Below are 144,179 nucleotides of genomic sequence, written 5' to 3'. Positions count from 1 at the left end.
CAATGGGAGGTCACATCTTTTTCATGTTTCTGCTATCCCAAACTTTTAAACTTATGTTCTCCACTACATCTGAGTATTAGTACTTAACTTAAGCAAATTCTTTCTGTTGATACAGTATAATGCCAATTGGCTCATATTAAAAAAAAAATATATATTCTTTTCCTTATAGGCACACAATCTACTCCTGGAAATTCTAATCAACCATATTTCATGTATATCCAGCCTTAGTAATACATGTTCAATTATTTGCTAATTTGTAATGCTGATCAACATTGAGCTTATAATTCTCCTATTCATAACGATACATACTATAAATGATTTTGATTGGTGCACAGTGTACGTCAGGAAATGCTAATAAACAATTGTTCATGTATACACTACTTTAATAATGCATTTCAATTCTTAGTATTATATTGCTTTCTTGTACTGTAAAATGTTTATCCAGTTTTGAAAGGCTGATCTCAAATCTGTTAAGCCATACTCACTCTTCTTCCAGTGGCTCTGGTAACCTCTTAAATATAATCTGTCCTTCATGTGATATCGCTGAGAGTCTTTCGTGCCATAGGAATAATTTCACCGTATACATCATGTATGAATTTTAAAAAACCTTCTCTCCTGTCTGACCACCTAAGTGGTGGCTCACCTGGTGTTTGTGAAAACAGGCTTGGGCCCATTATGTTAGCTATTTCTACTTCCTTGGCCTTCTTGTTTGGGTAGGTTTTTATTCTAGCAATGTATCTGCTTTTCTCTCCCTTGGAATATTACACCTCTCAGAAGTGATTGGTTTAGCTGCTTTTGAACATTAGCTGGTGTTGACAAGAGGCCTTCAGTGTGTCCCACTACTCCAGACACAATTAGATCCAGTCCATGCCGGTGGGTGTTGCCAAGCAACATCAAATTGGTGCATTGCATACAGCATGTTACCTCAGAACTCCATGGAGTGTCATACGCAATGTGCGTTCCTACCAAGCAACTGGATTAGGGCTTCGCACAAGCTCACTTTTTAATTCATTTTTTAAACTGTACCTTCCATTTGTTCATATTCCATTAGCTAGCATAGCGATGACAGCACATGCACAATGTCCTTACTGTGCCTTCTCCTTGCTAGTTTTTATTTATTTTACAAAAGTACTGTCTGAGACAGCACTTAGGAAAGCCCACTTTGGGAGAACAGGGTTACACAACTTAGTTTAGCCTGAACCACACACCGGTTTGGTAGAATGGAGAGCAGCCACGGTTAGTCTAAGGAGGACTGTAGTGAGGTAGCAAGAACTCAGAGCAGACATGTGCTACAAGAAAACACTGGTACACATCAAAGTTATATAAATAGTTATTTAATATATACACTAAGGCACACTGTTGTAACTTTCAGATAAAGTAAGTACTACAACACAGCAACATACTTGCAGTATACTTTGGATAGTAAACCACAGTTCTAGTAACATTAGAATAGCTTTTTCCAGTAACAAATCAAATGGTAAATCCATCTGAAACATATATGTAAACTTTAGTAACTGGTATCATTTTAGTAACATTGTTCCAGCATCCTGTTTTAAAGAGTCCAACCCTATATCACGAGAGTCTCAAAATGTGCAGAGGGGACACTGGGCCATCAGTGACCAGGGGTTGGGTAGAAAAGACGGGAAACGGTATCAGATAATAAAATCCAGCAAAAATGTTGGCGGTAAAGAAAATCTCGGGAAAAATGCCATGGTTTGACCTGGTAAAGATGTACCCCATTATACCATTTAAGGAGAGATGGGGTTGCGGTGGGTGTCCCCCGCTCCCCTTAAATGGTATAATGGGTCTGGGGGTTGCAGGGGTGTCCCCCGCATCCTTTACATGATTGTGGCGTAAAAAACCACAGCATGTTTGCCGCAATATTTTGTAATCACCGCCATTTTTGCCACGATTTTAAGACATGGAACCGGGATAACAGAGTACAAGGTTCAGAGTGGCAGAGCAGAGCCTAACAGAATCTCATCTTGGTTTTGCAGGTAAGTAAAAGTTTGATTTCACAAGCAAGGGAAATCAAGATATTTCCTTGAAGGGTTGCTCCAAGAACCATTATCCTAAGGCAGGATAAGTTTACAATGGGTTGTTCACCCCAATCTAACTCTATGGACACCTGCAGGGGTGTGAGGTACAGGCTTTCTGCAGCCCCCAGGGTCACATAATCAAACAAGCAGACTGCAAGTAAGTTTTACCAGGAGCAGGACAGTACCTTCAAATAAAGAATCAGTTGCTGCAGGACAGTTCCATAGGTGAGGCGACAGCAGACCCAGTCATAGGTTTCTCCATCTTGGCGACAGAAGAAAGGGACTTTGGTAAATCTGGTGACAGCTCTCGTGCTACTCCCAATTTTTTGGAGTCCGTAGGACTCCATGGGGACTTTCAACATATTCACCACCAGCAGCATTATTGTGCTGTAAATTCGCCAGGTTTTGGCAGTAAGGAGGAACATTTACCTTCAGCTTTTTGCTGGAGGTAACGCCTCCTCCTTACCACAAAACTAGTATTACAGCTATGCAGTAATGCAGTGGTAAAGTCTAAGTCATAGAAAAACCACCACTTTCTGGCTGTTTTCTCCCGCACTGCCTACTTATGAGTTCCTTAATTTGGAGGAATAGTGGGGCTATTCAAAGGTATAGCGATCATTCCAGAAGATATATCGATGGTGGTAAATTAGCACATCACTGCCATTAAAAATCTTTCAGATGGTGGCCATCATTACAAGTCACGCGCTAAGGGTTAACTCTTAACGCCTGATTAAGAGGTCCCGGGTTTTAACGCCTGCTTTTTGCAGGCGTTAAAACCCATGCCGCAAAGTGACCTTAGTGCTAAGTACGGTGCTGCAATTCGCTGCACCGTACTTAGCGCCTTTCCCCATTCCCATTATGCCCTATGGGGCAAAAATGGGAATGGGGAAGGGCAAATGGTGAATGGGGAATTACCGCCCCACTCACCTTGGAATGGGGCGGTAATTCCGCCATCCACCATGCCGGAGTCCGGCATGGACCATGGTACTAGTAGCACCGTGGTCCAGCGCCGGACTCGTAATGAGGGCCGGTAACTGCGGTAGTGTCAACATTTGGTATTACCTCTGGTGTTATAGAATAAATGACAGTGCTTAATACCATGAGTGGGAATTATAGTTTCTCAATATAATGCAGAGAAGGGTCATCACTGGCCCTATTGTTAGTTAATGTATATGGCCCATTAGAAAAATAGTATTTTACTGAACTTAGTCCATATTGACTTGTCCACCCTTTCTTGAGGGGGTTACCAAACTTTAAACAAAGAAGGCATGCAGTATTTCTGAAAATCTTCTTGGTTTACCACTATCAAGGCAGTTATAATACTGTGGTGGAGATGAGACTAGCACATATGATAAGTGTAATTATCACATGCAGTAATACAGGGTCAGAATCTACTAAAAGCATAATGAGGACCCAGGATGGAATACCACATGCCGTAGATACCTCATGACATAACTTGGTAGGCAGTATTGGAAATATCATACAAACAAAAACAGAGTTCAAACAGGATCACTCAGCTGCAGAAGGTTCACTGGGCGCATAGATGTCAAGAAAAACACAGCTGGAGGCAGAGGCAGGCTAGTTCCAGGCTTGATTTATTTCTTTACATCATTTTGAGAAAATGCTGATACTCACTATTAACATTTTGCATGGTTACTCCATGCATTCTCGAAGAATCACATGATTCTGGCAGACACCGCTGCCTGCCTTAAATGCTGTAAACATTTAAAGTTAAATGTAAAGTGGCAACAGCAGGGAATGGCATGTGTTTGGTGTCTGTGGTGAAAACTGCACCCCCCCCCAAATGGCCTGTAATGCTGTGCTATGTGTGGATTTTTCTTAGGACAGCACCCCAGAAAGGGCAGAAGGACCAAGAGTGGACTGCCAGCCTGGGTAGGCATGACATGAAAAGTAGAGTGAACGGGATGCCGCGCGGCAGACTAGACACATGCAAAAACTGCAAGCCATCACTCACCAGACTCTTATCACCATTTGTCTCAACAACCATGCAGCCAGACCTGCTACCATCATGATAACTCACCAAGGTCTCGGGAGTGGAAGTACATGTGCAGTAGATGATGTGAAGAATGATAGAGGGCAACAGAGAGACAGAATGCAGAGTGATGAAGGTGTAGCTGCGGAATGGAGAGAGAGAGGGATAGGGGAATTGTGGTGCAAGTAGGAGACTGGCAGATGGGGAGATGAGGCGATAGATGGTGGCCAATACAGTGGGTGAGTGCAGATGGAAAGTGGGCAGGAGGGGAAGAAACACTTGAAAAAAAGCAGCATGGTCAGAGAGCATGGAATAACAAAAGAGGATTAGGGAGAAGAGCAGACTAGGAAACAAATGACACCTGTGAAAGGGCAATCCACAGCTTCACATCACAGAAACAACATGCTCAACCCACTATGCCATGTAAACCAGAAAGAGACCTATGTCTGCAACATCCACACAAATATGTCCCTTCAACCACATCCCCATACCCTGCACCAACCACTAACCCCCCCCCCGTTGGACACCACGGTACATGGACATGATAACAATACCCAGCTGTTGACTCACCCTCCAAGAGACCACACACCATGGACAAGACAGTACCAGTAAGTGTGGTGTGCGGGGATTATAGCACGCTATGGCAACACCTACAGGGGCAAAAGATGAACAGAAGCTGGGGGAATGGACAATGTACCACATGCATGTGCCCACAATGTACACATACACCGTGCAATCACTCACAGTGCTGGATTCGAACAGCAAGTAAAGGAAAAATAAGTCATGTAATACATGAATGTGGAGAGAACAAACAAAAACAACAATGAAGAACAGTTGACTTGATTGGGGAACAGAGGTACATTCTGTCAGGGGTACACATGCACAAAGCTGTACAACCCTAGATGTACCAAGGGAGCCAAACCTGTCCTGTGGAGTCAACAAGACAAATGGCCAGGTCTGCATCACCAGAGGCAAAGCCATGAAGGGGAGCAGCCGAGGTCATGTATATCTGGCAATCGATGCGTGTGTAAAATGTGGAATTGTAGCAGGGCAGGTCTCGTAAATGGATAAGGCTGTGCAGTAGGCTCTGGCACAGGTCAAAGAGTACTGTGGTGGACAGGGAGTACACCTGCAGGGCCCTGCAGGACTCATGGGGTGGGGGGGTGAAAAGTGTGGCAGTAGGAAGACATCACAAGTGGTGAACAACCAAAAATTAGGGTCCAAATGCACAGAGAATTGAAGACGTGAATGGTTGAAGTGGGATCAGAGATGCACATTCCAATAATTTGGATGTCAAATGCGGAAGTGTTATCTGAAAAACAATGCACATGCAAACACATGCATGTGGACATACACACATCTGCACTGACATTCAACATGACCACATGAGCACACCCACAGAAAGCAAATGTGTGATAGTGCATGCAAAGATTGTGTAGAGCAACAATACAGATATGACACGATAGACAGTGCACATCCCTATCTGATGACCGAGATGTCCTGATTTGATTCCCTCATAACCTCCACTGGAAAATGTACAACCACATTTGTGAATGGAGGGCAAGTGCCTGGCAGAGGGCATGGGGGCTAAGGAGATCAAACGGTGAAGGCTGGACCTCACATGTAGTTAGGCTTTTTTTAGGCTTTTTTTATATAGCGCTACAAACCCTCAGGTATCCGAGCGCTGCTTATTATTACCCACGGTGTGTGGTGCTCATTTATCGACCTCGGAAGGATGAAAGGCTGAGTTTGGCCCCGCCGGGATTCGAACCTGCGTTAACAGGCTCTGCACGGGTGTCAAAGCGAGCGCTCTACTCCAGTGCAGTCACTGGTTGAATAAGGATCACTGCACAACATGGGACATTGTATGTCATCAGCCATAGTATCAAACCATGCATGCTGCACATATGTTTCACCATACCAACAACTGTGAGAAACCTGAAGGTGTCTCACCCGCTAGTCCCTGGTGAGCTGTCATCCAGGTGGCCAGTAGACGGCCGTCGTTTTGGACCCAGTTCAAGCAGATGGGCCAGTACAGGAGTGGAAGAGGGACACTGGAGGGTGAGGCACGGTATCCCTTTCCTTGTTACACCTACTCCCCATCCTACCAGGTAGGATACCTAGGAACGCAACCCCACTCCTCTTTCCCGACACAAACACTTTCTCATGGACAGTTCACCGTGAACGACAATGGACTAACACCAGAGACGTACCTGACATAGTGCATGCAAAGACCCACTACAATGGCCAGACAGGGTCAGGCAATTACTGATCATTTCACACACCTGACTTCCATCACACTTCCACACACGGATAAAAGGCAGAGCATGAAAGCACACTCTGAACAAGACAAAGCACACAAGGAAACAGCAGTTCCAAGATGGCAGTTTAATACAAGGAGAAAGACGGCGAGACCAAAGAGGGTTGAAAGGAGGGAAGTACCCTTGACCTTTAAAGACTGTTACTTTCATGAGTCTTGGAAAGCAAGAAACCTAAGACCAGGAACTGTGGCTGACAAAACCTGTGCAGCGTGTTGGAGGTACCCGGGGCTCTCCTGCCTCGACAAACCAATGCGGGGAGGAGCGATTGCCACTCTGGTACTGTCCTTGGCTCCTACAACAAAGCGGCATCAGTAAAGACAGCACAGCTGGTGAATCAGAGATACTGATACCAAACCAGCTTGAGTTTTGAACCAAGGTTGAAAGCGACAACATTGTATAAAGAGAATAGTGTGTGCAGCGTTGGTAACGAGCGACGCAAATATAATTGGAAACCAAAGGAGTGGTTGAACTTTATAATTGAACTTTGGGAGACCAAGAAAAGACAGAGTGGTCCGTCGCCACGTGGGTGCTCGTTCAAAAGTCTTTGTTAGGTATCCGACTAATTTTGAACTGTGAGAAAAGGGAATATTGAGATCGAAGTGGGCATGCAACATCTTAAGTGAAACCCTGTGCACATTCGAAAGTCTTTGATAGTTTAAAGTACATCACAATTGGTCTGCGCCTGGCTGAGGGAGGCTAATTGAGTGAAAGAAAGGGATCTGAGCCCATCTGAGTGGGATCCAGGGCGAACCGTGAATCACCCGAGAAATAATTCTCTGAACATTGTTTTGAAGGGTATCTGAGCCCGGAAGAGGGAGATTCAACATTGAGCTTTTTGTTTTGAAAGGGATCTGAACCCAGCTGATGGGGATCCAGGGAAACACCCAGATTGAATACTGGAAAAAGGAAAAGAACATTTCCGTGCTGTTTTTGTACACCAGGCCCTCTGAATCAAGAGACTTGAAAGAAGTAAAGAGGCTTGGACACAGAAAGTGCTGAACTGTGAAGGTGGAACTGTATCCTTGTGCGGCAGAAGCCAGACAGTGTGCTTTGCTCGAGTGATCCGCCTTGCCCCGTGCTGAAAACGCAGGGAAGGGAGGCCAACAGCCCGAACATCCAGACATATCATTTTGAGAACACTTCTTTTCTTTTAATGAACATTACCCCACATTATGTGTAAATTAGTGTGAAGAGGAAGTGCAAGTATTAGCCCCACCCCAGCCACCCCCTTTGAAGTGCCAGGAACTTTCGCGCCAAAATATGTGACGCATGAAGAACAGATAAACCAGCAGATGGCCCCAGTTGGGCTCTGCCCAGTGCTTATCGGAAGAACAGCACCTATTGAAGTACTGGCACCAAAGCAAACCTGGACAGCAAGGTACCCACTGAGAAATCCATACCTACAGACACGACAAAGGGACGTTTGTCAGAATGGAATACCCGAAGAAGCCAAGAAGACACTAAAAGAAGATGACTGGTGATGTCATGAGAGATCGGACTGACAGACAGAGAGGGTATATGATGACCCAAGAATGCTGATAAAGAATCTTATGCCATATGCACGATGAAGACATTAAGCCAGTTTAACCCTTTAAGTGCCAAGGACGAGGTATCTCGTCCTTGGAAGTGCACACGCAGTGCCAAGGACGAGATAGCTCGTCCTTTTTGGCACCTTGTTTTGAGCGATCCCTGCAAAGCAGGGATCGCTCAAAACTGTAATCCAACCCCCGGGCTATGCGAGGGGGAGGTCCCCCCTCACTGCCCGGGGGTTGGATTTCCTTCAGTTTCACGCCGACGTGCGTTACGCACGTCGGCGTGAAACGGAAAGTATTTCCAACGCAGCAGCCATTTTCGGCTGCTGCGTTGGAGAGAGAAGGTGAGTGCCCTTCTTGTTCCGCCTCGATCTCCGGCTGTATTTCAAGCCGGAGATCGAGGCGGGTACCGTTGGAAAGGGGAGATTCTCCCCTTTCCAACGGTACCCATTGTGTGACTTTGCTGCCCGCGGATCGGGCGCAGGGCGCCTCGATCCGCGGGCAGCAACGTCACGGATCAAACGAAGATCCTTTTGTGACGCGTGGGGGAGGGGGGGCTGCTTACTAGGTAAGCGGCCCCCTTCCCCCGTGGCCCCAAAGCATGGGGCCACAGCGCCAGGGACCCCTGGGGGCAGATGATCACTGCCCCCGGGGGTGGGGGGGGAAAAAAAAAAAAAAAAAAAAATCGAGGGAAGGAGGGAGGTGGGAGGGGGTTTTGGGCCCTGGGGCCCACTGGGCCACCAGCGATTGACCTAAAAGTGGTGTCCCTGGAAAGGGGACTTTCTCCCCTTTCCAGGGACACCACTCATATGCCGCATTGCTGGTCACGGATCAGCGCAGAGCGCTGATCCGTGACCAGCAACCCACTGAACCACCATGGATCTGTTTGCGAGTTGGGGGGGAGGGGGGCTGCTTCAGGTAAGCAGCCCTCTCCCCCCCCCCCGGCCCCCAAAGCATGGGGACACATGAAAATGTACCCTGGGGGCAGATGGCTGGCCATCTGCCCCCAGGGAAATATATCTAAAAAAAATAATAATAATCTGAGGGATGGGGGGAGGTGGGAGGGGGTTTGGGGTCCTGGGGCCCACTAGGCCACCAGGGATTGAACAGAAAGTGGTGTCCCTGGAAAGGGGACTTTCTCCCCTTTCCAAGGACACCACATATGAGGCATTGCTGGTCACGGATCGGCGCAGAGCGCTCGATCCGTGACCAGCAACCCACTAGACCACCATGGATCTCTTTGTGAGGTGGGGGGTGGGAAGGGGGCTGCTTCAAGTAAGCAGCCCTCTCCCCCCTCCCGACCCCAAAGCATGGGGGCACGTGTATGTGAACCCTGGGGCAGATGGCTGACCATCTGCCCCAAGGGAATGTAAAATAAAAAACAAAAATGAAATGATGGGAAACAGGGTTGGGGGAAGGGGTGGGGGCCACTAGCCACCATGGATTATTTACTGAATGAAAGGGAGGGGGTGTCCCCCCATAGGGGCGGGTGCCCCCCCAACCAAAGTAGAAAGGGGGCACCCCTTGTAACCCTCCCTGGGGGCAGATATCTGTTCCTAGGGAGGGCCATCTGACCCCAGGGAGGGATGCATGAGGTGGGGCCCCCCCTATCTGCCCCCAGGGAGGGTTGCATGAGGTGGGGCCCTCCATTTGGGGTGGGGGGGGGTTGAGGGCCACCCCCCGTTGCGGTACATCATGCGCTGCCAATTTAGGGTGGCCCTCAGCCCCCCCTAAAAAGCAGCCTGTGGTTTTGTAATTTTTTTTTTGTTTACCCAACTTTGCTTGGTGCAGATGGCCACATTAGTGTGGCTATCTGCCCCCAGGGTGCCCAAACCCTACTGCCCCATCTATTGGGGGTCCAGCCCCACCTTTTGGGGTGGCCCTCTCCCCCCTCACCCCAAAGGGAGGTGGGGTGTACCTCACGCAGCCGTTTGGAGGAGGCCCAGGGAGGCCTGCATGAGGTGTGTCCCCCAGCCATTGGGGGTGGGGTGGGGGGGGGGCACCCCAAAAGCTGGGGCAGGACCCCCAATAGATGAGACAGTAAGGTTTGGGCACCCTGGGGGCAGATAGCCACACTAATGGGCCCATCTGCACCAAGCCAAGTTGGGTAAACAAAAAAAAATATACAAAAAAACAGGCTGCTTTTTAGGGGGGGCTGAGGGCCACCCTAAATTGGCAGCGCATGATGTACCGCAACGGGGGGTGGCCCTCAACCCCCCCCCACCCCAAATGGAGGGCCCCACCTCATGCAACCCTCCCTGGGCGCAGATAGGGGGGGCCTCACCTCATGCATCCCTCCCTGGGGTCAGATGCCCCTTCCTAGGAGCAGATATCTGCCCCCAGGGAGGGTTGCATGAGGTGGGGCCCTCCATTTGGGGTGGGGGGGGGTTGAGGGCCACCCCCCGTTGCGGTACATCATGCGCTGCCAATTTAGGGTGGCCCTCAGCCCCCCCTAAAAAGCAGCCTGTGGTTTTGTAATTTTTTTTTTGTTTACCCAACTTTGCTTGGTGCAGATGGCCACATTAGTGTGGCTATCTGCCCCCAGGGTGCCCAAACCCTACTGCCCCATCTATTGGGGGTCCAGCCCCACCTTTTGGGGTGGCCCTCTCCCCCCTCACCCCAAATGGAGGTGGGGTGTACCTCACGCAGCCGTTTGGAGGAGGCCCAGGGAGGCCTGCATGAGGTGTGTCCCCCAGCCATTGGGGGTGGGGTGGGGGGGGGGCACCCCAAAAGGTGGGGCAGGACCCCCAATAGATGGGGCAGTAGGGTTTGGGCACCCTGGGGGCAGATAGCCACACTAATGGGCCCATCTGCACCAAGCCAAGTTGGGTAAACAAAAAAAAATATACAAAATCACAGGCTGCTTTTTAGGGGGGGCTGAGGGCCACCCTGAATTGGCAGCGCATGATGTACCGCAACGGGGGGTGGCCCTCAACCCCCCCCACCCCAAATGGAGGGCCCCACCTCATGCAACCCTCCCTGGGCGCAGATAGGGGGGGCCTCACCTCATGCATCCCTCCCTGGGGTCAGATGCCCCTTCCTAGGAGCAGATATCTGCCCCCAGGGAGGGTTGCATGAGGTGGGGCCCTCCATTTGGGGTGGGGGGGGGTTGAGGGCCACCCCCCGTTGCGGTACATCATGCGCTGCCAATTTAGGGTGGCCCTCAGCCCCCCCTAAAAAGCAGCCTGTGGTTTTGTATATTTTTTTTTGTTTACCCAACTTTGCTTGGTGCAGATGGCCACATTAGTGTGGCTATCTGCCCCCAGGGTGCCCAAACCCTACTGCCCCATCTATTGGGGGTCCTGCCCCACCTTTTGGGGTGGCCCTCTCCCCCCTCACCCCAAATGGAGGTGGGGTGTACCTCACGCAGCCGTTTGGAGGAGGCCCAGGGAGGCCTGCATGAGGTGTGTCCCCCAGCCATTGGGGGTGGGGTGGGGGGGGGCACCCCAAAAGGTGGGGCAGGACCCCCAATAGATGGGGCAGTAGGGTTTGGGCACCCTGGGGGCAGATAGCCACACTAATGGGCCCATCTGCACCAAGCCAAGTTGGGTAAACAAAAAAAAATATACAAAATCACAGGCTGCTTTTTAGGGGGGGCTGAGGGCCACCCTGAATTGGCAGCGCATGATGTACCGCAACGGGGGGTGGCCCTCAACCCCCCCCCACCCCAAATGGAGGGCCCCACCTCATGCAACCCTCCCTGGGCGCAGATAGGGGGGGCCTCACCTCATGCATCCCTCCCTGGGGTCAGATGCCCCTTCCTAGGAGCAGATATCTGCCCCCAGGGAGGGTTGCATGAGGTGGGGCCCTCCATTTGGGGTGGGGGGGGGTTGAGGGCCACCCCCCGTTGCGGTACATCATGCGCTGCCAATTTAGGGTGGCCCTCAGCCCCCCCTAAAAAGCAGCCTGTGGTTTTGTATATTTTTTTTTGTTTACCCAACTTTGCTTGGTGCAGATGGCCACATTAGTGTGGCTATCTGCCGCCAGGGTGCCCAAACCCTACTGCCCCATCTATTGGGGGTCCTGCCCCACCTTTTGGGGTGGCCCTCTCCCCCCTCACCCCAAATGGAGGTGGGGTGTACCTCACGCAGCCGTTTGGAGGAGGCCCAGGGAGGCCTGCATGAGGTGTGTCCCCCAGCCATTGGGGGTGGGGTGGGGGGGGGGCACCCCAAAAGGTGGGGCAGGACCCCCAATAGATGGGGCAGTAGGGTTTGGGCACCCTGGGGGCAGATAGCCACACTAATGGGCCCATCTGCACCAAGCCAAGTTGGGTAAACAAAAAAAAATATACAAAATCACAGGCTGCTTTTTAGGGGGGGCTGAGGGCCACCCTGAATTGGCAGCGCATGATGTACCGCAACGGGGGGTGGCCCTCAACCCCCCCCCACCCCAAATGGAGGGCCCCACCTCATGCAACCCTCCCTGGGCGCAGATAGGGGGGGCCTCACCTCATGCATCCCTCCCTGGGGTCAGATGCCCCTTCCTAGGAGCAGATATCTGCCCCCAGGGAGGGTTGCATGAGGTGGGGCCCTCCATTTGGGGTGGGGGGGGTTGAGGGCCACCCCCCGTTGCGGTACATCATGCGCTGCCAATTTAGGGTGGCCCTCAGCCCCCCCTAAAAAGCAGCCTGTGGTTTTGTATATTTTTTTTTGTTTACCCAACTTTGCTTGGTGCAGATGGCCACATTAGTGTGGCTATCTGCCCCCAGGGTGCCCAAACCCTACTGCCCCATCTATTGGGGGTCCTGCCCCACCTTTTGGGGTGGCCCTCTCCCCCCTCACCCCAAATGGAGGTGGGGTGTACCTCACGCAGCCGTTTGGAGGAGGCCCAGGGAGGCCTGCATGAGGTGTGTCCCCCAGCCATTGGGGGTGGGGTGGGGGGGGCACCCCAAAAGGTCGGGCAGGACCCCCAATAGATGGGGCAGTAGGGTTTGGGCACCCTGGGGGCAGATAGCCACACTAATGGGCCCATCTGCACCAAGCCAAGTTGGGTAAACAAAAAAAAATATACAAAATCACAGGCTGCTTTTTAGGGGGGGCTGAGGGCCACCCTGAATTGGCAGCGCATGATGTACCGCAACGGGGGGTGGCCCTCAACCCCCTCCCACCCCAAATGGAGGGCCCCACCTCATGCAACCCTCCCTGGGCGCAGATAGGGGGGCCTCACCTCATGCATCCCTCCCTGGGGTCAGATGCCCCTTCCTAGGAGCAGATATCTGCCCCCAGGGAGGGTTGCATGAGGTGGGGCCCTCCATTTGGGGTGGGGGGGGGGTTGAGGGCCACCCCCCGTTGCGGTACATCATGCGCTGCCAATTTAGGGTGGCCCTCAGGCCCCCCTAAAAAGCAGCCTGTGGTTTTGTATATTTTGTTTTTGTTTACCCAACTTTGCTTGGTGCAGATGGCCACATTAGTGTGGCTATCTGCCCCCAGGGTGCCCAAACCCTACTGCCCCATCTATTGGGGGTCCTGCCCCACCTTTTGGCGTGGCCCTCTCCCCCCTCACCCCAAATGGAGGTGGGGTGTACCTCACGCAGCCGTTTGGAGGAGGCCCAGGGAGGCCTGCATGAGGTGTGTCCCCCAGCCATTTGGGGTGAGGGGGGAGAGGGCCCCCAAAAATGGTGGGTCAGGCCCCCCCAGTGGGTGGGGCAGTAAGGTTTGGGCACCCCGGCGCCAGATTGGCACACCAATGTGACCCTCTGCACCAAGGGGAGTTGGGTTACCAAAGGAAAAAAATGAAAATGGTGGTACGCTTTTTAGGGGGGGCGGTGGGGCACCCCAATGGGTCAGGGAATTTTCTAATGGGATGGGGCGTTGACCCCCCCCCCACCCGCAATGGAGTGGGTGCCAAGTCATGCAGCCCTTCCTGGGACCAGATATCTGCTCCTAGGAACGGACGCCTCAGCCCAGGGAGGAGTGCAGGACAACCCCCCCCCCCTATCTGCCCCCGGGGAGGGCTACATTTTGCTGGTGTGACCATAGGTAACACATGTTCTTTGTTTTGTTTACAGCTTTTTCTACCCGAGCAGCTGCAACGTTATGTGAGTACTGTTTTTTATTATTCTATGGTTAGGGCCCACTGTCAGTGGGGTGGGTGAGACTGGGGCTGGATTGTTGGTGGTGTGGGTGGGAATGGCCCGTCTGGGCAGATCACCTCCAACTGTCCTGGAGTTGCGGCTTGGCTGCATTACAGCTTTTCCCTTCGGGGAGGTATTGGCACACTGCCGAGACTCCTTGGTGGGGAGAAGCTGTAACGCAGGGCAGCCAGGGCTCCAGCAAAGTCGGCGGTAATATCCCTGGCCTTGGGCACCCTTCTCCCATGTGGGTCTTTGCTGGTGGTTCTGGGTATTACATTCTGGGCCGATTTGCGTAAGTCAGACCTCTGTGGATTCCCACGGGTGTCCTCTTTTGGGAAATGCATGGGGTTCCCTGTTTCCCTTGCTGGCTGCGACACCCTAGGCCCAAATCTGTAGGTTGCCCACATGAACAAAATGGGCAGTGGCGAATGGCTTGGGGTTCCCAGTTGGTTACCCTTTTCCTTTTGCGCCCCCGGTAGGTGCACCCACACATGTGAGGTACCGTTTTCATCGGGACACATGTGGGAACGCGGGACGGTAGGCCATGTGTTGTGGGGGGCGCGTTTCGATGGGTGCGGCGAGCGAAATGTGCGGAAAAAGCGTTTTTTTCCCCACATTTCCGAATTTGCAGGGCTGTCTGGGTAAAAAAATCTGGGGCGATGGGCGCAAATCACACCTCTGCGGATTCCCACGGGTGTCCTCTTTTCGAAAATGCATGGGGTTCCCTGTTTTCCTCGGTGGCTTGGACACCCGAGGCCCATATCTGTAAGTTGCGCCGGTCGGCAGAATGGACAACAGACTTGGGGTTACTTGTGTTTTAGGCTTTCCCCTTGGCGGCCAGGTAGGTGCACCCACACATGTGAGGTACCGTTTTCATCGGGACACCTGTGGGAACGCGGGACGGTAGGCCATGTGTTGTGGGGGGCGTGTTTCGATGGGTGCGGCGAGTGAAATGTGCGGAAAAAGCGTTTTTTCCCCCACATTTCCGACTTTGCAGGGCTGTCTGGGTAAAAAAATCTGGGGCGATGGGCGCAAATCACACCTCTGCGGATTCCCACGGGTGTCCTCTTTTCGAAAATGCATGGGGTTCCCTGTTTTCCTCGGTGGCTTGGACACCCGAGGCCCATATCTGTAAGTTGCGCCGGTCGGCAGAATGTCGGAGATTTCCCTCTGACAACAGACTTGGGGTTACTTGTGTTTTAGGCTTTACCCTTGGCGGCCAGGTAGGTGCACCCACACATGTGAGGTACCGTTTTCATCGGGACACCTGTGGGAACGCGGGACGGTAGGCCATGTGTTGTGGGGGGCGCGTTTCGATGGGTGCGGCGAGCGAAATGTGCGGAAAAAGCGTTTTTTTCCCCACATTTCCGACTTTGCAGGGCTGTCTGGGTAAAAAAATCTGGGGCGATGGGCGCAAATCACACCTCTGCGGATTCCCACGGGTGTCCTCTTTTCGAAAATGCATGGGGTTCCCTGTTTTCCTCGGTGGCTTGGACACCCGAGGCCCATATCTGTAAGTTGCGCCGGTCGGCAGAATGGACAACAGACTTGGGGTTACTTGTGTTTTAGGCTTTCCCCTTGGCGGCCAGGTAGGTGCACCCACACATGTGAGGTACCGTTTTCATCGGGACACCTGTGGGAACGCGGGACGGTAGGCCATGTGTTGTGGGGGGCGTGTTTCGATGGGTGCGGCGAGTGAAATGTGCGGAAAAAGCGTTTTTTCCCCCACATTTCCGACTTTGCAGGGCTGTCTGGGTAAAAAAATCTGGGGCGATGGGCGCAAATCACACCTCTGCGGATTCCCACGGGTGTCCTCTTTTCGAAAATGCATGGGGTTCCCTGTTTTCCTCGGTGGCTTGGACACCCGAGGCCCATATCTGTAAGTTGCGCCGGTCGGCAGAATGTCGGAGATTTCCCTCTGACAACAGACTTGGGGTTACTTGTGTTTTAGGCTTTCCCCTTGGCGGCCAGGTAGGTGCACCCACACATGTGAGGTACCGTTTTCATCGGGACACCTGTGGGAACGCGGGACGGTAGGCCATGTGTTGTGGGGGGCGCGTTTCGATGGGTGCGGCGAGCGAAATGTGCGGAAAAAGCGTTTTTTCCCCCACATTTCCGACTTTGCAGGGCTGTCTGGGTAAAAAAATCTGGGGCGATGGGCGCAAATCACACCTCTGCGGATTCCCACGGGTGTCCTCTTTTCGAAAATGCATGGGGTTCCCTGTTTTCCTCGGTGGCTTGGACACCCGAGGCCCATATCTGTAAGTTGCGCCGGTCGGCAGAATGGACAACAGACTTGGGGTTACTTGTGTTTTAGGCTTTCCCCTTGGCGGCCAGGTAGGTGCACCCACACATGTGAGGTACCGTTTTCATCGGGACACCTGTGGGAACGCGGGACGGTAGGCCATGTGTTGTGGGGGGCGTGTTTCGATGGGTGCGGCGAGCGAAATGTGCGGAAAAAGCGTTTTTTTCCCCACATTTCCGACTTTGCAGGGCTGTCTGGGTAAAAAAATCTGGGGCGATGGGCGCAAATCACACCTCTGCGGATTCCCACGGGTGTCCTCTTTTCGAAAATGCATGGGGTTCCCTGTTTTCCTCGCTGGCTTGGACACCCGAGGCCCATATCTGTAAGTTGCGCCGGTCGGCAGAATGTCGGAGATTTCCCTCTGACAACAGACTTGGGGTTACTTGTGTTTTAGGCTTTCCCCTTGGCGGCCAGGTAGGTGCACCCACACATGTGAGGTACCGTTTTCATCGGGACACCTGTGGGAACGCGGGACGGTAGGCCATGTGTTGTGGGGGGCGTGTTTCGATGGGTGCGGCGAGCGAAATGTGCGGAAAAAGCGTCTTTTTCCCCACATTTCCGACTTTGCAGGGCTGTCTGGGTAAAAAAATCTGGGGCGATGGGCGCAAATCACACCTCTGCGGATTCCCACGGGTGTCCTCTTTTCGAAAATGCATGGGGTTCCCTGTTTTCCTCGGTGGCTTGGACACCCGAGGCCCATATCTGTAAGTTGCGCCGGTCGGCAGAATGGACAACAGACTTGGGGTTACTTGTGTTTTAGGCTTTCCCCTTGGCGGCCAGGTAGGTGCACCCACACATGTGAGGTACCGTTTTCATCGGGACACCTGTGGGAACGCGGGACGGTAGGCCATGTGTTGTGGGGGGCGTGTTTCGATGGGTGCGGCGAGTGAAATGTGCGGAAAAAGCGTTTTTTCCCCCACATTTCCGACTTTGCAGGGCTGTCTGGGTAAAAAAATCTGGGGCGATGGGCGCAAATCACACCTCTGCGGATTCCCACGGGTGTCCTCTTTTCGAAAATGCATGGGGTTCCCTGTTTTCCTCGGTGGCTTGGACACCCGAGGCCCATATCTGTAAGTTGCGCCGGTCGGCAGAATGTCGGAGATTTCCCTCTGACAACAGACTTGGGGTTACTTGTGTTTTAGGCTTTCCCCTTGGCGGCCAGGTAGGTGCACCCACACATGTGAGGTACCGTTTTCATCGGGACACCTGTGGGAATGCGGGACGGTAGGCCATGTGTTGTGGGGGGCGCGTTTAGATGGGTGCGGCGAGCGAAATGTGCGGAAAAAGCGTTTTTTTCCCCACATTTCCGACTTTGCAGGGCTGTCTGGGTAAAAAAATCTGGGGCGATGGGCGCAAATCACACCTCTGCGGATTCCCACGGGTGTCCTCTTTTCGAAAATGCATGGGGTTCCCTGTTTTCCTCGGTGGCTTGGACACCCGAGGCCCATATCTGTAAGTTGCGCCGGTCGGCAGAATGGACAACAGACTTGGGGTTACTTGTGTTTTAGGCTTTCCCCTTGGCGGCCAGGTAGGTGCACCCACACATGTGAGGTACCGTTTTCATCGGGACACCTGTGGGAACGCGGGACGGTAGGCCATGTGTTGTGGGGGGCGCGTTTCGATGGGTGCGGCGAGCGAAATGTGCGGAAAAAGCGTTTTTTCCCCCACATTTCCGACTTTGCAGGGCTGTCTGGGTAAAAAAATCTGGGGCGATGGGCGCAAATCACACCTCTGCGGATTCCCACGGGTGTCCTCTTTTCGAAAATGCATGGGGTTCCCTGTTTTCCTCGGTGGCTTGGACACCCGAGGCCCATATCTGTAAGTTGCGCCGGTCGGCAGAATGGACAACAGACTTGGGGTTACTTGTGTTTTAGGCTTTCCCCTTGGCGGCCAGGTAGGTGCACCCACACATGTGAGGTACCGTTTTCATCGGGACACCTGTGGGAACGCGGGACGGTAGGCCATGTGTTGTGGGGGGCGTGTTTCGATGGGTGCGGCGAGCGAAATGTGCGGGAAAAGCGTTTTTTTCCCCACATTTCCGACTTTGCAGGGCTGTCTGGGTAAAAAAATCTGGGGCGATGGGCGCAAATCACACCTCTGCGGATTCCCACGGGTGTCCTCTTTTCGAAAATGCATGGGGTTCCCTGTTTTCCTCGGTGGCTTGGACACCCGAGGCCCATATCTGTAAGTTGCGCCGGTCGGCAGAATGTCGGAGATTTCCCTCTGACAACAGACTTGGGGTTACTTGTGTTTTAGGCTTTCCCCTTGGCGGCCAGGTAGGTGCACCCACACATGTGAGGTACCGTTTTCATCGGGACACCTGTGGGAACGCGGGACGGTAGGCCATGTGTTGTGGGGGGCGCGTTTCGATGGGTGCGGCGAGCGAAATGTGCGGAAAAAGCGTTTTTTTCCCCACATTTCCGACTTTGCAGGGCTGTCTGGGTAAAAAAATCTGGGGCGATGGGCGCAAATCACACCTCTGCAGATTCCCACGGGTGTCCTCTTTTCGAAAATGCATGGGGTTCCCTGTTTTCCTCGGTGGCTTGGACACCCGAGGCCCATATCTGTAAGTTGCGCCGGTCGGCAGAATGTCTGAGTTTTCCCTCTGAAAACAGACTTGGGGTTACTTGTGTTTTAGGCTTTCCCCTTGGCGGCCAGGTAGGTGCACCCACACATGTGAGGTACCGTTTTCATCGGGACACCTGTGGGAACGCGGGACGGTAGGCCATGTGTTGTTGGGGGCGTGTTTTGATGGGTGAGTCGAGCGAAATGTGAGGAAAATGCGTATTTTTTCCCACATTTCGGACTTTGCGGGGGTGTCTGGGTAATAAATTCTGGGGCGATTTGGGCATATTATACCTCTGCGGATTCCCACGGGTGTCCTCTTTCCGGAAATGCATGGGGTTCCCTGTTTTCCTTGGTGGCTTGGACACCCGAGGCCCATATCTGTATGATGTGAGAGTGTGACATTTCCGGTGTGAAAACAGACTTGGGGTTACTTGTGTTTTAGGCTTTCCCCTTGGCGGCCAGGTAGGTGCACTCACACATGTGAGGTACCGTTTTCATCGGGACACCTGTGGGAACGCGTGACGGTAGGCCATGTGTTGTTGGGGGCGTGTTTCGATGGGTGCGTCGAGCGAAATGTGCGGAAAAAGCGTTTTTTTTCCCCACATTTCAGACTTTGCAGGGGTGTCTGGGTAATAAATTCTGGGGCAATTTGGGCATATCATACCTCTGCGGATTCCCACGGGTGTCCTCTTTTCGGAAATGCATGGGGTTCCCTGTTTTCCTCGGTGGCTTGGACACCCGAGGCCCATATCTGTACATTGTGCCGGTCGGCAGAATGTCTGAGTTTTCCCTCTGAAAACAGACTTGGGGTTACTTGTGTTTTAGGCTTTCCCCTTGGCGGCCAGGTAGGTGCACCCACACATGTGAGGTACCGTTTTCATCGGGACACCTGTGGGAACGCGGGACGGTAGGCCATGTGTTGTTGGGGGCGTGTTTCGATGGGTGAGTCGAGCGAAATGTGAGGAAAATGCGTATTTTTTCCCACATTTCGGACTTTGCGGGGGTGTCTGGGTAATAAATTCTGGGGCGATTTGGGCATATCATACCTCTGCGGATTCCCACGGGTGTCCTCTTTTCGGAAATGCATGGGTTTCCCTGTTTTCCTCGGTGGCTTGGACACCTGAGGCCCATATCTGTACATTGTGCCGGTCGGCAGAATGTCTGAGTTTTCCCTCTGAAAACAGACTTGGGGTTACTTGTGTTTTAGGCTTTCCCCTTGGCGGCCAGGTAGGTGCACCCACACATGTGAGGTACCGTTTTCATCGGGACACCTGTGGGAACGCGGGACGGTAGGCCATGTGTTGTGGGGGGCGTGTTTCGATGGGTGAGTCGAGCGAAATGTGAGGAAAATGCGTATTTTTTCCCACATTTCGGACTTTGCGGGGGTGTCTGGGTAATAAATTCTGGGGCGATTTGGGCATATCATACCTCTGCGGATTCCCACGGGTGTCCTCTTTCCGGAAATGCATGGGGTTCCCTGTTTTCCTTGGTGGCTTGGACACCCGAGGCCCATATCTGTATGATGTGAGAGTGTGACATTTCCGGTGTGAAAACAGACTTGGGGTTACTTGTGTTTTAGGCTTTCCCCTTGGCGGCCAGGTAGGTGCACCCACACATGTGAGGTACCGTTTTCATCGGGACACCTGTGGGAACGCGTGACGGTAGGCCATGTGTTGTTGGGGGCATGTTTCGATGGGTGCGTCGAGCGAAATGTGCGGAAAAAGCGTTTTTTTCCCCACATTTCGGACTTTGCAGGGGTGTCTGGGTAATAAATTCTGGGGCAATTTGGGCATATCATACCTCTGCGGATTCCCACGGGTGTCCTCTTTTCGGAAATGCATGGGGTTCCCTGTTTTCCTCGGTGGCTTGGACACCCGAGGCCCATATCTGTACATTGTGCCGGTCGGCAGAATGTCTGAGTTTTCCCTCTGAAAACAGACTTGGGGTTACTTGTGTTTTAGGCTTTCCCCTTGGCGGCCAGGTAGGTGCACCCAGACATGTGAGGTACCGTTTTCATCGGGACACCTGTGGGAACGCGGGACGGTAGGCCATGTGTTGTTGGAGGCGTGTTTCGATGGGTGAGTCGAGCGAAATGTGAGGAAAATGCGTATTTTTTCCCACATTTCGGACTTTGCGGGGGTGTCTGGGTAATAAATTCTGGGGCGATTTGGGCATATCATACCTCTGCGGATTCCCACGGGTGTCCTCTTTCCGGAAATGCATGGGGTTCCCTGTTTTCCTTGGTGGCTTGGACACCCGAGGCCCATATCTGTATGATGTGAGAGTGTGACATTTCCGGTGTGAAAACAGACTTGGGATTACTTGTGTTTTAGGCTTTCCCCTTGGCGGCCAGGTAGGTGCACCCACACATGTGAGGTACCGTTTTCATCGGGACACCTGTGGGAACGCGTGACGGTAGGCCATGTGTTGTTGGGGGCGTGTTTCGATGGGTGCGTCGAGCGAAATGTGCGGAAAAAGCGTTTTTTTCCCCACATTTCGGACTTTGCAGGGGTGTCTGGGTAATAAATTCTGGGGCAATTTGGGCATATCATACCTCTGCGGATTCCCACGGGTGTCCTCTTTTCGGAAATGCATGGGGTTCCCTGTTTTCCTCGGTGGCTTGGACACCCGAGGCCCATATCTGTACCTTGTGCCGGTCGGCAGAATGTCTGAGTTTTCCCTCTGAAAACAGACTTGGGGTTACTTGTGTTTTAGGCTTTCCCCTTGGCGGCCAGGTAGGTGCACCCACACATGTGAGGTACCGTTTTCATCGGGACACCTGTGGGAACGCGGGACGGTAGGCCATGTGTTGTTGGGGGCGTGTTTCGATGGGTGAGTCGAGCGAAATGTGAGGAAAAAGCGTATTTTTTCCCACATTTCGGACTTTGCGGGGGTGTCTGGGTAATAAATTCTGGGGCGATTTGGGCATATCATACCTCTGCGGATTCCCACGGGTGTCCTCTTTCCGGAAATGCATGGGGTTCCCTGTTTTCCTTGGTGGCTTGGACACCCGAGGCCCATATCTGTATGATGTGAGAGTGTGACATTTCCGGTGTGAAAACAGACTTGGGGTTACTTGTGTTTTAGGCTTTCCCCTTGGCGGCCAGGTAGGTGCACCCACACATGTGAGGTACCGTTTTCATCGGGACACCTGTGGGAACGCGTGACGGTAGGCCATGTGTTGTGGGGGGCGTGTTTCGATGGGTGCGTCGAGCGAAATGTGCGGAAAAAGCGTTTTTTTCCCCACATTTCGGACTTTGCAGGGGTGTCTGGGTAATAAATTCTGGGGCAATTTGGGCATATCATACCTCTGCGGATTCCCACGGGTGTCCTCTTTTCGGAAATGCATGGGGTTCCCTGTTTTCCTCGGTGGCTTGGACACCCGAGGCCCATATCTGTACCTTGTGCCGGTCGGCAGAATGTCTGAGTTTTCCCTCTGAAAACAGACTTGGGGTTACTTGTGTTTTAGGCTTTCCCCTTGGCGGCCAGGTAGGTGCACCCACACATGTGAGGTACCGTTTTCATCGGGACACCTGTGGGAACGCGGGACGGTAGGCCATGTGTTGTTGGGGGCGTGTTTCGATGGGTGAGTCGAGCGAAATGTGAGGAAAATGCGTATTTTTTCCCACATTTCGGACTTTGCGGGGGTGTCTGGGTAATAAATTCTGGGGCGATTTGGGCATATCATACCTCTGCGGATTCCCACGGGTGTCCTCTTTCCGGAAATGCATGGGGTTCCCTGTTTTCCTTGGTGGCTTGGACACCCGAGGCCCATATCTGTATGATGTGAGAGTGTGACATTTCCGGTGTGAAAACAGACTTGGGGTTACTTGTGTTTTAGGCTTTCCCCTTGGCGGCCAGGTAGGTGCACCCACACATGTGAGGTACCGTTTTCATCGGGACACCTGTGGGAACGCGTGACGGTAGGCCATGTGTTGTGGGGGGCGTGTTTCGATGGGTGCGTCGAGCGAATTGTGCGGAAAAAGCGTTTTTTTTCCCCACATTTCGGACTTTGCAGGGGTGTCTGGGTAATAAATTCTGGGGCAATTTGGGCATATCATACCTCTGCGGATTCCCACGGGTGTCCTCTTTTCGGAAATGCATGGGGTTCCCTGTTTTCCTCGGTGGCTTGGACACCCGAGGCCCATATCTGTACCTTGTGCCGGTCGGCAGAATGTCTGAGTTTTCCCTCTGAAAACAGACTTGGGGTTACTTGTGTTTTAGGCTTTCCCCTTGGCGGCCAGGTAGGTGCACCCACACATGTGAGGTACCGTTTTCATCGGGACACCTGTGGGAACGCGGGACGGTAGGCCATGTGTTGTTGGGGGCGTGTTTCGATGGGTGAGTCGAGCGAAATGTGAGGAAAATGCGTATTTTTTCCCACATTTCGGACTTTGCGGGGGTGTCTGGGTAATAAATTCTGGGGCGATTTGGGCATATCATACCTCTGCGGATTCCCACGGGTGTCCTCTTTCCGGAAATGCATGGGGTTCCCTGTTTTCCTTGGTGGCTTGGACACCCGAGGCCCATATCTGTATGATGTGAGAGTGTGACATTTCCGGTGTGAAAACAGACTTGGGGTTACTTGTGTTTTAGGCTTTCCCCTTGGCGGCCAGGTAGGTGCACCCACACATGTGAGGTACCGTTTTCATCGGGACACCTGTGGGAACGCGTGACGGTAGGCCATGTGTTGTGGGGGGCGTGTTTCGATGGGTGCGTCGAGCGAAATGTGCGGAAAAAGCGTTTTTTTCCCCACATTTCGGACTTTGCAGGGGTGTCTGGGTAATAAATTCTGGGGCAATTTGGGCATATCATACCTCTGCGGATTCCCACGGGTGTCCTCTTTTCGGAAATGCATGGGGTTCCCTGTTTTCCTCGGTGGCTTGGACACCCGAGGCCCATATCTGTACCTTGTGCCGGTCGGCAGAATGTCTGAGTTTTCCCTCTGAAAACAGACTTGGGGTTACTTGTGTTTTAGGCTTTCCCCTTGGCGGCCAGGTAGGTGCACCCACACATGTGAGGTACCGTTTTCATCGGGACACCTGTGGGAACGCGGGACGGTAGGCCATGTGTTGTTGGGGGCGTGTTTCGATGGGTGAGTCGAGCGAAATGTGAGGAAAATGCGTATTTTTTCCCACATTTCGGACTTTGCGGGGGTGTCTGGGTAATAAATTCTGGGGCGATTTGGGCATATCATACCTCTGCGGATTCCCACGGGTGTCCTCTTTCCGGAAATGCATGGGGTTCCCTGTTTTCCTTGGTGGCTTGGACACCCGAGGCCCATATCTGTATGATGTGAGAGTGTGACATTTCCGGTGTGAAAACAGACTTGGGGTTACTTGTGTTTTAGGCTTTCCCCTTGGCGGCCAGGTAGGTGCACCCACACATGTGAGGTACCGTTTTCATCGGGACACCTGTGGGAACGCGGGACGGTAGGCCATGTGTTGTTGGGGGCGTGTTTCGATGGGTGCGTCGAGCGAAATGTACGGAAAAAGCGTTTTTTTCCCCACATTTCCGACTTTGCAGGGGTGTCTGGGTAATAAATTCTGGGGCAATTTGGGCATATCATACCTCTGCGGATTCCCACGGGTGTCCTCTTTTCGGAAATGCATGGGGTTCCCTGTTTTCCTCGGTGGCTTGGACACCCGAGGCCCATATCTGTATGATGGGAGAGTGTGACATTTCCGGTGTGAAAACAGACTTGGGGTTACTTATGTTTTGGGCTTTCCCCTTGGCGGCCAGGTAGGTGCACCCACACATGTGAGGTACCGTTTTCATCGGGACACCTGTGGGAACGCGGGACGGTAGGCCATGTGTTGTGTTTGTGTGGTTTTCATAACGTTTTGACCCATTTGCTGGAGCCCTTTGTCTCACAACCCTTTCTTTTCCCAAATGTGACCTACATTTAGTCGCTGCTTTAGCCACCATACACTTTTGTAACCTGCACAAGTCACCTACCCTTGAAAAGGTCTGCCTGTGCTCTTTCAAAAAATGTATGGCTGCCGTTCCTCACCACATTGGTTTTCCCAATTTACACATGCTAAGTGCGTCTGGTCAGACCGTGAGCGTAAAACTCCTGTGTACCATGGCTCAGTGTTTGGCTTGTGGTATTGCTTGTTTTGTACAAACACTACAAAAATGGTATGCTCTCCTAACTGCAAGAGTCGGGGGAATGTAGCGGAGCATTGCTTTTCTCAAAATTCATAGAAGCCATTGCCGTACCAAGCCAACCATGTCCAACACATACCTTTTTTTTCAGTCATTTTCCCGCTTTTCCCCCATTCGATGGCAGTTTCCCCTACCTAGTTGTTGCCTGACCTATACAAATCACCCCTTCCTAAACTTGGAATTTTGTCTACTTTTCAGAAATATATGCCTTTCTGTCCTCCAATTTGGCTTTCCTGCCCTTTTCTTCCATTCCGTCCATGCATGTCCAATTGGCAAAAATGGCAAAAATCGCCTACCTCTCACAAAACGGTTGATATCCCCATCAAAATAATTTTTTTCCATTTCCACTCAACCTGTTCCTGAAAGCCAACACATTGGGGAACTCAGCACAGCAAACCATTTGTTCCTAGCTCTTACAAGGAAAAAACCACTGGCTTCTTTGTGCATCATTTTATTGGCATTTTTTGAAAAAACCCAAAATTTTCGCACATTTTCCTTATTTTCTCTCACCCCCCTACAGCAACCTGGGATTCCTGGGTGGCGTTACGACCGCCTACATGTGGGAAGAAAAGGAGCCAAATTTGGCCGAGATATCTCATGTAACAAAAAAGTTACAAGCCATTGAATGGCCACATACCAAAATCACCAAAAAAGGCTCTGGCACTGGGGAGAAATACCCATGGCACTTAAAGGGTTAAACGTGTACATACTCAAGAAACCGCAAGAAGCAAATAAACCATTCAACTTGCTTATGCTTAAATAGTAAAACAGATTGCAGCAAGTGTCATCTATACATATCTACCTCAAAAGCACCTTTAGATGAGTGAAAATCCACTGCATACAAGAGCGGAATTGAATAGAGGTTTCTAAAGGCCTCAACAGGAGAGGTCGCAGCCACAAATCAAGAAGGGAAGAAAGAGAGAAACCCCACTGAAGATAACCCTGTAAAGACGCCAAAGTCATATCAGGCTCGAACAGGCTAGCAATGCCCACAGTTAAATAGAAGAATAACAGAGTCTCCTGTTCAGCAAGGTCGAGATAAGCTGCAGATGGTATACGACTGACAGGACTAAATCAAATGCACAATATTGCATGAAGAAAAGGCCGATTTCATGGTGTCCTAATCACGTGGCAAGGCAGCAGAAAGAGATGAGACTTTCACACCTATGCATGGAGCCTTGTCGTTCCAACACTCCTTAAACGTTCTCAGACCTCAAGGCCAAACTGCAAAGCAGTAATTGACACGCGGCCACTGAGGTGATGAATGGTTGTACCATAAATTGAGGGGAAGCTAGGGTGCAGGCTTACTCCCTGCACCTGGCTAATTGTTCTGTATGCTGCTAAGTGCAAGTGGAAAGAATGTGTGGGATCAATGCCAACCCAATCATAGTGGACCATGTAATCTTGGGTCCTGTAAAGAGTAGAGCCAATGGGACATCATACTTTATGTGATGTTTACAGTAGCCAGTTCGAAGGAAGGGCCCCACGTGACAGTATTATCCAATCCCCTCTCCCCGTTACCATATACAGATATAGTACCTATATTAAAGTGACCTTCCTATAACCAATCAAGTTGAATGTTAGGTTTTTGAGATTAAATGTCAATGATGATGAGTTTTTGGTATAAATGTTGTAGTTTTTCTGAAATTAAGCAGAGTTTATGCGAGAAGGAAGATCGAGTGGTTGCTGATGTTCTTTGAACTCCCCGTATTCTGTACTTGTCATTAAATGGACTCCCTTTGCCAAACTATTGAGTTGCCATTATTATTTGATGTGAGAGTACGAATCTGTATCCTCATCTATCTCGAGGGTGCTGCTACTCATCTTAAAGGGCTGTTTGGAGACCCACAGTCTAATGGGCCGGCTGGAGTCCATCCAGTTCAAGTGGTAAGGATTGGCAATAGTTTTCTTTAGTATAGGCCTTTTTATTTTGACAAGACTGCACTCGGACTGCATTATTATTATTTTATGGTCGTAGCTTGCTCCCATCTGTAGATTTAGGTTTAGATATTCATTCATCACACCCTTGCAAAAGTTTAATAAACACCCTTGAACTATGGTCACTTCTGTCTGTCTTACTGTTGATGCCATGCCTTCCTTACACAACCCATTGTTACCTGTGCACATTATCCTGTTGTTTTGCAGTCAACAATGGCAGTCCACACCACTGTGCATGGCTGCATCTTCAGTAGTGCACTCATTACTACTTTGAGAGGGCAACAGCATCTCTCAAGGTCTCAAACCAAAAATAAAAACAAGACAAACAACACAGAGGAACATAAAAACAAGACAGGAGAAAAAACAACATATTTCTCCATCCTGGAAAAATATCAGAAAAATGTGTCCATCCCAATCAAGGGAGCCAGTAAAATAAATAAACAGACCACACCATTCTGGTTAAAAAAAGAAAGTCCATCCTGGATAGGGGGCAAATAAATGGCCAACCTGGAGGGGGCAAAGGGAAAGTGCATGCCCAAATCTGCATGAGTGGACAACAACAATACAATACAAATAGAAATAAAAACCTCATGGGCTCATGGACTTCACTGCAGAGGTGGTTGAGGAGGTGAGAGTGTGCTGGGTCCACCATCCTGCAGTAGATCCTGAGGTAGTTGGGTGGGTGGCAATGGATCCAGTCCATGTAGTTCCAAGGCCTGGTCTTCACTATCTAGGAACAGCCAAGACATGGATGCATGCACCAGCAACCCAAAGGCAGTGAGATCATGATGTGCATGATCCTGAATGGACCAAGAGTCGGTATATGTGCTCACACATGACGCCTTAAATTGCTGGGACAGTGTCTGCCTCAAGCCATCCATATTTTTGTGCATCTCTGTCCTTGTGGGTGTGAGTTGATCATGCACTGTCGTCCTCAAGCTCTCCATCTCACAGCAATTGGATTCACGAAATGCCAACATCTCCTGCCACTGGGCCTCTCTATGTGCCTTAGTATCTGCATGCAGGGCCTCCTGAAGACACTTCAGATCAACCCATCGGCCCTTAATGTTGGATTCTACACCCAGTCTGTGGAAGCAGCTTTAGGACCGCATGATCTGCAGCCATTGCGCATCCCGGGCAACTGGTGTGTGTAAGAAGATTCAATTCAACACTACAGCTAAGTCAATGCCTAGTCTGGGATACTGAATGGAAACCCTTATTGATATATCTTTATGTCCAGTTCATGAGTTCTGGATGACTACCCCTATATAACACCCCTCTCTTAGAATCCCCCTGACCCCACTGAGCCAAGAAGTAGTTCTGTTTTGCAAGTTTAAAAGGTTTATTTGAAAAAAATTAACAGTATATATATACATATATATCACACTTTTATAATGAATTAATAATTAATATCACACTTAAAACATGAGCAGTGATCAACAGTGAATAATGTCCTACTAGTAAACTGATTTGGTTACCCAGGAGTAGTATAAGGATGAGGTAGCACACTTGTGAATAGGAACAGAAGAATAAGGTGGTAGAGATTGCTTTATATAAGTTCAGATGGATGCAATGCTGAATGAAAATGCAGTACAGAAAATACTCAATATGATTTCAACAAAACAATGTAATCACTTTTCTCTGGCAATCCACTCCCCCCCTTACACAATGTAAGGAAATGAAGAGTAGCACACAGTTCTCAGACATGCAATCAAATGTAATTCAGTTCACCCCAGCAAGCTTAGACTACGGATAGAAGTTGAAACACAGGCCCAAATGCTTTTATATGTGCTGGCAATGAAGTGAGGAATATGCTGAAATGGTTTTAATTCCCTTTAGGAGGTTCAGGGTGAGTGAAAGATACTTGGGATGAGCTCAGACTCCCTTTAACAATGCTCTAGGAGTAACTAGCAGGTTAAACTAATTTTTGGCAAAGGAAAGCAAGGAAGCTGCTGTTTTCACACGTGGCTGGATTTTTAACCAAATCGCGAATCGCGGCAAAATTCGCAAATGCGTCAATCACGATTACGGCAAAAGTCGGTTCTAGGCTTGTTGGAAAGGTAAGATGCTAAGCTTTCAGGGGAAAGTTAAACCAAGTTTCTAGCCCAAACGGTTCCCGAGATATGAGCGATTTTGTAAAGGTTGTTTTTCGGATTTAAAGTTAAAAGCTCAGAGTGGCAAGTGACAGCTTTACAGCTGCAGAAATTACAAATGACAGCTATGCAGCTTTGCAAATGGCAGGTGACAGTTAGAAGGCAGTTCTACTTAGGTTAAATATTTAGATTAGATTATTTTACACTAAGAGCTTATTCCTGTCACAATCTGATCTAAGTACTCACAAAATGTTTTGGAAGATTGGGAGCTCGTCACAGACCTGTCAGGTTAGTGGCACTGGTCTCGCCCCGGATGGTCTCTGCGCACACCGTCTGGTCTCTGCTCTGCTGGTCTGGTCTGACACTGCTCCTGGCCCGGCTCCTGGATCTCTGGGTACAGCGTCTGTGCACAGCTCCTGGATCTTTCTGCACAGCTTTCTCTGGACACAGCGCTGTTCTGCATGGCTTCTGGATGCTGCTACCGCTGTTAGGTTTTCTGGATGCTGAAGCCTGCTGAGAAGAGTTCTCGGTTTGTGGGTTTAGGCCCTTGCTTTGAGTTCTGAATCAAGTTCTTTGGAGTTTTAAAGTCTAAGTGTTGGATCTGGTGCCTTCTGGGTGTTGTGTGGTCCGGCAGAGCGCGTTGCAGCAAATGGATTTGAATCCCTACCTGTCCCAGCAGTCTCTTTTTATGTGTTTTGAAAGTGGGTGTGTGCCTGGGCCTAGCTAAGCCTGCCCCTTTCTACTTGTCATTGGCCCAATTCTCCCCTCTCCCATGATTGGGGGAAGGAAATGTGAGTCAGAGTGATGCTGTAGGTTTTATGGGTCAGAGGATCCTCCCCTGGTCAGTTTGCCCACAAATCTATATTTGATTCAAATACATATTGCACAGATATACAGTTGTTTAAAATTACATGCACCCATCACATATCACATGAGGTATACTCTGTTCAAACTCTGCTCTTCCTGGGGGCTTGCATTCAGAAATGGCAACATTTTGCGCTTTTTAACTAGTTTTGCAATATCGGACATTAACCCAAATTTACACACATGTGCGCAAGGAGTATGGACATTAATTGATGAAGTGTCGGATTTTTAACATGCAGACATTTGGAGTGAGACCCTATTTTCCGCTAGCAACCCCCCAGATCATACCACCAGGTCCTAAAACCTCTTAAAATGTGGGCAGAAAAATCACAAGAATTATGGTATCATTTAGATAATTTTGACAAGTCCGCCCATGAGTTATACATCTTTCTTAAAATCATATTCTGGCCAACAGGGGTGTGTCTTCCCAGGTCACATGGTGGAGAAACCAGTCTATCCACTTTCTTTAAGCTCAGCCTGTCCTCAGAGGGGCTGCCCCTCCCCGTTTCTGCCAAGAGGAAGCCACTTTACGACCTCCCCTATAAACCATCTGCCTGAGTCAAGGAAGGGCTTTGTTCAAAAGGAAGCCATTTACGACCACCCTAATAAACCATCTGCCTGGGCCCAGGACAGGCCTTTGTTCAACTCCCTGTAGCTGCTCCACCCCTAATCTAATCAGAGAGGTGACAACTCCTTTTGGCAAGGGGAAGAGTGGCTGAGCAGGTTTTAACTCCTGGGGGGGTAGATGTCAGGCAGAATTCAGTTTCATTAAGCCAGGTTTCAGATAAAATGTCACTTTTTGTCCCCCAGTTTAAATCACTTACGATTTTTACATACACATTAAATAATTACTTCCTTCAAGTAATTTCAGAATATAGTTTTACATTGTATCCACCTCTTAGCAAGTCTTTCCTTGGTCTGGTTTTGTTTCATTTATTCAGTTTTACACAAAAGTCGCTTTCTGATAGTGGTGAGTACTGGTAATGCAACCATTTTTGGGATTTAAGAAAATGAATTCCCCACAGTTCTAGGTTGCTTTTGGCAATCAGCATTGCCATTCCCAATGGTTTCAGGCTACTGTGTGGGTAGCCCAATGGTGGTTTTAGGCAGTGCCCTTCTGTGCCCATAACATCGGCAAAAATGGGTGGCAGCCTATTCTTCATGCATTTCCCTGTGCATTTTCTGGGAAGCTCTGGCCATCATGATGTTTTCAATGCCAGTAATGCACAGTTTTTTTTTGGTAGGGTTTTTGGTAGGGCTCGGATGCATGGGTAAAAACATCCCACATATGGTCATGTTTTCGGCCAAGCGATTCATGACCTATGCAACTTGATCCAACACATTGCCATGCCGGATGGTGGCATACAACATTTGCTGCTCCTACACTGTCTCTCCAGCAAGCACAAGTCCACCACATGTGCAGGGCCCTCAGCATCGTGAGGCAAGGGACCATGCCCGTTGCTGTGGTGCCCTTCTTGTTGGCTGCAGGTCTGCAACCCTCCTTTGGACATCAGCTCCAGAACCTGACACCAACTCATGGGAGGGAAGCCTTGCAGCCATAACCACAGCGGACATGCAGCCACACTGACTTGGCTTGTGAAGTCATTTGACCGCAGCAAATTCAATGGCCCCCTCCCTCTGATCCGGCTGTTGGGCTACTCACCATCTCCCTGCGCGGGTCCTCCACTTCTGTTTCTGCTTCTGAATCAGCAATGTCAGATGAGTCAGAAGAGGCTAGAGCACAACTGATAATGGACTGTAGCACCTGTGGTTTTTCATGGCCTCCAGTGGTGGACTCCCGTACCACCTCCTCTTCTTCCTCCTCCAACTCTGCTTCTACTGCATCATCACCTGCATTTGGACAGAGATTGACATTTTGAGTCATGTGTCTCCTGATGAACATGCACATGTGCATCAAAGTGCAGACAGTCACAAAATGGCAGGACACCCATGCATCTGACATTGTTACTTGGCACACTGTGAGCCATGGATGTAGGGCATTTGCTGATATGCGGCAACACCCAACCCCTGGTCCTGTCCATGCTGTTAGTGGACACATAGAAGTACATAAGCACCATACACAATGACTGATGGTACATGCTACAAGTATTTTGTCACACAACCCAGGGACAAGTACTGCACATGGGGCAATTAATGGCAAAGGCCATCACATGGCATCAGTCAGCCTGCCAAATCCACAAATACTACTAAGAATGAAATATGACAGACAATACCTTGATTCACATTTTTTACTTGATAACCATGTCCTGTGGATTCATCCATGAGGCTTGCCTGATGGTGAGGAGGCTATGTCTGTGTGTATGTGTAACCCATATGACATATCATGATCTGCGTTTCTCAGACATACTGCTAAAGGTCATTTGTGGTTCAGGGAGAAGTACATAGGCGCAACCATCATTCGCTACATTCATGCCTACGTTATCATTGATTTTGTTGGGGCATCAGTCCCTGTCTATTAACAGCATCCTATGATGATGGGTCAGTGTTCTTGACCAGGCATGCTTGGACTGAGAACCTGCACCTCCTCATCTGCAAATCCCATGAAACAAGGAGCAACAGAGACCTCATGACACATATGATCGGGTGATGTAGCGGCCATGTCATTCCATATCGAACATATGACACATGTCTGGACAAGTATGCATGCCTCCATTACACAGACAGGCCAATGTCCAAGCGAGTGTCAACCACAATGATGCGAGGCATAAGGCATTTGTTTGTCATGCATTGACAGATGAACACATACAGGCCTTCCATGTCAGTCAGGAACGTCTTTTATGAACTTGATTTACATATTTGAGATTCAACCATGCACATAATTGACATGCAATTCATACAGACACACATAATAGCATTGTTCATGCCCATAACCTTTCGCATGGGCTGTCTACGGACATTTCAATTGTAGAGTAACAGACTGGCCACCTTTGCATGATTATCCACCATTAGATATTATTCACCATGTTTCAGCTAGTATTGCCCCTTGCATAAAACAAGTCAAGTTGCATCTACATAATGCATACTACACAGGGCACTGGTCTGTGGGCACTGATGACCCAGCAGGCTCGTCACACCACAGTGTGTCATGGCAGGCAGCTCTGACATGTATTGTGACATGGCATCCCGTAAGAGCAGGTGACAATATTTACATGCTACTCAGCAGCTAATGATATATGTGATCAACATATATTGCATGTACTCTTTTATGCAATGCATATAGACAGGACACAAGAATGTTGCAATTAATGATACATGTGGATGGGGGGGCAAAAAGCAAAAAGATACTTGGCAGAGGCTGATTCATCGGTAGAAACCTTGAAAGAGAATCCCATGAAAGCTAAGAAAGAATTGGAAACAATGGATTAGATCAAAATGGGGCTGGAAATGAGACTTGTAAAACCAAAGAACAGCTTTCTAGCAGTGGACAAAAAATTATTATTTTTTTTTTGCCTAATTATTTGCTAAAACATCCAAATAGAGAATCAAGATATATATTTCTTAGGACTCGCCTAAATTTAATCCATACAGGCGAGATTTTAAACATCAGAGGGCAAAGTCATAATACATTATCCTTTTGCAAAACATGTGTAGACCAAAATAAACAAAACCTGCATTATTTGCTTCACGATTGCGAGGGAACTTGGGAGACTAGAGTTTTCTACTTCTCGAAATGTGTACATAAAGTGGAGTGCTTGCTCTCAGAAAACTTTTGGAATCGTTTGATTTCAGGGCAAAGTACCTCTTTGGGTCAGGTCCTTTCAAAAATCGGCTTGACCAAAATGGGTGTCTGCCAGATTGGGACCAATGCTTCTCAAGAAAGCTTGGCTTAATACAGAAGCAGAAATTACAACGGTAGTCTCTCTTGCGTCCCATGAACTAGAGAGACAGTTTTGAGAAACACCAGCTGTGGTTTGCAGATTTTGGGGGGTGAAGGCCCTTTGGTTCCTAAAATTAATTATTTTTTCTTTTTCTTTTGGTTTGTCCTCTGACTATTAGAACTGTAAAAAAAGAGAATGTGTAAAAATGTGCTTGATTATTTGCTGAAAATATGTTAGTTTTAAGATTTTGTAAAGATCAAATTTTGATCAAAGCAAATAAAATAAAAAATAGACATTGATATCCTGCATGCACGTGGGACGTAACTTAAACGGTAAGGGCCTTTACTCTGTTTACAGCTGCTATGGATGAGAGACGTACACCAGAGTTCCTCCTGCACCCCAACTATTGCTTTTGCCTCCTCTGGCGCTGCTTTGCCTCACACACTCCTTATATGCTGCTGCCTGATTGGGTGTGAGGGCCTGCTTGCTTTCAGAACAGTCTCAGAATACCAGCTGTCCTGCTCTTGCCTGTATTGCTGTGTTGAGCATGTGACCACCTCTTCTGTGTTTTAGACTTCCACCTCTCCCTACCAACACCACTACAGCTCCACAGCACCTATCCGTGAGACATCAAAGCCATACCTGCCTCGGTGGGGGGGTGCCATGTCTGGACCATCTACCTCTTTGGAAGAGTGCAGCACCCCCACATCAGTGAGGCAGAGGGCTGCCAACTTCCACTCCACCGAAGTTGGCATCCTAGTGGTTCGTGTCTTGGGAGCCTGTGATGCCCTCTTCAACTCAGCAACACAGCTGGGTAATGATCCACGTCAACATAACTGGGATGACACCACAGCTGCCATCAATGTGGAGGGGGTGGCAGACTGTCCGATGAAGATGGTCTGGAAATGATGGGATGACCTCAAGGCCCGTAGCCATTCAAAGGTGGTGGCAGCCCTCGCCAAGGAGCCCGCAGTGGAGGTGTACCATGCAGGCTGGAAGCATTTCTCCCAGATAGAGCTACGTGTTCTTGAGAGGTTTTACCCGCACCTTCACACCCGGATCTGTGTGTGGAGAAGTCGTCTTGACTGGTAAGTACTCATGTGGGGCAATGCTCCACAGTGTATGTTTGGCATGCATGATTGCAGGTGCCCTATTCTATATGCAGCATGTGTGTTGGTGTGTGACGCAGCAGCATGCTGTCTCATGCCAATGCTGGTGGTATCAGACATTGTATTCTGGCATATGCATGGGTAATTGCAGAATTTGTCCCTGGTGACTTGTTTGGCTCAGGAACATGCTTTGTTAGATAATGGACCAAGTGCAGGGACAGTACGGATGCAGGCATGCTATGTTATGTCCATGTGAGGGACGTGCATGATGGACACCTCCATGTGTGACACACCTGCAAGTGCATCCATGCAGACACATCTGCTGAGAGTGGCACATGGGCATGAATGTCTGTGAATGTCAAGTTGTTGCACTGACATCTCAGGGATAGGTATGTGATGTGTCATACCACTGCAGTTGGAGCACAAGCAGTGTGGATGTGTTCCTGCAATATGTGTATGCTGAGCCACATAACATGAGCAATTGATTCCCAGATATGTGTGCTGGTACATGTTGCTTGCTTGCTGGTCAGGCTGTTACAGATGCATGTTGGTGACTGTGATTGTGTGGGCAGGTGCCCTGGTACGGTTCCCATGTCATTCTTATGTTGGTTGGGCATTGCTATGTTGGTGTTGCATGACTTTGATAATGTGTGTGTGGCCACACGACAATGTGCTATGTTGACATGTGCATGTGTCACGACTATGATTCATTGTTGACACAACACCCATGCGGCAGTCGACATGCAGGTTGCATGGGCTTGTCTATATGTGTTTGCATTGTGTGTGTCTGAGTTTCTGGTTGCAAAATGCTGCATGATTGTTGATGTTAATGATGTGTATGCCACACATGCATTGACAATGATAACTGATGTCAATGTCTTTTATCCCATTTTCCACAGTTGCTGCAGCTCGTGGAGAGGCTGGAGGCCTTGCTTTGGAACAGAAGGGCAGGGACCGGGTCACCAGATCCAAGCGCACACCCCAGCCAGCCGCTATTGACACCACCTCATCTGAGGGAGAATTGGCTGCGGCAGTGCAAGTTTCATCAGGCAGAACTGCTGGGTTAAGTACCGGGAGGCGGTTGTGGTGGGGAACTCCTAAGCAGCTGTAGGCCAGGGTGCAGCGACAGAGGGGCCAGATAGAGAGGAAGACTCTGAGGAGTCATCCAGGGGGATGGAGGTGGTGGTGAAGGAGGAGGCAAGTGAAGGCCAGCAGACGGGGTCTGGTGGAGGTTGTTCAGGCTGCACCCCTGGTCCAGGGACATGCAGATGTGGAGTACACTGCGAAGGGAGCTGCACAACCACCTGTCCCTGGTCCATCTGCTGCAGCAGTGACCACCATCGTGGATGCCTTTACCCAGACCAAGCCCCCCATCTCCCTTTGTGCCTGAGGAGACCAGGCCAGAATTGGTGTGTGGCCTGCTGACTGGTCTGCTGAGGTGGACAGGCAGTATTTGTGATGCTGTGTCAGCTACTCCTAAGGAGCTGGTTCAGCATCACGATTCGAAGTGTTGTTACCTGGGCCAGCTGGCACGTGCACTGTTCTCAGGTGGTCTTTGTCAGCTGGCACATTAGCTTGCCTCCTCCTCCACTCCCTCCTCTGTGCCCCAGTCAACCTCCGGCAGCCTTCCTTGCCAGTTACCATCAAGGCCCCCTCTAAGTCAGTCCCAACCACACTGTGTGGTCTGGTGGGGAGCACAGCCCTGCCTGTGTGGTGGAAGTTCCACATGCAACATAAGAGATGGTCACTGTGCTTGCCCAAGCACCAGCACAGGGACAGGCAACAGATGGACAGCTGGCAGCTCGGGACAGTGCTGGCACTGTACCCCCCGACGTGTGACATCCAGATGTTGGGGGAACCTGCGCAGCCTACACTCAGCCAGGCAGCAGCAGATGAGGAGCCTACAGAGGCAATCCATACAGGGCTTATCGTCAACAAGGAGGCAAGTAAAGCAGGACAGTTGGAACATCTTGCAGGAGGAACAGAGGTGACTCAGGGCTATGGTGTGTGTGAAGATGGAATTTCGGAGGCAGCTGATGACAGAGAGGCAGTGGGCTAGGGAGGCAAGCATTGCAAGGACCAGGGCAGAGGCAGTGAAGAGGAATACATTGAGGTGGGCTGCCATCCTGGAGGAGGCTTGCAGGGATGCAGAGGATGAGGAGAGGACGATGGTAGGGGTCCTGCAAGCCATCCAGGCAAGAAAAGAGGACTGCTTCCAGGAGGAGGATGAAGAATGTGACTCTGCCCTGGAGGACGCATTGAGAAACATTTCAGCCCGCTGCCAGTGTAAATAGTTCTTTGTGTGCAGTTTCATTTTTTACTTTTGTTTATTTTTCCTCATTGTACATTTCCCCCATCCATATACTTGTTTATTGTAGTGTATATATTTGGAATATAGATTTCTGATCCTTTATCACACACGTGTTGCTCTCTCTTTGTTCATGTGCTGAATTTGGTTTGCTATGGTTCAGTAACGCATTTGTTCTGTGACTGTCACGTTGGTTGGGGGTCTCACTGTGAATGTGTGGGATGACTCATATCTTGTGCAGTCATTATTCGGTAAGTGTATCCTTCCCAATGTACAGCCACCCACCTGCACACATCTGCTATCACCCAGAAGATGCTCTCATGTCATGCTGCACATCTACCACTCTAATGCTAGATTTTCAAATGATAGATTTTTTAAGTCTGGCTATACACATCATCCATCTCCATGGCTCACACACTCTCAGGTAGCCTTCACATCACCACAAACACATGCCTGTTCTACTTGTGTTACTTGCAGAGACTTTGACAGATATGCCTTCCTACCTGACTCCCTTCATTCCTTGATTTTTACAGGGTACTATACACACACACATTACATGTGACTCTGTCCTATCAGTGAAGTCTTGGACTTGTGTCCTCCAAAGTCATTCACCTACAGCTCTTTGAGGCCATTGCAATGGCAAATGGGCACAATGATACATCACATTGCATTACATTGCTTTACTACCTCACATGCACATGGTGTGTTAATAGTGTAGCTAGTGCTACATTTTGCTGTCCTGTTGATGTGCAACTGAGCGTGATGTAACAGGGAGTCCTGTGTTGAGCTACGGACATGTATTCTGTGGCAGTGCCCCCAGTTGTTCAGGCCTGGGGAGGATATATGGTCGGTGTACTTCATGTTGGAGGCAGGCCAGTGGTCTTGAGGTAAGTGGTTGGTCCACATTGGACCGGTATGGCTGTAATGTGGCAGGGCCAGGCTGGGGTAGTGGGCAGAGGTGAGAGGTGGTAACGGGGGGTGTCAGGGCAGCCTGGAGTAGTGGGCGCAGGTGACGGGGCCTGGTGGGCAGTGTTGGGACTTGAGGTGGCTGACTGGGGTAGTGGCGGAGGTGAGGGGGCTGGTGGGTGGTGTCAGGACTGGAGGGGGTCTGCCTGGGTGAAGTGTCGGAGGTGAGTGGGGCTGGTGTGGGTGTCAGGGCTGCCTGGGGAAGTGTCAGGACTTGAGGGGATTGCGTGGGGGAGTGTCAGAGGTGAGGGGGCTGGTGGGTGGTGTTGGGGCTAGATGGGGCTGCTATGCCTCAGGGGGATCTGGCAGCAGTTAGGATGCCTTGTGAGTAGGGGGGAGCACTTCACAATCTTGCTGGGTTGCAGCCACAACTTACAGGGGACCTTGTGCAGTTTTGCTGGGGTGTAGCTGTGACTTATGGGGGACTTTGTACATTTTTCCTGGGGTGCAGCCATTACTTATGGGGGTCATTGTGCAGTTCTGCTGGGGTGCAGCCGTTGCTTATGAGGGACCTCATGTATGTTTCATAGAGGTGCAGCCTTGACTTGTGAAGGACTGCATGCAGTTTCGCAGGGGTGCTGGATGGTGTATCAGAGGTGCACTCGAAGGTTTGAAAGAAGTGTTGGCTTTGGCAATGGTTTTGGTTTGCCTGGGGGGAGTTTTGTTGGTGTTGCTCTTGCAGATTTTGATGGATTTCCTAAGTGCACTAGGCAGAATCAACTGCATTAGGGCACAGATGTTTGCTATAGTTTGAACTTTAACTGAGGAAGCTACAGTGGCTGGTATAACTTTGGCTCACTTGAATAGAAAGGTGTTTAGTGATTTTCTGAAGCCTTCTAACGATGGGCATGACCAGATGGTCAATGGTAGCTGACTCCATAGCTTCAGGCCAAACACCGAGAACCTCCTATCACCCTTCGAAGTCTGTTTAGACTGGGGGATGTTCATCAACAATTTATCTCCCGAAAAGAGATCTCTAGTTGGTTGATGGCGGTGGGTCCTGGCACTCAGATATGGCGTACAGGGTACGAAATCCCCTGTTGAACCTAAGAGCAGCCTTGTGGGCTGCCTGCAGCGTGGGCCCGTAATACATGTGGTCTGACAGCTGCAGGGTTAAAACTAAAGTAATCAAGCAGGCAAGTGAGGGACAAACTCTAACGACCCAGGAATCTGGGGGGGGCGGTCCTGGAACAATCAACCTCCCGACTGCTGCATACTGGGGCACTCTACCCGTACAGGCCTGCCCCAACAGGGATGTGAGCACCGGAATTGGGCTTGCAGAAGCCATCTATAATCAAGATAGAGATGGCCAGGACGAGGAGCCCAACACACACACCAAGTAAAACGCAACTTATCCGACACTGGCCCATTGCTAATATGAACACTGAAATTAACTATATGTGAGGGTGCCGCACACTGGATTGTGGGCACATTCATCTACTCACCTGGATTTCAATCACTACTGTAAGGATATTTGGCATGTTACAGCACTACTGCACAAGTAGCATTACAGCACTACTGCACAAGTAGCATTACAGCACTACTGCCAAATATCCTTACACTACCTGTCACCAACAGGACCCCGGCCACATCAGAGGACTGAGCTGTTATGGGCCTCAGTAAAATACAGCAATCTACCCTAAGTGTGGCGAATCTCATGACTGTAATCAGAACACGACACCCACGCATAACAGCGACAAAGTGTAGGTGGATCTCCCCATTCATTCATGGTTAAGCGTTGGTTACCCACTAAGGCAACGTTCGGAACAAATCACGACACCAACATACTTGCCCAGCACCATTACTAACAAAGACTGTGCCAGTGCTTCTCACTGTGCGAAGAGGGTATACTAGCCCAGGCCACCACCAGAGCCGCAACAACATTGCTCCTCTAATAATAAGCGCTCATTGGTTGGGAACACCCAAAGAAGGTCCCTGTGGATGCTTTTACAGGCACATCCCAGCCTAGCACCGACCCCTGCCCATAAAACCCACCCTCTAATGCCTGCTCCTCCACCAACACTGCCATGGAACGGCACATGGCCGCAATGCAGGTGGGTTTTTCATGCCGGTGAACAGCAAACTGGACAATATTGGCTCAACAGTGAACTCACTCAAAGCAAAACTCGAGGAGAGTGGACGCATCACGCAAGCTGAGAACCGGGTTGGAGACCTGGAAGATATGGTTACCACATACGGAAAGGACATTGAACAGATAAAAAAAGAGTTGCAAACTCTACGGGTGAAGTGTGATGACCTGGAATCGAGGTTGCACCGCAATAACATAAGGATAGTGGGCATAGCGGAGAAACCACTGAATATTCTCATGGAGACGCGCCTTGTTCCCGGAGGCACAATTCTCTGCACAATACTTCATAGAATGGGCACACCTCTCTCTGGCTCCAATCCCCAAATCCGGCACCTCCCCTCACACAATTATTGCCCACCTACTCAATTACCGCGAACACGACCTGATACTCCCGCTGTTACATGAAAAAGGTTCCCTACAATTCAACTCGACATGGATACATACATACCCAGACTTTTCAACTGGAGTCCAGATGGCTCGATGCAACTTTGACCAAGAAAAACACGCTTTGCGAGATAGAAAAATACCATATGCCATGATTTTCCCCTCTAAATTATGAAAACAACACGCAGGCAGAACCACTTCCAGAGCACACTTCATCCTACATTGAGCGCACCATTTCGATGCCTCCCAACACTAACTGAATTAACCTGCATGAAATTATGTTGCCTGGCTACGTGAACTGTTGGCCGTGAAACACTATCACCAGATCCATGATTACTGCTGAGATTAAACAGTATGAAGCTGCTCTAATTTCCCCGCTATAACACAAGCTATACCTTGGGATTCACTGTATCGTGGTTACAGGAGCACCAGACAATGTTGCACAGTTCTTGCTGATATTTGCAGGGTATATCCCACTGTTTTGAGATGGGTGTGTTGATTATGGGGCATCACTGTTATGTTTGGGGTACAGTGAGGGTGGAGCTAAGGGTGGTACATTAACAGATTTAAAACACAAAAATTGACGGTCACACATAAGGAGCATTAGACAGATAAGTATTGCAAGGCCACTAACAAAATAGATTCCCTTTTGTCACATGATGGGGAGTGGTGGTCAGTCCATTAGGTTGCTTATATTGTTAAAACTGATATAGTATTGTTTCGTCCTCATTGTATATGTTGGCCTATGCCCAGTCGCTCTGTGAGAAAATCCATATTACAAGGTCATAACCTTAAGTTAATCCAGCCTCCATTTTAGGTCAAAGCCGCCATTTTAGTTATTCGTGCAAAGTCACCCCGTGGCCTAAAATGGCTGACCTGTGTTCTCCTGTTCTAACTTAACCTCTTCAACCTTTGTAGGAGAGTTAATGTCCAACCTGCCTGCAGGCTACATGTTAGGGTCATGTAGACCTTGTCCTTTGTTGACCTCGGGATCAGGGGAGTACTTGAATCAGTGATGTTAACCTACAAGTATATAAGAAGAATAACACTGTTAAAACATGTCATGCGAAACATCTGTTTGACCTGCATTAAAGCAATGTGTAAAGAGTGTAAAGTTAAACCCAGAGAATAATAGTGCTTGTTAGTAAATGTATTAAAAAGTAAACCGCATGCACGAGATATGTAAATTAGGAATGAGCCTGGCGCAACCTTAGCCCAGTACATGATTAACTTGTAGGAGGCTGGACATCGTTATGAAAAAATTGTATAAATACGCTGATGTCCAGCTAGCAATTCCTGTTCACTGCTCACATTGAACCTTCCGGTGGTCTCTGTGATGTACTGACGGCCAAATAGCTATTTGTGCACTTTGTTTTGTAAACTGTACAGTATTGCAATAAAGATTCTGGGAATCTTTACAAGCCCGTGTTGGTGTATTTCTCTTTGCATGGTGTAAAAGGCTTAATATTGTATTTTCTGGTTCCACAGGTGGCGCCCGAATACGGACCGTCAAGATTGACTTCGTCTCGTTGAAGGTTGGCTCGGCTATCGGACCGGGATCAGACGGTGCAAACAAAACGGCCCCTTTGGACCCGATCGGGCATCCCAGTCCTTTGGTCAGGTGAATCGTTACCCGATTCTTAATCTAATGCATTGTACTCACGAGCATAATTATTTGAACAGGTAACACCAGAACTCTGACATGCCTGGGAAATTGTCTGCCTGCTTCAGGGCATTATTCCGCAGTGACAGACAATCTTTGGAAGATAGCCATCCCACAACACAGGAGGGGTCGCCGGCATGTACTATGTACTGTAAGAAAGGCTTTGGTAGTATAGCATTTAATGACATTTGGCACAGACAGACCAGACATGATTCTAATCTTCGTGGCCAACCAATGGTAGCTTTGAAATCCCTCGTATAGAATGTTCAGAGTCTGTATTGGTAAAGAAAAAGGCTAGACCTGCAGCATTTGACGCATTGCACAGTTGGAAAACAGAAGCTTTGCAGCAACAAAAGAGTAGAGAGAAGCATATGCGTCGACATATGACAAGTGTTGAAAAGGCACGGTTATATGATCAAAATAAACAACTGCAATCAGTTAGGAACACAGACAGAGCGTTTCAATTAGGCATTCAGAAAATCTACCCTTCGAAAGATTTTCATACGTCTAATGAATTGATTAACAACCTTTTGCATGAACGAAGCCCTGATGCCTCTGCACCACCCCATACGTCCCTCCTCCTGGTGCTTTGCCCCTTCCTGTTGTTATTCCTCCTCCTATAGTTCCTTCGGTCCTCCCTGCTGTTCTTCCCGTTGTTCCTCCAGCTGCCGCTCCTTTGCCTGCCCCCTTGCCTACACCCATTGACATTCAGAATGTGCCTACTCTTCCTCTTCCAAGTGATTCTGTATCGCTTGCAGTAGACCAGGGAGCGGGATCAAGGGTTGTGACTCGTAATACTATGTCCCAAGATAAAAATAATGAATTGATTGCTTAGGCTAAACATTGTATGGAGAAGGGTGAACAAGCGGATGTTTTTTCCACACTCGAAAATTTAAAAAGTATTCCTGAGAAAAATGTTTTTATTGAAGGGTTAGGAATTCAGTTAAGCATAATGTGGAATAGATTAAACGATGTAGATCTCTCACAAGGGTTACGGGATTTGAACGCCTTAGCGTTGTCTAGAGATACTGCGGAGAAAGTATATGATCATGTCAAGAAGATTTTTGTGTATAAGAAGAAGTTGGAAGAGTTACAGAATGAAGAAGTAGATGGTGATAGTTTAGGTACTATGTTCTTACAGAAACGGTTTTCTCCTCGCCGTGAATTGATAGGTGAGGAAGCACGAATTTGTACAAAGGATTCGATAAGATGGATTTCGGATATGTCGATAACTCCAGATAAAGTATATGACACGTATGGTCAGTGTACGTTAGAAATGCAAAAGAAAGTGATTCAGGTTATGGTAGAATACCTGCAGAATGAGTGTGTAAAAAGAAAGATTTGTTGTCCCGCAGAATTGTTGAGTTTTATAAGAGAGCTTTTTCGATGGATACCTCTTTGACTGCCTTAGCGCTTTATTTGGCCCTGTTGCTTAGTAAGCGTTCGGAGCTGCCTTCTCAGTTGCCTATGAGAGAGGTCCCTCTGACATTTGTCCCAAAAGTTGAGATTGTGGCCGATGCTGCACGAGGTATACTCGCTGGGGACATTCCTGCACATTATGTATCGCAGTTTGTTACGTTCCGTTCTCAAGACAGGAAGTGAACACCATAAAGCAATCTATTCCTGATATAAGAAAAAATCTGACGGGGTTCTATAAAGAAATAGAGTCGGTCTTACAATCATCGGTATTCACCTTAAGTGATATTGATTTATTATTTCCTGTACTCCTGCCAGTTGATTTATGGAAACAGATTAGGACTGTAGATGATGTACCTGGGTTAGGAGATACATGGGATAACATGGTTAGGCTCGACAGAGAAAGACCAGCTGGCGAGCGACCGCCTCAAGTGATATTAACTTTGCCTGATAGGATTATTGTAAAATTAAAATCTATAGTTTCTGAAAAATGGATCCTTTGGGACAAGCTTACGGCCTGTGTCCAAGGAAAGTCTGAGGGTGCCACCGAGCTCTTCAATCGGTTTGAACAGGTATTTTCGGATTTCAGTGGACAAGACATAGGGACAGAGTCAGGGAAAAGGCTGTTTGTCGACAAATTTGTACGTGGATTGCTGCCTGTCATCCAGTTACAGATTATGTCCTCCGAAAGCACTTGGCAGGCGAAGTCTCAATCAGAAGTACTGCATATGGCTCAGTACTATGAAAATCGTTTAAATAATGAAAAGGAAAAACTTGAGAAAAAAAGGGCTGACCTAAAAACAAAAGTACTATTGCAACAGATTGTTAGAAACCCTAGAGGAGGTAATCAATTCAGAGGTCAATACATTCCACAGGGAAGTACGCCCTTGGCGCCGGTAACCATTAACCCTTTGTGCCTATTGTCGACAGGAAGGTCACTGGCACGCACAATGTCCGTCCTTGCAGCAAAGGTCATTTGGGAACATGGGTAGACGATCCAGAGGTCGCCCAGGTGCAGGGGCCCCTGGCAGAGGTCAGTTTGCACCAGAATCATAGCAACCTCCTTCACAGGATAAACAAGTTTCGAGTGTGGATAATAGAAACATTTTTGATCACCCTTCTGCCGCGTACCTCTCTGAAGAGCTTCCTTTTGATGACATTCTGTTTCGTTAGGATTGCCCGAAACAGGATTTGGAACCAGTGCCTATTCCCGTTCATCAGAAAGGCCCCTACGTTCAGATGGCGGTGGGAAATAGGAAGCATCTATTTTTGGTAGATACGGGAGCACAAAAGTGTTCCATTGACCATTCACGGGTTCCAAACATTCCCCTGTCAGGGCAGTCCAATGTTTCTGTAGGGTTTTCAGGCACACCTATAGTTTGTCCGGTCTCTTTACCGGTACCGATAACACTGGGTCCCTTTACGGAGCAGTGTCCATTCTACTTACTACAAACTGTGGGGAGAATTTGCTGGGGTTGAATTTGTTGAAGGAATTGAATGCAGTAATACATTGCGCCCCGGACGGAGTTCGGTTAACAATTTCACCTCAGCAATCACTCGCCTCTCAGTTTTTGACTCGACCTATACCACTAGAATTCAGTAACATTCTGGAATGCTTATGGGCAATTGATGATAATGATGTGGGCATTCTTCAAATTGAACCTGTTAAAATTATTCTGAAACATGGAGTAAAATTGCCTCGCATCCCGCAATATAACATCTCAGTTGAAGGCGAACAGGCTTTGAAATGTATAGTTTCTGATTTTGTACATCGTGGAGTAATTGAGGAAATTACAGATAGTGTGTGTAATAGCTCGATTTTGCCAGTATATAATAAAGGTGATAATGCGATTCCTTTTCGATTTATAATTGATTTGCGTGCTATTAACAAAATTGTGGCTCCTCAATTTCCCATTGTACCTGATGTTACCATGATACTATCTATGATTGCGGCTTCTGCCACTCACTTTAGCGTTGTTGACCTTAAAAACGCGTTTTTCACTATTCCTATACATAAGGATAGTAGGTATTTGTTTGCGTTTACCCTAGGTGGACGCTTGTTCACATTCACTTGTGCACCACAAGGGTACACTGAGAGTCCAAGTATTTATAGTAGAGCATTGAAAGAACAACTCGACACTCTCGAGTTGCCTACTACTTGCACGTTACTACAGTATGTAGATGATCTACTCTTGGCTGCTGATTCTGAGAGTGCCTGTAAAGAAGACACTGTGTTGTTGCTTTGTCATCTAGCAAAACATGGCCACAAAGCTTCACTCAAAGAATTTCAATATTGTTGTCAGGAGGTCGCCTATTTAGGCTATCTTCTGTCAAAGGAGGGAAGAAGGTTGACACCTGAACGGATAAAAACTATTTATGGCATGTCTGTCCCAAATACGCAAAAGGAAGTTAGAGCCCTGATAGGTATGGCTTCTTACTGCAGATTGTGAATCCCTAACTTTTCGTTAACGATTAAACCAATGCTGGCTTTGACAAAGAAAGGCATTTTTTTGCCATTGCCATGGACTTTGGAACACCAGACAGCATTTGATTTGCTCAAAACCGTGCTGTGTTCGGCACCGGTTTTAGGAACTCCAAATTATGAAAAGGCCTTTGTGTTGTATGTACATGAACGTAATGGATGTGCTTTGGCTGTGTTAACGCAGGAACATGGAGGGAAGAATAGGCCGGGCGGCTATTTCTCATCCATCCTTGATCCTGTTGCACGCGCTTTGGCGAGATGTTTGAGAGCTGTCGCTGCTGCTGCTGCGTCGGTAAAACAGAGCGAGGGAATGGTCCTGGTCATGCGTTAACCCTAATGGTACCTCACTCTGTAGAAATTTTATTGAATAGAACTCAAACGCAACACCTTACTTCTGTACGATTGACAAGATATGAATTGATCTTGTTTGCTCCCCACATTCAAATTCAGAGGTGTTGTGTACTAAATCCGGCTGAACTTTTACCTGTCCTGCAAGATACTGTTGATGGTGATGAAACTTCACACGTTTGCCTTTACACTACAGAACAAGAGACTAAAGGTAGAATTGATTTGAAAGAAACTTCCGAATGGTACATCCACGGATGCTTATGCCGCACTACTTTAAGCACGATTGTGGAAACCAAAAGAATTATGCATAATTCTACGCAGGCCGCATAAATTATAGCGTTAACGCGAACTTGTGAACTTTCTGAAGGGCTTACGGTAAATATATATACCGACAGTCAGTATGCCTTTGGGGTAGTTCAAAACTTCGGTAGACTGTGGAAAGAAAGAGGTTTCTTAACCTCACATGGCACGAAAATACAGCATGGCACTTTAATAGTGCAATTACTTTCAGCGCTCGCACTCCCTGTTCAGTTAGCCATTATAAAATGTACAGCACATCAAAAGGTTACAGACGATATAGGAAAAGGGAATGCTTTTGCTGATCAGATAGCTAAACAAACTGCTACCGATTTTAGTTCAGAAATGTATGCTGTAAGGGAAACTGTAAATGTTTGCACTTTTGGTAAAAGTATCGATTCTGTAAAAGACATTCAAGCAGATGCTACTGTAGAGGAGACCAAGAAATGGGTCGAGGGTGCAGGGAAATTGGATGGTGATGGGTGTTGGGTGGACAATATTGAAGGAAAATGGTTACTCCCTGACGCCTATATTACAAATATGGTCATTATGGCTCATGGTCCGACCCATGTCTGCGCGCGTAAATTGATTAAAATGTTACACAGTGTATGGGCCAATGATAAAATTTTCAAAATTGCGGAGCGCTTTGTCCAAGGGTGCATGGTCTGCTTGCAGCACAATGTAGGAAAGGGTACCTCGACTCCTAGAGGAAGTTTCGCTCCACCTTCTTTTCCATTTGAAGTTATCCACTTTGATTTTATTGAGATGGAACGTTGCAACAATCTTAAATATGTGTTGGTTGTCATTTGTGCATTTAGCAAGTGGGTTGAGGCCTTCCCTGTTAGAGATGCAAAAGCCATAACCACGGCAAAAACTCTGTTAAAGGAGTTCTTTCCTAAATTCGGGCTGCCGAGAGTCATCTGGTCAGATAATGGGCCACACTTTATCGCTGACGTAATCCTACAAATATGCAAAGGATTGCAGATTGATAAACGGTTCCATTCGGCCAGACATGCCCAAAGTGCCAGATTAGTAGAAAGGCACAACGGCATTGTAAAGAACAAGCTCGCTAAGACGTGTGCCGGCACCAAGTTAAAATGGCCGGACGCCTTACCGATTGTATTGCTGTCGATGAGAACAACCCCTCAAACTAAGACTGGGCTCTCTCCTTTTGAGGTGGTAATGGGAAGACCTCCTAATATTTGGGGTATGCCAAAGAGTCACTCATTGCGGGATATAGAGAATGTGCTTCTTTCAGATTAAGGTAACCAGTTGCCTAAAAATCTATTTTCAATTTATCACCAGGTCCGAGAGGCATTACCTGTACGATACGAGGGTCCCGGTCACAGTCTATGACCAGGGGACTGGATCCTCACGATAGTTTTTGAAAGGTCGTCTTGCCTTGCACCTCGGTGGAGGGGTCCCTACCAGGTCCTGCTAGTCACCCAAACTGCTGTGCGGGTAGCCGGTCGAAAGAACTGGATCCATGCGACACACACCAAACGGATCCCGCAGCCCGTGCCATACGATACAGAAGACACAGAATCCCTTTCCAATGCTGTAACCAGCGTGTCCGAAACAGCTCTCTCCAATCACCAATCGACAAGAGAGTATCGGAGACCGTTCCAGAGTTCGTAAGGCCGGACAAAATGGCCATCTTGTCTCTGCACTCTCCAACAGTGGTACTTCCGGATTAATCATTTTCTGATCCCATTTCCGTTCACTCACCACCTCCAGTGGGAATTGACGACATACTTTTTTCTGACCCTTCAGCACCGGAAATTGTGAAATATAATTTCCATCCAAGAAGATAGATGTACGGCACGGTTTGACTGTGCGATCGAGGAAATCATTTGAGGGCTTGCCTTTTGGCCCGACTGTACAAAATGATTCTGTTGGCTAAGGGTTGTGGGAAAGACATTAAGAAGATGCACGACTGAAGTCGCCAGCAAACGAACAATTGGTGTTTTTTTCGATTGAAGACGACGATGCCTGCACCCACTACCGCTCGCACTGAACTTTTAGATAAATATGTAGCTAGCAGAGGCAATGATCAAGCGTGTAAGGGGACCCCGAAAATGTATTGTTGCCTTTTAGTAATAATAACTGGGTTTGTAGTAACTATTGGTTTTGGGTTATGGTATCTGGAGGAAGCATATCCGCTAGAGGACTTTTTACCTGTTGAAAATGTATCTGTTTTCCCCACTCCTTCCGTGTAATTGCATACCTTGTCGCCTAGAGATTCTTCACAAAGACGGAATTATCAGAATAATACTCTTTTGTTAATAATGAATGCCATTCATGCAATTTTGAATAGAACCAACTGCAGGATCTGCTCACATCTACCGCAACATGGGGATAAGGGGCTAGGTTGGTACATTCATCCTTTACCTTTGACATCTGCTTGTTATGCTTCTCTTAGAGCACTATTCTTTGGCTGATGGAATGACAGCATCTCAGGGAACTTTGATGGTACAAATTTGAATAGTTTTGAAAAACGTGTTTTGATGCCCCTGGGATGCTCGCTTTTTGCAAATAGGAGTAAGCCAAACGTTGCTTCTGTTAGGCCCTCTGATAGATTATCTCGTCCTTTTCAGTCTTTGATCTCTTTCAAAATGGCACGCCTCCATCTTATTCTGTTAACCATAGCTCTGATTCAGTTTCCTTCTGCATACAGAGGAATGGAACACGGTCAATGGGTAATTTTAGAAAATGCACCAACGTTGCGAATTTGACTAGTGAGAACAGACCTCTGTACATAGGTGAACCTGTCTATTTCGTTTGCGGTAATGTGGCATTTGCATGGTTGCCCAGGGATTGGCAAGGAGCCTGCTATTTAGGGATTCTGTTACCTGGGGTATTTATTGCCAGTACTGCAGAAATTTTGAAGACTCGTCCGCGACGAGGTGTGAAGGGGGCTACTCCAGCGCAAACTCTAGGAGACATCATGAAATCTTTTGTGCCATTCTTTGGGCAAATTACGAATTCAGAAGATATCAGGGGACTAGCGAGAGTACTGGAGAGAACCATCAACCGGACCACTGACATACTCTACAATATGATGTTAGAACAGAAAGCGATAAAATTAGTAGCTCTTCAGAACTGGATGGCATTAATTGTCATTCTGGCAGAGCGTGGAGGAGTATGTAAATTGGTGGGGTCCGCTTGCTGCGTTTAAGTACCAGACTCCTCTCCAACAATCTTCAGGACGATCCAAAATCTACATTTTCTTAGTTCGGAAGTACATGTTCCTGAGGGAAACTGGGAACTTAGTACATGGTTTTGGGAGCCCCTACGGTCATGGGGATGGACGTTGTTTTCGGCCCTGCTGATTATCTTGGGTAGTTTTCTATTCCTTTGTTGTTGTATACAGTGTCTCCCTGATATATGTTCGGTATTAGGGGGTGTTACGCGCAAGCAACAAGTGTTTTAGGGCATATAATATACGCCCCAGATAAGGTTTCCGAGGAGTACTTGTTGAAGGAAACTCTAGTGTCTGATCTAATGGCAATAGATATGTCTGATAATGATTCGGGGTGTGTAGACATTGAAATGTGGAGTTGGTCGCGAAGTGATTGAAGGTAGTTTAGCGCTTGGCATAGGCCAAAAGGAGGGTTTGTTAAAACTGATATAGTATTGTTTCGTCCTCATTGTACATGTTGGCCTATGCCCAGTCGCTCTGCGAGAAAATCTGCATTACAAGGTCATAACCTTAAGTTAATCGAGCCTCCATTTTAGGTCAAAACTGCCATTTTAGTTATTCATGCAAAGTCACCCCGTGGCCTAAAATGATCAACCTGTGTTCTCCTGTCCTAACTTAACCTCTTCAACCTTTGTAGGAGAGTTAATGTCCAACCTGCCTGCAGGCTACATGTTAGGGTCATGTAGACCTTGTCCTTTGTTGACCTCGGGATCAAGGGATTACTTGAATCAGTGATGTTAACCTACAAGTATATAAGAAGAATAACACTGTTAAAACATGTCATGCGAAACATCTGTTTGACCTGCATTAAAGCAATGTGTAAAGAGTGTAAAGTTAAACCCAGAGAATAATAGTGCTTGTTAGTAAATGTATTAAAAAGTAAACTGCATGCACGAGATATGTAAATTAGGAATGAACCTGGCGCGACCCTAGCCCAGCACATGATAAATTTGTAGGAGGCTGGACATCGTTATGAAGAAATTGTATGAATACGCTGATGTCCAGCTAGCAATTCCTGTTCACTGCTCACATTGAACCTTCTGGTGGTCTCTGTGATGTACTGACGGCCAAATAGCTATTTGTGCACTTTGTTTTGTAAACTGTACAGTATTGCAATAAAGATTCTGGGAATCTTTACAAGCCTGTGTTGGTGTATTTCTCTTTGCATGGTGTAAAAGCCTTAATATTGTATTTTCTGGTTCCACAATATGAAATATCTGTTTTCTGAATAATCCCATCAAGCCCAGAAAAATACAATTATATGACAAAAGGCATAGAACACAAATATTGATGTTGCAGGAGACCCATGTGTTAAGCAGAGTGATAAACTCCCTTGCAGGCAGCTGGGGTCCCCAGAAATGTGCAACCAGTTACTCCTGACAATCTAGGGGGGTGGGGGGGTTCTCATTCTCATTCATTACTCCCTGGGCTATAGGGTCTCAAAAACCACTGTAGATCCATTAGGCAGGTATGTAATTGTCTTGTACTGGGCAACCCACTGTGCTCATTAACAACTATGGTCCAAATATAGATGGCCCAGAGTTCTACCTTAACATCATAAACCTGATAACCACCCCTGACAATACCTGAGTACTTTGAGGCGGGCACTTCAACACCATTCTGAACCTGCTGTGTGACAGGACTTCAAGAAACCCTTGCACATTAACCAATGCGGCTCAGGCTATTGCCCAATCAATAAGATACCCAACCTTGATAGACATATGGCAGAAATAAAACACCCCCAAAATGAGGAGTTCACTTTTCAGTCATCTATACATAACTCAGGATCATGCATCGTTCTCTGGTTAATCACACCTGACTGGACCCTGCATACTATTGAATGCACAATCCTCCCAAGCACGTTCTCAGATCACTCTCCTGTACTATTTGACATTCAGCAGAGACAATTAAGCAAGAGACCCCAACTCTGGAAAATGCCCCCTGCCTTTCTTTGCAATTCTACTGTAGCAGCCCCACTCAGGATAGAGATATTAGATGTCTTTGAAAGTAATAAGGGTACAGTCCACTCTCTATCCACAGTGAGGGAGGCTTTTAAGGTCTGGCTGCAAGGCCAGATTATATCCAAAGCACATGGTTCCCTTCTCACTATCTGCAGAGACCACCAAATGACCGAAGCTAAAAAACGCACACTGGAAAATGATTATGCACTAGATCCGCAGGAATCGACACCGGCTCAAATCCACACACAACTTGATGTGTTTTATAAATTAGCCGACAAAGAGATTTTATATTTCACTAAGCCCACCAGAGTGAGGAGATATGGTGAGGGAGATAAGGCCAGTAAATGGCTGGCAAGACTGATCAAAGCTGGAAACTTGAGACAACCAATCATCAGTGTATGTGACCAATATGGGATAATACGTGTGGGAGAAACTGCTATTAACAATGTTTTTGACTAATTTTATTCTTCACTGTATACCAATATTGATACCATGTCTGCTTGCAATCTCAACAATTATATATCTGCAATCCCACTCCCCACTCTACCATCAGAGGCAGCTGAATCTCTGGAGGCACCCTTTACCACTGACAACATTATTTCTGCTATTAAGGATCTAGCTGCTGGAAAGACTCACAGTCCCGATGGCTTGGGGATTGATTTATACAAATGTTAAACACATGAACCTGCCCCTAACTTATAGCACTATGGAACGAGGCAGTCACAACAGGGACTCTTCCTTCATCACTTCATGAAGCAGTAATTTCCTTCTTACTTAAACCACACAGACCCCCGCAGGAAGTAGCATCATACTGCCCACTCTCTCTAATCTATTCAGACTCAAAAATATTACCCAAAGTCACTGCTAACCACCCTACAGCCCTTCATGACTCACCTGATACACCCTGTCAATCGGGATTCATACATACCAGATCGACCTCCCTGAATTTACGGAGACTATTTGCGATAGTAACCCAACTAGAAACACTTGTGTATAGACACGTTATAAATGCCATATCATATCATAACTAGAACCTAAATCCAAAGTTTTTCCGGCATCACAAGATGCAGAGAAAGCATTTGATGCTGTGTCACGGCAATGTATGTTCACCATTTTCAAGCTTTTTTCTGGTCAGCCCACAATTCCTGAGTTGTATTCAACTTGTCTACACCCACCCGAGTGCCGTGGTCCGAACTAATTATACCCTCTTGAATAAATTCTCCCTAGATAGAGGTACGCGACAGGGATGTCCCCTTTCCCCCCTACTGTTTGCCCTCACCATTGAACTGCTAACCGCATTAATTCACTCCAAACACCTACATAGAGGGGTCTGTATTAATGGCCCCCACAACTGATCTCATTATATGCTGATGACACGCTACTCTACATTCATGACCCTGAAATCAATCTTGCCCCAGTCATGAGAGATATGCACACATTCTCTGTATACTCTGATATAGAATTCATAACACCAAATCTGAATTATTGCCTCTTATGCCCGCCACTCATTATTGAAAATGATTGTGCTACCTAAAATGTTGTACCTATTTAGTAACATGCCCATATGGCCTGGGAGTTTTTTTTTCTCCAAATCGAAATCCATGGTCTCCCTTGTTTGTTTGGAATCGGGGGACGGCTAGAATAAGTTGGGCGAAGATGACCAAGCACTACGAGACTGGAGGCCTCTCAGCACCCGACTTCGAGGTATATTATTTGGCCGCTCAGGCCCAATATGCTGGATATTGGTTTTCTGCCTCAGATGACTTTGCACATTTTAGGGTGGAAAGGTACGCCGCTTCCCCAAATAATCTTCGCTCTGTCTTATTCTTTGAAAGATGCACGGATACCAGCTCCCTCAACCCGGTTCAGACCACAGTACATGCTTGGGCCATAATTTCCAAGAGGTTTGACATCAGTATGCCCTACAGCAACATCTCCCCCTATGGCATGTTCCTGGGATAGCCCCAACACATGACCCAACCATCAGGAACACCTGAGACCCTCATACCCAAATAACACTATGTGACATATTCCCTAATGGGAAATTTGTGGCACTAGCTGACTTCATGACTAAACTGGGGCACGGACCGTTGACGGTCCTACAATATCACAGGGTGAGAGCAGCATTTTGTGGACAATGGCCCTAAGTTCCAGACAACCAAAAACACACCCATTCATAACCAGCCTTATGGCACCTGACGGAATTAATGGTGGAATCTCTAAATTTTACAAAACAATACAAACTCATATCCCCTCTTGCAATCCCATGAAGGGTATATGGGAACGGGATTTGAGCATGGCCATTGACGAAATGCAGTGGACCAAATACTGTCAACCAGAAGAGTGTCAATCACTGCTAACTTAAGACTGATCCAATTCATGATCCTGAACCACTTGCACCTCACTCCACAAAAAGTGGCAGAATTTTTACCCTCTACATCTCCAGGCTGCCCTAAATACCCAGCTGAACAAGCAGACTCATTCCATAAGTACTGGGCATGCCCTCCCATACTTGAATTCTGGAGACAGGTGGCTAAGACTATGGAGGACATCCTTGATATCCCCATGCCCCCATTAAATACCTGATTGGAGACATTGGGAAGGTCCCGGTTAAGACATGCAGATTATTCAAAGTGGCTTGTGCAGTTGCAAAAAGGAGTATACTCTGGAAAGTTAAAATTGTACAAAGGTTGAAATGCTTGATTAACGACATGATGTATGTGAATGAATGCGAAGAGGGCTTTGTTCAAAATGTTTCTCCCACCAGCCGACCAAAACACATCTGCTCGCTATTTAGAGCCTATCTTGCTGAATTAGAGACCATACCCCTGAATGTCTCTTGAGAATAACGAAGAGTGACTAGTATATCCAACATGTATGTATCCACGATTGCATCATTGTAATGTAATCAATTGACCAAAGTGCACAGTATTCCATGTTTTGACCGTCTTTCAAATAAAGTTTGAAATAGCACGCTTGTCTTCATACATTAAGCATTTCCATTGCAACACTGGACAACATACAATTGATTAAACTGGAGCAGGCTTAATATGAGCATTCATTAGGGGTCGTTTAAAAGTGAACAATTTCTCTATATGAAAGTGAAAGCATTTTCCCATGTTGTAGCTTTCTCGTTGGTGGGCTAAGTAAAATATTGCAGTAAAAAAAGGTTTGGTTAGAGTGGAAGTGTCTTGTTGAAAGGCAACTTGTCTGGAAATTGCATTAATATTTCCCTTTCTGCTTTTGAAGTCAGAAAGTTCAGAATTGAGAGCACTCTGAACATTCTGATAGGCTGAGAGGAGGTCAGTAATGATTTCCATGTGCTGATCATCATTAAATCCAGATAAGAGATAGCTCTTCTTGATGGGTTTATGGTGCAATAAATATTAGCCAAATAGGGATTATGCATTGTGTAAAAGTCATTAAGGTAATCCTGCCTATTGGAAATACCACCTGTTTTTACAGTTACGCACACACTTAAAATAAGCACCATGGTGTTTCTCTTTCCCGCCGAATTGGTTAATTTGGTTAATTTCCCAAGAGTGAGTGTGTGGTGAGTCTTTAAGCATATCATTTGGCATCACAGGAGCCAGAACAATAGTCTTAGAGTGGGGCAAACCAAAGGAGGATGTTTCAGAAGCCACTTCCTCTTTCCCAGGACCCAAGGCACATCATTTGCAAATGGGAATTTCACATGGATCTAGCAAGAGTTCTGATGGTGGTGAATTTGGTGATTTTTTCTGAATTTTAATAAGAATTGTAATAATTGTGTTCACTATCTAATACTGTGTTGTGCCATCAGCAAAAGGTCGTTGGGTGATGTTGTCTTGTATAGGTAGATTTCACTTAAAGTCAATAAACTGCTTTGAAACAAGCAAAACAATATAAGACATTGCATTTTGAGCCCTATGAAGTCATCTTTGCTTGCAAAAATATGCAAGATGGAATTGCTTTCTTTTACACGTATGATTGTAGTACCGACAAATGCTCATGCTCTTGTTCTGGAAAATACTGGGAAATGTGATGTATGTCCAGGTAAAACGTGATATTGTACATGATCTGATTGGCTTGGAGATCATCAGTGAGATGTGAGTCAGTTCAGGATCCCAAGCTCTCAACTTTCCTCTAGTGAACTTAAATGTAAATTCTACTGTAAGGAAGAGTGGACCGGTACATTTAATTCAATTTATAGCTTGTTTCTCCATTCTTAGATGACACTGTGAGGCATTACGTGTAATATTTCCAATAAATCAGATAACCTTTAATGCAGGCAGGAAGCAAAATAATTCACAGCAAAAACACCAATCATTCTCGTTGGAATTATTTTTCTTACTTTGAATGAAAATAACTGAATGTTCTGGAGGGTGAAGATAGTTTATGATCACTTAAGTTAAGCACAAGCATCACATATTTCCCAAGTTTTACCAAACCAGATTGGGAGAGTAGAGGCACATTAAATCTACAGGATCTGCCTAAATCTCCACCATCAGATGGACTAGCTCAGCAATATGACATGTACCAGGACTGTAATTCATCCCACCTGCATCTCCTCTTCTCTATGGTATGGCTACTATTCTGGAAGAGGTTCTGTATACCTACCTCCACTGCACCTGCCTGACACACTGCAGGACTACAGGTCAGTGCTATGGCTATACCAACGGTATCCCCCCACCCCTCCATCCAATATATCTTTACAGTTCTGGGATGCTGTCTTATGGTCACAGTAGAGTTCCAGTTAGACCACACTTCCCCACACCTTTTGCATATGTCATGTGTATTTTCTGAGAAATAATTGTACAGTACTAAAATGGAGCTTAGACAGTGCCTTAATTTTATTTAGAGGTCTAGAGAAAGCTCCCTGGGTGACACTTTTTCACCGAATTATGCCCATATTGTGCACAATGATAAAGCAGAACTGGAAATTGTGACCATATGTTGAGTGCAGGTAAATTGTCTTTGAGGACATTTTTTAACACCTTTTGTATATTTGTCCAATATTTTCAGGTACTAATAGGACAGCACTCCTGTTAAGCAAGGTCTGTATTTGTATTCCCTACCAGCTTCCCTATCAGTCATTTAAAATTATTTTTTAATGTAAATGCTTTCTTTTATGCTTCAAACCCATACATCATTAGTATATTCATTCAGTGTTTTTAGTATTCCTTATGCAGAGTTCTGATGGCCACTGTGCCTCGTTCTGACAATATAAAACCACATACATAAAAATAAAAAATAAAAAATAAAAATACACGTTTTTCAGTTCCTCTAATTTCCGATCACCACTCAACAAACATTGTTTTTGTTTTGCTTTTATTGGGTTTTCTCCAGTGAAAATAGGAAAAATAACACAAAAAGCAATTTTAAGTGACCAGAAAACATCAAATCTTAATCATAACCATGGAAGAAAAACAGTTCAGTCCATTTCCCATGAATGGCATGCTGTACTCGAGAAGAGAATGTGTACATATCACTCTTTGTTATCACCTGAAACGGCCTTTTCTTCGACACGTCACCACTTTTTGCTGCATCAGTCATACATCCAAGCAAGACATTGGCCCTCAATATGAGTTGGCCGGTCTGGTAATTAAGTGCCTTTAACAACGCATACCAGCACCTATATGGACCGGTCAAATAAAAGACTGCCGGCAGTTAAATGCCTGACCTGTTGGTAGATCAGGCCCCTACCGGCAGTTAAATGCCTGAATCAATGGCACCTGTGCTAACGGTTGCCGGTGATTTGGGCAACCCCATTCTTTCGAGTCCTATGGGACTCCATGGAATGGAGAGTTACAGACGTCTCCATTGCCCATCTCAATAGATGCTGCTCATCTGTCGCCTCCCCCAAACTGTGAAGCCGGCATTTTCATTTGAAGTGGAGGCAAGTGTAGATCAGTATCCTCAAAGGTGTGAGTTAAAAGCCACGAAGGTCTCTCAGCATGTGCAGTGTGGAAGCCCTCACATACGTGAATCAAAAGCATAAGAATTTAGAGATGCATAATTCACAGCGAAGTGGTGTACATATATCATAGATATTTTTGTTCATGGTCAATTTACTGGTTCTGCCCAGTTCTGCATGTACAAGGTAATGTCAAACATTATTTTATCATGGTCAGTTGTGTCCACATGCACAAATATTTTGCACGGGCTTGGGTGAGGCTAGGGGCTGCTAATCTCACCACACAAATACTATAGCAGTCTGGTCTTTTATTTCTCTGTCAAATGAAATATGGGACTTGCTGTCCCCAGTCACATCAACTCAAGACAGTGAGAAATATCGGCCCAACAATGCTCTTAATATTTTTAATCCCAAAACAAAACCTCTGCAGTTTACCAGGACTCTCAAGTCCTTAAAAAACAAGCATTGGCAAAGACAACAGGTTGGGCTTTTATGAAAGTGTAGGGTGGGCATTGTGTAACGCACTGCCTTAATGATTCTACCTGGTCATAACATGGTGACATGGTAACAGTTGGAAAATGGTTTGAGTACCTGGGCATATGATAGCAGTCCCTGGCAAATACCTATTTAATACCCATGCAAAAGCCACAATTGTTTGCTTTGCCGATGTTTGCTTTTAACGATACTTCAGTGCATGTGAGCACAAACTGCTTATAAATCAAGTGGTTAAGAGCACACTTTAAGAGATTTCTATTACACCAGGTGGGATCTACATTGAAAGACCATATTGGAAAAGCTCGAGTTACAAAATAGCGGAGCCGACTTGCTCGCATTTTGTAACTCTTTTTTTTCCGAATGTGCCTTTTTGTCCCCGCTTTACATGTGATGTATGCATTGAACACCCCCGCCAACCCTGGCTCTCCTTGTTCGGCATTATGAGCTCCGTATTTTTTTTACCTAGCCGAATGTGCACTCAAAATTCATTTGGCTATTTATTTCAGAGCTTTTAGGCCTAAACGCAGGAGACATGCAGGTAAGCCATTAACTCTCTGAAGACTGCTTTTAGATAAGACAAAGTTTGATCTTACTGATTGCTAAAGCTTGCTTAAAGAGATCCCAGGAGTGTGTGTTTTGGGCTGGATGTCGCAGGATGTTGGTGGAAATGGCCATAGGAAGTAGCACGGCCATGGACAGTTAATGGGTGGGTAAATAATCAAACAACGACCACAGGCTGTGTCCACCTTTTTACATCTCATCTCCCTACTAGCTCGTGTATAGTATTAGGCATTCACCAGGTACAGCCATTATAAACCCAGTTACTTGCACCATTTTGGATCTGCTACCACCAATGGTCAGTTATTACCACTACAGCAGTGTCTGGCAAATGCCTACAAAAAACGCAAAAACGTTTGCCATTGCCAATGCTGGTTTATAAAAATGACCCTCATCGTTTCTAGGTCCTCACATATTTCTTCAGCGGTCAGCAGCACATCTAACTGTGTTATTCCTCTGTTTCCATTCCACTGACTTCATAAAAAGTGAAGTATTTTACAGCATTCTTCAGAACACGACACCCCAGTGCCATAGCAGACTAAGAGCAAAATGAGCCCCCCGTAAAACATACAACCCCTACCCAACTCCTGAAGCCTCTGTGTTGAGCACGAGCTCGGCATACGCCTTCCTAGGTTGCATGCACTGCAATATGACTCTGCTCCCCATTTCTGCAAGTCTCATTCACTGCGTGCACCCTGGGTAAGCCAACAGTCACAGACTTGGGTCTAGGTTACCCTAACCATGTTAAAAGGAATTTATGTTTTAATAAGGGTGCACTGTCGTTTTCATTTGAGTTTCTATTTTTAAAATGTTATTGTTAAACAAGGTTTTATTTATAACGGAAAACCCACACAGATCCACAAATAAAAACAGATTACACCGAAAGCAGCTCACAGTCTTCAAAACGACTCTAAACATTCACAACCAGCTCAGGTGATTAAATGCAAAACATCTCAAATTCCTAAATGAAAATCGCAATGCCATGGTTTAAATGGTGCAGCTTGCTGTTAGCTGCTTTAAATAAACACTTTTGAACAATTTATTCCACATATGTATGAGAAACCATGCATTTACATCCACTGTGTGCTTGCATAGTAGGCCCAGTGAGGTAGAGAGTCTGTGGACACTGAAAATGTAACTCTCTGGCAATCTGGATGGATGAAATAGAACCCAGGGTGCTCAACTATGCTCGTCCTTCTCCAGACATCACAGCACCAAAGGCTCCAGTAGTGACGCCAGGAAAGCTGTGTGGCTTGGTGAATGCATATACTAAATGAGGGGTGTGGGTTACCCCTACTAAAGTGTCTTGCTCCCACAAGCCCTTCACTCCACCAACACTTACATCTGGAATGTCCCTGCTGGTGTAAAACTTGGCAGGTCCTACAGAGGGGAAGAGGGGATCTGTGGGGAATAGTCCATGCTTCAGCCAATGGTAAAAGGGAAAATCATTACCTGGTCTTCTGCCAACCGCAGGATACTCAGGCACAGGGTCCTTAGGTGCCACCAGCGCAAGAGCAAGAACAGCCACCAGAGGTCCCAAGCATCAACAGAGAGTGCCAGTAACTGTGATGGCAGGAGAAAAGGGCTCCTGGTATGCTCTGGGGGCCCACTCCAAGTGAGCCAATTTCTAGCCCTGGATAATGCATGCAGCCATATTTGGTATCACATAGATTTGTGAATTCTTTGCTTCATGGCACTCTTCGGGATTTCTCCTTTGTATATACGATAGGCTGTGTGCACCTCGGCTATGCCTCTGACTCAAGAGCAGTGTGGTTTCACAATACAACAGGACGGCAAGCTCACCCCTTCTCTCATTCCCTACTCTTGCCCAAAAACTGAGCTGTGCCAAAAGACAGAACCCAAGGCCACTCTATATGCAAGCCAGCTTCCCTTCCCCCTTTACCCACACCAGAATCCCCATACCTACACCATCACTTAAAACAACCATGTGAACTGTAGGATTCGGTTAAAGAAAATCGATAACTTCTGGGGAAAAAACACATACTCCACACCCAATCACATAATACTGACATCACTAACATACTGCTCATATACTGCTTACATTACAAAACACAAAACCAACACCCACAAGTAAGTACATGGACATTTTCAGAGACATTTTGCAACAAAATCCATCTATAACTGTAAGTTGTTTATTTTTAATACAAAAAAAATAAAAATATATTGCATAACAAATAAGTAGAATTACTTTTTAGAAGCATTAACGTATTGTGCCACCATTTTGAAAATAAACATGGCTGCCATAGTTAGCACACAATACAAATGCAGGGAAAGAGTGCAAAAGGAGTGTGGTTTTGGGTGGGGATGGGTGGGAATGGGTGGAAATCACAAAGGTTTGACTTAGAGATGGGTGTTAAATGGGTGGATACATTGCCAAACAGCACAAAAGGCTTATGTATCCATCCTCATATGTCATCTCCATTGAAAAGCATTACAGACCCTAATTCACAGCTCCAATTTGAAGCTCTTATTTTAAAGCTCCTATTTTAATGCCAAGAGTTTTGGGCTAAAGGTAGTGCTTTCATGCCACCTAATAGCCAAAACTAAAAAGTGGGCGGACTGAGGTATGCAGTGGGGAGTGACATCACCTGCAGTGAACGTAAATGTGAACGTACATTGAAAGAAATAAACATATTTCATGTTAGGATGTCTTTCCCAACTCAAGAAAGTTCACATAACAAATAAGCTTTCCCAAGACAACATGTTTTCTTAAAACATTCCAGGATAAATGTGTACCTTCTATGTATTTCGATGTGTAAGAAACTGTGTCTCGAAGAGTCGAAAGTCAATATGAGTGTTCCAAAAGACTGCCCCTAGATATTCTTGTGTTCTTGCAGCTAAGTTTCTTGCTTCATAGTTGCACAACCTGGGTTCAAATCCTGGGCACAGCTGTGTTTTAAAAAAGTGGAGGCAACACTTTCAAAATAATAATAATTATTATTAATTGAGAACACACCAGGGGACAGAGCACTCTCAGCAAAAAAAAGCGGTCCCCACGGGTCCACCTGCATGTTCTCTCGACTTGAGCCCTGCTGTGCACCATCGTCACCAAAAAAAGAAAAGAATTATATTGTAGAAATGTAAAAATTCAGACATTTAATGACTTTCTAACTTAACCCCCGGCATGCGCTCTACAATGCCCTGGCTGCACTAGGAGGTGTTGCACCACACCTTCATAGTTAACTTACCGTTGCATGATTCTGCTGGTTGTGTGTGTGGCATAATCATTGTTTACAACGGAGGCCTTTTCTTACATTTTAATTGTGTGCTCGCTAGTCATGAAGGTCTGTCTGCATTTACAGGTGGAGTGAGGACAGTGACAACCATAATATAGGCCGCATTTCAAATTGCTCCTCCCTTTCACAACCTGCTCCTCCCTTTCACAGCCTGCCTGTGATGGCAAATTATATATTTTTTTTATTTTATAGTCAAACAATCTGTTTACATGAAGTTACACACATTTTAATCAAGCAGTGTGTTTTAATTGTAGGCATTTGTAGAGCAGCCATGAAGTAATAAAAATACAGAGGCAAACAGTAAGATATGAAGCGATACTTCAGACAAGTGATAATAATATATTTTTAATTATAGGTCATTATGATCAAACTAAGACCATAATTATGCACACTAAAAATGTATCACTGCTCTGATGAAGCACGTAAAAGCATATATAGGCATTAGCTCAGAATGGTATGTCACCAGGCCCTCAGTGCCATCTTGGAGAAGTAATTAAGTGCCCACCCCACAGGGCAGTCTATAATGCAAGATGTTGGCTATGGCTACAACTTTATGCATGGGCATAGCGTTTTTTGTCTGCTGACGTTGTCGAGAGAGCGGGGAGGCACAGTCATTTGCCTTAGACACAGCCGTGAGGAGGGAAAACAAGAAATCATACCTTGGGAAGCTGTCCACGGTATCATACTGTGGCAAAGGTTACATTGCATGACAACCGTTGTTACAAACGCCTATGACAAATATTTTACGAACTGTCAATCTAGCCATTTAGATAATTTTCAATATACAGCGGTAGGAGGAATAAAAAATGATAGACAGAAAATCAACTGCAAAGGAGTCTGAGGAGGACAAAAGAAGGATGGGCTGGAGAGAAGGCGAGCACAGAAAGGGAATTGCCTCCCGCAAATAGTGATGTTTATTTGAAAGCACTAAGTTGCTGCCAACCTGAACTCGGCATAAAATGATATGTGAGCGATAGTGTCAATCCTTCATGCACATCAGAGGAGCAGTCTGTCATGAAAAGAGCAGGGCACAGAGGCAAGTGTGCGAGATTGCACTTGAGAGTGCGTGAATCCATCTGAACGCATTTCCTTTTATCTAGTCTGTACATTAGCGTTAAACCTGACATGTCAATGAGTGTTGACGAGCCACACAAAGAGGCTCTGTCATCATCGCATCTCTGATTGGTGTGTACTCCTCCTTGAACAATGTAAGCTCTTAGAAATGGCTTTAACCAGCGCATGGACCTGATTTGCTCATTACAATGTGACACATGCCATGTTCCCTTGCCTACAGCATATGCCTAAATCATTTCTTCTGGTCATGAGCCTGATATTAATGAAACCATGCAAAGCCTCACCAAACCTGTACCTGAGTCATTGCAGAATCTCTCCATTGAGAACCCTCACGGGCATCTCAAAGGTTGCATTGGGTTGGAATTTAATTCCATAGGCTACAATGTGGGCCTTTTATTGTGCCACATAACTTGTGAGTCTAGAGTAAAAAAACACAGGCAGCGGAAATAAACAATGCAAGTGCTGCATAGGTGTGTCATGGGTCTGTCTCAGGCCAGTGCCTTGTATCCTGGCGCCGAACTCCCTCGATAAGGACTAGCTCATTTTTCACAGCTGTTCATGAGCTTGCATTTCAACATTCTCCAAATGAATTCGACGAATTAAGTTAATTCTGCATATGGTTCATGGGCTCACCTCTCAGTTACGCATCAATGCATTCACACAGTTTTCATTGCCTTCACCTTGTTGTTTCGATTGTGGTAAACTGACAACCACACGTTTTGGTCGAATGGAAAACCTGTAAATCAACAGCCAAATGTGTTCTTAAAAGTCAATCAATCAGTTGCGTTATTCATTCCATAAATCACAGTGGATTGGCAATCCTCCCGATTTGGCAAAGTGTGTCTGCAGGGAATCTTGGGAAATTAAAGGGAGATACAATTACCTTGGGCAATAAACCGACATTTATAGAAGCTCCAAAAGGGAACTTTAGGCATCTATCTCAATTGGAAGTGGTTTCCCTAGGAACAAGAAAGAAACACTATACAGACCTCCTCTTCATCATAGCAGTACCCCATGATAGGTGAATCCTGAGCCATCATCTTAGAAAACCTGAGAAGCAACCTTGACACCCTTCAAGAAATCTGATTCAAAGATGACATCCTCCCCCTCTCTATGATGAAAGCCATCACAGCAGAAGCATTTTTACATCATCTCCATGTCATCAACAATGACAAATTACAAGAGCTTTCCCTCTATCACTTGACAACAGGCCAGATATGTTTCTATTGAGGAAGCCCTTGGTAAAGAAGGTGAGCTAACTGTTATGCCATCATGCATCTTGCATCCACTGGAAAAAACATAGACAAAAACCATAGCCGTTTACCAAGATGAAATAATCGTAGAAAACAAAATCATTCAAAAAGTTCACAAAACACTTGTCAACATCCTGGCCTAATGCATAGGCTTTAACAAAGCACTCTGTAGATTGTTCTAATCTTTATCTATTCATGCATCCATTGGGGAACTCCTCGCCAACCACAACATGAGCATACACGAAACTGTGGATGACACAGCTTTGAATTCACAAAGACTGAATTCAACATCTTCAGCACTCCATCCAAACACAAACAGGTTAAAGCCTGGCTGAAAGCAAATTTGCTTCAAGATTCCTCCCCTAGCTCTCTGTCAGCACCAAAATCCAAAAAATGAAAACCAACTGGGCTAGCCTAATTCTCTTGCATGGTCTATCTTCATCCATACCAGACTTCAGCCCTATTGTCAAAGCTCTCATTCTCATCCCCCTTGAGGTGGCAATACCCCCCTTGCTGGTATCCTTGCTTCCTCCTTGACTGCATTGAAAGCCACCCAGTATGATGCACCTGCCTCATCAAAGAAGCATAGAAAATGTTTAACATCAGACCTATGCTCAGGAGTCTGCGCTGGCTGCTGTTACAACCTATAATCATCCTCAAAATTGCTTGCATGACATACGAGGAAGTGCAGTGGGATTAAGGCGTGGGCAAAAATAAAAGTCCAAGTCTTACTGTTCTTCCATCTTGGGTGTTCGATTTCAAGGTGAAATACAAGGAATCTTCTTTGTTGCAGAGTTACACTGGAAAGCCATTAAAGTAAGGTGAAAGACTATATGCAATCCATGCTTGGTCACAACCCAAATGGGCCAGTCCAGCTCCAACTTGTTGGTCGTATCCTTTCTGCACGAGACCGCAAGCAACCCCAGACATGTTTCAGCTTCAAATAGGGCTTTGTCTCACACTTTTGGGTTTGGACCAAGCTGCATTTGCATATTGTTTTTCCCCTTACTGGGAGGGCTTGGAAAGCTGACGGATGATGGACTGGAAGGTTGCCAGAGTAATGCCAGAAGTTAAGTTTGATTCAAAACCTTCCAGCCACCACACCTTTAGTTTGCTTAGCTAGCCCTGAATAGGACAGGTATACCTGCACTTGGGTCCTGCGCCTGCTGGATCTATAGGCATAAAATACAGCTCACAGATGGTACCCAACAAGGGTAAAACATGTCTTAGTTGCTTGTAGTCTGGTGCAGAAGGGATGTGACCAAACAGTTTGGGCTGGTGGAAGGCAAACCTCCAGAAAACAAGTCAGGGAAAAGACAATCCTCTAAGGAAAACAGCTTGGTGCACCTCTTTGCAAGGAAAACAAATATATCTTGTATACAAAAAGGAAAAAGGTGGCAGAAGGTGGCGCAGAACCCAACTGTCCTGGAGCTCACTTTGTTAGTTCAAAGCAGTCACAACATTTTTAAGAAGAAACACAATACAATTGTATTTTCCCTATAAGGCCTGAAAGACTGTATGTTCAGTTTCCCTGCTGAGGCTCGGGATGGGAAGGTATTTCATAATTCATTGCCATGCTGTGCTGCTACTTTCTACATGGCCCGCTGCAAACTAGGCTCATTTTAAACATAGCTGTACTTCAGTGTTTCTCATAGCGGGGACCAGAGCCTGTGTTTATAGCGTTATTCACTACATTTCAACAATTGTACTTTAATATCACACATGCCCTGTACCGGGGCCTGTGGGATGTTTTTACCCATGCATCCGAGCCCTACCACAAAAACTGTGCAGTACTGGCATGGAAAACATCATGATGGCCAGAACCTCCCAGAAAATGCACAGGGAAATGCATGAAGAATAGGCTGCCACCCATTTTTGCCTATGTTGTGAGCACAGAAGGGCACAGAGCCTAAAACCATTGTAAAAGGGGCAATGCTGATTGCCAAAAGCAACCAATAACTGGTGGGAATTCGTTTTCTTCAGGTCAAACATGGCTAATTTATGGGCACAAAATTATTTTACTGCAGAACTACACCAATGCCATTTGTTGAACCTGGACAATATACTTCCATGTAATATCTCTTGTTTGAAATGCTTGAATTCAAGACTGATCCAAAAAAATTGCATGCAGTACCCATTGCATGCAGGGCGGCGCTAGCGGTCTAAACTCTGACAGGGAAACTGCATGTCAGGAGTTGCAGGAGAGGCCTTTACATCAAAGGCTGGGAGTTAATTAAAATCTTAACCACATGCTGTTCCCAGAAGACAATCTGATTTAATTAACAGGCCAAAGGCTGGGAAACCTCTCACCTCCAGAGATTCACACCAGGAGTTAGAATCTCACATGACCTCTTGATTGATAGAAGGAAGACTGGCTTGGAGCCTCCTGGAGACCACACAATAGGCTCTCGAGCTTGAATAGAATATGTTGATTTTGACTGTTTCCTGTCAACAAAGGCCTGCCTGCCAGAAGACACATGTGATCACTGACCCACCCAAGTCTTGGAGGCGGACTCCAACACTCTGAGAACTGAAGTGAAAGCAAAATATATATTTTACAGAAACACTGATAACTCTTTGTAATCAAATGACAGGAATGTATAACTTTGAGAGCCTTCATTTAAAAATTTTACCTTCGATTCAAGCCCAAACTCCAATTTGTGTGATGTTCTGGGGCAAAACCCCGCTATTTATGGATACTACAGACTCTGTGTTTAAGCTAGAGACATGGGAATTTACTGGAGTATGTACGGTCAGGCCGTGTATATGTGTATAATTTTTAATGAAAAACCAATATTGCAAAACCAGTTAAAAAACGCAAAATGTTGCCGTTTCTGAATGCAAGCTCTTAGAAACATCAGAGTTTGAACAGAATATACCTCATGTGATATGTGATGGGTGCATGTAATTTCAAACCACTGTGCATCTATGAAATATGTCTTTTTGATCAAATATAGATTTGTGTGCAATTTGACAGAGGAGGATCCTCTGACCCATAAAACCTACAGCATCACTCTGACTCACAGTTCCTTCCCCAATCATGGGAGAGGGGAGAATTGGGCCAATGACAAGTAGAAAGGGGCAGGCTTAGCTAGGCCCAGGCACACACCCACTTTCAAAACACATAAAAAGAGACTGCTGGGACAGGTAGAGAGATTCAATTCCATTTGCTGCGGAGCATGCTGACCGACGACTTCACATCCAGAGATCCTACACTTAGACTTCCAAGCTAAACAGAGACTACAGAACTTTGAACCAAGAAGGCCCACTGCAAGCAAAAGTATTTGTCAGCAGGCCCAAAAATCATTTGCAGACTATTCACAGCCGGACCCAGGTGTTAATTCTGGCCTGAAACCCTGTGCCAGAAAGATCCAGAAGCAGTGCTGTACCCAGAGAAAGCAGAGCAGTATCCAGAACCAGAGGCCAGAGATCCAGAGTGACCCAGACCGCTGTTAGCAGAACCAGAGAGCTGACCCAGATCACTGTGAAGTGCCGAGACCAGAACCGGAGTCCAGTCCAAAACCTGACCAGATCCGTGGAGAGGCCTATTTCAAAATATATTGTGAGTACCTAGCAGAACTGTGCAGAACCAATCTCTTAGTTAAAATAATATAATTCAATCTATTTTAATCTAACCAGAACTGCCTCCTAACTGTCACCGGTCATTTTCTAGCTGCAAGCTGTAACCTGTCGCTTTGAACTTTTAAAATTTAAAATCCGAAAAACTACCTGTATTTAATCGTCCGTATCTCTGGAACCGTTTGTGCTAGGAACTTGGTTTAACTAGCTTAGAATCTCAGCTTTTCAACAAGCTTAGAACCGACTTGCTACTCCTTATACTTTTGCCGTAATCACGATTCTCGCACTCGCGAATTTTGCCGCGATTTGCGATTTGGCCCGATTTCTTTACTTGTAAAAAGATAGCTGCTTTTGCCTGAACTGCTAAATTTCGTTTGCCTCTTAAGAACCATCCATGAATCATTGCTAGAGTGAGCCTGAACTCATATTAACTAGATACCACTCACCCTGAACCTCCTGAAGGGAATTAAAAGCAATTTCAGCATATTTCTCACTGCATTGTCACCATATTCAAAGCATTTTGCCTGTGTTTCAAAACTCCTATCTGTTGTATACGTTGCTGGGGTGTGAATTGTCCAAGAAAGTGATTACATTGTCTTTTGCTGAAACCCTATCAAGTTATTTTCTGTACTGCATTTTCATTCCACCTTGCATCCATTTGAAACCATAAATGTATTGTTGCTATCTTATCCATCCTATAACCACTCATCATTGATTATAAAGAAGTTTGCTAGTGCCAGACCATCCATTATTGATTACTGCTCAGATTAAGTGTGATATTCAGTTATTAATTTATTATAAAGTGTGATATATATATATATATATATATATATATATATATATATATATATATATATATATATATATATTGTTTAAATTCTCAAATAAAACTTTTAACTTGCAAAACAGAACTACTTCTTGGCTCAGTGGGGTCAGGGGGATTCCAAGAGCGGGGTGTTATATAGGGGTAGTCATCCAGAACTCATGAACTGGACATAAAGATATATCAATAAGGGTTTCCATTCAGTATCCCAGACTAGGCATTGACTTAGCTGTAGGGTTGAATTGAATCCTCTTACAAAGTGGGGGCTCGAGCCGGACGTTTGTGTCAGATCTATCACTTGTGCAGATTAATACAGTGTGCCAGCTGACCAGATACACATATCCGGTCGGATCACCACGGTGTGTTACGCTGTAAAGCACTCCTCAAAGGAACGCTCTAAGGAAAAGGTCTGTTTTGCAAAAATAAAATACAAACTTCTGTAAGTCAGGAAGGAACTCAAATTCCAGAATGACGACCTTGGTAGATATGAAAATACACTTCTTACATGAGCTATTTGTGAGAGGTGAGTGGACTCATCAGGATCAAACGGTCTGGTTGCAGGCAATCGCGCAACAGGTCACTGAAACAGGGTCAGATACATGGGGAGATCAGGGTCCCCTACATGTGGCCCTGAGTGAACTATATATGGCCCCTAAGGCCAAGGATGAGCACCACAAGATTGCCAGGGTAGCAGCATATTTATATTTACATATGGGAGCCATGCAGGACAAATGTGCTGAAGGCCAAGATCTGGCGAGTAGGCAACTGCTGGCACTACAGAAGGCCCAATCTGATCTGGACTCTTCTGAGCAGAGGCTGCTCAGGAGCCAGGAGTCAGAAAATGACAGCAGACGGTACATCACTAAAATAAAGGAGGATATGGATGTACTGCAACAGGAAAAGGCGGACCAGCATACCAGATTTCTGGCCTTGCAGAAGGAGTACCAAGAAGGTTTGGACTCCCTACTGCAGAGCCGGAAAAAGCTGGAGCAACAGTTAGACTTCAATAGGGCATGTGCTGAGCAGGTAGTCACCCTGCAAAGCCACCTAGATAGGGAGAAGGCAGAGAGCAATAAACTGATTTTGAAAGACCTGGATACCCAGGCAGAGTTTGACCAGGCGCTCCAGAAAGCTGGTGCCTTCCAAAGGCAAAGGGACGACCTGGCGGCACAGATGCAGGCTCTTAGTCAGGAAAGGGATACCTTAGGCCAGGAAGTCTGCCACTTAAAAAGGAAAAAAGAAGAAAATCACCTGGCCCTCCAGGGACTGGGTGACCTCCAAAAAGAACACCAGAACTTGTTAGAGCACACCAGGAGGGTGGAGGATGCTCTGGCAAGAAAGGAGCAGGCCAATAGGGACACGGCTCAGGAGGTAACCCTCCTGCAGCAGAGACTGGCCCAGTACTCCAGGACCAATCAAGAGGCACAGAGAGAAAATGAGGCTCTCTGTCAGCACAATGATAGGATACAACAACAGGTAGCGATGCAGGAGCGACTGATAGAGTCTAGTAAGGCCTTAACTGAGGAACTGAAAGCGCAGGCTCTTGCATTGCAACAGGGAGCGGGGCGGATAGAGACCAGGTTCGCTGGGAAAGGGAAAATCCTGAGCACAACCTCAGGAGCCCTAGTACCAGAGGCCTTTATCTCTCTCAGTCCCTAGACTCTGCCACCCCCATGTCCCCTGGCGCACATGAGCACCGGCCACAGGGATGGCAGATTACTATCCAGCCAGAAGCATGGGGATCATAGGCCAGTACCACCCAGGTATGGAGGGGCGGGCATCTGGGTATGGGCACCCAAGCACAGTGCAATTTAGTGGGGAACCCCAGGAGAGTAGGCCCATTAAGGGCATCCTGAAAACCTCTGCCCAGTTAGGTCAGTGGGGGGGGTACCCATCAAATCCTGGCAGCGAGGAGGGATCTGAAGACTCCTCTGAGCGGTACAGGACACCGGAGACCAGGTCCCCACATTCTGCCAGCGACTCCCAGGCTCGCAGAATCCGGGAAAACCTGGAAGATCAGACAGGAACCTGTGGGAGCAGTGCCTCTGAGTCAGAGGATGAATGGACCAGGGTTACCCGAACCAAAAAGGCCAATAAGGCAAAAAGGGCCTTGCTTAAGGACCCATTGAAACAGATTAAGGCAATAAGGAGTGTCATCACGCCTTATCACAAGAACGCCAAGTATTCTGTTTGGGAACACTTGGAGCTTTACGAGCAAATGATGGAGACTTTCCACTTGAAGGACAGCCAAAGCTGTATTCAATATGTAAAGTGGACCAGAATACTCCAGTTTCTTTGCGGGGCTGGAGGACCAAAATCATTTAAGATGGTCCACCTATAAGGCGGCCATCTTGAAACATTTTTCTGTTCACAGAAATCCTCAAGAGGCTCGGAAGGCAGCCTACAATTTGCAATGTGGGGAGGATCACGCCCCGCAAGAATTCGTGCAAGAACTGAAACGTGCCTTTGCGCAGACCACCAGAAGGATGCACACAGACAGCAGAGAATTTGTCAATACATTTTTCCATACCTTGCCCAAATATATAATGACCCAGCTCGTGAGAGATTTTCATGAGAAAAGATCTTTAGACTGGGTCATTGAACAGGCTACCCGGATCTATGAGGTGCAGAAGCCCATAGAAAATAAAAGCAATACCCAGAAAAATCCCAAAACCAACATCACCCCTGCTGCTGCCAAGGTGGCAGAGGTAAAGGTAACCCCCGTTTTGGATTTGGAGATGGGGGGGCCTAAAAACCTACCTGTACCTAATAATTCACAGCCCAGAAGGCCCTCGAGCCAGTCACAGACAGGGAGTCAAGGAGGTAGTCCCACAAATGGGGTCCCCCGCTCCCCTGACTATGTAAGTCCCCGCTACAAGGGAAACCGACCAATCCTGGGTTATGTATGGACTCCTCCAGCCCAAGGGCGGTGGTCCAGCCACGCACCTGACCCGGGGAACTTCCCTCCTAACTTCCCCCAGGAGGGCAGAAATTCTCCAAATCATGGGCAGAACTTTTTCCCCAGGTATCCGCCCAATTTCCAGCCCCAAAATCCTCCACCCTTCTTTCCCCAATTCCCTGAGCCCAGACAACCTAATGCGGGAGAGGGGAGGCCAAGGGTGGAGGGGTACCAAAATCTTCCCAACCAGGTGTACTACCAGAGAAGGGATAGCTACCCTTCCCGGGATCAGCCCAGGGGAGAAAATAGAGCCCCGTATCAGCCTGAGCGGGTTTCCCAGTTAGAGCGCCAGGTCCAAAATATGGCACGGGATCTGGGTCACATACTGAGGGCTCAACAGAACCCTCAGATGAGCGTGCCACTGCAGAATGCCCTAAACTCTGGACCTGGTACTCCAGAACAATGACGGGGGCAGCACCCCGATAACACACCGGTTTCCAGGGAGGAGGCACAAGGGGAAGGGGGGTGTAAAGCCTTGGAGGAAGCTTCCTTCCCAACTTGTAAACAGCCCCTGGAAAACCAGGAACCGGAAACAAAATCTCCTGCCCCTGAAAGCCCGCCTCCCAAGGAGCAGAGGGGGGGTAGGAGAAACAAAGGACCCAAACAGACCCACTTTGTGGAGGAGGTACAGGTCTTCCAATTTGAGGGAGAGGGATCTGTTGTAGTGACTTATGAGATGTAGGTGGAGAGTGCCCTCCATAGTGTTTCTCTTCTGTGTGCTGTATCCCAGGTATGATGTCATGTAATGTTGATGACATTCTTCTTTGTTGTGGTAATCTAGATGTTCTAATGTTTTCAGTTGGAGAAAGAGCTGAGGGAGAGGAGGCTCTAAATGTTGGGGGTCTTCTTCTGTTGTCATGTACTAATAAAGCTTAAGAATCACTTACCTGTCTGCGCCAGCCTCTTCATAACAATGGCGACGAGGATGGGATGAAGTGGCCACAGCGGATGGGCGAGAGGAGACCCCCAGCAGTCAGCCATACCTGTTTTGCTCCGGAAGGCCGCTGAGAGACCCGCGGAGGGACGATCTACACCGCCCCGTAGCCCGGGTGAAAAGGAGCGGCGGCCCACCCCAGTCAGTAGGAGCCGCGATTCGTCGTGGGCTGCTCCGCATCTTTTGTGCGTTGAGCGGGCCCCAGCGCTAGCGACAGGACGACCGTTGAGGTCCATCGGCGTGGAGAGACCCGCCGACGAACGATTCGTACAGCCCAGAGCCCGGGTGAAGAGAAGCGGCGGCCCCGCCCCAGTCAGCAGGAGCCGCGGGTCGCCGTGGGCTGCTCCGCATCGTTCGTGCTTTGAGCGGCCCTCCAGTGAGCAAGACGGGACGACCGTCAGGATCCCACCAGTTCCAAAAGGGAGAGATCGATTTCGACTGGAGTAGGCGTGGAGGAGCGATTCGTACAGCCCCGGAGGCACAGGGGAGGTTGCTCCGCCCCACTCCTGCGCCGAGCGGGGCTACCCTTGTAAGTGTGGTCGACCGATGTGCTGACCAAGCACCAACGGCACGGGGGAGGTTGCTCCGCTGGTCCCTGGCGTTGAGCGGCCATTATACCCCTGCACCTCAGCCAAGTAAGTGCAAGTTTTGTTTCAGCCGCGGATCACTGCACGGGCCTATCCCCACGGCTGTTCGATCCGAACGATAAGGAACACTGTTCAAGCCAAATTACCGTATTCCTTATAATAGAGGGTCAAGTTACATCAGGAGGGAGCAGCGCCATTACCGTAACAGATGTAAGAGAGGGTCAATCAAAACTAATTCAGCATTATTCTGGGTACAATGTTATTGCAAGTCCTTTGAGAGGGTGGAAGGTGAACTGTGCAGCAAAGAGGGGTTCCAATAATAGCAAAGGCGGTCCCAGCGTCAAATCATCCCAGCATCAAAAAGGAAAATCCTGTTGTGTCAACCCAGCAGAGAAGAGTTTTTTTCTTCTACAACAAGCACATAAGGTCTTTAGTTAGTAGTGCAGCAAAGGAAAAAAAAAAAACTAGAATTGTAACTGAAGACATGGCAGCTTTACCTGGCATATCTGGACCACCCATATTTATGCCTACGCCAGGGGCGGCAAAAATTGCTTGGCCCCAATGGCGCAAGGGCTTTATGCACTATATGAAGGCGGCCGGGGGAACGGCCTATTCCAGCGAAAGGAAATTAGCGTTATTGCTTCATTTTTTAGGTTATGAAGGCCAAAGAATTTTTGAGACTCTCCCTCATTTAGCAAGTGATGGAAGCGGGGATGAATTGAATGATTTCGAGTCAGCTTTGATGAGACTAGACAAACATTTCAACCCAAAAAGAAGCACGATTTTGGAACGTTACAATTTCCGCATGCGCGTACAAGCCCATGGGGAGTCTGTTGAAGACTATGTGACTGCCCTCCGTCATCTGGCTCTAACGTGTAAGTTTCAGGGAAGCTTTGACGAGCACATCCGTGATCGATTCATGACACATTGTAGGTCAAATAAGATACGCGAGGAACTGTGGTTGAAGGACGAGCCGAACTTGGACGAGGTATTGGACTTAGCCAAACGAGTAGAACATTCGCTGGCATGTGTCGCCAAGCTATCAAAGGCCGAAGGAGGAGACTCTAAAGAAGCCAAGCCGGAAGTATTGAAGGTGAATGAAGGGAAGAACAAGAGGAAGGGAAGAAACAAACAAAAGGAGAGGAGTAATGCAGAAGAAAGAAGAAGTCAAGAGTCGACGCAAAGAGAAGATAAAAAGGATGAGAGATTGTGCTATAGGTGTGCCAGTGCGACACATTTTGCTTCTTCAGTGGTGTGTCCAGGGCGGAAGGCAATATGCAATAAATGCAAAAGGAGAGGACACTTTGGGACGTGCTGCAAAAACTATCAGTTTGGCCAAATGAATCAAAGGAAAGTCCTATACGTGAATGAAGAGGAAGAAGGGAGGTCATCAGAAGATGACACCGTACTGGCATTGCAAAATGTTTTTGTGAACACTGTAAATGTTGTTGGTAGGGATGATATCCCGGATGATTGTGAGCGCCCATATACTGTTTTGACCGTGAATGGATGTAAGGTGTCGATGATGGCTGATTCGGGGTCGAAGATCACTTTGATATCCAAATCCGCATTTGAGGATGAAATGAAAGGGGCAGTGTCGACATTATCGGATCCAGACATAAGTCCAGGGGGGTACAACCATGATAAGATAGATTTACCGGGGTATGTCTGGAGTAAGTTTGAATTTAAAGGACAATGCTGTGAAGGGAAAGTGTATGTGACAAAGGAGGGTCAATCCTTGCTAGGATGGAGAGAGCAAAAGAATTTGGGAATCAGATTAGACCCCAACCATCCTGATCAAGTTCTACAAGTATCAGAAGTGTGTTCGACATATAGCAAGTATATGAGAGAGCATGGGAAGGTATTTGATGAGACATTGGGAAGAGTGAAGGGATTTCAGCATCAGATATTGTTGAAAAGAGGCAGCGTTCCCACCGTGGCGAAACTCAGGCCCGTCCCCTTAGTGTTAAGGGATAGAGTAAAGAAGGAATTGGAGAAACTTCTTAAATCAGGTGTGATTGAAAGAGCTGGGGGGGTCGAGTGGGTCTCCCCGGTCGTCATTGTGAAGAAAAGTTCAGGGGATCTGAGGCTGTGCGTTGATATGCGCGAGTTGAATAAGTGTGTCTTGGTGGACAGGCGCCCACTACCCAACATGGGTGAATTGTTAACCATGGTGGGTGGAGGGAAGTATTTTTCTAAACTGGATATGACGTCAGCATATCATCAGGTGGAGTTGGAGGAGGGATGTAGGAAAGTTACGGCGTTTGTGACACATGAAGGTGTGTTTCAATTTAAGAGGATGCCTTTCGGGTTAGCATCTGCTTCCTCAGTGTTCCAGAAAATCATGGATCGCTTGTTGAAGGGGGTGAAGGGTGTTTTCTGTTTTCAGGATGATGTGTTGGTGAGTGGAGTGACATTGGAGGAACATGACAGGAATTTGTGTAAGGTGTTGAAGATATTCCAGGAAAGAGGGATCACTTTGAAGGAAGAGAAATGCAAATTTGCTGTGACTAAAGTGGACTATTTGGGACATGAGGTGTCAGGAAATGGTATCAGACCCAAGGAAGAGATGGTGAATGCCATAAAGAGGATAGAAAGACCAATTGATAAAAGTGAATTACGCACTTTTTTAGGAATGACAGAGTTTTATCAGAAATTTGTGGTAAACTATGCTGACAAAGTACATGAGATGAGAAAGATTTTGAGGAAAGGTGCTGAGTTTGTGTGGAATAGTCAGTGTGAGGCAGAATTCAATGGTATAAAAGAAGAGATAAACTTAGCCCAACCCTTAGGTTGTTTTGACACGAGAAAGCCATCCATCATCACAGTGGATGCGAGTGAATGTGGTTTAGGTGCGGTGTTATCCCAGAGACAAGACGATGGGTCTGAGGAGGTGATAGCTCATGCCTCGAGGGGTCTCAAGGGAGCAGAAGTGAGGTATTCTGTTCTCGAGAAGGAGGCGTTGGCATGTTTCTGGGCGGTGGAGCGATTCAAAAACTTTGTGTGGGGTGTAGAGTTCGTAGTTCGGACTGATCACAAACCACTTAAGGCCATATTCGAGAACAAGGGCCTTGATAAGGTTTCCCGCAGGGTGGCTGGATGGGTCACCAGAATGCAAACGCATTGTTTCAAGATGGAGGTCATTCCTGGGAAGGACAATATATTGGCTGACAATTTATCAAGGATGAGAGTAATTGATTCTGGTGCTGTGGAAGATGAAGAGTTGGAATTAGTGTTTGTTAACACAGATGGTATAGTGTCCAAACAGGAGTGGTTGGAAGGGATGAGGAGCGATGAGAATATGAATAAAATAATTCCGTATGTTGTTTCCGCCGCATGGCCAAACAAAGTGGAAGTGGCGGAGGGCGCGAGGCCGTATTGGGAAGTGAAGGATGAACTGTCGGTCATCGGTGGGGTATTGTTCAGATGGGGAAGGGCTGTGGTTCCAGTTGGATTGAGGAAGAGAGTGATAGAGCTGGCACACACTGGTCACATAGGAGTTACCAAAACCAAAGGTGTATTGAGGGAAGACTATTGGTGGCCGGGTTTTGACAGGGAAATAGAAAATTGTTTAGAAAATTATCAATTTTGTGCCAAGAGTGGGAAGGGATCTGCAGCTAAGAAGCAACCATTTGTGGACGTGGGCCTTCCGTCTAGGATATGGAGTGATATTGGCATGGATATCCTGGGTCCTGCGGAATTGGGTTATGGGCGTGGAAAGTTCATAGTCCTGGTGGTGGATCTGTTCTCCAGGTGGGTGAGTTATAAAATTGTGAGAGATGTCACCGGAGAAACCATGATAAAGACTTTGCAGGAGATATTTTCCAATTAAGGTCTGCCGGAAAGTTTGTTGACGGACAATGGTCCCCAGTTTGTAGGGGGGAACTTCACCAGCTATTTAAGGAAATGTGGAGTGCGTCACAAAAGGACTTCATTGTATCATCCCGAATCCAACGGTGTAGTTGAAAGGATGAATAGATGCGTGATGGAGAGTATTCGCATGGGGGAAGAGTGTGGATTGGATAAGTTGGCTGTGATACAGAATAGGATCTGGGCCCTAAAAATGGCGCCGCATTCAACGACAGGTTTGTGCCCGTTTGAGCTTATGAGGGGTAGGAAGCCATATTCCATGGCGTGTCCGCCGTGGCTGGGCAGGAGTAGGGAAACAGATCTGGTTATTGATGAGGTAAGAAAGTCGTTGGTGAGGAAGAAGTCCGAATGGGTGGCGCGTGAAAACCTGAAGAGAGGTAAGAAAGAGTTGCGCGTAGAGTGTGGAGATTGGGTTAGGATCAAGAAAGGAATTGTGAAGAGGAAAGGAGATTCTCTTTATTCGGATCCAGTCAGAGTTGTAGTGGTCATGAAAGGGGCCGTACGTGTGACTGGAGGGCAAGTGTGGAATAAGGGTAGAACTGCTGTGGTCAGGAGAGGGCATATATAGTATGTGTCGAGTACTGGACCAGTTTATGTGAGTTATTGAAGTCATCAACATCATATCCTGAGATTATTTTGTGTGGTCGGATTTTAGATTATATAAGTGAAGTTAAAAAAAAAAAGGGGGAGATGTGTTGTAGTGACTTATGAGATGTAGGTGGAGAGTGCCCTCCATAGTGTTTCTCTTCTGTGTGCTGTATCCCAGGTATGATGTCATGGAATGTTTATGACATTCTTCTTTGTTGTGGTAATCTAGATGTTCTAATGTTTTCAGTTGGAGAAAGAGCTGAGGGAGAGGAGGCGCTAAATGTTGGGGGTCTTCTTCTGTTGTCATGTACTAATAAAGCTTAAGAATCACTTACCTGTCTGCGCCAGCCTCTTCATAACAGGATCCTCAGAGGATCCTGGGGAAAGGACCTTCTCCTTCAGAGATGGGGGAACTCCTCCCAAGGAAAAATGGGTCCCAAGGGATGCCAATTCAGACTGGGGAGATATGGAGACTGAGCTACCGCCGCCCATCATCTCATCCAAGAACCCACAATACCAAAATCCCCTGGTTCAAACCCATCCTGATGACTGCCTCCAAAAAGGGCGGGGTGGCCCAGAACCAGAACCAGGGGAACCCACAATGGGTCTGATCTCCAGTTGCCAACTTTTTCTTTCAGATTCCCAAGGCTCTCCACAGAATTATGCCCAAATCTCTTTGCTAGCAATGTCCAAAACCAGAAAGTTAGCCCACCAGTTGTCCAAAAATGTGCATTATCTGTGCCCCCTTGAGGAGAAGGAGGGAAGATACTATGCCCCGGTACAAGTACAGGGGCAGGGTACAATTTTGGCACTGGTGGACACTGGATCCCAAGCTACCCTTCTCTCCAAAAGGGCCTTTGAGGAACTAAATGCAGGAAGGGGGAAGAATTACCAAATTCCTCTCACCTCTCTTCCTGGACAACTGCAGAACTTTGATGGGAAGGAAATTCCTGTCGAGGGGACTGCAGATTTGGACATTAAAATTGGGCGACACAAGGTGAAACACCCGGTCATAGTAGTGACTCCAGAGGGCACCCGTTGTTTACTAGGGAATGACCTCCTGAAAAGGTTGTCATCCCTAATAGATTGTGTAAACAAGGTCCTCTGGACCCAGACTAGCCGACCAATAAAATTAAAACAGAGTGTCAACCATGTTAGTTTAAATGGTACCTGCCACATGGTTGAACAAAAATCTGACCAAGTAGAATTTCACTTCCAGAACAACCAGATTCCAGACGTGACAGTAATCGCAGTAGGACAACAGACTGGTGATGGGGGGTCATCTCTATTTCTGAAAATCAACCTTCCTTCCAGTTTAAAGTGGTACTCCACGCTGGAAGGAAACACTTTGAAATTCTTTACTAATCCACAATCAGAAACTCCCACTCCTATAGTCCAGAAAGATGTGAAATCAGCTCAGAGCTTGGCTGATATTCAGCAAATTGGAGAGCAGTTGTTCATCCCTGTCCAGTTAAATGATGAGAAGGACTCTGTTCTCGCTCGAGTGTGCGTGAACAACGGTAAGAGCTTCATCAGCGAAGCTATGTTCCGCCAACTCCCAAAAGATCCAGCCATTCCCACATTCAAACTGATAGACAAATGGGAAATGGACCTGGAAGCACCTAATTCCAAACAGCTCCTGCCAAGAAAGTGTATGCTCAAAATCTCCATTGGCAACAAGAGCATAGTCCATAATTGTTGGGTCGTGCGAGACGTCACTGCCGCCTTTTACTTAGGCAGTGACATTCTCAATCGCTTTGCCATTAGTTTGGACCTAATAAACTTCAAAGCTTGATCCCGATTAGCGGATAATCACATGGGCTTTGATGAGCCAAAAAAAGCATTTAGGTCAGCTCAATTGCTACCTTATGCAGTTGAAATTCAGATTAAAGAGGAAGTCACTATCCCAGAAAGGACCCGACAATTCTCCCTGGAATTGAAAGTTAAAAGAGGACAACATTTGAAAAACCCTGATGCTTACATACATCTAAATGCTTATCTCCAACAGCTTCTCTCCCAGAACCGGAACCAGGGGTTAGGGGTAGACCCAACACCATTAGTCAACATAGAACATGACACCATTCTAATAGAGGTGGATAACAGCGACTTAAAGAGTATTACTCTAGCCGCAGGCACCATTATTGGAATGGCGGTTGATGACCGACATTTTTCCATTGATTTAGGAAATGAACTGTTAGGACCAATCCCAAAGGACTGTTTTGACAGTGACAATGATGACAATACAACTCCAGACAGGATTTTTACCCGGCATGGGGGGAACTTTCTGGTGTGCACTTCCTGCCCCTATGGTAAGGAAGATGTGACTTGTGACTTCAGGAGGGATGAGGTGATTTTCCAGGTCCATGAGGGTTGCCTTTCCCACCTGAGGCCTCCAGTCCAAATCAGCACTCTGACCAGGTACTTCTCCACCCAGCTGGAGGAGGCCACTGAGATAGCCAAACCAGAAGTCTTTCCAGGCTTCAGGCAGATGGTGGAAGAGAGAGTCAACCTAGCTGATGCCTGTGTGACTCTGGAACAGAAGCAAAAGTTGAAACAAGTTTTCTTGGATTTCCAAGATCTCTTTGCGGTAGACTCATATGACTGTGGTCGCACCGACATCCACACAACAACAATCCCCACGGACCCTGGAATGACTCCAGTGTTTGTGAAGCAATATCGCTTGCCTCTCTCATCCATGGAGTCCCTTACTGAAATAATTAAGAACCTTGAGTCCCGGGGAATAATCCGTCCAGTCCACAGCACTTTCAATAATCCGCTGCTGGGAATATTGAAGCCAAACGGCCAGTGGAGACTCTGCGCCGACCTCAGGGAGCTCAACAAACGGGTCCATTCTTCCCGATGGCCTCTGCCCTACATTGACCAAGGGCTGGCCCAGATCCAGGGGTCACAGGTATTCACTGCAATAGACCTGACCAATGGATACTGGACTGTGCCTGTCAGTAGGGAGGACCAATACAAGCTGGCTTTTCCCAAATTACTTCCTGGATTCTGTCAATGCAAGGCTTTCCTGTGGAGGTCAGATATGGCCAAAACAAGAAGAGTCCCCTCGCGCAAGGTCTGGCTGACTTGCATGATTGTGCCAGAGAAAACTGTCTCGAGGACGAAAGTCTAAAAATCAAGGACAACATGGAGGCATACCTTAATTCCCCACACAAAGTCTTTGAAGAGGACAAGTGTGAGGGAATGCCCACTGTCTATGTGGATGGATGCTCTATCCATGTTGACAACGACGGGGAGAAAGAACTGGTGGCTGGCGTAGGGAATGCATGGGTGAAGGAGTTTCCAGAACCCTCCGCTGGATACAAAATTGGTCCCCGAAGTAGTCAGGTGGCTGAATTGATGGCTGTGCATCAAGCCATCCTCACTGCTGTCCAACATAACTCCACGAACTGGTCATAATCACAGATTCTGATTATGTACGGAACGGGTTCGTGGAGCACCTGGTTAATTGGAAAACCAGAGGCATGTTATGTGCTAACAACAAACCCTTGAAACATGGGCAGTTGATCCAAAACATTGATGATCAGGTCACATCGAATGGGATGACCATCTACTGGAAAAAGATCAAGGGTCATTCCAAAGTAGAGGGACCAGACAAAACTGGAAATGACTTAGCTGATCAGCTGGCCAAAACCGGGGCCATCCAAGGGGATCTAATAGAAATAGAGTCCCTGTTGGGGGAAATCCAGGTCACTGCTATCACTAGGTCCCAGACAAATGCTCACAATGATCTTTCAACTGCCCAATGGAGCAAGGAGACCCCTGATGCTGCTCAGAATGGGGATCCAATTATTGGTAAGTTTTACCAACACCTTGAGGACCCTGAGAACTTTCCCCTGACGGATACCGATTACATTGGGAAAGAGGACCTAAGAGTGTTGATGAAATGTCCAAAAATGTTCCGGATCCAAGACGGTTTGCTGGTAAGGAAATCCCAAGCTGGCCATGATCAGTGGGTGGTTCCTACCTCATTCCGAAGCCTGATGTTAAGTCACGCCCATGATGCGGCCACCGCCGGTCATAGGGGGTTTCACACAACACTGGAAATCTTAAGAGAGGTTGCATACTGGCCACAAATGGGGCAGGACCTCGACCAATACTTGAAGGGGTGTCTTGTGTGTGCACAATTTCAGCCAACATCCCTCACACACCGGGCACCTCTCCAAAAGAGGGGAATGACACTGCCATGGTCAGATTTGCAAATCGACTTTGTAGGCTCTGTGATTCACTCGTCTAGAGGAAACAAGTACATGTTGACCGTTACATGCTTGTTTACCAAGTGGGTGGAATGTCTCCCAGCCCCAAACTGCAAGGCAGAAACAGCAGATGCCCTGATGATTAACCACATCTTTTCCCGTTTTGGTCTACCTCAAAGGATTGAGTCAGACAGAGGTAGCCACTTCACCAGTGAAGTAATGACAAAGATGTGGGAGATACTGGGGGTCAAAAGGAAGTTGCATATTGCTTACCGGCCAGCTTCTTCTGGGGCAGTAGAGAGATATAACCGAACCATTGTGAGCATATTAAAGAAGTTTGTGGCAGATTCTGGGCCAAGTTGGGATATCCGATTACCTCTGGTCCTGATGGCCATCAGATCTACCCCTTCATCTGCAACCAAAATGTCACCATTTGAGTTGATGACTGGACGCAAGATGGTGCTTCCTCAGCATTTGCTCTACAGGACCCAAGAGCAGACACTGATAAATGCCTCCACAACTCATGAGTATGTGGAGAATTTAAGGAAACACCTCCAACATGCTTTTGCTTATGCTCAGCGTAATCTAGAAAGATCAGCCGAGAGTATGAAGACCCACTATGACCTGAAATCTTCCAGGAAGGAATATCAGGTGGGGACCGGGTCTATTTATACAACTTCCAAAGAAACCAGGCAAAGCAGCGAAAATGTTTGCCTACATGGAAGGGACCCTATGAGATTATAGACAAGATCTCCCCTGTGGCCTACAAGATCCACATCCCTAAAGGTCCTTTGGCAGAGGGGGAAGACAAGTAGGTCCACATTAACCAGTTGAAGTGTTGCCATCCCAGGCACCCTCTGCAACAACTGGAGGAATCCTCTGGAATCCTAGAGGGTACTGTCTCAGATTAATTCAGTTCTAACTTAAAATATCCTACATATAGCCTATCAAATTCTGTGTTTCTCAAGTTTATTTGTTCCTGTCGCTTAATTTAAAAAAATGTGCATGTTCATATCTGTTGAGTTCTAAAATATATATGCCACCCCACTATATCAATGGTGGGGGAGAAATGTCCATGAATAGGTATTGCCGCTTTTCCTTTGTCGTCCTAGGAGAAAGAAAACCTGGAGACTGGCCAAGGAGGATGATCTGGAGACCGGGAGCAGAGACCCAAGGGGCCCGGGGTACCGCCCAATATTCCCATCAGGACCGGCGAGGAGAACCGATCGATCAGTACCGGATGGAGGAAAAGATGCTGAACTGTACCGGAAGAAGATGAGGAGAACATCCCAGATCTTGCGAGTTCCATCAGTGAAACAGAATGGCCATCGCAAGAGGGGGGCTTGTGGGATGTTTTTACCCATGCATCCGAGCCCTACCACAAAAACTGTGCAGTATTGGCATGGAAAACATCATGATGGCCAGAATTTCCCAGAAAATGCACAGGGAAATGCATGAAGAATAGGCTGCCACCCATTTTTGCCTATGTTGTGAGCACAGAAGGGCACAGAGCCTAAAACCATTGTAAAAGGGGCAATGCTGATTGCCAAAAGCAACCCATAACTGGTGGGAATTCGTTTTCTTCAGGTCAAACATTGCTAATTTATGGGCACAAAATTATTTTACTGCAGAACTACACCAATGCCATTTGTTGAACCTGGACAATATACTTCCATGTAATATCTCTTGTTTGAAATGCTTGAATTCAAGACTGATCCAAAAAAAAATTGCATGCAGTACCCGCTTTTGACTGAGGGCGGCGCTAGCGGTCTAAACTCTGACTGGGAAACTGCATGTCAGGAGTTGCAGGAGAGGCCTTTACATCAAAGGCTGGGAGTTAATTAAAATCTTAACCACATGCTGTTCCCAGAAGACAATCTGATTTAATTAACAGGCCAAAGGCTGGGAAACCTCTCACCTCCAGAGATTCACACCAGGAGTTAGAATCTCACATGACCTCTTGATTGATAGAAGGCAGACTGGCTGGGAGCCTCCTGGAGACCACACAATAGGCTCTCGCACTTGAATAGAATATGTTGATTTTGACTGTTTCCTGTCAACAAAGGCCTGCCTGCCAGAAGACACATGTGATCACTGACCCACCCAAGTCTTGGAGGCGGACTCCAACACTCTGAGAACTGAATTGAAAGCAAAATATATATTTTACAGAAACACTGATAACTCTTTGTAATCAAATGACAGGAATGTATAACTTTGAGAGACTTCATTTAAAAAATGTACCTTCGATTCAAGCCCAAACTCCAATTTGCGTGATGTTCTGGGGCAAAACCCCGCTATTTATGGATACTACAGACTCTGTGTTTAAGCTAGAGACATGGGAATTTACTGGAGTATGTATGGACAGGCTGTGTATATGTGTATAATTTTTAATGAAAAACCAATATTGCAAAACCAGTTAAAAAACGCAAAATGTTGCTGTTTCTGAATGCAAGCTCTTAGAAACATCAGAGTTTGAACAGAGTATACCTCATGTGATATGTGATGGGTGCATGTAATTTCAAACCACTGTGTATCTATGAAATATGTCTTTTTGATCAAATATAGATTTGTGTGCAATTTGACAGGGGAGGATCCTCTGACCCATAAAACCTACATCATCACTCTGACTCACAGTTCCTTCCCCAATCATGGGAGAGGGGAGAATTGGGCCAATGGCAAGTAGAAAGGGGCAGGCTTAGCTAGGCCCAGGCACACACCCACTTTCAAAACACATAAAAAGAGACTGCTGGGACAGGTAGAGAGATTCAATTCCATTTGCTGCGGAGCATTCTGACCGACGACTTCACATCCAGAGATCCTACACTTAGACTTCCAAGCTAAACAGAGACTACAGAACTTTGAACCAAGAAGGCCCACTGCAAGCAAAAGTATTTGTCAGCAGGCCCAAAAATCATTTGCAGACTATTCACAGCCGGACCCAGGTGTTAATTCTGGCCTGAAACCCTGTGCCAGAAAGATCCAGAAGCAGTGCTGTACCCAGAGAAAGCAGAGCAGTATCCAGAACCAGAGGCCAGAGATCCATAGTGACCCGGACCGCTGTTAGCAGAACCAGAGAGCTGACCCAGATCACTGTGAAGTGCCGAGACCAGAACCGGAGTCCAGTCCAAAACCTGACCAGATCCGTGGGGAGGCCTATTTCAAAATATATTGTGAGTACCTAGCAGAACTGTGCAGAACCAATCTCTTAGTTAAAATAATATAATTCAATCTATTTTAATCTAACCAGAACTGCCCCCTAACTGTCACCGGTCATTTTCTAGCTGCAAGCTGTCACCTGTCGCTTTGAACTTTTAAAATTTAAAATCCGAAAAACTACCTGTATTTAATCGTCCGTATCTCTGGAACCGTTTGTGCTAGGAACTTGGTACAACTTCCCTCTGAAAGCATAGAATCTCAGCTTTTCAACAAGCTTAGAACTGACTTGCTACTCCTTATACTTTTGCCGTAATCACGATTCTCGTTCTCGCGAATTTTGCCGCGATTTGCGATTTGGCCCGATTTCTTTACTTGTAAAAAGATAGCTGCTTTTGCTGAACTGCTAAATTTCGTTTGCCTCTTAAGAACCATCCCTGAATCATTGCTAGAGTGAGCCTGAACTCATATTAACTAGATACCACTCACCCTGAACCTCCTGAAGGGAATTAAAAGCAATTTCAGCATATTTCTCACTGCATTGTCACCATATTCAAAGCATTTTGCCTGTGTTTCAAAACTCCTATCTGTTGTATAAGTTGCTGGGGGGTGAATTGTCCAAGAAAGTGATTACATTGTCTTTTGCTGAAACCCTATCAAGTTATTTTCTGTATTGTATTTTCATTCCACCTTGCATCCATTTGAAACCATAAAAGTATTGTTGCTATCTTATCCATCCTATAACCACTCATCATTGATTATAAAGAAGTGTGCTAGTGCCAGACCATCCATTATTGATTACTGCTCAGATTAAGTGTGATATTCAATTATTAATTTATTATAAAGTGTGATATATATATATATATATATATATATATATATATATATATATATATATATATATATTGTTTAAATTCTCAAATAAACCTTTTAACTTGCAAAACAGAACTACTTCTTGGCTCAGTGGGGTCAGGAGGATTCCAAGAGAGGGGTGTTATATAGGGGTAGTCATCCAGAACTCATGAACTGGACATAAAGATATATCAATAAGGGTTTCCATTCAGTATCCCAGACTAGGCATTGACTTAGCTGTAGTGTTGAATTGAATCCTCTTACAGGCCTACCTATATCACAGGTTTGAAACCTGATTAGACCGAGTGGGTTAATGTACTTGCTGTAGGTGTGTAACCTGCTACAAAACACTACCAGGGCGATTCATGGAATGAATGTGCGCTGAAAAAAGGCGCACGCATGCGAAAACGTGCGATTCGCAGTGAAATAGTGAAAATCGCAGTGCAAGTGCGATTATCGCACAGAAAACAGCGCACATCTATTCATGGAAGTCTGTGCACGCGCAAAAAGTGGGATGTGCGCTGAAAAAGTGTGCGGCGCACGCTGGCGCACGCTGGCGCACAGGTCATCGGACGCCGTGCGATAAGGCCACAGCGAATTCGCACATAGCGCGGCGCACATAACAAAAGTATGCGTAACACGGGGCGTTACCCGCAGAATGGGGAACAACTCGTGAAAATGTGGGCGTCACGGGGGAAGTACAGGAGGCAAGTGCGCGGAACGCCCACACGCTCGCCTACAACACGTATTCATAGAATCGAATAGGGAAAAACAGCGCACGGCCAAAGACGCGCACAGGCCCATACATGTCCGCCACACGAAAGCAGGCGGTAGCATCCCTGCGCAGGAAAAAAATGTGCGCCAAAGTTCTACACGCGCGAGAAGTTCCACACGCGATCGGGCCTGGGGGAGCGTGTGCATGTATTTCAGAGGTGCGCGAGAAGTCCCACACGCGATCAGGCCTGGGGGAGCGTGTGCATGTATTTCAGAGGTGCGCGAGAAGTCCCACACGCGATCGGGCTTGGGGGAGCGTGTGGGTGTATTTCAGAGGTGCGCGAGAAGTTCCACACGCGATCGGGCCTGAGGGAGCGTGTGCGTGTATTTCAGAGATGCGCGAGAAGTTTCACATGCGATTGGCCTGGGTGCGTGTATTTCAGGGGTGCGCGAGAAGTTCCACACGCGATCGGGCCTGGGGGAGCGTGTGCGTGTATTTCAGAGGTGCGCGAGAAGTTTCACATGCGATAGGGCCTGGGGGAGCGTGTGCGTGTATTTCAGAGGTGCGCGAGAAGTTCCACATGCGATCGGGCCTGGGGGAGCATGTGCGTGTATTTCAGAGGTGCGCAAGAAGTTTCACACGTGATTGGCCTGGGCGCGTGTATTTCAGGGGTGCGCGAGAAGTTGCACACGCGATTGGCCTGGGCACGTGTATTTCAGAGGTGCGCAAGAAGTTCCACACGCGATCGGGCCTGGGGGAGCATGTGCGTGTATTTCAGAGGTGCGCGAGAAGTTCCACACGCGATCGGCCTGGGCGCGTGTATCTCAGGGGTGCGCGAGAAGTTCCACACGAGATTGGCCTGGGCGCGTGTATTTCAGAGGTGCGTGAGAAGTTCCACACACAATCGGGCCTGGGGGAGCGTGTGTGTGTATTTCAGAGGTGCGTGAGAAGTTTCACACGCGATCGGGCCTGGGGGAGCGTGTACGTGTATTTCAGAGGTGCGCGAGAAGTTCCACATGCGATCGGGCCTGGGGGAGCGTGTGCGTGTATTTCAGAGGTGCGCGAGAAGTTCCACACGCGATTGGCCTGGGCGCGTGTATTTCAGAGGTGCGCGAGAAGTTCCACACGCGATTGGCCTGTGTACGCGATTCCATTGGACCAAAGGCCCTGACAGCGCAGGCGCGTCTGTGACGTTACACGCGCGGGCGTTTCCCTGTACCCGGGGGAATGTTACAAGACCAAAAACTGCACGTCCGAGTGTCAGCCCGCGTAATTGGAGGATAGGGCCACAGTGCGTATACGCGGAAGTGACGTTGGATGTGTGGTGCGGTTTAAAAGGTACGTGTAGTACGTCATTTCCTTGTACGTGCTTCTCGTGGAGAGCGAGTGGGTGAAATCTGTACTTTTTGTCGGTTCACACGCGATTTACTTCACAGCGTTTCTAGTTCGTACTCCCTGTTACCTCTGTCAGTATTTTTCTGATTTTCTCTTCAACCTGTTTCCTCAAACAGCGTTGACTTCTCCTTTTGTCCTGTCTCCTCGGACAGTGTACAAATCTTCTTTTGGCGGGGGTGTTGCCAATGCGCACACACGCGTATTTTTCACGCTCTTTTCCCAGGCAGACGGTGAGTCGCGCACGTATTTACCAACTGTGCTAGCCCCGTGTGTAGCGTACCCCTTCAGAGGTCATTGTAGGCTGCGTGTGAAACGCATACGTTCATTTTTGTGTTTCTGGTTGCCACAGCGTAGTGCGGGTTCCTTTTCCCACGCACGTGGTCTACGAGAGGTCATGTGCATGTCATTTTCTGTTTTAGGGGTGCCTGTGAGTTGTGTGACCCGTCATCTTTCCCCAGGGGTTCCATACAGCCTTGCTAGAGCACTTGGGTATGAATTCCATCTAGTACCCTACCCCTTTGACCCCCAATTGCCCAGGACAATTGTCCACTGCAACTCCCATACGCACAACTCCATCAGTGCCATGGCTGGGAGGCGAGCAAGTGGTAAGGGTGGCAAAGGTGGCCGAGCCTCAAGAGGTGGGCGTGGTGGGCACGGTAGGGGACGTGGCCAGGATTTGCAGACTACCCCTAGCCCCCCACGTGTGGAGGACCAGTCAGGGACACACACCCCCCCCCCATGGTTGAGGGAAACGTGGCTGACACCATCCCTGCTCAGCCCTTGTTGGACCGGCCTGTTGAGGCACCTGACCTAGCACAGGGTGACTCCCAGGCTGACTTCCAGGTCGCCAAGTCTAGGCCACGGGTGGCGGTGCAAGCCAGTGTCACCAGGCCACGTGGTACAGGGGCAGCCATGTCATCTGCTGCCCCGAGTAGGCGGGGTGGGGAGGCTGCAGGGGCAGCTGCAGCTCGTCCACCCCAGCTCAGACTCTCCCAGCCAGGACAGTGTTGGTCCCGGTACATCAGACTGAGGTACCCCCTGCCATCATCACACTTCAGCTAATGCCTGCAGAAAGTCATATGGTCATTGTGCCATCTCACACTACTACTAAACAGTCCACCGGTGCTCCTGCCTCTAGTGTCCAGAGCGGCGTAGGGCACTCCGGATCCCCACCACCCACAAAAAGAAAGAGGAAGAGTGCTCGTCCAGTACAGGCTGATGACCCCAACATGGCTACACGGTCCGGCACGCCAAGGAAGCCTAGCTTCAATGATGCCGAACTGGATGCACTTGTGCAGTATGTGCCCGAACATGAAGCCGAAATGTTGGTCACTTCAGGGTGTAGGATCACACCTGCTCGACGTCAGGCACACTGGCAGTCCATCGCGGACAGCATAAGTGCCCTTGGGTTTGTGAGGCGTACAGCTGTTGAGTGCTACAAGCGCTGGACCGACCTTAAGCGCAGGGCAAAGAAAAAGCTGGCCTCAAGTCATGCCGCAACTCTGGTGACTGGAGGTGGGTCTCCACAAGAGGACATTGAATTCACTCTACATGAGCATGTTGCTGGGACCTACGTCACAGAGGAGCAGATCCAAGGTGTGGGAGAACTGCCAGATTACGAGGCATTGTCCGGTGAGTGCACATGCATGTGTTTGTGATCCATGTGTATGTTGTTTGTGGTAGGGGTTCTGGTTGAGTGCCAGGTCAGGGTGTGTGTGCCTGAGAGTTTTGGGCCACCCATGTGCTTCATCCAATGCATTCGGCGCCCCGGGATTTGGGTATTACAGTATCCCTTCTGCCCACAGTAGGCATTTTGAACTACATCGCGCCAGTTGCCCTTGAAGTGGCATCTTGCAACAACATTGTTCCGTATTTAGCTGTGTTCATTCAGGCTGATTGTAGAAATTCACCCGGTTCTACTGAGCATCACTCTACCCTATTGTCACATATATGACATGCTTATGGTACATGCCATCTGTGTGATGGCATGTGTCATGTATGTGTATTGGACATGCCACTCCCAGGCCAATGTGTGATGGCACTGCTAGCCAGCATGCAGCTAATGTGTTGCTCTTCCATCTTGGTGTCATCAGTGTCTGACATTTTCTCCCCTTCCAACTCATGGACAGTGCATGCATGGGAGGGTTATAGTCATGTGGGACATGTGTAAATCAAGTACTGGTACTGTAGCTTGTCTGGCCTAATAGCGTGCCATGGTGCTAATGCCTGTTTCCATTTTTTGTCTTTCATGTTTTTGCAGAGGATGACGCACCTGATGCTGTTGAGGGAGAGGAGATGGTGCAGGCCCAGGAGGGATCTGAAGCACGACCAGGCACCAGTGGGGGACGTGGTTTGGTGGTGGGGGAGAAGCCTCTCTTGCTGCAGGCCATACTGTCCAGGGGTGTCCCTGGCTGCACCTCCCCAGAACTCTTTTCAGGTGTTTATTCGTATGAGACCTATGTGGGTTTGCAGGTATGTGTTCATGGAAGGGATACTGTTCTGTCCGACCCACCTGCACCAGGGGTAGAGCCCACTATGTGGATGTCAGTGTTGGTAGTGGTGTGGTGGTTACGGATGCAGGGCCACACTCCGCAACATCTGATCCTGTTCCTGGGCCAGCAGATCAGAGGGGAAATGCAGTCATGCAGCCTCAGGCAGTGCCGACACAGCAAGGCGCAGTTTGCCTTGCCCCAGACAGGGTGGTGCCCGCCAACGCAGTGGCCGTCCGCCACCGGGCAATACCGCATGGGAGCAATCCATATACGGTATGGCCAACCAACAGGCAGCATCATCAGAAATGATTGCTCAAGCCATGGAGAGGGTGGCCACTTCCATTGTCCCCCCAGAAAGGCAGATGGAGCTACTACAGCAGGCAACATCCTCCATTTGCCAATCAGTCAGGGAGGGCATGTTGGCGTCCAACAGGGACAGACAGGTGACCCTGGACATCTGAGGGAATCAATTTCTCTAGATGCCCAGGGACAGAGGGAAGCCCTGAGGGGAGAGTTCTGGCACCTCAGGCAGACTCTTGTGGACTTTGAGGCTTCCACTGTCACCAGGACGGAACAGCTGCTGGAGCGCGTCACCCGTACGCTCTCAGCAGAGATGCAGGAAACTCGGGCGGAGGCCTGGGCAACTCTGGCGGAGGTCCGGGCAACATATCCCTCCAGAACGAGGCCTTCCACACCCGCATGCTTGCTGCCATGGAGGACCAAACTAGGGCTTTGCGTGGGCTGCCTCCCATAGCACCACCACCTCCTGTGGCAGCAGCAGCAGAGGTTGAGGAGAGCGAATCCAGCAGTGAATCTCCCACAATTTAGTAGCCATGCAGGCCATGAGCCCATGGAGGTGTTTTTTTTTCCCAACATTCACACAGGTGGCTGTTGATGGGCACCCTGTCCTCGGACCTCCTGGGTGGCCTCCCCCCCCTGGCCCACACATGGCCATTTTTGATTTTTGATTTTTTGTTGCAGTGTGTTGCCTTGTGTGGCTCCCGTGAGCATCCACTGTATTCCGGCTGGGCACATGCAGGCTTCTCCTGAGTTTGGGTTAGATGCTTGGGTTCGTGAGACACACACCCCTCCTGCTTCCCGTTTCCATGGGCTTGCAAAGGGTGTGCCCAAGTGACAGTGACTTACACAGTGACGTTGGACTCCCACGACATGTGTGTGCAGTCTGTAGTCAATGCTGTGTATACATTCCTAGTGCATATTGTTGTTGTATTGTGCACTGTCTGGTGTATTGATGTGTACTTGTGCATCCATGTCTCCCTCCTAATTTGCAGGTTCATTCCTCATGTCTTCACAAGGCCGTCCACTTTGGAGATGGAGCTCATGTTGTGAGCAGTGGACTTCCAGATGTGTGTGGCAACAACACTGTACAGTTGGAGGTGGTGGATGTGCTGGCATTCTCATGTTGTAAGACTACATATCCTTTACCTTAGTACTGTCATGTTAATGCTATGTCGATTGTATTGTGGTAAGTATTTGGTCATGTGTGTTGTTATTTCTACATTTATGTGGGCATATTGTGTGTGGCCAGTTTCCATTAGGGACACTTTACTTTGTGACACGTGTCATGTTTGGGGGATGACTTTGTTTGCTCTCACATGGCATGTCATGCCATGGTGTGTTGGGTGGCGGTGCTGGGGAGGGGTTGGGTGACATGGCACTGTTGTCATGTTGTATCTTGCAAGGGGGTAATGATTTTAGCAGCATAGAAGTGTGTCTTTTGAACACAGCATTGGTGGTGTTTGTGTAGGTAGGGATGCACACAATGGAACACTTCCAGATGTACAATCTCAGGCTGGTATGGTTGTGACAGTTGACTGTCCATTGACATCATAATTGTCAGTTACAATCATCATTGATTGTCAGCTGGTATGTGCCAGGGCTGTGTGCACTCCACAGGGGTGTGATTTTATGTGAAGTAATTAGCCACGAGCTGCGTACGGGCTGCCTCACCCCGTGCCCTTTCCCCTCCCATGCGCAGCGGGCATGCATGTGGTTGGGGATGTGGGGGCACCACCATGTCCACGGCCAGGCCCCGGCGTGTTGCAACGTTGTGCAGGACACATGCTGCCACTATGATCCTGCACACTACTGGGGGAGCGTATAACAGCTGCCTGCCAGAACGGTCAAGGGAGCGGAAGCGTGACTTGAGCACTCCGAATGTGCGCTCCACGATGCCCCGGGTTGCAATGTGGGCTGTGTTGTATCTTACCTGGGGTGGTGTGGTGGGGTTCCGAATTGGCATCATCATGTGGGTGCTGAGAGGGTAGGCACTGTCCCCTGGGGAGGTGGTGATGGGTATCATTAGTGGGGTTGTGACATTACTCAGTATCTGACATGCATGCATGGGCAGTGGCATTTATACTCACCGAGCAGCCATGTATCGCCATGCCGCCCAGCTTCTATGTCCCGGTTTAGGGTAGACATTCTGTAGATGAAACTGTCGTGGGTGGAGCCTGGATAGTTGGCGTATACTGAGGTGATGATTCCCTTGGCATCACATACTACCTGGACGTTGATGGAATGCCAGTGCTTGCGGTTTCGATAGATGTGCTCAGTTGCCCTGGGGGGACGTAGAGCCACATGGGTGCAATCAATGGCACCTAGCACTTTGGGGAATTGTGCCACCCTGTAGAAATCCTGGGCGAAGCCTGCCTTTCTGCAGGTGTTCTGGGCAGGTATATGTGCCTGCGGACTGATGGGCGTGCAGTGATGATGGTCAAGACCTGGTGTAGGCAGCATGACTGCGTGGCCTGTGACACCCCCCCCCACTATGGCACTTGTCCGCTGAAATGATCGAGTGGCCAAGAAGTGCAGTACATTGAGGACCTTCTCTAGGGGGCTGAGTGCTTGGGAGCACAGGGTGGTTGATGTGAGGTCATCCTCCCACTCACTGACCAGATCGAGTATTATGTGAGGTGGAAACCTGTACCTCCCATACACATGGTCATCAGGCATCCCAAAAAGGCTGGTTCTGGGTGTAAACATTCTGGCCCTGACTATACTCCTCCTCCTCCTGCGGTATCCCACGGCCACTGCTGCTAGGAACAGTATGTTCATCCTGGCGTCTGAGCTTGTTTGTTCTTTGCGTGCACTTTTATGCTGTGCGGGTGGACATACGCCTACTTCCTGCTGGCGTACGTGTTTCCGGATTGGCCACGTTCGATTCCATGAATACGTGTTGTAGGCGAGCGTGTAAAACTTCCTGCGCACCCCTGAAATACCCGCACCCAGCCCAATCGCGTGTAGAACTTCCCGCGCACCCCTGGAATACACGTACCCAGCCCAATCGCGTGCAAAACTTCCCACGCACCCCTGGAATACACGTACCCAGCCCAATCGCGTGTGAAACTTTTCGCGCACCCCTGAAATACACGTACCCTGCCCAGTCGCGTGTAAAACTTCTCGCGCACCCCTGAAATACCCGCACCCAGCCCAATCGCGTGTAAAACTTCCCGCGCACCCCTGAAATACACATACCCAGCCCAACCGCGTGTGAAACTTCTCACGCACCCCTGAAATACACTTACCCAGCCCAATCGCGTGTGAAACTTCTCGCGCACCCCTGAAATACACGTACCCTGCCCAGTCGCGTGTGAAACTTCTCGCGCACCCCTGAAATACACGTACCCTGCCCAGTCGCGTGAAAAACTTCTCGCGCACCCCTGAAATACCCGCACCCAGCCCAATCGCGTGTAAAACTTCCCTCGCACCCCTGAAATACACGTACCCAGCCCAATCGCGTGTGAAACTTCTCACGCACCCCTGAAATACACGCACACGCTCCCCCAGGCCCGATCGCGTGTGGAACTTCTCGCACACCCCTGAAATACACGTACCCAGCCCAATCACGTGTAAAACTTCCCGCGCACCCCTGAAATACACGTACCCAGCCCAATCCCGTGTGAAACTTCTCACGCACCCCTGAAATACACGGACACGCTCCCCCAGGCCCGATCACGTGTGGTACTTCTCGCGCACCCCTGAAATACACGTACCCAGCCCAATTGCGTGTGAAACTTCCTGCGCACCCCTGAAATACACGTACCCAGCCCAATCGCGTGTGAAACTTCCCGCGCACCACTGAAATACCCGCACCCAGCCCAATCGCGTGTTAAACTTCCCGCGCACCCCTGAAATACACGTACCCAGCCCAATCGCGTGTGAAACTTCTCACGCACCCCTGAAATACACGCACACGCTCCTCCAGGCCCGATCGCGTGTGGAACTTCTCACGCACCCCTGAAATACACGTACCCAGCCCAATCGCATGTAAAACTTCCCGCGCACCCCTGAAATACACGTACCCAGCCCAATTGCGTGTGAAACTTCTCACGCACCCCTGAAATACACGCGCACACTCCCCCAGGCCCGATCGCTTGTGAAACTTCTCGCGCACGCGTGTTCCCGAAACCCGTAATACACGTTCCCCGCTTTGCGTTTGCTGTTTGCCAGTCCGGTAAACTCCAGGGTTGGCGCAGCCCTTGGCGATGGTTTTGCGATCTTGATGGCTTTTCCTTGCGCGAAGGCGTTCTTGGGGGCGTAACTGGCGCTGCTGCAGGCTCGCTGCGCCACGTCTGCTTTTGGAGGCGAGAATCCATGAATACGCTGTGCGCGGGAAATTGATTTTATCGCGCACTGCTGGCGTAGACATTCGCACGGGCACGCTGTGCGCCAGCCGCGTGCGACACAGTTGTGAGGAATTACATGAATCGGCCTGTACATGTGTTACACCTATTTTGCATGTTTCACCCCACTGCAGCCGCCCACGTTCATTTTCTTGTGCATTTTCCCCAACCTAAATCATTTGGTTGGGCATAGGACCTGAATTGGCATCCCAACACTGGACTGCCCATTTTAGTGTGGGGCTAGTTTTGATTTGCATATGTTCTTCCACTTTACTGTCTGAAGAACAATGGTCTGGAAAGTTGGCCAGAGGAATGCCAGACGTTAGCTCAATAACTTCCAGCGATCACTCGTTTGTTTATCCTCTTGGTAATACCACCTAGAAGTTCCCACTGTTTTCTGATCTGAGATTCCTTGTGGGTCGGTGCCATTGGAATTTCCTGGACAAGGATTAAGGGTCCTGCTTCCAGATGGCCAATTAAAAGTTGACATCTTTAGTAGTAATGCCTATTGGATTTTTAAAAGGAGCTATTTCAACCTTATTCATGTGAAGGCTCAAAAAATATCGAAATCTCCTTCCATAAAAGTAGATATGAGAGACATGGTGACGGGTAAAAGCCTAAGATATGTTCTGCAAGTAAATGTACAGTGAGTTATTCTGCCACTTATCTCGCATTCCCAACATAGACCTTTCATGTGTTTTGGGTTTGTTGTAAGGTGGCTTGTAAGCATTATTGACGCCGTATTGCCCGACCAGTTCTTTATGGAATACTAAAGGTTACACATAGGCTGAAATATCCAAATAAAAGGTATTTTGATATCTTGCAACGGTGTTGTTAATTGGAAAAAATACGTATCTGCCTTTTTATTGTAAATATTTATTTACAAAGATTCCCAGTGTATTGAATGCATGCAAAACAACAACGTATAAAGAGGAAACCTCTGTCCATCAGCTTCAAGAGGAAAGCATATGAGAGACAAGGAATAAAGAGATTGCTTCTTGCACTTAACAAGTCACAGGAAGTAATCCCCCTATTTCAATTGTTGCAGTCGAGCAACTTAAAGCGAATCCTTTGTCAACCTTGTTAACTGTGTACCAAAAGCAAAAATAACAGAGTGAAAGCTGGAAAATCAAAGAAATACATGTTCCTGAATCAATACAAAACAACAGTTTAACTAAGAGTCTTATTGGACTGTCCACATGCAAAGCCCATAGAAGGAAGCAGATGGACGTCTTATATCATTATACGGCCATGCATGCCAAACAAGAAGCTGTTACAACATCCCAGGTCGACTTGTGTGGTATTTCACTAATCCCAAAAGCTTAAATGTTTTCTTTGGAATGGGAAATGCTGATTCCATTTACCTATCTCGATGTGGATGGTAGGACACAAGAACGGTATTAGGTTGGCTGCTGCATTAATTACACTAGGACAATTCTCCACCTATAACCTCAACGTACACAGAGTCACTGTTCTTGTTCTGCTTAACTTTTGATTCACGCTATGGTGTGAAGCATTTTTTTACTAATTGACTTCATATTAATAAATGTGCCAAATATCTATAAATGTAATTTAATATAGCTCGTCATCCTAAAAGCTGAGATGTAATGTCCTATTTAAGAGTGATTATAATTATCTAGCACCCCACAATCATACAAGTCAAAAGGACAAGACCTATATCCAACCATAGATGTCCACGGGCCTCATTACGACCCAGGTGCTAAGTGTTTAACGGCGCCGTAAAAGGCTGCGGCGCCGTTAAACACTCAGCGCCTAATTACGAGGTCCCTTTGCGGGACCCGACCTTAACGGCTGGTCTAGACCAGCCGTTAAAGTAGGGACCCGCAAAGGGACCTTGATGGCAATTACCGCAAATTGCGGTACCGTAATTGCCGCCTTCCCCATTCCCATTGAGCCCTATGGGGCAAAAATGGGAATGGGGAAGGGCCATGGCGGCATGGGGAATTACCGGCCCGCCAACCTCGGAATGGGGTGGTAATTCCCCATTCCACCATGGCGGGCTCCGGCATGGACCATGGTGCTTTTAGCACCATGGTTTAGCGCCGGAGTCCTAATGAGGCCCCACATCCTGAAACCAACGCAGTAAACAATACGTATATTCAAATCGGCATGTTATTGCATACTTATCAAGCGCACTATAGCCTTCAAAAACGCCAACGGGCCCTGTGGAGAACCCTGCCCTCAAAACCGAAACATTACTTAGGAGGGCGTGGTCTTGGTTAAGGAGATATGTTTTAAGGCCTTTCTGAATTTCATAAGAATTTGAGTAGATCATAGGCCTATTGGGATTGTATTCTGGAGAACAGCAGCTTTATGTGAAAAGGCTAGCCGGACAAACTGTGCTCTCTGGCCCTGGCCCTGGCTATTGAAAGAAGCATGCTACTTCTTGATCTTGAAGATCGCTCTATTTGGTAGACAATGAATGTAAATTAGATGAAATCTGAGCCCTGATTATTGAATGCTTTATGTACCATGAACGAGGATTTAAAGTTCACCCAGACCGATACAGGCAGCCTGTGTAATAATGTTAGTTTAATCCAGCGCAATGTAATAATGTTAGTTTAATCCAGGGCAAATGAGGGCAGTCTGAGAGTCTTGGAGCAAAATGTATGCTGGCTCGGAGAACAATAACCAGTCACTAATAACACATGTTTCCTGTCATGTCCAGACCGCCAATCCATCTAATGCAAGAAAAGCTGCATTCTTGCCCATTGCCCCATTGCAACCCAGGTCATCCGGCAGCCAATGGTAGCTGGTGATTTTTTAATGTGTTGGGGAATAAACATGTCCCATGAATGCGTGCAGCCGACCGAGGGTAGAGAGGGAGCCAAATCAAGCAAGTGGTGATCGGAGGGTTCTCCCTGTGGGAAACATTTGAAATAATGGATTAACATGCTGCATTTTAGAGCACACTTTCTGTGAAAAAGTTGGTAAAAAGTCATACATTTTGCAATTGGTTTTGTAAAGTAACAAATGACATCAAATAGATGCTAGGTCACCAAGGGTGCAAAGGAGTTTTTTTCCAAAGCATTTTCATGATGCTTCGACACGCATATATGCCTGTATTTTACAAGTGTACAAAAAAACATGTTCATGCTGGCTGTGGCCAAACTTGTCCATGCTGCCATTGTCAATGTATACCAGTATCCCCACTTAAGAACACACTTATACTAATACTTACCTTGCCCATAATGCCAGAAATGTTGCTATAAGAAAACATGTCCAACGCGACTCTGCAAATATATGCGAATATCCAAATTAAAAAACATGCTCAGATTTGCTCTGCACATAATGTCAGTAAAAAAGACCATGCCACTATAAGAAAATGTATCCATACTGTCTACACCAATGCAAAAAAAAAACAAAAAAAAAGTATTAACAGCAACCCACCCGGCCCAATTTGTCAGTGCTTCACAACCCACTGCTCTAACAACTTCTGTAGCTGGGGTGAGTGCTACTCAAAGAAATCAAGACAATAACATTCTGGCCTCAGAGCTGGTCACAGGTTTGAAACCTGTTTAGACCGAGTGGGTTAATGCACTTGCTGTAGATATGTATGTGTAACCTGCAGGATCCAGATCCAGGTCCATGCAATTTATCGCACATTTTGGCTTGCTATGCTGGGCTTGTTATCATCTCGAGAGGGGGTGGGGTGCTGTTTCACTACCAATGCAAATGCAAATTACATACATTCTGACACCTATTAATTAATTTTGTATCATATATTTTTCAGGTCATTTGAAAGCAGAGGCAGCAGATGTATACCCAGGGGTGCCCAGGCAATAGTGTGCACATTGATGCAAATCCGTACATTTTAAGCAGAACACACAAAGCTCCAAAAGACCCCCAAGCAAATGTTCCTTTGTAACACAAGTTTCATATTTTCTCATTCCAAAGTATTTAAAAAAAAGCCCCAGAGGTTTGCGAGCTCTCTGTGGTTTATTTACCCCACTACTTTGTGGTTTTAATGCACAACAGTCACAACATGACATTTATGTGCAAGCAGGAGCAGTTGCACTGCAATTGGTAAAAAGTTAATCTATAAACTAAGTGCATGTTTCATCTAAACCAGCATTTGACCGACGCTGGCTTTATTTCAGGCTTCCTTAAAAAAAAAAAATCACATGCTGCCACGTGGGTTTTAATATGGCCGGGTACACTCCCAGCTAAAAATCATGTGAAATAACACTAAACTAAAAATAAATCTTAACAAACCAGACACTACAACAAACCGGATCATCTCTTCCAAAGGCAAAAGACATGTGAGACAAGTAATTATTCACAGACATCACACCAGCGGAACGCTGCGAGTTTCCATGGCCTTGAGAAATGGCAAGGTTTTAACCCATTCCCACGAAATGAATGGCTTTGTGTGCAACTCCTGTGCCGCACCGACAGTAATGAGGATGGAGGCCACTGCCAGAGATTACACTTTGGGTAGCAGTGCTCCAAGTAGCAGCTAAGTGTTACTGTTTGTTATTTGTCTGTACATTGCTTTCTTTTTTTCCCATCAAGGACAGGAGGGATTATTATCGACTCCCACTCCTTCCTGCAGCAGGAAGCTGAGATAAATTCTGATTCCTCGGCAGAATCTGGTTTATGGGGGAGAAAATGAGAGTGCAGGCTAATCAAAACACCGAATGCCCCCCCCCCCGCCTGCTTATTCACACCCTTGTCATGGCAGCTCTTCCCATTATCCCCAAATGCCCCCACCCCGCCCTCCTAGTGAGCCCTATTGCCACCTTTGAGAAGCATCTACTTGGCGAAATCCTGGGGGAGGTGAGACGTTTGAAGGGATTTGTAAGGCCAAGAGCAATGACCAGTGGACCCACATAGGGTGAAAGCAGAGACGGGCGCCAGACACACCTTCACTGCTATTGTGCTGACAGTTACATCAAGTCATCAGATCTACCGAAGCCGAAGATGTTACCCGTTCAAAGAATTTCGAGGGCAGTCAGATTAATTCCCGCCACTGTCTAGGCTCTTGCATTGAAGCTATAAGCTTACTCATTAGGCTCAACCTTGTATCCTTCCCAAATCATTGTTAACCACGGGAGGGTGCAAGTTGAACCTCATCTATTGGCTGAAACATGCTGTTTCTCGTGTATGTGTGAGAGTCCCTGGTGGAGGTGTGGAGGCAGAAATCAGACATACCTTTTCTCCTGGAGTCATGTGGGCCGGTAACAGTGCCTTCCAATGGTGCGTGCTGGGAGCTTGAAAGGAGAGGACCTCTCCATGTGCTTCTCCCTGCTGGTGCATGAGTGCTACGAGGCGTGCCCCAGCCATGATTTGCTACTTGACCCCACCCCCTGCCATTGTTGGGGTGGTGTCAGTTGTTCTGACCACACCCCAGCTTGTGAGAGGCAAGGACAAGGGGTGGGATAGATGCCGGCACCACATTAGGGCGCATTTTAGCGTTGCCTCTCTAGGAAACATATTTTTCACTTTTTATAGTTATTGCTGACACCCAGCCAGCTGAACAGCGTTCCTCACCCCTACAGATGCATAGCTCAAATGCTGTGTGTCAATGAGTTTTGCTTTGCTTCATCTCCTTAACACACAGAGAGGCTGGGCTTTCAAGGAGGGCACGCCCGATGTACGCTAATACGCCAACTGCCATTGCCAATAGCACACATCATTTTGCAAAACCCCAGTGCAGAGTCAGTGGCAAAACACAAAATGTGGGGCCCCTACTGCAAGCCAGGCTGAGGGAGTAACCCCCCCAAGCTTGCCAGCAAAGCACAGACATGCCACACTCCGGGCCAGCCTTGACCACCATGCATGAACAATGCGCATGATGATCATGCTGCCACAGGGGCATGCCACGCGCTGTACTAGGCGAAAGTTTTAAGTATGTGTTTTAATCAAACCATAAATCTTGCCCATATCATAGAAACAAAAGGGCTATGCCTGGCTCCTGAGTCCTGACACCCAAATGTACCAGCTAAGTCTGTGCTTGGCCAGTAATATTATGAACAGTAATGATAAAATAAGAAAACATGTTCATGCTGGCTCTGCCAGTATATGGCAGCATCCCATGTACAATCATTCTGTTGTTGGCTTTACCCTTAATGCCAGTAAAGATCTATCACAACAGGAGGAAAACATGCTATTGCTGCTGCACAAATGCTTGCACAGCCCCTGCACCACTATGTAAGAATACTCTTCATGATGACGTTGCCCTCAGCGCCAGCAAAATATGCAATGCTACAGTAAGGAATCCAGGACTCTGCGCCATTGAGTATGTGTATGTTTGGTTTAATAATCATTCAAAATTAGATGCCCTCTCCATGATTACACGTGTTTCGGCTCGGCTGAACCTTTGTCAAATCAATTCTCCTACGGCTGCAGTCTCACACGTCGGCTGGTGTTCAGCCGACGCGTGAGACTGCAGCCATAGGATAACTGGATTTGGGGATCTAACCCTTATATTACATATCAGACATCAGTCACGTGGATCTTTCATATACAGTATTTCGGCCCTGATTTTACAAAGGCTCAGCGAGCCGAAACACGTATAATCATGGAGAGGGCATCTCATTTTTAATGATTATTAAACCAAGCATACACATACTCAATGGCGCAGAGTCCTGGATTTGTTTTTCAACATTACATAATTGTTTGACGGTTAGGGCTTTATCACTGTCTTATTCCAGTGACCTGCGACATTTAGTGACATTTTTTCGCATATAAAAACCAAACTTTAAAGAGTGAATTCTAGGGATTGTAAGGAGTTGCCTGGAGGAGCAACTTTCAATTAAGCCATTCTTTTTTGAAGCTACAGTAAGGAACCTTTTCCCTTTTTGGCTCCTCAAATGCATCCACCCATGACCCACCCTCTAAGGACACTCATCATGTTGACTTTGCCCTTAGCACCAGTAAAACATGCAATGGCACAGTAAGAAAACATGTACTTGCTGACTGCAAAAGTGTCTCCACCCTACTCGTGTAAGAACACACATCAAATTGGTCATGCCCCTTATGTAAATCAAAAATGCCATGCTACAGAAAGAAAAGGTCCAGTCTGACTGCCGCTTTGTGCTATAAATCCCCCACCCCAAATACTCCTCCATGTAATAACATTCATTAAGTTGGCTTTGCCCAATAATATCAGTAAATCATGTAAGAAGCATCATGCTCCAATGCCTCTTGCCTAGGCCCCTGCCTTGCACCTACACATTCATACCTGTTCACCCAGTAGACACTCACCCAGTGGAGGCAGGTGGAATTTGTCATTGGCGGGGCATAAACATTTCCCATAAATATGCCAGAGCGACCGAGTGTAGCGACTGGACATGTTTTTGAATAATGCGTTAAAATATTACATTATATCAACAACAGTGCACAGAAGCATTTCTAAATACATTTTCATGATGACTTTTCCACCACGATATATGCCTGTAATAAAACATTTTCAAGCTGGCTGTGACCACACATGTCCATGATAGCTGAACCAATATATGTCAGTATTCCCATATAAGAACATACTCATGTTTGCTTTGTGCATAATGCCAGTAATGATACTATAACAAAACATGTCCATGCTGGCTATGCCAATATGTGCCAGCATTCCCATGTAAGAAAACACTGCAAGAGGCTTTACTATTAAAGGTGCCATGCCACAATAATAAAACACGTCCAAACTGGCTGCACCAAAATGCCAGTGTAGCCACGTAATAACACTTATCATGCTTGCTTAATCATAGATGCCCATAAAATATTACCATGCCACAGTAAGAAATGGCAAGACTGACTAGACCCATAGTCTAGTTTAGCCAGGTAACAACACATTTCATTCTTGCATTATCATAGATGGGCAGAAAAATGGTTCATGGCACAGTAAGAAATAGCTGGACTGGCTGAACAAATATGCAGATCCTAGCTACATAATATGATATATCATGCTTGCTTTATCAAGGGTTGAAGCCCATTCAAAATATCATGTCACTGTAAATAATGGCTAGATTGGCTGTACCAACATGCCAGCCTAGCCACGTAATACCCCTTATCATGTTGCTTGATGTTAAGGATTTTAAAGATGCGGCACACTCCAGACCAGGACTCTTTCTACTGGCCAGGGATGCAGCGCACAATTAAAATGCTTTTATGTTTATCTTATTCAGATTACATTTTTTTGAGAAGGCAGCCAACCCGTCTCACACCCCCCTTCACGTACACCCCGTGTCGCAATGGACCATGTACTAGGCTGGTGTGTAATAATGAAATATTTTTTTTATTTTTAATTATGAATAAATATCAAACACATTTAATATAGGGCAGCAATCACCAGTGTGGTGATAATTACACAGTAAAATGGTAGAATACACTTAGTTTGACCTTCTAACATAAGATACACAATACACAACTGAATGAAAGTAAGATTACTTTTCGGGTAGTACTCTCAGATAGCACCACAGTTAGGCATTCCCCCTGCAACACCCACTCAAGCTCCTGTTAACCAAATTTTGAGTGGGTGCAGTGGAGTAGCAAGGAGTCGGGTATACTAGGCAAAAATCGGAATGCAAATCCGACCTACCACCCCTGAATGGGAGGCCAAAATCGGATTAAGCTCCCTTGAAAAATGAGCAAAATGGCACTCGGGATTACTAAATAGTTATTTTACATGTGCGGTTGAACAGATAGGGCAAGAATGTGTGTGGCTGTACTAACAAGACAAGAAAACTTACGAGCTACAAGGCACTGTACTAAACAACAGGCAATGCAAAAAAGAAGGGCTGAGTGCAAAGGGCTGAGGATACTGCTGTTTGCTGTGGCGAGCGTTACTTTCCATTGAAGAGGAGACTAAAGAGCTTAAGAAGAGGAAAAGGGAGGTGCGTGTGCCTGTGCCTTTATTTGCCTGACTCACTTGGTCACCTGACTCAGGCTAACTGGTATTTAAGGCCGCCTCTTTCGCCCTTGTGGCGCTAAGCCCTGAGTGCAAAGGGCTGAGGATACCACTGTTTGCTGTTTGGCGAGCGGCGTAAGGAGTAAGGAACAGACTGTTGCATTGGGAAGTCATGGACCCATCTAACTTAAAGTCGTCATTTCAGATTTCCAGAACTAGAGCCCAAGTGAAAAGGGTCGCTAACTCTGATGTAATGCATGAAAAACGATCGAGAACCAAACAGCAGAGTCAATATTTTTCCTGTGGATCAGCTCATGACCAAACAGAGTCATCAGAATTTATAGCTGTAGATTTAACTACAGAGCTGAATGGAGAGGTGTTTGAACCCTCAGGTCACGAGGAGGAGAGCCAGGCTCCAAAGGCTCCAACGCATACTGATTCAACGCCTTCACCCTCGCCCACACATTTAAAATCAATCCCTACCACCACAGTGTCCCCCCCGGACTCCCTAATTGATCAACAGGAGGAGGAGGGCTTGTTGATCACATCGGACAAGTCCCATAGACAGGTCGATAAAGTGTTCGTCCCTGCGAGTAGGGGGGATGCGGTGCAGCGGCCCCTATGTAGGGATGAGGGGTTGGTTGGATCGGCACCTGTGGCGGGGGACGTTGTTGCTGAGCAGCCGATAGAGGACGTGGCGTGGCCGCTGGAGGCGGCACCCGCAGATGACATAGGTGGGCTTGGTCGGGGGGAGAGGCAATCGACGTTGCGTGAGCCCGGCGCCGATGTGGAGGCCTCGCGCGGAGAGGGCTTCGCGCTGCGCCAGGATGTCCCGCTGGATGTGAGTGTGAGCGTTGGTGCGGCTGCGCACCTCTGGTCCGCCCTTGACTCGACCAGCCCGTTGTGTGAGTCGGGCGTTGCCGGAGCGGTCCCGGTACTTGAAGTAAGTGATACTGACATGTCGCCCAGTTTATTGAATAATGTGATAAACGCTAATGTGAGCAAATCTTCTGCCTTTATTCCATATGCTGCTAGCAACACCCCCAAGCCGTCCCTTTAAGACAATCTGCAAAAAGAATCTCTTTCAAATAGAATAGGGCAGAGGGAAAGTAAAGTGTTCAGAAAGAGACAGACAAGTGTTCTTCCTTTGTGGTAAATGACAACCTCCTTCTCGGCAAAAGAAACTCGTTAGAGGTGGTATCAGCAGTCTTACAAAATTTGATAAATTTGAATAAATCTAGAAGTTCTGATCGATTGGTTGTTTCTACTCCAATAAATGAAACTCCACATAAAGCCGCCCAGAAAAGGCCCTGTACCCATGTCACAGATACCAATCGAGATATTTGGGGATCGGATAATTATAAAAGACACAAACCACGAGAGACCGTGTCTCCTGCCAGCTCAGTACAGTCACAAGAGGGAATTGTGGCTGACTCCCAGAAAAGGGTGCCTACCCATTATCAAGCTAGACCATCTACAAGGAAAAAGAGTCAACTTAATAGAAGTATAAGTTCCCACCGCGAAGACTCATCAGATGAGTCAGAAACAACAAACTCTTCGATTGGTGAACGTCCATTTCCAAAGATTAGGAGAGAAGGAGTACGTTCCAGACAAAACACTCGAGAGGCACTTGAGAAAAAGGAAAGTAAGTATCCAGCTTCGTGTGTCCACATCCCCTCTAACGATCTACTAATGGTGCTAACATCTGCAATGGCAATTTCCCTTACTCCATTCACTAAGCTGTATGAAACATTAAACAACAATTTGAAGGATGTCACGACGTTGTTAGCAATGATGAACTCAAAACTGGTCCACTTAGAGGCAAAACAGGGGACGGATGGACTTAAACAAAATGAAGTGAACCATCAAATATTGTCAGGTATACAAGCAGTGAATGAAGCCAAACAAAATGACATGATTGACAAAAAACTATTCGCAGAAGTGGCGAAGGAAGCATTGGCTTTATTTCATCAGTCACATGTAGTGCAAAAATGTGAAGAGTTGAAGGTTGATGGAAAACAAAAAGACATAGGAAGTAAAGCCGCAATTTCAAACTTTGTTGCCGTAGTAAACTCTTCAAAGAGGCCCAGGAAACCTGTTTCCCAAATACAGTTGGATCAAGCGTACAATTCTACTCTCCAACCTAACATCTGAACTGAAACTTCGCAGACTGAAGTGCCTGAATTGGTTAATGAGAGAGCTAAGGTGGCTGCTTTATTGATGGAGCCTGAGTTGGGAAAGCTGATGACGGCTAATAAGTCATATGAGAAACATGACAATCAAACGAACCTGCTCGAAATTTTGTTCAATTCTGCTTTTTTACAGGCTCAAAATGTACTGAATCCAGCATTGGTGGATTTTCAAATGGCCTCCGGTTCATCCTCTGGTCAGGAAATAGTAGACTTGGTTGACGGCCCACAAAATGAGCTGCTTGCGTCATCAAAGCCACCAGGACTATTTCCCATTTTTGGAAATTCAGACATAGAAGCTCAATCTCCTCGGATGGTGGGTGTAAAGAAAAATCCTCCACAAACCAAAAAACTAAAGAATATGCCTGCTCGGAAAAAATCGCAACAAAAAAGAGCCCGAAAATGTTTGCGGAATCTAAACATGTTTCAATTAGTTGACAAAGCTATTTCCACAAGCTTAAAATTAGCTGATACAATTAAAGAGACCAAAATCGTTCACCTCGATCAAGAGGATTTAAATACAAAGGTTAAGGAGAGTTCGCTTAACGAAGAGGACTTGGCAATACAGGCGTACTTAACGGAATTATCAGTCTACGAAGACAAGGCTGAGGATGAAGTCGAACTGATGAAAGTTCCTGTGGAAATAAGTGACATTCAAAGAGCTGATGGAGTATCGGTGGACCCAAAATCTAATAATCAAATTCAGATATCGAGTGTCGCACAGAAGCGGCAGGTGCTCCTAAACAACACAACACGAGAAATTAAAAATAGAGTGTGTGAGATAATTCCTCCTGTTATTGAGTCTAAGGATGAAAACAACGAACCAAGGGGTCCGGAGTTTATCACACTAAAAGAAAAAAGAGAAAGACAAAGGACCCAAAATCAGGTAAAAACTGTGACTGTTGATGGGTCATGTCAGGGTTTGTCAAATGTGACAACTTTGGAGAGGAGAATTGAATCAGGGGAGAGTGCTAATCTAAACAGTAAAGCACCCAAGCCTCAGAATCTAGACTTCCACCAGTCGGAATTTCATGCACAAAACCAGAAAAATAGGAACCAGTGGCCTCCGGCACGGTCAGTGGAGTCGTCGTCTCTGATTAAATTGATGTTAGAGCGACTGGAGGGAACCGACAAACTTATTCTGAATCGAACAAATGTGCTAAGTTTGTTACATCATGTTCTGCGACTCCGCTCTCTCGAGTTGAAAGACTTGAAAATCATTGAATTCCCAGATGACTTATGCACTGACAAGGTGATCATACACCTAAACTCTAATCTAATTATGATATGATATGATATGATATGATATGGTATTTGTAACGCGCCTATACACAAGTGTTTCAAGGCGCGACGAGGCAGGGAGGGGGGGAAACAAGGGGAAGACAGACAAACGATCCTACTAGGCCAGGTGTTATTCAGATCGCGCAAGTGCAGAGGTAAGGGGAAAAGGAGAAAGTGCAGGGGGAGGAGGTGGGGGGGAAAGTGCAGTACAAGGTAAGTAGCGTAATAAAATAATAAATAATAATAAAAGGGCCAGCTGGTGGCAAGTGCGAGGTAAGTGCAGAGCAAGTGCTGGGAAGGGGGCTGTAGGGATGCAGTGACAGTCCCACAGTGCAGGGGGAGCCAGGGAGGCAGTGCAAGTGGAGAGTGGCTGGGCCCTGGACCGAGGTCACAGAGTGGCCCAGATGCAGGTTTAGTGCAAACTTCAGTGGGGAGTTTAGCAGGTTTAGCAGGGGAGAGGGAGAGAGAAGGCAGAAGCGAAGAGGAAGGTTTTGAGGTGCTTCCGGAACCGGAGATGGTTCTCCTCAAGTTTCAGGGAGGCAGGAAGGCTGTTCCAGAGGGAGGCCCCTGCTGCGGAGAGAGATCTACCCCCAGCTCGTTGCTTCGAGAAGCGGCTGACCATGAGGGAGTTGGAGACGGATGAGCGAAGGGCTTGTGAAGGCAGATATTTAGGAAGAGAGAGTTGAAGGTATTGTGGCCCCAGGCCCCAGAAGGCCTTGTGGACAATGCAGAGGGTTTTGAACTTAATCCTCGCAGCCACTGGGAGCCAGTGAAGAAATTTCAGTCCTGGAGAGATACGGTCCCTGGGCTTGAGGCCAAGGACAAGTCTCGCAGTTCTGTTCTGGATAAGTTGCAGAGGGCGGAGAGTGGAGGCAGGCAGATTAAGATAGAGGCTGTTACAGTAGTCCAGCCTTGAGAGAACCAGGGCTCGGGAGACAGTGAGCTTCTGGGGGAAGGAGAGGAAGGGAAGAATACCTCTGAGGAGGTGCAGCTGGTAGTGTGACTTCTTAGAGACGTCAGAAATATGAGGAGAGAAGGAGAGTGTGGAGTCGAAGATGACCCCGAGGTTTTTAGCTTTGCAGGTAGGGGCAGGAAGAGGGCCAAGGGAGGCCGGCCAGAGAGCTGCAGGAAAGGAAGGAGTGGGTGTGCCGATGAGTAGAATCTCAGTCTTACTGGCGTTAAGGCAGAGGTCATTGGCGGCACACCATTCCTGGATAGCAGACAGACAGTCGGAGATGAGGGAAGGAGAGGAGGAGGCCGAGGGTAGCCTGAAAATGAGCTGGGTATCGTCCGCATAGCACTGAAAGTGGGGGCAGAGAGCGGCGATGCGGTGGGCAAGGAGTGCCAGATACTGATTGAAAAGCCAGGGAGAGAGGTTGGATCCCTGGGGGACACCACAGGTGGAGAAAAAGATGTCAGAGAGGAAGGAGCCCATTCGGACCTGGGAGGGTCGACCGGAAAGGAAAGATGTCAGCCATGCCAGAGCCTGACCAGTGATACCCAGGTTATCACGGAGACGGTTGAGCAGGATGGCATGGTTGACAGTGTCAAAGGCAGAGGAGAGATTGAGCAGAATGAGAACACAGGGAGTGTTGGAATCGAGGTTCAGGAGCGCAGGTCCTCACGGATGTTCAGGAGAGCAGTTTCCGTGCTTCTGGCCGCTCTGAAGCCGGATTGATGGTCATGAAGATTACCAACATATTCAGCATGGAGGTTAAGCTGGGAGATGGCCAGTTTCTCCAGGAGCTTGCCCAGGAAGGGAGTGATGGAGATTGGGCGATAGTTAGCCGGGCAGGAGGGGTCGGAAGAGGGTTTCTTGAGGAGGGGGTGCACAAGGGAGTGCTAGAGGGGGGATGGGAAGACTCCAGAGGCGAATGAGTGGTTGCAAAAGTCAGCTAGGGCAGGAGCCAGGGAGTCGATGTGGTCCTTGATGGTTTTGGAGGAACAGGGGTGAACCTGTTTAGACGAGGTTTTCATAGATCGGACTTGTCTGGAAACCTCATCAGCAGAAAAAGGTGGAAAAGCAGAGAAGGAGGGCGGAGGGGCGGCTGCAAGAGAGCAAGAGGAAGAGCAGGGAAGAGAGGGAGGGAGGTGAGAGGAGGAGAGCGAGGACAGGATGTCCTGAGTTTTTGAGATGAAGTGCGAGGCCAGTGCAGTGCAGAGGGCCTGGGAGGGGACAGGAGAGGTAGAGACTGCAGCAGGGTTGGCCAGCTCCTTGCAGATTTTAAAGAGTTCGGCCGAGTTGTTAGATGCCTCAGAGATGCGGGCTTGGATAAGGGCTCTCTTCTTGGTGAGAACGGAGAGCCGGTATTGCCTTTGGAGCAGGCGGCAGGCCAGTTTGTCAGAGGATGAACATGAAGCATGCCATTTCCTCTCTGCCACCCTGCACTTGCGTTTTAGGGTGACGAGATCCGAGTCATACCAGGAGTTACATTTGGCTTTGGGCTTCAGGCGGATTCTCATGACGGGGGCAAGGATATCGAGAGTATCAGATATAGAGGAATAGAGCATGGAGAGGGCTGCGTCAGGGTGGGAGTCAGCCGAGGGGGGAGAAGGGGCTGAGAAGGTAGCAGCGAAAGCCTCAGCTGACACGCGCTTCATGGGTCGGATGACCGAGAAGGTGGGTGGCAGTGAAGAGGGTGGCTTTGCCTGTGGGGTAGGGAGGGAGAGGTGGGAGGATAGGAGAAAGTGATCGCTCCAAGAGAGAGGAGTGGAGAGAGGGAGGGAGAGGGGAAGGTCAGAAGAGATCAGAGCATCAAGAGTGTGCCCTGCAGAGTGAGTAGGCCCAGACGGGAGAATAGAGAGTGAGAGAGAGTTGCAGAGTTCGCGGAAGAGACCAGTGGGGGGACAGGAGGCATCGAGGTGGATGTTGAAGTCACCGAGAAAGAGGAGTTGGGTGGTTGAGGACAGGAGTGAGGAGGAGAGGTCAGCCCACTCAGAGAGGAAGGAGGAAATTTGACCAAGTGGCCGATAGATAGTAGCCACGGTAAGGGAATGGCTAGGAGAGAGAGAAAGTCGGCAGACAAGACATTCAAAAGAGGAGTAGGTCTGCGTAGGAGTGACAGTGGCAGGAATCCACTCAGGGAAGATAAGGGCAACACCACCCCCTGAACGGTTGGGCCTGGGCACGGAGAGGATCTTGTAGCCGTCAGGTAGGAGTGTGTCAAAGCTGGTGGCAGAGCTGGCAGTGAACCAAGTCTCAGTGAGACCGAGGACGTCGAGGTCCAGTTCCTCAAGAAGGCGACAGATATCAGAGGAGTGCTTGATGGCAGAGCAAGAGTTTAGAGTGGCAATGTGGAGAAGGTTGCCATCCTTGAAAAACTTCCGGGGAGGGGTACAGATCAGAGGTACGCCCTGCGGAGGTGTTAGAGAAGGAGTTGAAGAGGGAGCAAGAGAAGGGGCAGGGAGGGAGGGGAGAGGCAAGGTAGCCGAGGACAGAGGAGGGGGGACAGCGGGAGCGGAGAGGAAGTTGATGAGGCATGGGAAGCGTCTATCAAAGAGGTGAAGGTTGGCCTGAGGGCCTTGGACCAAGACGGTCCCGTTAGCATAGACATTAATGATGGCTTTAGAGGAGTGGAAAGGGGCCAAGAGGACATCCCAACGGGTGCCACCATTTATGGGAGAGGTGGAGAAAGGAGAGAGCACAGCGACCATGTGAAGGGTCCATAGGTCAGGTGAAGGCACGAAAAAGAGAATGTCAGTGAGAGTTTCCTTGGAGCAGGTGCTCGTGTAGGTGTCAGCGATAGGGAGGCCTGGGTTGGAGACCAGGATGTCCTTTTTAAACTTTTTCCTACCGGATTTAGTGAGGAGAGCAGGATAGTCAATGGAGAAGCAGTTCGAGTAGATAGGCGAGATAGAGAGCACCATGGAGTAGGATGGGAGGCGGACGACACGAGTATGCAGACAGGAAGTGAGTGGAGGGCACTAGTTTACCACAATGCAGAGCAAACAGTAATGCGTAGTAGGTCAGGGCCACCTAAGTTTGAGAATCCTGCGAGGGGAGAAAAACACCCTAGTTTACCACAATGCAGAGCAAACAGTAATGCGTTATAGGTCAGGGCCACCTAAGTTTGAGAATCCTGCGAGGGGAGAAACGTAATCCTGAACACAGATGAAGAATTGTTGTCACTAGGTTTTGATTCCTACAAAGTGATGGACCCTGAACGATGTGGCAAAAAAGAAGAAAAATTCTATCAAGGGGAGCCATTGTTTTCTTGTAAGAGCGATTCCACGCCTGTGGAGGCCTTGAGAAAGAGTGATCAAACGGCCCAAAAATGGCAGCCGCAATTCGGAAAGAGCAAACTAATTTGTAAGGTCAATCAAACCGCTTCCCCTCTGCAAAGTTCGGCGGCGGTAATACAGGACACAAACATCAGAACAAGTCCAATGGAGAAAATCAAAATCACCACAGACAACGCGAGATTATCTGATAAATCCTCTTTTCCACAACTCAGCAACCAAACTGCACACACTCCAGGGGAGGACTGGAATTGGATGGCCTCTGTGTTAAATATGAATTCGAACAGTTAATGCCCAAAGTCTAATGTATCTCAGGAATTCACTTTTGCTTCATGGAATACACGTGGTTTTGCACATCTTTTTAACAACAACTGGGCCAATGAGTTACAATTGATCTGCCTCCAGGAAACCTGGATGTGTGAATTACCAACTATCACAGACTTTGAATGTGCACTGAACCCTGCTGTTAAGGCAGAGAAAGGCTGCCCGTTAGCTGGTCTTTTGACAATGATTAATCGGTCTTCTGGATACCGGTTGTTGAAAGCCACAGCCTGGAGAGCTGTGGGAATAACAGAACACAGACTTTTGTGATACCCCAAATTGGTGGGGATGTTTTACAATGAATTGTAATCACATCGAGAGATAACAGATGTTTAACTGTTTTTTATATACAGACCATTTTTTCAAAGAATGAAGTGTGGAATGAGAGACTGATGAGGAATGTATGAATGTGAACAAATGAAAAAGAGTATGGGCCATAGAGTTATAAGAACTGTTTAATATGTTTTTAGATAGAGCATATTTGCTTGAATAAAATAAAACAAGCTTGGTAATTGTAAACCGAGCTCAAACCACTTGTGTACTCTGTCATCCTTGTATTGGTCTACTAGTTCAAACCCTTCGTTACTAAACAACAGGCATACAGTTTAGAAAATCAACTTTGGAAGGAAAAACAGTGCAGTGAGAATCACACGTGGCTAAATTGCAATCGCTTCATTTCATAGGTTTAAAATAGCAAGACGGCTTGGAAAAGGAGCTAAACAGACATAATCGGAAATCGGTTTTATTGCTAAGGCACACAGGCACATAACAGGTATGATATGAAAGTGAAAGGGTGACTCTTGATGGTGACAGTATGGGATTCTTTGTAGAAAATAAATCGGATTTTCTATTGAAAGCAGTTACATGGGCAAAATTCGATTTTAAAAGCAAAATGACAGCTTCTACTGAAACTATATTTTAGTAGCTAGATTAGTAAGGAAAGACACTTCCCACGAAAAGGTTAATTTGCAATGTTAACCCATTCACGCCATGTGCCTCTTTATATGGGAATTAATTCATTAATTCCAAATAGTACTAAGGATTTATACAATGGACGAAATGACTTGGAAAGAATTGCGCTAACACATGGAGATTAGCACTGATTTTCCTAAGGACAGGATACACAGAGGATTCTAACAATTTAAGATTTTACTAGGGTATTTATAAGATTTCTTATAGGGTTTCTTATGGTTTGGACAAATTGCAAGGTAAAAGGATGCAGCTTGTTGGTTACTGGGGAAGGGTGATACTTACAAAGAGCACTTGAATGGGGTAGTTTGGACAGCCAGCCGGGTGTTTTGACAGTGGGACAGAGGTCTGGTCACTGCCCAGCGGCGGCTCTCCTCTATGGACACAGCGAGGAAACTTGGGTCTGGTCTCAGTGGACAGCGGGGTGCATCAGCTGGGCAAAGCAGGTAGCTGGGCAAAGCAGGTCTGGTCACTGGATAATCCCAAAAGGGTTCAGCAGCCATTCCACCCTTTCGCCCTGAAATATTGGGATTTTTGTAGGTTTTAATTCTGCATAGTGGTTCTGCCTGGATAGGAGGTACTGCATGAATCAGGATCAGCTACCCCTGGCCTAGCACTGGAATCTGGAATCTTGCAGGGTGAATGTGGAATGCCTGGATCTCTGGATGTTGCGGGTTGAATTTTGAATGCTGGATTATTTTTAGATGTCCATATATAGGCCGGATGACATCAGACATCAGAGGATTTTTACTATGTGGGCAGAACTAAGCTAGTCATACTTCTAAAATCGGATGGGTCAGGCTGTAAATGTCGTCGCCTCCCTGTAAGCAGATTGGACTGAAGGAAGCGACTCAGTTTTAGTATGTATGTTTTTACAAGGTGCTTTGTTATACCACAGTTACTTTTGCCAAAATCAGTTATGAAACAAAACCCTCATTTTTATAAATGTCACCCTTATAAAAATTAGATAGGCAAATACCAGATTTCACATGGAGCATACTATTCCAAACTCCAAGTTTTTACGATGCTGTTTAGTCCTTCTGGCAATCTTTTGCAATTTCTATGGCAAATATTTCCCCAAAAAATCTACAAATGGATACACTGAAGATTATCAATGTCGGACATATTTGCAATAAGTTTCATAACTGTACCATTTAAAATTTTCCCAGAAATTTAATTTTACTGGCGTTTGCGTCCCCCACATATTAGGAAGATCCACATCGTCTTATTTTCATGTCACAAAAATGACATTCAAGCTGTCAAAATTTTACATTACTGCATCTTTAGATTACTAACATGAATGTCTTTATATGAAAAGTCTTTTCAATTATGTGGGCCGGCTTTGTTCCCAAAGAGGGCAGTCCTTTCAACCCCCCAGCCAAATGTCATGCTCTTGTCAGCTTTGCCCAGAGGTTACTATGACTCCCCTTTGATCTTAGGCAGTTGAAGCTGAGGAGAGGTGTCGGAGGAATTCACACTTCAGTGACAGGGCTGTCCATTGTCCCAGGCTGCAGCAATGCTGCTCCGTCTGACGAAGTCGCCACTTCCCACACCTCTGGGCCTTTCATGTGGAAAAGGAACTTCCTTTCCCATGGGGCTGGCATATTATAAGTGCCTGCCTTTGCAAACACTGGTTTGACAGCAATTTCTGGGCCTAGCCATGATGTTGAAGTTCTTTTTGTGGGAAAAAATAAACTACACAGAATACAATTTACTTATAGTTTGGCAGCTTTTCTTCCCAACATATATAGTTTTGTTTCAGGGCATGTTACAGTACTATTTCCATTGAGCTTGTACAATATCAACTCACTGCTTTGAAGAGCAGTTCAACACGGGTTCATTTTACTTTCCCTGGTCATTTACAAATGGTCTTTTCCTCGCATCTTTATTCTGAACATTTCCATAGCTCTGGTCAATTTCTAATACACAGGAATCTGTTCAACACAAGGGTTCTTTGAAACTGACATAAGCAAAGGGAGAGAGAGAGCTTCTTGTGAAGAGTTTTGCCTATGTTACTTTGTTGCAAGAGTAAACGCTTGTCGTATGGCCTGAAATGATTTTCTCTGCTCTTTCACAGTTTTTACTTGACACACAATGCCTTTCCAGGAGGAATGGCCCTCCTTTGAAGGTGTTCATCCTGAAGATAGATGGGCATGAATGTGTTTTACTGGAACCAAACTGTGTAATGTTGAAAAGATAGAACTGGTACCAATTCATAATCATTTGAAACACAGAACATCATTTATTTCAGTTGGAAGTCTTGAGATGGCAGCATAGGAGCACTGAGCCAGGCTGCTTTTGAATTCGTCGTTTTGGTGCACATGAAGAAAATACTGCAGCCATTCTCGTGATCTTCTATGTTTCATCTTGCCCCATATGCGCTCAGCAGAGCCAGCGCAACCATTATATTTGGTAACTGCTAAAAATGCGGTTTTGATGCAAGGGAATAAGTGCTCAGCAGAGTCAGTGCAGCCATTCTTCTTGTAACTGCTGATAATCCAGTTTAGTGGTGCATGGGAATTCTGCGGGGCTGGTAAATGTACCCTATATTGATTAGAAATGCCCAGTAAAATATGTAATGCGACAGTAAGATATAACTAGACTGACTGCACCCACCCCAAATGCCAGTATAGCCACATAATAGCATGTATTGTGCTTAATTTATCATGAATGAAAAATGAAAGGCTGTAGTAGCACCGCCCCTGCCTCTCACCCCCCCCCATCTGCCAAAATCCACTTATAGGTGACCGACCCAGACCAAACATAGATGCACACACATTCACTCACTCATTTACTCACACCATTCACTCCCTCATTCACACACCCACACATACATCATACACTCACTCATTCACACAGACATTGCATAATATATAACACACTCATTCATGCATGCATGCACACACGCATACATACAGACATACACCATAAACATTTAACACCCATGCACAAACACACACTTACAAAAAAAGGTTTGTTTTTTTCTTACCTGCTGTCCAGAATTCAGCTTCCCTGAGGGACTCCAGGCCTCTGGCTATGCCCCTTGCCACACCAGACAGAAACCAGGAAGCTGAGAGCTTACTGGCTCATGACTTGTACAGTGGAGTGGAGGGAGCCAGAGGCCTCCATCCTGCAGCGCCGGAACCAGAACATTTCTCTCTGAAGTCAGAGTGCATACACTCCAACTTCAGAAAGATACTATTTCAGAAAGAAATGCTCTGACAGAAATTATTTCTTCCTGAAGCTGGATGGGCCCACTCGCAGAACATGGTGTGCCCAGACCCCCAGCACCCTGGGGGCCGTACAGGCTCCTGATAAAACACTGTGTTGGTCTTATGGTGTCTGAACTTTGTCCAATAAGCGCATTCCTGAAGCAAACATCCCAAAAGAGATTCCTGGATAGAACCATGAAAGACCTAATGCTGTATTATGAAAAGTTTGCACCGGAGCAAGCGTAGTTAGAACTAGAGCAGAAATGACCAGAGTTTAAATAACATATTCTTTCATGCATTTTTGCTCTAGGGCAATGTGTGTCCTAGTCTTTTGTCCAGCTGAAAAAATGCATTGAAGAAATATGATTTTTGCACTAGAGCAATTTTTGCTCACCAATGCAAAGTTTCTCAAATAGTTTCCATCAGCCAGAGTACTCAATAGGGCAAATGTTACACTCTATTAACCTAATCAGAATATGTACCCAGGGTGGAAATGTCATAATAAAACTTAGGATTTTAGATCTTCACTAAACATTTCAGGCTATTGCTCTACAATTGAATATTTTTTGTTATGGTGTCACTGAGGACAGCAGTATATGATGCTTTTTTTAATCTGAAAACGATGATTGCACCTTAGGAGACTTGAGCACAGTTCTATATCAGAGTGGTGACAAACACACACTAGTTACAAATCCTCCGTTGGCTACCAGAGAAAGACACAGTTATTTCACGTAACCCTTTGAGCGCAGTTGTATGCCTGTGTTCTCTTGGTAAACGCAGCTGGTCACAGCTAAAACTGTTATTTGAAGATGCAGGTAAGTTTGCAATGTGCTGTACTACTAGATATGAAGTTTGCATGTTATTAAGTATAATAGGCGGCTGTCATTGAAAGATTTAGGTTGATCTCATTTGGCCCTATGTGAATTATCCCTTTACTGATGATTTCAGATGTTATGGGATTGTATGTGCTTTGTTATGCAAAGGCAAAGGAAAAGGAAAGTAAAAAGAAAGCAAAAATGAAAGTAGAGACATGTCTAGCACAACACAGCATGCTGAATGGTTTCTTGAAATGCTACTGATCACAACACAGTCAATTAATTTTTTAAATGGCATAACATTTGCCTTTTTACAGCTTTCATGAAGTGGGTGGGTTGCATAGGCTTCTCTAATTATCATGAGCCAGCATGCTCTGGTGTCAGTAGAGTAACACAAAATGCAGGGGTCCCCGTGCCAAACCTGCTGAGGGCCCCCCCTGCCAGCCCTGCTGAGGGGCCCTCCCCCATGCTCCTCGAAGTAAGGGCAAGTCATGCCACAGACTCTGAGGATGGCCTGGCAAGCTACCCATGCACAATGCACTTGATGATTATAAACAAGGGGGGCAGGGGTGGTGTCTAGTCCTCAGCGCTAAAACATATAAGCTGCCACTGTGAATGTTCAGTCACATTATCATGTGCATTCCAGTGGTGGAGGCAGCCTTTGATGCCAGTAGAGCTAGTCAGACCCTGGAGTGGGGCGCGGGGGACATTGCTATTGTTTAACAATACAAGGTGTGTGAGGAAAGGTAGATATTAGTAGTGCTCCCATCACCTCGCAATACAAATCATACGATTGTCGCTCAACAATGTGCCCTGTCCATCCTCTTTGAACATTTCAGGACGTTTTACTTTGGGGTTGGTGGTGAAAGGGTGCCTAGAGTCATGGAATCCAGGGATCTTAAGGTTTAGTCAGTTATATGGGCTATAACTCGTGGTTGGCTGGGATGGGATGGGCCACGCTTGTGAGATACCTATGGCAGTATGGTCACTTTACACCAGGTAAATGAAGCTTCAGCTACAATCTATACCTAAACTCCCAATGTAGAACTTTGATGACATGGCACACATAAGCCAGGATTGTCACTATAAATAGCATAAATGATGCAGCCCCTAGTGCCAAACACATGCATGTATCACTCTTGCACAGAAACCCACAGCCAGTCTCTCTCTCTCGGTCTCTCGGTCTCTCGTTCTCTTGCTCTCTCCTTCTCTCTATCTCTCTCTCTCTCTCTCTTTCTCTCTCTCTCTCTCTCTCTCTCTCTCTCTCTCACACACACACATACAGACACAGAAACACACACCAACCCACAGACACACATTACATTAGCAATTGCATGCATACAAATTGTTTTCCTGTTTCAACTTATCTTCAAGTTCACACACTGGTGGTATTGTCTTGGACTGGGCAGGGTAATGACAGTTCTCTGGAACAAGTCCTACATCAGGCGAGCACTAGCTTGGTAACCTAGCAATCAGTGGGCAGCAGTACACAACACATGAATTCTGTAGGGCCAGCATGGCATGCAGCTCCCCTCTGCTCAAATATTTTCGAAGACAGTGCTTTACTGGCAGGCTGACCAAGCAGATGCAGTTGGCGGGGGCTTCATCAGACATGGAGGAGGGATACAACAGGGGCAATACCCCCCTTATCCCCCAGGTCCTTCAATTGTCAGATGTGTGCTTCATTATGTGCAGGTGTACTTTTTTAGGTCGTCCCCCACTGCTCTGGAGGAGGGTTGGTGATATCATCCTGCAGTCTCTGAATGCACAGAGCTGGCTTAGAAGACATGCAGACTACTTGAAATACATGGACCCCAAAAGAAGATGGCTGCAAACTTCTCAAAAAAATACTAATGAAAGAGAAAGGAGATAGAGGCAAATCTGTAGGGGGGACAAACTGAAAGTGGGGTTGCTTCCCGTGGTTAAAAACCATTTTAATCATCATATTAAAGACTATACATTGTACAATTATCTCATAAAAATTTATAAAAGACCAAAGCATAGATTGATGGATCATTGGTCAAACACATTCACAAATTGCTGCCTCTGTGGCCAGGGTATCATCACAAACATTGATTAGATTAACTGTTGTCCTGTGGCTTTTCATTTATTTTCACAAACCAAAGATTCTGCATAAGATTTTGTAAATGAATGCATCAGTTTTGTAACTGCATTCTCCTTAGACAGTATGAAATCTCAACATGTTTCAGTTCATAAAGGTAGTCAATCCAGAACATTCATCAGGAGTAAAACCCTGGTATTTGTACAAGCGTATGGCCTGTGCTATTGTGTCAGTAAAGGGATCTGCATGGGATAGCGTCCTTCCACTGTTGTGGTGTTTCCTTGGCCTCTCACGGCGAGGTTCGAAGCTCTGTTGTGTTACAGAGGGTGGCGTTCGTATGGATACTAGTCGGAGTTCTCCAATGTGCCTAATCATATATTTACTCAGGATTGGTTGTGTGCGAAGCTTCTGCACAACTGGCCACCCAGAATCGCTGACACTCGACAGCACGGGAGCGCCTCTGCCTACATTTGTGAACATGTTGTGACCAGCCAAAATAGCCCATACAAGAAGTCAGGGCCCAAGCTCACGCTAAAGATTGATTACGGTGCTTCGCACACAACCAACCAAAGGGAGATAGGACATTTAATTTTCTCTTTTTCTTCCTTTTGCCCCTTTCATCCTGTTGTGGCTCTAATCATCTGTGTTTTCTTTTTCTCTTCTTTTGGCCCACGTGGTCAAGCGAACTGGGGGATCACTGCTACTGGTCTTTGTTTTGGACATTGTGTGGAGTGTGGCTCTGGCTGCACGCTCAATTATTGTGTGGGGGACTCCTACACTTTTGGGTCTCCAGTGTGAGTTGTGGCCCTTGAGGATACGTGGGGTGCTCGTGCGCTCGCCAACATGGGTGACCAGGATGAAGGTGGCGCAACTGGGGGAAATGCCCAGCTGGGGCTTGCAGCCCCTGTGGGAGTCTGTGTTCTGTGCCAGCAGGGGCCACTAACACCAATGTCGAATTGGATGTTTGTGTGGCCCCATCGAGCCTGGGACCGAGGTGGAAACATTGGATTGACAGTTTGGGCATTTACTTCAGGGTTACTGGTGAGACAGATGAGGAGAGCAAGGTTGCCACTTTGCTATACCTGGCAGGCCCAACGGTTCATCAAGTTTTCTAATCTCTGCAGCTGGCCAACCATTCTTATGTGGAGGCCAAGAACGATTTGCATGAATACTCTATGCCATTTGCCAACGTGGACTATTAGCGTTTCGTCATGTGCAGTGAATGACAAAAAGATGACGAGTCCCTGGATATATTTTATGGCTGCCTCCGGTGCATGGCATCCTCGTGTGCATGGATGAATGAACAGTCCATGATTAAGAACCAGCCCATTCAGGGCTGTTCGTCTGGAAAGCTTATATGTCAGGTGTTGCGTGTCTCGGGGGGATAGCTCAAGGGCAACGTGCTCGCCTTGAAAGAAAGACGACACGGAGCAACACAGGTTCGATCCCCGGGTCTGCCCTAAGAAACCTCAGGGTATTAAGTGCATTATAAATGACCTCCACTGCCTGAGCTACACTCTGAAACGTGACGCGATAACCTTTGTCTGGTTGTAATCGACAAATCATGTATCGTTGTACTACCTACCTATGCCCTCTTTGCTATATTTATTGATTGTCATGTAATCACTGTATGCAATTTATGTAACCATTGCTTTCAAGATATGCGCCCGGTAGCCTCCGGGCCTGGTTTGCGCTATACAAATAAAACAAATACAAATATATGATATCATACCTGGCCTCACACTACACCGCATACTAGAGTTGAGTCGCTCCCATGAGGTGGCAGAAGTGAGGGCGTTGAAGATAAATGCGGCTATTCGGCCAGGAAGGGTTGAGGAGGTGTGTTCCGTTGGCTGAGGCCAGTGGGGGAAAGGTACACATCGGCTGACTGGTGCTCCACGAGACAGAGGGGAAGATCACCAAAGTTGAGCCTGAAATGTGGGTACAACCTCCCACATCCTGTGTAGTGCCCTGCCGAAGGAAAGGCGTGTGGAAGGTGCGGGAAGCTAGGGGCCTGATTCACAGAACGGTTTCCTATGGGATTGCGCCATTATAAAACGCTTCTTTGAATCAGGCCCTAGATTACTATGCACCCATGTGCAGGGCGCCAGTACCGGCAGTGGTACAGAGAGGGGCGGTGCAGGCACGATTTTTCCAACAACAGAGCCCGCCCAATGTAGCTTTGGTGGGCCAGGTGGAAGAAAGGGGAGCCCTTAAAATGGAGGAGGAAGGTGATGAGGAACATATCTTTTTCATCTTCACTGTAAGTGCACTGCAGACCAGCACCTGAAGACAAACAACATGCCTTTTCATGTGAATGAGTCGATGGTGCTAGTGCTGGTGGACACAGGTGCATCAGTGAATGTCATGGCAAGAGTGCCCTATGACGCCCTGACTGTGCCACCCACGTAACACAAGCTGAAGGCACGCATCTTCACATTTGGGGGTGAACTGTCCATTCCATTGGCTGGAGCGTTCGTAGCAAAGGTGGAACACGGCGACACCTAGATCAAGCCCCGATTCTATGTGATGGACGTAAGCGACAACACCCTGCTGAGATGTACGGCGGCTGAAGCTCTGGGCATAGTCCGTTTTGTAGAGGACATACAAGGAATTCTCCAGAAGTATGGTCGGCTGTTCAAAGGAACAGTCCATTTAACCAATTGCCCTCAAACCCCACTGAGTCCCGTTTAATCTGTGGGTCCTTGTCAACAAGGAGTTGGACAGCTTGGTGTCTCTGGTCATCATAGAGAAAGTTGATGGGCCCACGCCCAGGGTGTCACCCATAGTCATTGCTTGCTAGCCCAAGCAACCTGATTCCGTCAGGATGTGTGTGGACATTAGGCTACCGAACAAGGCGATCAAGCGTGAGAGACACCTCACACCCACAATTGATGACATCATTGCAGAGTTACAAGGCGCCAAGTTCTTCTCGAAATTGGACTTGAGGGCAGGGTACCACCATGTCATGTTACAACCTGATTCGAGGTACATCACAACCTTCACTACACATCGATAGTTGTATAGGTACAAACGTCCGAGTTTCGGTGTGTCCTCGGTGGCGGAAGTCTTTCAGAACATCATCTGATTTGCCCTTGCAGATCTAGACAACGTTCTGAACATCATCGATGACATCCTGGTGTTCGCCAAAACAGAGGTTGAACACATGGCATGCCTGGTGAAGACCCTGCAGGTCCTGGGGCTGACATTGCACAAGGACAAATGGGAATTCTTGAAGACGAACATCAAATTCTTCAGGTTCGTATTTACGGAATGAGGGGTGTCCCAAGATCCTTGCAAGGTCAAGGACATCGTGCAGGCGAAACCACTGGAGAATGTGACTGAGCTCCACAACTTCTTGTGGATGTGACCTACTGTGGTCAGTTCATCAGGAATTCAGCATCCAGGTTGGAGCTGCTGCAGAGCCTCACCAGGACGGAAGTCGAATGGCAATGAGGCACACTGGAGCAGGCTGCGTTTGAGGACATCTGAGGTGGTGGTGGACGGCAGCCCTTTCGGTTTGGGCGCGGTCCTCACCCAGGCAGATGCACAAGGGGAGGTCAAGCCCAATGCCTATGCGAGCAGACCCCTATCGGAGGCTGAGCAACTCTATTCCCAGATAGAGCGGGAAGCCCTGGCAGTGTTGTGGACCACAAGCCGCTGTGTCGATCATGGCTGGATCCTCCTCGAAACCCTGGCACGTATCGAAAGGTGGATGTTGGCACTCCTTTAATACGGGGTGACATTGGTGTATCAACCAGGGACCAGCAATGCAGCCACCTACCTGTCTCGACATCCGCAGGGCAAAGCAAGAGATGGGGAGACCATTTGTTTGGACGAGGCTAAGGAGCATATGCGGCTGCTTGCAGAGTCAACATCCCCGAATGCCCTCCCTCTCCACGAGTTGGTGGGGACGGCAGAGGCAGATGAGTGCTTCCAGGTGCTCAACAGAGTTCTTCAAAGGGCGAATGGAGGTCAGTGGTGGAGACCCTTGGGAGAAGAACCTAGGAGGTGCTGACAATATTGGAACATCTCTGGAGGGTGGGGGGTGAACTAACTTTCGTGGAGACCGCATTGTGGTGCCGGGAAGCAAAGTTCAGCAGGTCATCAAGCTGGCACATCAAGGACATAAGGGCATTGCCAAGACAAAAGCCAGACTGCGGCAGAAAGTGTGGTTGCCCGATCTCGAGAAAAAGGTGGAGGAGTTTGCCTTGGCCTGTATGTGGTGCCAAGCAGCCTCCCTAGCACATCGGGAGCCCCTAATCGAAACCATGCCCCGAGGTACGGGCCCTTGGGAATTCGTATATGCAGATTTTGGGTCCACTGCCAGGGACGTGCATTTCCTTGTGGTGATGGACGAGTGGTCATGATACCCCGGACTTGTGTTTGCTGAGTCGGTGCCATTCGACAGAGTCGCGGTGGCTCTAGAGAAGATCTTTGCCACTCATGGGCTTCCCCAGACGCTGTGCTTGGACAATGGACCATCGTTCCAAAGGAACAGTTTTGCACAGCTCATGGAGGAATATGGTATCTGCCACTGGAAGATCACGCCCATATGGCTGTGTGCGAACAGCGAGCCAGAACGGTTTATGAGGACCCTCAACAAAATCTTCAGAATTGCGCATGGACAATGCCAGTGCCTTCAGCGGGCACTATACCAATTACTGAGGCAGTATTAGCTACCCCTCATACATCGTCCAGAGTGGAACCGGCGGAGGCAATTTTTCAGCAATGCCGGAGGGGCCTGATACCTGATGTAAGTGTAAGGGAACCAGCCATGATCGAAGATGCTCAGGTTGAGCAGGAAAGAAGAGCAAAGACGGACAGGGAGAACATGAGCAGGGGCCTCCAACAGCATCAGCTAAGTCCTGGAGATGAGGTACTGGTAAGAAGCCGCCGCCCTCAAGGCAAACTGTCCCTGACTTATGAGCCCAACCCCCTGGACATTGTGGCAGTCAACGGCTCCATGGTGACAGCATCCGATGCAACTGCAACTGTCACACGGAATACCAGTTTCTTCAGGAAGGTGGGGGACCACAGCCGAGCAGAAGTGACTGTGAGCGCCAGGCCGGAAGAGACCCTGAGGAGAGACTGTCATGAGGTGCCCAACGAGGTTCCCTCGGTCGAGGGGATACAGGCGAGGAGAGTCTGAGCCGAAAGGGGGCAGGAGGTATCCCCACAGAGTGGGAAGGGGGAAGCCTCCACACCTTCAGGACTATATATTTGACCCCTGAACTTGGCGATCCCTGTCCGTTGGACTGAGTGGGGGACAATGGGTGTTAGTTGGAACAAAGCAATAGGGGGGGTGTTTGCAGTGAAATGTTGTGATGTTTATTTGTGTTATACTTGGTTTATACCTCCTGTTGTGTTTTGTTATGAAAAAGGAGGAGTGTGGTGTATGTACCTCTAATTGAGACACACGCGGTGGAGTGAAGGTTCTCCGCCGCATGTAAAAGTAAACGATTTCTCCACAAGAAAGTGCAAGTATTATCCCATGTTTTAGCTTTCTCTTTCTTGTGTTAAACATGAGGTTGCAGCAAAAAATAGGGTCCTCCAAGTATCTTGTTAAAAAAATTCTTTCTTGGAAATGGCATTGTTGTTTCCCTGTCTGCTTTTGAAGGCAGAATGTTCAGAATGCAGTCAATACCAGCATTCTAAACATTCTGATTGACTGAGAGGAGGTCCGTAACGATCTTCAAGAGCTAATACTTGTTATGTACTGGACACCACTGGCTGTAGCATGACCACCCTTTTCAGAATGAAGCCCCTAGTGTTTTATTTACAGCTTAGGTACTATGTGAATTTATCATGAAAGTATTTATGCTAGGGTGAGTTAATGAAGGTCACTCTGACATTCACGGAGGAATGCCGTTAGGGTGAGGGGATCTGCAAGAAGACGTATTGAGAAAGCACCATAAATCCGATCCCCATTTTTGGGCTAGGTATTTACTGTCATGTTATCAGTCGATTTATCACACCGGGATTATTCCAGCATCATGGCTTATAGCCATTATCATTCCCATACATAAAAAGGGGGTGTTAAGCAATCCCGCGAATTTCAGACCTATTGCTTTGATCGACACCGCAGCGAAAATTTTTACACGACTAATTTTGGTTGATTTAGAAAATCATATAAGGAACCTTAATATCTTGTCTAAAGCTCAGGTAGGTTTTCGTAGGGCAATGGGTACCCAATTAAACGCCTCAATCTTAGTACACTTAAGGAGAGCTGTGCACGGAGAATCCAAGGGCACCATTTATATGGCTGCCATTGATCTCACATGTGCTTTTGACAATGTCCTTCGAGCTCGCCTTTGGCTCAAGATGTTGGCTTATGGCATTCCATCCACCTTGGTGGCCCTAATTGCTGCCCTTCATACAAACACCTCATGTCAAATTCGGATTAATGCTAAGGGGCTCCTTTCTGCTAATATTCCTACGAGAATAGGGGTCAAACAGGGATGTAATCTGGCCGCAACTCTATTCAATCTATATCTCGCAGATATTGAGAATCTATGGAAAGAGATTAATTCATTTCCCGTAATACTGGGTACCATGCGTTTGCATTGGTTAGCCTTTGCTGATGATATTATTCTATTCGATAGAGTCCCTTTTGGTCTGCAGAACAAACTAAATACATTTTACGAATATTGTCTGCTGAATAACATGACAGTTAACCCGGTGAAATCCCATATTATGATTTTCACGGCTAAAAAAAAACTGCCTAGATTTACATTCACTATCAATCAGCAGTCCATTGCTAGGAAGGATGCGGTCATCTACCTGGGCTATCACTTGTCTAACGGGAACTCACTTGAGGGATGGCGGGCCTTGTTGAAAGCGAAGCTTGGCCCGCTAATGGGACAAATGCGAATAATTTACGCTAAATACTGTAGCTTTTCTCTCTTGCCCCTCATTCAATTCTACACGATGAAAATAGAGCCCATCTTGCTTTATACTCTTGATATATGCCTGCTGAAGTTGGGGCCCTTGTTAAACCAGATTCAAGGTCAACTCTGGAAGAAAATTCTAGGGCTTCCAAGTTATCTACCAAATTCCATTATATTACACGAGTTGGGACTCTATTCTTTAGCCGACAAATATCTTTGGAGGAAGGTAAATGCCTTTTGTAAAGTTCTTTTGCCTGCCCCTAACTCACTCTATGAGGAGTTTCAGATAATGTTGGAAAAAAATTGCCCGGCTTCGGTTCGGGAAGCAAAGGAAGAAATAATGGAGACTCTGGAGTCGCTTAATATGACTATGAAAGACTTGATTAGAACTCCAAGTAAAGTTAGAACTCGCTTCTTTTGCAACTCTTGGGCTCAAAATTCTGACAAGATTGGGGGTTACTCCTCCTTCACGACCTATGCAATGTTTAGACACGCTGTTATTCCAAGGTTGCCCTATATCCTATGTTTCCCGGAAAAAAGGGCCAGACAGACTTATATGCGCTTCCGTTTGGATCTTATCCACACGGGAGCGCGCATTCGGTCTTGGGCCGGGTATGGGGAGTTGGCAAAGAGGCATGGATGTCGATTTTGTCTGAATAGGTCTGAAAATGAAACGCTAGAACATCTATTTATCTACTGTAAATTTTTTGCGAATCAAAGATTGTACTGTTTGGCTTCTCTGTTCTTTTCTTACTCGAGCTTTGAAGCCAATTTAATATGGATAAGATGCATGCAGGGATCCTCGAATGCCATTATCTTAGCAACTGTTAGACTTGTTACATTGATTGAAGAACAGCTGTTGCCGATGAATTATGTAAGTTTTAACAGCATAGGTTTTGCCCACCCGCATAGGTAAGAAATTTTGAACGTTATAATTGTTGGTATCTGTACTTACTGCCGTATTTGTTTTTGTTTTTTTTGTGTTGTTGAATTTTGATTGATTGCTTGTTGCGTCTTTCTTCTTTCCTTCTTCTCTTTTGCCTTATTATCTGTAAGGGTGTTTCGAGTGGACGTCGGCCTGTTATGATGTATACGTCTAGAGTATATTGTAGAGGTCTTATGATTGTACACACAGTGTCTTGGTATACTTGAAAGGTTTTATCTCAATGTCTTTTTAGAGTAAATGAAATTTGGTTGTATTCGTTTTATGTACATAATAGGCTTTTTTAATGTATTTTTATGTTTATTAATATTTGTAAAGGTGTAAAGTAAATTTACTACCGAAACAATAATAAAAAATTTTTTAAAAAAAAAAAAAGAAAGCACCATTACTGTCTCCATCCCCAAAGGGGCTTCAATTGACTATGGGGGCAGGATCACAGCAATCTCGTTACAGTTCTTATATTCAGGAAGTTGCTGATTTTAGCAGTACTGAGAGAGAGGAACAGTAATTATTTGATATGCCAAAGCCAGAATATGGGTGTTGTGGTCCTGGATACCCGATCACTCTACAAATCAATAAAAACGTTTCGAAACTACCAAGAATTCAAGATGTTTCGTTTTGTAATCTCGCATGTCCTAACTGTTGGAACCAATATGTAGGGCATTATACTAGAGTATTCTTTCTCAGTCAACTATAGTAGCGACAATAGTCTGTGTGGTTGTTCTAGAAAATATTGTAAACTTGTAATGATTTCTAGGCAAGACGTTGCTCTTGCATGATCTGATTGACTTGCACCTTTGAGATGCAATTCAGTGGCGGATCCCAAGCTCTGACCTTCAGTTCTGACCTCAAGTGGTATACATTTGGAAACTAACGTGAGGAAGAGGGGGCCAGCTCCTGATCCTATCTATAACTTGCTTGCCCATGCTTAGATGACACTGTTGGGCATTAGCTGTAATATTTTCTCTAAGTGGGATAATTCAAAAAGAGGCCGGGGGTAGCACAATCCACAGCAAGCACACTCGTTAGTGTTTCTCCCTGGAAGGTGTCATTTGTCTTACTTTGCTTGTTAAGAATCGAATGTTCTGAATGGAGAAACTCGTTTATCTTCACTAGCTTAAGAACAACCAGCATATGCTTACCATGTTTTACCAAAGCAGGATAAAAGGGAATCTCTGTTGGCAGGGGCAGTAGCTCACCCTTTCAGGCACTCTCTTATTGTCTTGCATGTTTAGAACGAATTCATACATGCCAACATTCTGTGACCAAAAATCTGTAGGAATCTTAAAGTTTCAAAAATAGTCAGGCGAGGAGGTAATGATAGGAATAGGGCGCGTCAGCAGCCCATTGTCATTGAATGAGCCCGCTGCCGCGCGTGCATTCAATGACAATGAGGCGCCTGCCACGCCTTCTGCCATCACGCCAGCTCGGGGGAGTCCTTGAAAGACTCACCAGAGTTGACGTGGTGGGGGGCTAATGGCGCCTTTTGTGAAAGGCACTCGCGGCGGAGGGGCGCCCTTAGCCCACCGCCGTGGGCGCCTTTTACATCAAAGGCCTGCATGCTGCGCCTTCTCTCGCTACGCCAGCTCGGAGAAGTCCTTGAAAGACTCCCCCCGAGCTGGCGTGGTGGGGGGCTGATGGCGCCTTTGGCCAAAAGGCACCCGCGGTGGAGGGGCGCTTTTAGCCCACCGCCGTGGGTGCCTTTGGCATTAAAAGCCTGCATACTGCGCCTTCTCCCGCTACGCCAGCTCGGGGAAGTCCTTGAAAGACTCCCCCAAGCTGGCGTGGTGGGGGACTAATGGCGCCTTTAGCCAAAGGCACCCGCGGTGGAGGGGCGCTTTTAGCCCACCGCCGTGGGTGCCTTTGACATTAACAGCCTGCATGCCACGCCTTCTCCCGCTACGCCAGCTCGGGGAAGTCCTTGAAAGACTCCCCCAAGCTGGCGTGGTGGGGGACTAATGGCGCCTTTAGCCAAAGGCACCCGCGGCGGAGGGGCGCTTTAGCCCACCGCCGTGGGTGCCTTTGACATTAAAAGCCTGCATGCCGGGCATTCTCCCGGTACCCCAGCTCGGGGGAGCCCTTGAAAGACTCCCCCGAGCTGGCGTGGGCAAAAAAAAAAAATGTAAAAAAAAAAAAACTTTTTTTTTTCCCCAAAAAATCGGTATTTGGTGTCAAAAAATCGGTAGGCGGTAGGACTGCTTAAAAAGCGGTATCCTACCGCCTAAATCGGTAGGGTTGGCAAGTATGCGAATTGTGCGGCTCGCCCATGCCAGTTGGGGCAGTTTCATGCATTTATGTAGTGGTCTACAGAAAAGATTTTGGGGTGGGAGCATTTTTTTTCCTACTTTTCGAAGTTGGAAGTAAAAGGATTTTTCATAGACTAAAAAAAGTGTTCCCATTGGCTGGGGAATTTTAGTCAATAAAAAATACAACTTCATTATAAAAATATAGGTTTCTTTGTAACATGTCATTTCATTGTTCCCAGTCATCACGCTACATACATGATTTGTTTAAAAATACAAATCGTATAGGCCCTATTCAGATCAGATAGTGTGTGCCATAAGCTTCTGATATCGCTTATCTGCGCACATCAACACAGCAGTGCAGGTGGGAACAGTGTATGCATACGATTGTAACTTCTTTTTAGGGGTATATGTCTAATTTTAAGTAGTAACACAGACTGCTGGACTCCCTACCTTGTTTTGACAGGAAAATGGCCTTATTGTGCGTCTATTTAACTTCATGAGCATTGTAAAGGAAACTTGCGTGTGGATAATTTTCCTTTGATGACATCTTTTCTTTGATATAATGTTTATATGTGTTCATGATTTGAACTCCCTGCACGTACATTTACTGCCTGCCACCTTTCGTCCTGCTGTTGAGTTTTGGGTATCAGGTTGCAGAGCCACCTACAAGCTGAAACTATTGCATTAGAGTACATATGGGGAGAAATGGCATTTGAGGAGGGACACAAATCTTGAATGTGTTGCTTGGCTATTTGCCTTCCCACTGACTGCCCATGGGCATGCTAATCCCTATGGCCATTCCCACCTAGTTCCTCTCCCTCCCGGCACAAAACACTTCCTGATGGGAACTCTTTCGCCTCGCTTTATTCGAGCCTTACCATCACAAAGCAAGCGCTCGAAGTGCCCACCAGTGTTTTGCAAAGCAGTCTTGTGAGAGTTAATGAATTCATTGGACCTGTAACCCTGCTACTTGTGTAATAAAAATGACTTAACAAGCTCTGCCTTCAGCCACTCGATTTACAAGCACTATGTGTGTCCTTTCACTGAAGTCCTGTTCAAAACAGGCATTGGCAGAGTCAACCTTTTGGTCTTGTGTCTAAGTATTAGACATTTGCCAGACACTGCTGTTGGATGTTCTGGTACGCACACCATTCTGCACCTGCTACTATCAATGGGCAGTTAATACCACCATGGTGGTGGCTGGCAAGTGCCTTTCCCATGCCAACATAAAAGCCCAAACATTTGGCATTACCAATGCTTGTTATGTTATGCGTGTATGTGCTTTCTGTCATGCTCACCGTATTTCAGAACTAATTTTAAGGAGCGCTGGGAACTGTTGGGGCTGGTTCGGTTTTGTCCAGTGTAAAAAATAATAAATAATATATAATGAGAAAATACATGAAAGAGATGAGAAAAGGTTCATTCTTAGTCACAACAATGGAACAGAGCAGTCCCAGTCCAATTCCCACAAAGGCAATACCAATTTCCCGTCTACCCATTTAGATAACTAGAATTCCACTGTAAATGCGTAACAGGCTTAAAAGAAAAACACAGAGGGGGGCAAACGCATCTACAGGAGAAGTTTCTAGGAAAAATAAAGGGATGACAGGGAAGTAAGAAGTGAACATAATATCCTTCTGCAAAGATGTAAATTTATTTGAAGACACTAGTTGCCAGACAGTCCAACCCCACGCCTGGTACAAAGATGACCTCTGTAAAGGTAGTTTGTGATGCTTTTGCAATATAATTGCATTGGGCCACATCAAGGTAAGTATGCATGTCACTCACTTTGTCTAACGGCAGAAGGGAGCCAGAGATTATGAAGACAGGGTTCCGCTAGGCTTCAATGCTTTCCAGCGCAAGTGGTAAATGGGACTGATGTGGGTGCATCAGTCATGAGAGACCTTCTACCCCCTTTTTGCTTGTAGAAGAATAAGTAATCTTATTCATTGATATACAATTGTGATACATTTTACGAAAACCAATCTTGTTGACATGTAACTATTGAATATAATATGTTTTCACAGTAAGGCACCAGGATGTTAAGTTGGGCTCCAGTAATTCCCTAAAAATACTGATGTTATTCCAAAAGGCATTTGGAAGTGAAAGGTGTAAAATGTTCTATTGGAACGTAGGGTCAGTATTGCATTTCCCTCAGACAGAGTCAAACTAATTTATTGCAGCTTCTATCTAGTGTCCTGAGATTGTAGTCATTTCAAAATCACTGCTAAGGTTTCCTGGCAGGTATACAGGGTTTCACTGGTGCAGTCACAAATGTTGCCTCAGTATCAAAACCAGCATCAGGTGTAATTAATTAAATGGACAGGATGATAAACATACATCCCTAAATCTCTGTCAGCAAACGGACTAGGCCAACATAATGAAACACACTGTAAATGTAATTCATCCTACCTGTACACATAGACCCCAGAATTGCCAGTGGATTAAATGGCCTTCCAAGGCGCTTCCTTTATTTTTTTAGAAACCATGATTAGTGGCCACAGATTTATTAAATAACAAATGAAGAAAACATTCACGTTCATGCAGATGATTAATACTCAATAACTAGACAATAAAATCCGACAGTGTTCCCTCTACTTTTTGTGTAACCCCTTCGAGCTGTAATTGGGGGCAGGACCAAAGGGTCCCAAAAACCCTCCAGTACAACATGTATCTACTTGTGGAGTTCTGGGCCATGTTAACCACTTGCCTTTGCGCCTAACCCTGGCCTAATGCCTGCGCCCTTGAGCCTTCCCCAGCCCGTAACCCCTGCCTTGCCAGTAGTCATTAAAGGGAAATACTGAATTCCCTCCCACCCACTGGAAGGACAAATGATGCATGTTGCACTAATTATGGAGTGGGACCAAAGGGGATAAAACAGAACTTCCTACACCCCTTGGCATGAGGCATTTGTGTGGCAAAAATCCCTCATCCAGTTTGCACTCCGCCTACACCTTAGCAAGAGGATGGGATGGTGGGCAAATAATGACCCCAGGTATCTCAAGGAGGTGAAGGGACACCTGGGGAGGTACAAGACAGGAACAGAAGACCTGTCCTTTTCCCACTTGGGCATTAGGCCCCAGGATCTTGTGCTGTGTCATCCCCAAAATCCCCTATGGCAATGCAAGACCAGCTGATAACTGTCACCACCACTCTCAACTTGGGGAGTTCCTTCCCCCCAATCAAGGCTTTGCACAACAAAGCACTTAGCAGATTCACTCTTGGCCAGGTTTCCAAACTGTACAAATCCACTCTGCTTTTATCCCTGTGTCACCAATAAGCCAGGAACCAGGCCAGTGTATAGAAATAATAATATCTTTTCATTTAAATGTACACAATTGACAATAGGTTCACCACAATCACCAGCCACCAACTCCATGGCACAATAATCACCCATGGAATTTACTTGTGTTTATAGACTGACATGCATTTCCTAATAAACTTTCAATTGCAACAACAACACAGATTGAATTTCAAATCAAAGCACATGTGGGATCTCTGCACATTAACACATAGGAACATTTAAAAAAAACAGGGTCATAGGGTTGTTTATCAAAATGCTCTTTTCTCTCAGCACCCCTCCCACAGGCATCAGTTTTTTGTGACCCCTTTGGTTTTGATGGCAAGGTACAGTGGGAATATATTGGGAATTTTGTTTGGCTTTTATTTTGAAAGGTAAGGTTTGGGAATGAACTCAATGGAAAATCAGTTTTGTAACACACATTCAAATGAAGTGCAGGGCTTTGGGATTCTGGTTCTGGATATAAAAGATAAAAGGAACATTCATTTTGGAACACACTACATTCAAAGGAAATACAGGGTTTTGGGGATTATTATTTTGTAATTAAGGCCAACCCTCTTATGTAAGGAAATCAGGGGTTACAGTAGAATAGGGTCACAAAATTATTTCATCGGCTATAGTGGCTACAACACACTGGAAATGAAATGTGTTTATTTCAAATGTTAACAAGAATCATCCCGTGATTGTTTTCCACAATTAAATGGAAAGGATTATGACAAAGGTTCCCCACACAATGGATAACTTTGGGAGATATCTACTTAATTAGGAGATCTCTGTTCTTAGCTCATGAGGCAAGCCACAATTAGGACCCTCTTTTGGTAACAGGTAGGCAGCTCATACCTCAGACCTCTATTCACAGCAAGGTCCCAACAGCCACAGGCCTCTCTCAGTTCGGGCTCCCAGTTTTACAAGCAGAAGTCCCCAACAAGTGTCTAGGGGTCTCCTTTTCTCTCTCTGTCTTTTTGTCCTTCTGTCTTTTTGTGTCTCTCTCTCTGGGATTGCTCTCTCCCGTTTGGTCTTCATTTTTTCCAGTGGTATTCCTTTGTTTCCTTTTTTTATAGGAAACTGCTATTATATAGTACTCATGACACATCCACATTATGACTATTCCCATGAACTGGATTGGACATTCATTTTCCTTTCCCTCCCACCAATCTGGCCCCTGTCAGCCGATAGGGCCAGGGGTTTAGGATGTCTGGATTATGGATGAAGAGGGGAGGATAGAAATGCATCATTTCAAAATGACATTAAGTTAAATTTTTGTTTTCTCCGAAAGTCGCAACATGACAACTTTATGCAATTTTCAGATAGCTTCAACAATGTATACATTTTTGCATTCTATGATTTATGACGTATCTGGGGACACTCATTTGATCGCTACATGACCTTCCAGAGGAGCCATCATTTTTCATGGTTTATTCATGAGCGGAAATTGTTATTAAAATCAAACTTCACAAAACACACATTAATTTTACTTTCTATCAGTTCACCAGGTTTTGGGTTTATCTGCTTTATAGGAGTGTCACAACCACATTTTTATCTCTAACTCAAATTAAACACATTGCATTTGCTAATATTTACATAGAACTGAAAGGCTATTAGTGATCTACGTAATGAGTCCTGAAGGAGCCCATTACGACGCATGGTTCTCCTATTATTATTAATGAAAAGGTGTCCTATATTTTTATTTATTTATTATTACTTGTATATAATCAAAAATCAGATTTTTGCAAGAACTGGTTCCACTCGAAGCGAATCCCCTTTGCATTGCGGATAGTTTGACAGTAGTATGAACCACAGTCTCAAGTTTCTGTAGGTGAGGAATCAACGGCCGTGCTAATTTTTGTCTTTTCAATTGCAAATTCCAGAAGTTTAGCGGCTGCCGTGTGCCATCGAGTCTTTTCGCCATTGATAATGCGGTTCCACCAGATGTCTTCATTACCCGCAAAAGAGGTGGCTGTCAGAGAACTGAAATAGGCGATTCTGGGTTGGTGCAAAGCAGGGCAGCACATCAGTTGATGCCTTATCGATTCTATCTGTTCAGAGTTATGGCAAAGACTGCAGGTTTTTTCTTTTGATCCCGTTCTAATAGCTAGAATTTCTTGCGTCGGTAACACGTTCAAACGGGCTTTCAAAAAGGTTCTCATAAGAGATTTACTGGGGTATCTTTAACAGTAAGCCATTGGTGCTTTCAGCTTGTTTGTATTCATTGGCAGGTGGACTAGAAGTTTGTTAGAAGTCGCTTTATCAATGGTGGTGATCCAGTCCCAACAATCCAGTTTGGTTTTGATCCTGGTTGGGTTGTTCTTCAGTTCCTCTTCTGTACAGGCAATTAAGTGGAGTTTTTGTTTTTGTTCCATGGCCCACTTATTCATAAAGCAGTTTTTGCCTTTTCCAATTTCTTCAGCTATCATGTGATAAATTTTCAGGCTATCTGGATGGATGACTTTCCTGTATAGCTGTAGAGTACTGTGGTCCACCACTGCTTTCAGGGATGTGAGGCCAAGTTCTCGTCTGATCGGCGCTACCGGTGTAGAATTAGGTAGTCCTAGAACTGCTCTCCAAATTAAACCTTCAAGTCTTAACCAGAGATGTGAGGGAATTGAGGGTGTGGCGTCCATGCCGTACGTCAGAGAAGGGATGATTTTTGCCTTATAGAAACTGATTGCTGGCTGAAGTGAAAATTTGCCATATTTTCGATCAACTGCTCTTAATTGGGTGGCTAGGTTCTTTGCCCTGGCCCAAAGAGTAGCTTGCATGTTCCGGGAATTCTTTGTGGTATTGAGTTGGACTCCTAGGTATTTAAATGAGTCGACCACTTCGATTTTTGTCTCGCTTAGGTGCCATCGAATACGATCTTTCTTTTTGCTCCCTGGTTTTTGCAAGATCATTATTTTTGTTTTGGATGTGTTGATCTCGAGGTTATTGTCAATGATGTAAGTTGAGAGATTATTTAGTTGACGTTGCAGACCGACCTGGGTTAGATCGAGTAGGATCAGGTCGTCCGCGTACAGAAGTCTGGGAACCCTTGTAGAGCCTATTTTTGGAGGAAAAGACCTTATCTGTTCCTGGCTGTCTTTGAAGCCTCCGAGGAAGGATATAAACAGGGCGGGGGCCAAGGGGCAAACTTGCTTCACTCCACGAGAGGTCGGTATGGACTTCGAAATGAGTCCTTGATTGTTTAGCCGAACCTTTATGCTGGTGTTCGCGTGGAGACTGATTATAGGTTCCAAAATGCTTTCCGGGCAATGCCATGTCCTCAGTTTCGACCACAATTTTGACCTGTCCACTCTGTCAAAAGCTTGGGACAGGTCGACGAATGCTAGAAAAATCCGAGGAGCTCCTGTCAAAACTCTTTCCTTCAGTACGTTCAAACACATTATGTTGACGCTAGTGCTTGCATTTTTTTGAAATCCTGTTTGCAGGAAATCAAAGCACATAGAGGCAGAAGTCCATTTCTGGAAATGTAACAGAAGGAGTGAGGCGAACACCTTCCCAATAACGTCGAGAAGGGCTGTTGGCCGATAGTTCAGGGGGTCCTCTCTTGCTCCTTTCTTAAAGATCGGGACGACCACAGCAGTCGTCCATGAGTCCGGAATCGTTCTTCTATCCTGGCAGACTTTGAAAATTGAGCTGATGAGGATCGACCACTCGTCCGGATGTTGTTTTAAATCAAAGTTCGCTAGGCCATCAGGCCTCTTGATGACTTCAATTTCAGAATTATGGACTTGATGTCGCTAATGTCAGTCTGGTCCACCCAGGTTGAGACCTCTGTATGCTTTGTTTCTTCGTCGTTACCTTCTGCTGAGTGAAATAAGTTCAAGAAATGGGTGGCCCATTTTTCTTCCGGTACTGGATTTATCATGTGCGAGTTTGAGAACTTATTTGATTTATTGATAAGTGACCAGAAGTCGCGAGATTTTTTGTTTGAGAGGGCCTTCAGCATCTCTTCGGCGTCCAGTTGATATAACACACTTCTTTCGTTTCTCAGCCATTGCTTGAAGTTTCTTGTTTCTACTTTGAGGGCTTCCCAGTCTATTGGTAGGTTCGATGATACTGCCACTCTTTTCAATTTTCTGAGGAGTTTCCGTTTAGCAACCAAGGTCGCATTATACTTATGGGTGTGTTGTATACTTCGGGTGTTGGAAGTCTTCCCAGGTTTTTTGAAAGCCAGCAAAAGGGGAATATAGCTCGATCTGGCCACTCCGTTTTGTAATGCGGGATCTGATGTCAGGCTGACAAATTGATCTGTTAGTTTACGAATATCTGGAGCGATCAATCGTAGATGAGTTTGTTGCGAATTTGTCTTGATTTGAGTTTCGTAAATTTGCAAAATGGTCTCTTTGTTTCTGCTGATCAGGTTCAATAGATTATGATCACTGTACTTTGTTTTAATGACGTTAAATGAGACTAGGTTGGAATACACAGGATCAGAGACAAAGATATAATCCAGGGTGGCTGATGACGAGCCACGTTCCCAAGTTGGTATCAAGGCTTCAGAGTCTGTTATAGTAGCTGAGTTGAGGAGATTTCGGGATTTCATAGTAGCACTCCATGCGAAACCCCTATCTAAAGCAGAGCCATTGATGAGATCTTGTCTTTCTGGAGCGTTAACTGTAAAGCAGTTCGCGTTAAGGTCACCGCAGATCACAATGTTAGAGGATTTATATTTGATAGTGATTTCGTCAATTATACTAGACACTTTCTCACACATGTTCACAGTAGAGGTCTTTTGGGGGTTCCAGTAGACGTTAATAATTGCTACTGAGTCCTGTATTATGGGCTTAGTTGATGGAGTTTCAGCGTTCCATGTGGTCAGAATAGCCAGAATTTCATAGCAACGGGTAATGACTTTTGTGATGGTTATACCGGATCCAATGCGGGTTGCTGTTAATAGTCCCGACGACGGACGACCCAATGGTCCGTTAGAAGCTGGAGATATTTCTATGCAATAACCGTCAAGGGCTGGTTTTTCACATAGCCACGTTTCTTGAAGACATATAATATCGTAGGGACTCAGATCCTGACTGTCAGACTTGGTAAAATGAACGTGGCCTCTAGTGTTCCATGAGGCTATGCTTATGTTTGTTCTCGAGGGTAGTTGCTGAGATGATTTGAATGTGGGTGATGTCACCTTAACGTCCCCCGGTGGTTGCTATCTCTTCACCCCTGGAGTCAGGACACTGCGGAACCAATTCCATTTGTTTATCTTGGCTGTTTTTTCGGACTCGATCGGGGTCTGCTTTGTGATTTTACTTGAAATTCTGTCATTCAGCAGAACCTCTTTGCTGACTTGATTTCTCAACCGTAAAGTTGGGGAATGTCCATGGTGCCGTTCGGAATTGTGTTTTTGTCTGCGGTCTTCACTGTGCTCTACTCTCTCAGCTCTCCTTGAAGTTAATCTTCGGCATGTTGTTGCAAAGTGTCCTTCTGCTGGTGATCTGTTATTCATCAAGCGCTTTTTAGGTGGTGATATTGGACTTCTGCCCCTTCTCACTGATCGATAGAGGTCTTCGGTGCGTGACTTAAATCTATAGTTTTTTTTCAGAGATGCTCTGTAGCTGTCTTTTGACGGTTCTTTAAAGTTCGAGGAGGGCATCTCGTAAAGGTTAAAGCCCAGTAGGGCTAGTTCAGCAAATATGTCATGTTGTAATTCATCCAATGCAGGTTTTTTAATATGTAGATAGGCCTTCGCTTGATTCTTTCTGTGGTATGGTTCGATCAGAGTAAAATCGGCCGATTGTAGGTTCTGTAGAGTTTTCACCTTTTTGAGTGTTCTCAAAACTGTGTTACGGTTTAAAATCATGTAACGGTCGTTGGAGGTTTTTTGTTTGATTTTAAACAGACGGGTCGAAGGTAGGGACTGCTTAAATTGACATGATTCTCCAGTCCGCGTCTCGATACACTCGGATTCAGGTTGGTATGGCTTAATACGGGAAATGATGCTGTTTGTTGATTCGGGGTCATTGTAACCAAAGAGGGTTTGGTGAGTTTATGGTCGGTTGGAATTGGCGTAGTGGATGAAATCGTTTCGATTCTAATGTCTTGGTTCGGTGGTGGACCTTCAGTTAGGTCCAGATGTTGAGTTATGTTCATCAGCAAACTCTGAGCCAAGAATTCGTCGGTAGATTTTGGGGAGGAAGAGATGCAGATAACCGAGTTATTTGGGCTTGGTTTTTGCTGTGATGTGGTTGGTTTTTCTTTTGATGACTCTTTTTGTTTTGTTCTCACTGCCATCAAAGGGTCAAGAGCCGACACTGTTTGTGCATCGTTGGTGGTCATTGCATTAGCCGTAGAGATTTTCAGCAGTGGTTTACTATTAATGCTCTGTGTTGTCTTTTGTTGGTTTTCCTCTGATCTCTGATGTTTAGCCACTACTTGATTTGATTGTGTGGGCTTTTCCGTTTGGCTTTTAAAAATCGGGGCTGGGTGAGGAGAATATGCCACAGCTTCTGTTTGAGTCTCTTTATCCAGTGCTGCTGGTGAAGTTGCTTTAAGACAGTTTGAGAGCTCTTCTAGTCTGCTCAGCTTTGAGTCCCACGTCGCACTCTGCTCTCTGTTTCTTTGTTCAAGGGCTGTAATGAAACCTTCAACAAATATCATTTTGCTATGTATCATTGCAGTAAGAACATTGCTGTCCTTCAGTGAGTCGTTGATAGCTTCGTATAGCTTTCCGAATGGGGCTAAAGCTATTGTAATTGCGGACATGATTATTGGTAAATCAGGTTTTTTCGAGGGCGATGACTTGGATTCCGAAGTTGTGAATTCACTCAATCTTCTATTTTTTGGGGGGGTCTGGGCCGTGGGGTGAATTGGGGCGATGGGTCTGATGGTTGTAAATGGTCATCTATTTGAGACGAAACCTCGTCTGGAATGAGGTGATCAACCAGAGGCCGAATTGGACAGGACGTCAGCGGAGTACTGTCTCCCGATTTATGCACTCGTATGGGAGTAGAGAAAATTTGATTGTCGTATGATAGTCCAGGATCTTTAGGGGATGTAGACTTGCTTACGTCAGGGGTGCTGGTTTCCAAAGCTGAGGTGTACTGGGTGCCCCTTGGGTTCATGCTCTTTGGATCGGCGATCACTCCCTGTAATTCGGAGTCTTTATTCACGGGGTCGCCCGAGGGCACTTCATTAGTGCAGTTTGCTGCTTTCCTTTGTGGGTCGGGAGTCACTCTCTGTGGTTCAAGATCTACGTTCACTTCTTTACACCGGGGCACCTCGTTGTTTAGATTTGCCGAAACCTTTTTCGGTGCCGGTTCAGATCTGGGCGGACTAAAAGGCTCTCTTAATCCCATTGATTGGTTTTGAGATGGTGATTGGGTCCGGGCGTGAATAGGAGTCCCCGGCATTAATTTTCTTGCTTTGCTCGTGGGCGGGAGGTCCTGGATAGCCTCCAAAATTTCAGCATCTGAAAGTTCTTTCGTCTGGTCCAATTTTCTTTTATATTGCTTATTTATGAAGTCTTTCAGGGCACTGGACAGAAGAGGGGCTGGTAGAGTTGACTTCCCTGCTTTCTTTACTTTACTTATTTTTTTACTTGTATTTGTTTTGGACTTTTTGTTTCTTTTATTGGTTTGTTTGAAAACTTTTTTCGGGTCTAGGGTTTTTGAATCAGGCATAAGGTCGGCCTCTAAATGGGTGTTGGATTGATCTGACCACTTTTCCGTAGAGAAAGGGATAGAAGTGTTCCCCGATATCAAAGGGGGGGACTTGGGGGTAACATACGGCGCTGCATCTACTGTTTCAGCATTATTCTGTGTGGGTATGTGATCCCAGTCAGATGGTGGAGGGGCCCGAGGGGCCAAGTGAGAGGCACTGTTACTTTGCACTTGGTATGAGGCATGGACTTGTGCCTCCACCGCAATTGTCGTTGGGTTCGTAGCTAAGACTACGTCCATTGGAGAGACCTTCGTAGGGCCCTCCGAATCAGACCGCGTAGTTGGAGCGGCGGTTTGGTTTGAGTGTGCGTGTGGAACCAGCGCCGTACTGATGCTCGGGCACAGCTTTGCAAGCGCCTGTGTCCAAGAGCGGCCACGCTCGTTGGATGGCCCCGCCTTTGCCGGAATCGGCTCGCTCCTGGAGAAGCAAGCCCCATAGCCCTCGCCGCAGGCAGGCTGCACAGGAGCCTGGGCCGGCCGTCCTCCGACAGCCGAGGCCGAGGTGTCCCTCGTCTCGTTGACGAGACGGTGAGGCAACGCCTGCCAGGCGGGGGATGGGCTGCAGACCGGGCTGGAGCGAGCCGCCGGGACGATGGCGAAAGAGATCTGGCGGGCCCCCGTTTGCTGAAACGCTGCATCAGATGGCACCAGACCATAAGTCCTTAGTGCTGGGGAGGACGCGGGAAGGGTGGGGGCTGATGGTTCATCCGCGTTAATAGTCATTGTTATTTTTGTCAGCCCAGACTTATACACTTCGTTGGCTGGGGTGTATGTAGATACATCAAGAGTATTTGAAAGGTTTGGGGAGTCGTTGGATGACTGAGGCGAGGCACTGGGCACTGGGCACATGGCGCCAGAGGGGTCCGCAGAGTTTTGGTCCTTTCTGTTCATATGGATTGCTGGTCGGCTCGGTAGAGGCGCAGAGCTAGCCATGTTCGTTGTGGGCGCAGTGCACGAGGAGATGGTAATAGTTTCCTTCAAGGGGGGTCGGCCCTCCTTTAGTTTTTTTGAACATGGCGTTAGTTTGGCACTCTTACCGTCAAATGTTTTTGAGGAACTCCGTAGTACTCGCAAAGAGGCCTCTGAGATGTAATCTGTTTCGGACTGTGCAGGAAGAGTTTCACTCGTGTCAGGGAGCTCCATGGCTCCTGCAGCAGACTGCAGACGACTGCTCACCCTCTGCTCACGCTCCGCTCACCGCTCTGCGGTGGTGTAGGTGGAATTAAGCACTTCCAGTAGAACACAGGGTGAAAAGACTGCAGACACAGAGAACTGCTCACCCTCTGCTCACGCTCCGCTCACCGCTCTGCGGTGGTCTAGGTGGAATTAAGCACTTCCAGTAGAAAACAGGGTGAAAAGACTGCAGACACAGACGACTGCTCACCCTCTGCTCACGCTCCGCTCACCGCTCCGCAGTAGTGTAGGTGGAATTAAGCACTTCCAGTAGAAAACAGGGTGAAAAGACTGCAGACACAGACGACTGCTCACCCTCTGCTCACGCTCCGCTCACCGCTCTGCGGTGGTGTAGGTGGAATTAAGCACTTCCAGTAGAAAACAGGGTGAAAAGACTGCAGACACAGACGACTGCTCACCCTCTGCTCACGCACCGCAGACATTAATATAGAAGCCTCCAGTTTCACATTCAGATCACCCCCTAACAGTTTAATTTTCTTCAAAGTCACATGACTTGGACATCTGCTAATCTATGTTGTCTGTTTATACCAGTCTTTACAGTTCGATTAGGATTCTCAGAGAGGCAGTTTATTGGGGTAATTACAGTCCTGAAAGGTCAGTTCTGTTGGCTGACCCTTCCACAATTTTGATCTAAAAACTGTTGTATTTCTTTGTATTTAACTGAAATAGACCTGTTTTCCTGGTTGGCCTCAGGTATCTAAGGTCATAAATCCAGATACACATCCCGGCAGTTCAGCGGTGGGAACTGCAGCAGCAAGCTACATGCATAATACAGAGAAAAATAGCCTTTTGAATCAAAAAGATGTGTTCTACATGTAACATTTTACATTGCCTCTGGGGGCCTTCTGTCCATGTCTAAGGTATTTCTTTAATATAATAGCTGAAAAGACATGGGTCCCTTCTGTATAGTTCACACATAGACTGTAGTATAACATGGGAAAACAATGTCCATTTTAAAACTCCAAAAAACCTATTCCATTTAATCTCAGTTTGTTTGTTGGACAGTAAGTGTTTTTATTTGTGTCAAGGAAATGTTACTTTGCTTCACTTAGATTTCCAGATTTCAGTCTTGTATTGCATAACTTCAATGTAAAATGCTGCTATCTATCTTTCTCGGCCAAATTGTGCCTTTTCAAGATTTTCAGTAACACATGTTTTTTGGAATGCATTGGGCACATTCAACAGTTTTCAGCTGTAAGGCACACTCTACTTCAGCTGAGTGCCTTTCCATATTGGAAAAGTTGAGGAAAGCCCTTTTTTGTTCGTTCACTAGGCCTTGTGTTGGAAAACAATATTCTGAACGGGCCTGCATGTCTCAATGTGTCTCACCCATCATCCATCTTTACTCTCACAACACAGGTCTTACATTGCCTTTTTATACTCTGGTCACTTGTAGGAAAGAGAAAAGGAGAGTGGGGTTTTTCTTTTTTCTCTTTATATCTATTTATTCATTGGAGCCCCGTCTGCTTCTTTTTCCACCCTGAGGGAGTGGTCGCCTGGGCCTGCGTCCCGCTCTTTGGATTTTGGGGTATGGTCCAGGAACGCCTCCCTTTTTCGGGGCCTCTTTGCTGCAGGCTGTGAAGGTAATGGAGTTATTGAGTCTGCAGAGAGGAGTAAAAGAGAGGTTAAGTATTTTATACAACACACATTTTCCTGGTGTTTCGGATAGACAGTTCAAAAAAACAAAACAACACCACATCACCCAATCAAAACAACCAAAACAACCAAAACAACACATTGGCCCTCATTACGACCCTGGCGGAGAACCATGGTGCAATTTGCACCATGGTCCATGGCGCTAAACTGCCAACTCCGCCATGGTGGTTGGCGGACTTACCGCCCCATTCCGACCTTGGCGGGGCGGTAAGTCCCCAATCCCCATTTACCCTTCCCCATTCCCATTTTTGCCCCATAGGGTATAATGGGAGTGGGGAAGGCGTTAATTAGGCCACCGTAAATTACGGTGGCGTAATTAACAACAAGTCCCGTAGCGCCATGGATTTTTCTGCCCGGAAAAAGCAGGCGAAAAAAGCACCATGGCGCTACGGGAACTCGTAGTCAGGCGGAAAGGTACGCCATGCATTACGCCGGCGTAAACCCCTTTCCGCCAGGGTCGTAATGAGGGCCATTGACATTTATTTGAAGTACCTGACAATCATCCTACTGGCATTATTATTTTCAATAATCTTTTTGACATTTCTTTAAGAGTATGAATTACTTTACTCCCTTACTCCCTGTATATATGTTGTGTTTTCCATCCGGGTTTCCATTCTTTCCTTTGATCCTTCAGATAGTTTCTGGGCTCTATCCTTACCGGGCTCCTCAATTGGTCATAAAGCTTGCCTGGGGTTGCAGCTCTTTAACTGATTGATATGGACCGACGCCCTTAAACAATAGGATTGGGCAAGGGCATAGTCTCCGCCTTGCTCAAATTGGTTGGATAACAGAAAAGTGATGTCATGTTTATGAGGTGATTTTTACTGTATCTAGAAACTCCCACATTTCCTTTACTGAAAATCGGATTTTTGCCAAAAACAGATATTTATGCAGTTGCCACCTATTAATAAATCAGATACACAGGTTACATATTTTGTGCAGCACAGATTAGTCCAAACCTCCAGTCGGTGCGACCTTGCTTCGCCTTTCTGACACATTTTGGTAATTTTACACAATAAAGATTTGGCCT

This window comes from Ambystoma mexicanum, chromosome 11 (genome assembly GCF_040938575.1).
Source record: "Ambystoma mexicanum isolate Mex_15411 chromosome 11, UKY_AmexF1_1, whole genome shotgun sequence".
Classification (NCBI taxonomy): domain Eukaryota; kingdom Metazoa; phylum Chordata; class Amphibia; order Caudata; family Ambystomatidae; genus Ambystoma; species Ambystoma mexicanum.
The sequence above is the reverse complement of the archived record's forward strand: the minus strand, read 5'-3'. Positions refer to the sequence as shown.